Genomic DNA, 121,896 nt, shown 5'->3' with positions numbered 1-121,896 from the left:
CACAGATGGGGTTGATTTTTTCCCCCCATTCTACTATAGAAGACAGGAAAAAGAGTGATATTCAGAGTTTCATCTTTTGTTATATGCCACATACTTAATTGTAAACAGTGGTTGGAAAACTACATTTCTGTATTTTTCCAGGCGTTTGTGCTACCTCGTAAGTGGAAGCAAAGCTATAATGAGAAGATGGAGTAATTTCCAAGTGAATTCTTCTTTCTGATATAAAAACTTCCATTAAAGAACTAAGATTTTGAAAGAGACTACCTGATAGAGAATATAATGAGGAACTAACTTGTATAATACAAAGCTGATACTGCACGGTACTCTTTCCCACAAAAATTGCTAAAAAAACTTGCTAAAGTCTTTTTAAAGTGGGGTGGGTGGGTGGGTGGAGGGAGGGAGGGAGGGAGGGTGGATGGATGGAGGGAAGAATGGATGAATGAATATACCCACACCCACCACCAACCACGCCCACATAACTGGTAGTAAAAAAAAATTGAATTCCATCACTGGTGGGTGGGTGGATGGATGGATGGGAGGGAGGGAGGGAGGGAGGGAGGGTGGATCGATGGGTGGATGGGAGAGTGTGGATAGATGGATGGAAGAATGGGTGGATGGATGGGGGAGGAGGTGGATGGGGGGAACTGATGGGGAGGGAGGGTGGAGGGATGGAAGGAGGGTGGGTGGGTGGGTGGCAGGAGTGCTATTCAGCAGGTTCTGACAGGTTCCGGAAAATCGGTAGTGGAAATTTTTAATGGTTCGGAGAACTGGCAAATACCACCTCTGGCTGGCCCCAGAGTGGGGTGGGAATGGAGATTTTGCAATATCCTTCCCCCAGGAGTGGGGAGGGAATGGGGATTTTGCAGTATCCTTCCCCGGCCAAGCCCACCAAGCCACACCCACAGAACTGGTAGTAAAAAAAAAAGAATTCCACCGCTGGTGGGTGGATGGATGGATGGATGGATGGGAGGGAGGGAGGGAGGGTGGATCGATGGGTGAATGGGGAGGGTGGATAGATGGATGGATGGGAGGGTGTGGACAGATGGATGGATGGGAGGGAAGGTGGATCGATGGGTGGATGGGGGAGGGGGATGGAGGGGAGATGGATGGATGGGAGGGAGGGTGGATCGATGGGTGGATGGGGGAAGGGGATGGAGGGGGGATGGATGGATGGGAGGGAGGGAGGGTGGATCGATGGATGGATGGGGGAGGGAGGGTGGATAGATGGATGGGAGGGTGTGGATAGATGGATGGATGGGAGGGAGGAAGGGGGTGGATCAATGAATGGATGGGAGAATGGATGGGGGAGGGAGGGTGGATAGATGGGTGGGTGGGTGAGTGGAAGGAGGGAGGGTGGGTGGATGGATGCCTATATACAGTGAGACAGCATGGAATAGTAGTTGAGGTTTAGCTTGTTCAGGAAGATCTTTGCAGACATAATTGCTCACAGTAAACTGCCTTACAAGTTTGTAAAATCCATGAGGAAATGTTAGATCATCTTCTGATGAATGTCCAAATCCAAAGCATCCATGACAAATGTTGAAAAGACCTGGGAATGGGAGCCTACCTCTTTTCGTGGTGATTCAAGCGTTGAATTGACGTTACAAGGAGGATACACTTACTCCTATTCCATTCAGCCAGAATCTGCCTTTCAGTAGCTGAGCAGCTGTTTGGTCTTTATGATAATTTAAAAAGACAAAACAAAAAGGTCAAGGCCCTTTTTCTGTGTAGTGCTTCTCCAGATATTTGAAGCATGCCATCATATCTTCTCCTAGGCTCTTCCGAAGGATAAACATACTCAGTTCTCTCTATCTGCCTGTATTTATGAACCTCTGATTGATCATTTATTCATTCATTCTTTCTGCGCCAACTCAGAAAGCTTGAACTGCCCAAGGAGCGGCTGATTCAGAGATTCTGTCATCTGCACCTCTATAACTGTCTGATTTGGCTCTGCAACCCAACAAGACAGACACAGACTTCAGAGGATAATTAGAACTGCAGAAAAAACAATGGCTACCAACCTGCCTTCCATTGAGGACCTGTATACTGCACGAGTCAAAAAGAGGGCTGTGAAAATATTTACAGACCCCTCGCATCCTGGACATAAACTGTTTCAACTCCTACCCTCAAAACGACTCTATAGAGCACTGCACACCAGAACAAGACGCAAGGACAGTTTTTTCCTGAATGCCATCACTCTGCTAAACAAATAATTCCCTCAACACTTGTCAAACTATTTACTAAGTCTGCACTACTATTAATCTTCTCATTGTTTCCACCACCCATCTCCTTCCATTTATGACTGTATGACTGTAATTTTGTTGCTTGTATCCTTACGATTTATATTGATATTGTTTCCTGATTGCTTATTTGTACCCTATGACTATCATTAAGTGTTGTACCTTATGATTCTTGACAAATTTATCTTTTCTTCTTATGTACACTGAGAGCATATGCACCAAGACAAATTCCTTGTGTGCCCAATCACACTTGGCCAATAAAAATTCTACTACTACTACTGCTCATTCATTCATTCATTCAAATAATTATACAGCCATCCATCTTAAATTCTGGAAGGTTCACAAACCAAGGATAAAAGCAATACATACAAACAGTGAAATAAAATACACATTTTATTTCACTGTTATTTCACTATATATAATGCCACAGCTAAACATTCTGATGTAGTCCAGAACACATTGCCCCATACCAATCTCACACTATCCCAGTGCTTGGGGAGAAAGACAGGTTTTAAGTGCTTTTTGGATGATTAAAGGATAGGGGGCCTCCTAGATTCATTAAAAACTGAAGAAGCTTCTTGGATGAGAAGCGAACCATCTTCAAAGAAAATCCAGAAAGTCCAGTTGCCTCTTGAAAAAGCACCTTTGGGACAACCATGACCTGGATGACTGAGAATCTCCATAGACATTTATATAGCCAATACTACCTTATAAGTATTTCAGCAACATATTCACAATGTGAAAGTTAAGATGATCATCATATTAATATTAATATTTTTGATATGTAATTTAAGAAAAACACTTTCTGCTCCGAGTGTGGTTTACAGTAAATGAAAAAAAAAAATCAAATAAAATTATAATGTTCAGTACAGAATACCGGTAATTCTACAATAAGGGATTTCCCTTCCCAAGGTTCAAGGTTTTGGTTATCACCTTTAAAGCGCTCCATGGCTTAGGACCTGATTATTTACGGGACCGCCTGCTACCACCAATAGCCTCCCACCGGCCAGTACGCTCCCATAGAGAGGGGCTCCTCCGGGTGCCATCGGCCAAACAATGTCGACTGGCGGCCCCTAGGGGAAGAGCCTTCTCTGTGGGGGGGACCTACGATCTGGAACGAGCTCCACCCGGAGATACGGAGGATCCCGGATCTGCGCACCTTCCGTCGCGCGCTCAAGACTTTCTTATTTCATCAAGCTGGCCTGGCCTAAATCTTTTCCCCCTTTAAATGTAAATTTTAATTTGTTTTTAAATTATTGGGTATTTTAAATTTGTCTCAGCCAAATTATTTAATTCGTTTTGATTCTATTTTAAATTTTTATATTTATGTGTTTTATTCTGTGGCTGTTCACCACCCTGAGTCCTTCGGGAGTAGGGCGGTATATAAATCCAATCCAATCCAATCAAATCAAAATCAAATCCCCCCAAAATTGGATTGCATTTCTCCAAAGTGGATGGCAGAAACATTAGAACGATGCTACGGTTGTCTTGCTGCCCAGCATGTTTAATAGTTGGATTAATGAGCTCTAATTTACTACAGGTAGTCCTCGACTTATGACCACAATTGAGCCCAGAAGTTATATTGGTAAGTGAGAAATTTGTTAAGTGAGTTTTGCCCCATTTTGTAATTTTTTTTGCCACGTTTGTTAAGTGAATCACTGAAGTTGGTAAATCTGGTTTCCCCCATTGACTTTGCTTGTCAGAAGGTCACAAAAGGTGATCACGTGACTCTGGGACGCTGCAACCGTCATAAATACGAGTCAGTTGCCAAGTGTCTGAATTTTGATCGCTGCTGGCTGGGGGATTCTGGGAGTCGAAGTCCACCCATCTTCAAGCTACCAAGGTTGAGAAACACTGCTCTAAATAAACTATTGTAAATTGAGGACTACCTGTATTAATACTATAAATCACAGGATGGGTATAAACTTGTACTATTTTTAATTCAACTGCATCAGTTCAATTTCCACTTATAGCCTTGCTCAAATCAAGGATGGTTAGATTTTTTTTCCCCCTTAATCAATCTGTTCACAGAATCAAACAAAAGTTCAGACAGTTTAGAGGCAAGTGAATGAGTTGGGGACTGATGGCCATGCCACTCATTTCAAAGGTTGCAGCTGTATGGATGATTGGACCTTGATGAAACAGCTGCCTCACATCAGTCACCTCAAAACCTTTAACTCTGTTAGTCTGTCAGCTTCTCCCCGTGCAAATGCCAGTTCAGTTTCTCCTGTCCTTGCAAAGCAACGAAATGAGTATAGATTCGTATCTTAAAGACAATATCTCTTGCTTGGATATCCCCCCAAAAAATGTTGAGTAGTAGGCAAATGATCTGAGGATATTTCATGAAGTGTACCACGCTTACAATGGTTTGGTTCAAACAATGGTGAAATTCAAAAATTTTCCCTACCGGTTCTGTGGGCATGGCTTGGTGGGCGTGGCTTGGGGGTCATGTGACTGGGTGGTCATGGCTTGGGGGGTCATGTGACCGGGAAAACCAACTAACACTTTTCACAAAAATAACACAAACGCTACCCAACTGAGTCACACACAATGCAAAAGCAGCTGGACTTCATACAAAATGGCCCCTGCAACACGCAGGAACCTCACAGAGAGCTCAAAAACAAACTATCACACTTTACACAAAAATACCGGTTAGGGCAATAGGTAGTAAAAAAAATGCTTTAAAAAGTAGAAAAAAAAAGTTCTGACGACCGTGTGGCACAGCTGATTGTCGGAACTTTTTACTTTTTAAAGCCTTTTTTTACTATCTACTGCCCGAACTGATAGTAAAAAAATGCTTTAAAATTTTTTTTAAAAAAGTTCAGACGATCAGCTGTGCCACACGATCATCAGAACTTTTTTTTTTTTTTTTTTTACTTTTTAAAGCATTTTTTTTACTACCGATTCGGGCGAACCAGTAGCATTTCACCCCTGGGTTCAAGCAATTTAAGAATTATTGCTTGCGAATTCATAATATCCTGAGTATGTAACACTAAACTATAATGCAATCAGCCAAAGATCACTGCATTGTAGAACCTACAGAATGCCAAGAACTGCAAGGGATGAAACAGTGATTATTATACAATCCAATTAAACCAACTTAAACCGCTACTGGAATGTTATTGTATGAAATCATATTTGTTCATCATAAATATTGTTTAGCCTGCAATAAATCCTGGTAACAGCCTCTGAAACACTTCTCAGATTGAAGGGTAATAAAATAACTTCTTATCTTATGAACTCTTCCCAAACTAAATAATATTTTTAAGCTTAACTCTTTGTACGTGGTCGATTCCACAGCCATGGCTCATTGGCAACTTGCAGAGAAAATACTAGGTGACAGCCATCAACAACAAAGCGTAAAGTAAAATAAATGTAAAAATAATGAAATATTTCTTGCATTATTTTCTCCTATTTGGAAGGGTGTCATTAACTAAAACATGCCCCTGCTGGCATATTTGCCTAGGAAATTCTGAATTCTGTATTTTGCAAATTCTCAGACAGCAGATTAAATTTCATATTCCTCCCCTCTGTTGAAGAGCTGGGAGTGTGATGCCACCAGCATGGCATGGTCGGATGCCAGTTAAAAGGTATACAACTGCAGAGTCCAATTTCCTCAGGCAGTTAAAAACTCTTGCAAGAGAATTAGGGTCAACTATAAAATCAAGAGATTTTTTTTAAAAAATGAAAAGGCAGCCTGTTAAAAGAATTATTGTAATTTATATTACCTCTTCTTAAAAGAGTCTATTGTCTCTTTTTCATCTCTTTTTAACAAACGAATGAAATTTTGAATTATAAGACTTTGTTTCAATCCCTATCTTCATTCAATTCTACACAATTGCAGTGCTTCCCGTATCTCCTTTTGAACAACCCTATAGGATTCTGATTTTAATTTTGAGGAATTTCAGTCCTCTGAAATACTTTTTTTTTTTTAATAACTCGGTGGTTCCCAGTTCTTTTTTCAAACTATTTCCAGAGCAGTGGTAGCGCAGTGGTTAGAATGCAATACTGCAGGTTACTTCTGCTGACTGCCGGCTGCCTGCAATTTGGCAGTTCGAATCTCACCAGGCTCAAGGTTGACTCAGCCTTCCGTCCTTCGGAGGTGGGTAAAATGAGGACCCAGATTGTTGGGGGCAATAGGCTGACTCTAAACGGCTTAGAGAGGCCTGTAAAGCATGGTGAAGCAGAATATAAGTCTAAGTGCTACTGCTATTATTACTCAAAGCACAATATACCCCAAAGAAGCTATTGAGCTATTCAGGAGCCTGGATAGCTCAACAGACTAAAAGCCTGTTATTAACATTCAGCTGTCTGCAATTATTGCATGTTCAAATCTCGCCAGGCTCAAGGTTGACTCAGCCTTCCATCCTTTCTAAGGTAGGTAAATTGAGGACCCAGTTTGTGGGGGCAATAAGCTGACTTTGTATAAATATACAAAAGGATGAAGGCCATTGCTTAACGCATTGTAAGCCACCCTGAGTCTCCGGAGAAGGACGGCATATAAATCTAATTAAAAAAAAAAAAAGAAGAAGAAGCACTTCAAGTAAACAGAACCAGTTTGTTGTAGTGGTAAAGGTACTAACCTAGAACCAGGACAGTGTGAATTCTAGTCTTTTCTTAAGCATGAAACCTGGTTGGGTGACTGGGCTAGTCACTCTCTCTCAGTCCAATGCATTTCATAGGGTTATTGTGGGGAAAATAGGAATATTATTAAACAGGTAAGCCTTTTTTTCCCACCTTGTCCAAAATTATATTTGAAAAGGCAGGATTAAAAATATAATAAGAGTCACATTTTTCAAGGCTGCAGATAAAGTAATGGCTCAAGTTTTAAATTCTCTTAAAAGAATGTCCATCCCGCTCCCCTCCTGAGTAGGAGAGGAAAAGAGGAATTAAATTAGAAACAAACACTGTACTTGGTACAAGGTCATCTTGACATGAAACCAAAAAGCTCAATGCACATATAATAAGGCTGACAGATCAGGCTTAGTTGGACAGTATTTCCACAGAGCTGTGAGCAAAACTGGGATGGTTTTGGCCCCGAGGTCAGCTGTAAAGTCTCCCTTGAGCAAGAGCAAGAAAGCAGCTCTTTGCCAGAGAGGAAAACGCCACTCGATAACAAAATCAGAAGTTTACTGGGTGAGATGTAGTAGATGTGACATCCTGAATCATGCTAGGCTTCAACAGGTTGCCCAGAATTATTCCTTCCTTCTCTCTCATCTATCTTGTGAGGCTCTTTCAGGCATAAAAAACAAGGGAGAAACCCCTAACCAGTGGTGGGATTCAACAGGTTTAACAACCGGATTGCTGAGCACGTGCTTCACACACACGCTTGCTTCGCTCGCACGAGCACCAAACACACACTCCGCACACTCACACATTGCATTTGAAAACAGCTGTCAGCACTTCAAGCTGCATTTACTCTAGTGCTGACATAAGAAGGAGAAGCGGAGGCGTCTGGAAAGGGACATTTGACTTTTCACCTACTTATTTTCCCTGAAGATAATATCCCCTAGGAGATGGGATGGGAGGGGGGAAATTCCTTTGAGCTGGAGCAGTAGATTAGGGGTAGAGTGACTTGGAAGATGGCCAATGAGTGCAGGGGAGTGGGGAACGGAAAGGGAGGGTTTTGGGTCTGGAAGTCAGTGTTGGCTGCGATGGAGTCGGAGTTAGAATGTCGTGCTTAATACATGGGAGTTTTTCTTCAAAGACTTTGTTTGAAATGCAATTTATTTGAGACGACCTCGAAACCTGACAACAGCTCTAAAACTGACCTTCTACTGCAGCTCCAGTGAGTAAAACAGCTGAGATGCGGCGATCCGTTCTGCTGTGCGTATCAGCTGGGTTTTAAACAAAGGAAATACAGGTCGGTATAGCGCAGGGATGGGTGGGTGAGCCCAGCTGATCATCGGAGTGAGCCGGTTCTCTCTCAGCTAATCATCAGAGCTACTGATTCACCCAAACCAGTCCGAACCAGCTGAATTCCACCCCTGCCCCTAACACCCCAACAGATGGTGGCAGGAACTGCCAATCAAATCCAGAATGATTACCTACATTAAAATTGCTTTATTTCAATATTGTGAAGCACTGCGATACACTCCCTGCAGCAGTGCCTTTATGGCAACAGCACTCATCTTGTGAAATACTCCTGCCAATTAAAATTTGTTAAGCCCCTTATACTCAGTTGCCACCTTTCTCAACCTGATATGGTCAAGAAGAACCAAAGAATATTTCTTCTCCTCCTTAGGCGACATGGTCGACCATGCTATTTGGGGTTTATGGAAATTATGAAAGATTTTGCTCTGTTGTACAGATCCCTGAGCATCTTGTCTTCAGCTCCTAGTAGCAAAGTGGGATATAAATGTAATGCATTGACATTACTTGAAGGAAAGATAAAATCCACGATGAATGCAAAAATAAATTTTAAAAAATAACTCTGTCAATACCGCACTGTAAAGAGACTTTACACTTAAAAAATATTAAGATTAGTGTGAGTTGGCCTTTGTGCCCTAACTAGAGGGAATGGTGGAGGAAAAGCACCCCACTCTGCGATATACATTCTCACATTTTGCTGGTGTCTGGTGATTGTTCACGTTTCACTTAATATTGGAAATTAAAAACTGCCATCTTAAACATGCATAACTTACTGCCTCTATAGGAGATTTTAGTGCTGAAATAGTTTCATATGCAGCTGCATTCATGAAGGTATCAACAAAGTCAAGATGGCCATTGAGATCATGTGATTGACATTGCCATCATTGGTTGGTGGCCCAAAGCTTGTTAAAGTGTTGGATTAAGATGAAGAGACCCAAATTCAGGGCCAGCTGAATCATCATTGGGTGACTGTCTCAGCCTATACCCTACAGGGTGGTGTTGCGGAAATAAAACATTGATGATCCCTGTGTAAGCCATCTTCAATTCCTTAAGGAAAGGCAGAGTATGAAAGAAATCAATAAGGATGATCAATCCCTGAATTCCTATGTTACAGTAATCTATGAATTGCTTGTTGAATTAGCCATTATTGGCTGGCTTCACAAAACATGTTAAGCTAGGAACTATGGCTAAGTTCAACAATGTTCTAAATCAGGGGTGTCAAATTCGCTGCCCACGGGCCAGATGCGTCACGTGCTGGCCACGCCCACCCCCAGCTTAGCAAATGGGGAAAAAGTTGTGATACGTCACGTGACGACAACGTGGTGCCGCGAGTTTGACACCCCTGTACTAAATGGTTAAAATAAATCTGAAGTCACAATATGGCTTAGTGCAATGTGTGAAGTTAGTAAAATTGGCTCCACCAAAATCAATGCGCTTTCAGAAAAAAAGCTTTTAAGGCAGGATAATTCTGACATTGTGATCTTTGTTTTGGAGATTTGAAATGAAGAACAAAGTCAGAAATTCACTTTGCCCATGTTGACCTGTGGTGTGATCATTGATTCCAGGCAATAAATGTAACGTGCGCACATTACAAATACAATAGAAACAAGAATCCCATTTTGCAAATGTCCTTTTCTTGGGTGTTGAAAAGTAAGACAAATGGAAAAGTAAAGGGAATATATTCCGAGCTTAGAAGATGATTTCTATTTTAATTTTACCATGTTCTGGCATATTTATATACATATACACATATAACCACACACAGAGAGACAGAAACGTAATAAAAGCTGAAGTTTTACTCCATTATAGCAATTTAAAAAGGAATAATATGAAGGGAAAATGTACAAGGTGACTTCCTGTTCTTTAAAAAAAAAAAAAACTTATCTCAAATGGATATCTGAGCAGAAATTTAATCAGGCCTATTATAAAACACTTCTCATGACAAGTATTGGTCATTCCTTAGGCCAAAAATACTTGCAAAGGAATTTTAAAAGTTCATGATATGTGAAACAGGCTCAGCGAGTAAAGGTTTGCAAACGAAGTACACTGGCTTTAGATTTGGCCAGACACCAGAGGTCCATGAAATCAGTGTCAATTACTGTTCCATGTTTGACATCTCTCTGCTTCAATGTGTCTCCTCTAAGTATGACTTAATCCAGGTCTAATCCATAAAATGTAGGCATACAAAATGACACAGAACTGGGGATATGCCAACATTGCTAAATCTCATCCATCCAAAATATTTTCCAACAATTTTTTAAAAATACACAATTTCTGTATGTTATCTCTACAAATGATGAAAAAGAGAGAGAGAGAGAGACCAGAGATAGGGGGTGGGGGGCGAGGGTTTGTGGATAGACAGATGGAGAGGCAGGTCACTTTTTGTGAAAGAGAAGCGGTTTCACCATTCCGGCCAGTATCTTTGGAAGCTGGGCAGCTATCACTTCTGACATCATCTCCGGGAATTCAACACTCAGCGTCCGGGACTGAAGAAATGTGTTGAGACAGTATAAGTGAAGTTGCTTCACAAGCTATATTAAAATAAGAGGGAGAGGAGGGCAGAGGGAAGACATGGAAATTGCATCACATTGGGTCAAATGGTCCCTGAATCAAATGGTCAAATGGTCCTTTAACCCTACATTATTGTTTTGGCATATACACTGGGTAAACATGATGCCGAGCCAAAATGGGATTGCTTGCTGCAGATTAATGCCATCAGAGGTGGGTTTCAGCAGGTTCTGACCAGTTCTGGAGAACCGGTAGCGGAAATTTTGAGTAGTTCGGAGAACCGGTAGTAAAAATTCTGACTGGCCCCGCCCCCATCTATTCTCTACCTCCCAGCTGATCGATAGTAAATAGGGATTTTGCAATAACCTTCCCCTGGAGTGGGGTGGGAATGGAGATTTTACAGTATCCTTCCCCTGCCATGCCCATCAAGCCATGCCACACCCACCAAGCCACACCCACAGAACCAGTAGTAAAAAATTTTTGAAACCCACCACTGAATGCAATGCTTATGATCTGTAAACCATGGTTTATTTTTATTTATTTTTTTTAGCAAAGGATGACTTAGTGGGGTTGTGTGAAGATAGCTGGGTGTGATCTGAAAGAACTGCATGGCACTTTCCCATATTGTTAATCATTGATTGGCGAGTGGCAGTTTCGTAACATAAATGTGTTAGATCTGACTCTACCAGTCCAAACTGACCACTGGGTAATTATATAATAAAATCATTTGTTCAATATGTGTTTTATCAATCTGAAGTTGTAATGGCTTCTTACAAACCCTACAGTCATTTATCCTTGCTATTCAGCTTTAAATCTCAGTTATCTGATATCTAACCAAAGTAGTGGTGGGTTGCCCCCGGTTCGGACTGGTTTGCAAGAACCGGTAGTAAAAACGGCAGGAGGCTCCGCCCACCAACCCCGACGACATCAGGAAGCTTCTGCGCATGCACGCAGCCCCGTTGTGAACCGGTAGTAAAAGTAAGTAGAACCTACCCATGGACGCAAGGCTGATGAAAATGGAAGCTTATAATACTGAATTAACCAGTGGTGAAATGTAAAATTTGTTACTACCGGTTCTGTGGGCGTAGCTTGGTGGGGGGTAATGTGACTGGGTGGGCGTGACCAACTTTTTTTTTTTTTACTTTTAAAAGAATTTTTTCTACACCTCTTCAGCCGAAGAGGTTGTAGAAAAAAATGCTTTTAAAAGCCTCTGACGATCCCAGCTGAGTTGCCTGATCGTTAAAAGCCTCTGATGATCAGGCAACTCAGCTGGGATCATCAGAGACTTTTAAAAGCATTTTTTTCTATAACCTCTTCGGCCGAAGAGGTTGTAGAAAAAAAATGCTTTTAAAAGCCTCTGACGATCCCAGCTGAGCCGCGCGATCATCAGAGGCTTTTTTTACTTTTAAAAGCATTTTTTCGGCTGAAGAAGTTGTAGAAAAAATGCTTTTAAAAGTTAAAAAAAAAAGCCTCTGATGATCGCGCAGCTCAGCTGGGCATGGGGGGTGGGAGGACACAGGGATTTTTGCTACCGGTTCTCTGAACCACCCACCGCCATCGCTACCGGATCAAGCGATCCGGTCCGAACCGGGAGCATTTCACCCCTGGAATCAACCCACCACAGCATATTTTAGGGAAGCATTTCTTAAACTTGGTAGCTTTGCATGGACTTCAATTCCCAGGTGGCTGGAGAATTCAGGGATTTGAAGTCCACACATCTTAAAGTTGCCAAGGTTGAGAAAATACTGATTTAGGGATTTGTGTGAACTAAACCCATATGGTCATTTTCTGATTCAGTGTGCCATACGAATCCAGAAAATCTCCCAAAAGTTATAGCTGAATTACATGGGAATGCAAGCAGAACCCACCACTTTGGTTTACTGAAATCTTATTTATTTATTTGTTTGCTCATTTGTTTGTCAACAACTATAAGGAAACAAGTAACAGTATAGACATAGACATGGACATATGACAAAAAAAATTGGCACAAATAAAAGGATATAACTAGGCAAAACATAGCCATAAACACATAGAATGATTACATATAAATGGGGACAGTAGGACAGGGACGGAAGGCACGCTGGTGCACTTATGCACGCCCCCTTAGGGAAACATGAAAGGTCCATGGTAGACAGTTTAAGGTAAAAGGTACGGGGGTTAGAGAGACTAACAACAGGATCAGGAGGAGTGTTCCAGACATTTACTACTCTATTGCAGAAGTCATATTTCCTACAATCAAGATTAGAGCGATTTACGTTGAGTTTGAATCTATTGATAGTCCTTGTGTTATTACGGTTGAAATTAAAGTACTCATTTACAGGTAGGACGTTTTGGTAAATAATCTTATGAACTAAGCATAGGTCAGAACGTAGACGGTGTAGTTCGAGGCTATCCAGATCTAAAATTTCAAGCCTGGTGGGATAGGGCATTTTATTTCGAGCAGACGTTTTGAGTACTCTCCTAGTAAAATATCATAGTATACAACTCCATTTGGAGCAAGAACAATGTATGAATACAATATTATTCATCCTAACACTTATTTTTTGGCAAAGGGGAGATCAGGGGAAGTCAAAGGCCATGCTGGTCTGTGACTTACATGCCAAAGGGCATGCTCGCTCCAGAAATGGAATGAGGCCAGGACAAAAGCTAAATATTCTTCTTTGTTAATTCCATTTAACATTAATTAATGCCATGCAATTAAATCCAGCTAAAATGATTACAAGCTGCCTAGCTTGAGTGATCAGGGGGGAAAAAAAGTCTAATTAATCCTTGGATGACAGTCTACCAGGAATTCTCAGAGCTGTGGGCTAAATTGAGAAGTTGAATGTACACTCTCAAAAGAATGCCATTGTGAATCACTTTTGCATTGCTGCTAGGAAAATTTGCATGAGGTATCCAGGTAATTACCAGGTGTTGAGTTTAACTCAAGGGATTCTTTACCTTTAAAAAAAAATCAGTTTAAAAAAAAAGGAACTACAGTTAGTTTGGTTACTTTGCATATGTTGAAGAATTCCCTAATTCGGTCACATTAAACGTTGCAATCTGAAGATAATCGTGGGAATGAGCCACATCCAAGGCATTTGTGGTTCTGTGTAGCTCTCCAGTCTGGTCTCGGGTTGTATGATCTTCTCCATAACAAGAGTTTTCAACTTCCGGAATTGCAACATGCTGGCTGGGAACTTCTGCAAGTTGAAGTCCACCCATTTTATAGTTGCTAAGGCCGAGAAATGGTGCACTATAGCAAAAATATACCGTCTTGCAGCTTCTCTTAGAAGAACAGCTGAGGTCCTTGGCAAAAGTTCATTTTGTGCACCAATTGCATCTATTCCAGGACCAGGGTGTCCTGTTCATAGTTACTCACACCTTACCTATCTCCAGATAGCATTATTGCAATGTGCACTACATGGGGCTGCCCTTGAAGAGTATCCAAAAGCTTCAATTGCTTGAGGCTTCTAGGGGTGGTATGGTGAACTAAAGATGGCTCTGTGAAAGAACTGATGACTGCTTAGACCAATGATGACTAACCTTTTTGCTGTTGCGTGCCAAAAACGGGGGGAGCACAGGGGGTCATGAGCACGCATGCCCACACCCATAATTCAATGTGCCCCATCCCCCCATGCATGCACGCGTGACACACACACACAAACACGCTCCCACCATTTTTTGGCACGTGATGGCCCATTTTTTACCCTCCCCAGGCTCCAGAGGCTTTCTTGGCGCCTAGGGAGGGCGAAAATGGCCTTCCTCACCACCACCACCCAGAGGCCCTCCGGAGGCCGGAAACGGCCCATTTGCCAACTTCCAGTAGAGTGGGGAAGGCTGTTTCCAGCCTCTGGAAGGCCTCCGTGGGGGAGGGGGGTTAAGGCTGTTTTTGGCATCTCCAGGCTCCAGGCTCCTAGAAAGCCTCTGGAGCCTGAGGAGAGCAAAAAATGGGCCTTCCGGTCCCACTGGAAGTCAGCAAACGGGCCATTTCTGGCCTCCGGAGGGCCTCCAAGGGGGTGGGGAAGGCTGTTTTTGCCCACCCCAGAATCCTAGAAAGTCTCTGAAGCCTGGGGAGAGCAAAAAACGGGCCTTCCCCATCCACCCCCAGAGGCCCTCTGGAGGCTGGAAACAGCCTGTTTCCTGACTTCCAGTGGGCCCGGAAGGCCCAAAAATCAGCTGGCTCACGTGCCCACTGATATGGCTCCGTGTGCCACCTGTGGCACCTCTGCCATAGGTTCACCATCACGGGCTCAGACCAAGGAACCAGTGAATAAAGAGGTTCCTTGAAATCTCTCTGGATAAAAAGAGGATGTGATATTGCCCACATGTACTCCAGACAGCTGCTCCTTGCAGGAGACTACAGGACAGTGGTTTTCTGTGGGTTCGAGCACTAGGAGATTATAGAAGCAACAATCTTGCTTGCAACTGTGGCAGAGACTTTTAAAGGACACTAAGTTCCCAAATCTCACTTTCTAATCACTTTTGGAAATTGCTTATTAGCTAATTCAAAGCTACTAAAGACCTTTGGTTTGAAATTTTGAAAATGCTGGATGAATCTGCTTTCAGAATCTGCTGAACGAAAGAAATTTTTAAACTTAAGTATTTAAAGCATTTGAAATAAAGAGCAAAAAGCTAAATAAGATTTTGATCTTAGAAAGTTATAAATGAATAAAGGGTCTGGTTAAAATTGGAACATCGAAACTTTTACAATGAGATTTTGGAATTAGTTATAAAGAACAACCGCTTTCTTGTGGGAAATAGATCCTGTTTCAATTTTTACAAAAGGTAACAGAAATAAGCAACTGCATTACTTTTGAAAAATGGACACTAGAGGGGACTAAAATTTACAGCAAAGAAACCATTTATAAGCCTGTAAAATGTTGCAAAATATAACAGTAAAAATACTGAAGAAAAATTTCAAAGAAGGGGATCAGAAAATAGTCACGATACCAGCAATGTTAGTAGTGAAGTCTGCTTCTATGGATAGACTATGTTCAAAAGATGCTCTTAAAGAAATGGCAGATGTAGAACAAATTTTATCTGACACGATGGAAATAGGATTGAAAATAGATTTACAATTGACAGGCCAAGAGAATAATTTAGAAAAGGGATGCTGAAATTTAACTGTGGATGATTACAATGAAATATTATTATTGTGCTGATGTGGAATTTTTTTATATGTGTACACCTTTGTGAATGTATGCCCTGCATGGTTTTGTTCCTTTTTCTAGTATTTTCTGTATTCTTATTTTTATTTTCTTTGTAACTCCAAGCATTGTTTCCCTTTTTTACTTTTTGTTGTTGATGTTTTTCCCCAATTGATAAAAACAAGACAAAAATTAAATAGAGGGAAGAGATTCACTTGCATCTCCTCTCTTTAGAACAGGGGTATCAAACTCAAGGCCCATGGGCCAGATGTGGTCAGATCCAGCCTGTGGAGCCATTCTGGTGCGAAGAGGAAAGATCAGGACAGCGTAGCTTCGGCCCGGTCTACCCAACGCGAAGTGGAAACATGCCAGCAGTTTGGGGAGTGGCGTCAAGCTGGCCACACCCACACAGTCGGCCACATCCCCCAGCTGCCCCAAGGTCAACCACAGCCCTGATGCGGCCCTCAATGAAATTGAGTTTGACACCCCTGCTCTAGAGTATCAGATCATCTGGAATAAAACAAGAGTAATATCACAGCTCCCAAGATAGTACAAAATTATATTACATCATTATAATAATACATAATTTTAAAAGAAAACTTACATCATGCATGGAGTCCATAAGCTTTGTGAGCTGGTAGAAACGTTGAGAACTGGCTACAACCCCTTTCTGTCGCAGCCCAATTGCTTTGACCAACTCTCTGATATAACTGGATCTCATATCATCAAACTGATTTTGGCTTCTGAGTCCTTCCAAAGGAACTGTATTTTGGGGGGGAGAAAAGAATATTTTACCTCTGAGGCTCAAATTTCAAACAACAGAAATATACTGTTCAGTATATTCAGATTCAACCATTTTGAAACCTGTATTCTTCATAAGCCAAGTTTTGAGACTGTAATGCTCGAATCAATCTCCTGTACTGATTCCTAGTAGTCACAAAACAGAGACAATCCTTTTATTGCTATTATATTTTTACCACAGTTAAGGTCACAATTAAGGTGTGCAAATGAGAAGATGAATGAACGACAGTGTAAACTCGCGAAGCTTTCTTGATCTGCTCCCGAGTTGCCATAGGCAGGGGGGTGGGAAATTGCTCCTCACAGCTGCACCAAGGAATTCGCAGTCAAAACAAAACACATCCTAGTCGGCTGAAGTTAAGGCCATCTCCATGGAGATCCGCAATGGCCAGAGGGAGTGACTTCTATGACCCGCGAAATTGCTTCATTGGGGAATGTGACTGGTGACACACCTTGGGGGGAGGGAAAACAGGGTCAGAGGCAAGGCACCAACTGGGTGAAGTCAGAGCTGGCTTCACTCAGGTTGTGCCAACATGGCACTTCTTATAAACAACTGGATTGTTCTTGCAAAATGGCTTGTGGCTCCTGATTTTATTAGGGCATTGGTCGGAACCCTGAAACCAGGAAGTAATGACACCTAGGCGGGTGGGCGGAGCTTTGCTCTGCCATCGCTACCAGATTGCCGAACCAACGGCCAAGATCGCTACCGGACCGGGTGATCCGGTCCGATCTGGGAGCATTTCACCCCTGGTTTAATCCATGTGGAAATCTCAAAAAGCCCATCCCAGCAATAGAGGGTTAGGGGAAAATAGACCACACAGCACCTCTTTGTATTTTTTGATAGATTTACACTTTTTAAAAAAATCTTCTTGAAACCCTTTGCTTTGGGTGGATCATAAGACTGCAGATGCATGCATGGATCCATCCATCCTTCCAATTCATCTGCCGACCCTCTGCTTTTGGCCGAGATATTTTTCAGACAGAAAGCTCAGCCAAGGTCCATATTTCTGCTGCCCTGGGACGCTTGCCTTGACTTTGTTTTGCTGGGTTAACTCTGGCAGACTACTTTCCTTTCTTCACATTTGCTCAAGTCCTAATAAAGACAGGATAATCCTAGAGAGAGATGAGCTGATCAACAGATGCTTTTGCACGCAGCAGGCCAACTCCACAACAGGATGCTGTGATGTTATTGAAAACTCTTGCTTCTTTTCATCCAGGCACCTGGTTCAGTGTAACTGAGTACAATTTAACAACAATTTGCACAAAGAAGAAGGTGGGGAGGGGGCAAAGGCAGATGTGGCTTACTTGTATTCAGGAGGAGAAGGGCTTTCATGCAAAGGAACTCTTCACAGCTTACTTGTAGCTTGACGAACTCTTGCGGAATTTGCCACATGGACAGGCACAGGGAATAGAACGATGATTCTTTCATCCTCTGTCTTACGCACCACCCAGAAAAGAAAAACCAAAGCTAAAAAATTAAGTCTGTGGGGATCTTGAAGGTCCTCACTTTGCAATATAGCTCAACTTGGAATACAATTCTTATAGCAAGCCAGAATCAAGATTCAGTGACAAGAAGGCTGAGCTGGGAAGATTGTCTTAAACCAGGGGTCAGCAACCCATGGCTCTGGAGCCGTATGTGGCTCTTTCATCCCTCTGCTGTGGCTCCTTGTCGCCGGTTGGCTCCACAATTGATAGAGCTTTCGGTTAGGACAGATAGAGGAAAAAGGACGCCGTGCTAGGAGGAGACTCTATGGTGGGGGAACCGGACTTCCAGTCAACAGAGAAAAAAGGATGCTGTGCTAGGAGAAGACTCTATGGTGGGGGAACTGGACTTCCAGTCAGCTCCAGAATTGAATTGGGGGGCTTCCGGTTAAACTCAAGCAGGTTTCCTCACCAGAATCTCCACTGGTCTGAGATAGTCAATGATCAATGCACTACACATAAGCTGCTAATAGGGGTATTACACAATTAGTATGATAACGCATCAAAATCAAAGTCACTTCCAAAACCTTCATAGCCATGCGCTTACATCCCAGTCCACTAATTTAAAACTGTTTTTTGCTAATGAAACAGCTAAAACATTGATCAAATTACCACCTCAACAAATGAAAACTCTGCTTTATTTGTCTCAATAATTCCTTGTCTTGATAATAGTTCCCTAATTCCTAACATACTCTTAATATTACTCTGGAGACTGAATTACTTTAATGACAATGCTGTGCTGCGAAATCATTTCAGATACTTAGAGCTACAACTTGGGAGAAAGAATATATAAATAAAGAAAGAAAGAATTTTTTTTTAACATTAATAATGATTTGGGTTGTTTTTATTGGAATACCATCATTTAACTTTTATTTTGAACTGTTGACCCCATTTAAAGCTTTATAAATACAAAAACAAGCTATTAATTGAAAAAAAAAATGATCACGTACAACACCATGAATCATACTTACTCATTTAATATTAGATCAGGAGCAAAGTACAACATTTGACCACTGACATGCTTATATGATCTCCATCCCATTGCAAAGACCATTAGACTCATCCATGAATACTGGATAAGAGTTATCTGGTCATCAATATGTAAGTTCCGGAATCCTAGAAAGGAAAAAAAAAGGAAGAGGGATGCTAAATATGTAATTAGATTTTGTCACATTTTTGGTTTACTGTCATGTAGGACGAGAAGGCTCCCCTCACTTAGCTTAGACTAGGCTGGTGTTTCAGTATTGACAACTTTAAGATGTGTGGACTTCAACTCCCAGAATTCCCTAGCCAGGATGCTGGGGGAGTTGAAGTCTTCTGATTGTTGAAGTCTATATACTTTAAAATGGCCAGAGCTGTATTGTTACCACAGAAGAAGTTCACATACTTAGGGAAATAAGAGGACCAAACTATAATCTCCTTTTTCTCCTGGATGAGACTTCATACAGAAACAGCAATTAGGGTGTAGCTGAGAGTGACATTAAATCAGGGGTGAAATGCTCCCGGTTCAGACCAGATCGCCCGATCTGGCGGCGGGTGATTTGGAGAATCGGTAGCAAAAATCCCTGCCCCCCCCATGCCCAGCTGAGCCGCATGATCATCAGAGGCTTTTTTTTTTTTAACTTTTAAAAGCATTTTTTCTTCAGCCGAAAAAATGCTTTTAAAAGTAAAAAAAAGTCTCTGATGATCGTGCGGCTCAGCTGGGATCGTCAGAGCCTTTTAAAAGCATTTTTTCTACAACCTCTTCGGCGAAGAGGTTGTAAAAAAATGCTTTTAAAAGGCTCTGACGATCCTAGCTGAGTTGCCTGATCGCCAGAGACTTTCGGTAGAAAAAATGCTTTTAAAAGAAAACAAAAGCCTCTGACAATCAGACAACTCAGCTGGGATTCGGCTGAAGAGGTTGTAGAAAAAATGCTTTTAAAAGTTAAAAAAAAAGAAAAGTTGGCCATGCCCACCCAGTCACATTACCCCACCACCAAGCCACGCCCACAGAACCGGTAGTAACAAATTTTACATTTCACCACTGCATTAAATCCAGGAAAATCCAGGAATCAACAGGAAACAATCAAGTTATATTGTATAAATAAAAATGGTATCTTTTAATTGCCCCAACTCTTACATAAGATGTCTCCTCTAGTCATTCAGATTCATATTTAATGCTTGCAAAGATGAAATGGCAAACAAGTTTCTACTACAGTTAGCAATGACGTTTCTGATATTCAATATGTGACTTAACTATTTTGGCAAAGTTTTAAGCAGGTAGCAGAATCATTCTTCAAAACAAATTTAATCCTTCAATTCTTTACTTATTCACAGCAGCAATCAAGAAAAGAAACCAAGGTGAAGGCAAATAGGGTTAAGATATGATATTTTCCCATCATTGTTCTAAAGTAAACTATATAATCAAAGTCAAACAGTCAGTCATATGTAGATTTCCAAAAATCTAACCCACCCCACTTAACAGTACTCTATATATACACCTACTGTTGTATTAATACAGTGGTTCTCAACCTGTGGGTCGGGACCCCTTTGGGGGTCGAATGACCCTTTCACAGGGGTCGCCTAAGACCATCGGAAAACACATTTTTTCAATGGTTTTAGGAATAATTTTATGGTTGGGGGTCACCACAACATGAGGAACTGTATTAAAGGGTCGCAGCATTAGGAAGGTTGAGAACCACTGTATTAATAAAACATCTGAAACATAACAATACTTTATAAGGATATCTCTTTCTAGCTTAACTTTTAAATCATTGAAGTTTTTAAAAACAACATTGTTTTGGCTCCAATCACTAAGAGTCTTGTGTAAGCCAGAATGTGGACTAGAATGGTTGAATTCAACCCATCAAGATTCTGTTTACTGGTCCTGCATTTTAACATTTATATCACCCAGGCTATAACTCCTGTCATCCTTATCCATCATGTCAGCTAGCCACAGTGGGTGCTGGCAATGGGGATTCTTATCCAATTTACGTAGTTTAGAAAGCTGGCCTTTATCAAAAGCTGAGTGATGTTATCCAGAGAAGGTATTTATCGTCATCAGCCCTGTTTTGTGGGATTCTATTAAATGCTACTTTTAAAACTTGTTATCAAAAGATAATATTTAACAATCACTGGAATCTGCCAGTCTTCCTGCTTTAGTCTTAATACTGAAAATGGAAAAATGCAGAACACACAGATAAAAGACCAGACAAGGTATGGAAAGACTCAATATGAGAAAAGCAATCAGATGGAACCCCAAGATCAGCAACTCCAACCAACAGCTGCAACATCCCCATTCCTGCTCAAAATTTTGAAACATCCATCTCAGAGGTGAAATGCTCTGAAGTCTGCTACCGATTTGCTTTGCTACCAGTTTGCTTCACACGCATATGCGTGGTGCATGCCAAACATGCACTTCACACGCAGGTACACCACAGGCGCTACCGTGCAGCACTGAAAAAGGAGGATTAAGAAGCCTTTTCTGAGTCTGCAAAGGTAAGTAGAACAGCGAGAGAGGGGGAACAGCTGTGCCACACAATTTAGATTCGCTAGAAAGCAGGATTTCTAGCAAATATAAATCACGCGGCACAGCTGATCGTCAGAAATACCGGTTCGCCCAAATCGGTAGCATTTTTTACTACCAGTTCAGGTGAACTGGACCGAACTGGTAGCATTTCACCCCAATCCATCTCCTTACATTGGTCTGCTGTGGATAGTTTAGGTAAAAGGAGTCCCTGTGGAGTTTACTCCACTAGTTGTTGCCGACTATAGTGGGAGATGCTCATCTCCATTTCAAGGCCAGCACTGTCTGAAGACATTTCCATGGTCATGTGGCCAGAATGACATCTTCTTCTTTTGCCATATCCGTCATCAGACGTTGGTGATCATGGTGATCCTATTTCCATCAACAGTAGCACGAAAAGTGCTGTTGAGTTTTGTCCAAACCAGTCCCTTAGTTTTTGAAGCCATGATGTTCTTCTTCTCCCTGGACCTCATTTGCCTTCAATCTTTCCCTGGAGGATTAAGTGAAGTATGCCAAATTTTTCTGGGTGTCGCATCACATGTCCAAAATATTCTAACTCGCTTTTTTATGGTTTTGATTATTTCCCTTGGCTTTGATTTTGTCAACCCAATTCACTCGTAACAGCCCCCTGTAAACCCACATGACATCATAGAGCACTATTACCTTCCCATCAAAGTGGTGCCTATTTATCTACTCGCATTTGCATGCTTTCGAATTGCTAGATTGGCAGGAGCTGGGGTGAGGACAGGAGCTCATACCATTGTGTGGTGCTCAAACCTCAAACTTGGTCTGCCAGCTTTCCAGTTGACAAGCCCAGTGTCTTACTGCTGAGCTATCATGCTGCCCCATAAACTGGATAGCTTATGCCACTAAAAATTCAGAAAAACCTTTTCTTATAACCTAAACCCTAGTGGTATCCATTCTGAACCAATCTTTCCTGAACTGATATTCTTCAGCTGTGTCATACTACTATTTTAACATTGTGTATCAGATTTATATTTCCCATTTCATTCAGGAGCTCAAGATGGTATATAAAATTTTCCTATACAGTAATGCTGTTTGATAAGCTGGGCTGCAAAAGAGTGAATGGTCCCAAATCACTCATTGAACCTCTGGGACTGAGAGTGGACTAGATTTGAGTTTTCTCATTCCTGGACCAACATCTCAACTACAAGATCAAGAGCTGTGCTTCCTTAGGATACTTTGAATAGAGCTGGAAGGCACCTTGGAGGTCTTCTAGTCCAACCCTTGCTCAAGCAGGAGACCCTATACCATTTCAGGTAAGTGGCTGTCCAGTCTCTTCTTTAAAACCTCCAGTTGGAGCACCTACAACTTCTGAAGGCAAACTGTTCCACGGGTTAATAGTTCTCACTTAAGGAAGTTTCTCCTTGATTCCAGATTGCTTCTCTCCTTGATTAGTTTCCATCCATTGTTTCTTGTCCTGCCCTCTGGTGTTTTGGAAAATAAAATTTGTGGCAGCCCCTCAAATACTGGAATATTGCCATCATGTCCCACTTAGTCCTTCTTTTCTCTAGACTAGCCATACCCAATTCCTGCAACCTTCATATGTCCGGGCCTTTAATTGTTTTAGTTGCTCTTCTCTGCACTTTTTCCAAAGTCTCGACATATTTTTTGTAGTGTGGTGATCAAAACTGGATGCAATATTTCAGATGTGGTCTCACTAAGGTAGTAAGATAGTAAGGTAGTAAGATAGTAGGTGTTCTCAGATTGTATTATAGATTTCAATTAATTCTTGATACTATAGCTAAATATAGCAATAGCACTTAGACTTATATACTTTATATACTACTTCATAGTGTTTAACAGCCCTCTCTAAGCGGTTTTACAGAGTCAGTATATTGCCCCCAACAATCTGGGTCCTCATTTTACTGACCTGAGAAGGATGGAAGGCTGAGTCAACTTTGAGTCTGGTGAGATTTGAATTGGCAAATTGCAGGCAGCCAGCAGTCAGCCGAAGGAGCCTGCAGTACTGCACTCTAACCACTGCGCCACCGTGGCTCATATATACCTAACTCTTTCCTCCTTTCTTCGTCTCTTGGCTTATCACCCTTATGTAGAGCCCAAAATGTAATTTTTATGTAAATATAAATATAAATAATATAAGTATAAGAGTGTGTGTGTGTGTGTGTGTGTGTGTGTGTGTGTATTTCATACATTTTATTTTTTGTAAAATAAAACAACTTATTATGGCATCCAATGATTTCTCAGCATTCTTCATAAACAATGTTGCTCAGAACTGCACCCAGTGCCCTGAAAACAATAGGACCGAGTGACACAATTTCCAACATCAAAAGGTCCTTCTTACCTGGTAATGACTTGGACCACTTGACTACACAGAGGAGCTGCCTCTCACACAGGTGATTGAGGCTGGTCAACAAAGCACTTGGAGTTTCTGGTTTTGTGTTATCATAACCTGCGTAGACGACTTCGGGCTCAATGCTTTGTAAGACAGTGATCAGTGGAGGGATAAATTGAATGTCTTGACTTGGTGAAAAAGAAAGCCTCTGCACCAATGTCTGGCTTTCATTTGGAAGGGCTGCTGGCTGTTGGAGTGCGACAACATCTAAGGCTCTTAGCATTTTGACCTTATTGAACTTCTTAAACTTTCGACCTGCAAGCCAAGGATACAGGGATGTTAGAAGAAACATAAGCACAAAGCAAATAAAATGTCGCGATCTATAGACTATGCCACTTAGTTCAATAAGCAAGGTATTTACATCATCACAATGCACTTTAAATGTGGACCAAATTGCCCTAAATTCTGGATTAATCATAAACCAAGCCAGGATATCTCCTGGGTTTATCTCATTAATAGCTTGCCCCTTGTCTCAGCCTATCTGTGAAACCACAGCCATCTCCTTCTCTCTGTTTGAAACTTACCTGGTGCAAATAGCTATGATGAGAAACGGATGGTGCCATGATCTTCATGAGACTCTGCAGGAACAGTTTTGTGGATAAACTTGACTAATAATGGTTGCTTATCTCTTGAGCATTTAATATTCTATTATTGTCAATGGAACTAGGAAGGTTGAAGAGGCTACAGCTATCATTGGCCATTCCCAAGGACCTTTTTTTAAAATCTATTTATTTATTTATTTTGATGCTATCAGGAGTTCCCCAACCTGGATATTGCTGAGATTTTTTGGAAATTAAAGACCAAATACCTGGCAAGCTTCCCCAATTGCAGTAGCTAATCTAGACACATTCTGTTCACAGACTGAAAATAATAGAACAGCAACCAATAATCTTGGTTCAGAATACCAGGCCAACAGCCATAGTCAACATGAGTAACCTTGTCAGATGATAGAATCTAAAGTTCAGCAGCATTTGAGGACCAAAGAAAGTTTGTGCACTCCCATCATACGTGACTATAATTTTCTTTTCTGGAAACAAAATTACATACAGGTTCCCGAACACAGCAACAAATTTATGTTTGGAACAGGTCTCACAACTCTGAAGCAATGAAGGAGGAGAGAACGAAGGAAGATGTTTTAGGGAATGGATGAGTTTGCTCACTGGCATGAGAAAGCAATTAGGGAAAAATATTAAAATATTAAGCAGTTAGAATAGAAGATCCCACAGGCAGTATCAAAACTTCCCACTGAATAGGGAACATAATGAGCACTAGTTAAACTGTTGGGTGCAAAATAACTGTTGGCTTGTACTTTAAGTTTACTTTGGTGGTCACTTATATACTTCATCTGTGATGTTGGTTGTGCTTTTTAATGACTGTTAGCCACCCAGAGTCACCATGGTGAGATTGGTGGCCATAGGAAATGAATTCAATGAAATGGAATGGAACAGAATTGAACAAATAACCAGATAGTTGTGATGAGACTTAGTTTAGATGGCTGGTTGGTCTCCACGCTTCTTGGTTAGCAACAATGTGCAGTTAATCTAGGACTCTGAATCTTTAAAGACTGCTATCTTAACAAATCTTCCAAAGAATAAACTCCAAAGCAAAGAGTGGCATCTATTTCTGGGGAAATTGTGCTGGACTAGTCTAAAGTAAAAAAAAACAAAAAAACTCCACAATGATGTTAGAGTCAAGTGGCACATGAAATAATGTGGGGGGAAAAATAGAATAAAGATGTATGGATATGTACCCATAAATATCTTTAACCTTATCAGAAGGAAGGGATGCAAATCTGCTAACCCAGATACCCTTTGACCTTTCATTCTGTCACCAAAGAGACATCTTGATTTTTGGCTAGCTGTCGGCCTTTCGAAAGAGACCAGATTAGGAAACCAACATTATGAATACTCATAGCTTTATTATTACTGAAATAATACTCCCAGAATTCTGGGAGTTGAAGTCCTCCAGGCTTAAAGTTGCCACGATTGGAGATTCCTGCTTTAAGGTGTGCATTAATGTTCCAGTGGGTTCTGCTGGAGAAAAAATGCCGTCCCCCCCCCCAAGCTAATTTTATTATTGGATGGAAAAAGCTGATGAGAGCTCTCTGCAGCTAAACTGGAAGAAATATGGCAAATTCAGCCGCCATTTTTGATGGCTCTAGGTAGAAAAATTGCAGGGGCAGAAGTCAAACTAACACCCACAACAAGAATGGTTAAAAAGAAATATTAGTCTTTTAACACATTTTAGAGTTTCTCCCTCAAACTTTCTTCTGATGCAAGGTAGAAATATCCTCTGACATGAGTGGGAAGATACATAGAACAGAATAACCGATTTGGAAGGGACCTTGGAGGTCTTCTAGTCCAACCCCCTGCTCAGGCAGGAGACTATTTCAGACAAATGGCTGTCCAATCTCTTCTTTAAAAACTCTGGTGATGGAACACCCACAAATTCTGGAGGCAAGCCATTGCATTGGTTAATTGTTCTCACTTTCAGAAAATTCTGAATTTGGGATATGTTGGTTTCTTTAACAGTGAGGGGGAGGGAAAAAGGGAGGAAAGAGATTTATAACAGTCGTCCAAAAGAATTCATTCTGGATTTATCCCCTCTCTCCTTCAGCCCTCCACCCATTTTCATCAAGAAGAAAGGGAAGTGAAAATAAACGGTATCAGGCAATTCATCCTAAGCAAACTTGCACTACTAAATGTGCATAATCTATCCAGCAGGTGAAAAAAATGTTTAGCAATTTGTTATTTCCTGACAGAAGACCATGATTCTGCCTGCAAGGTCACTCTGCCCCTGTAGTTTTCTAAAGCAGAGTGCTTTGTGTTCATTCCAGAAGGAGTGTACCCAGCCTGAGAGAACAAAGCAGAGTGATATATTAAGATTTCAATGTAGAATCTGAAGTAACATCTTGTTAAAAATCTGACTTGGGAAACTAAGTCAGCTCTCAGCTAGAGATTCCTTTTATAATTGCATTTTTCCAGCAGACATATTTATCTACTTTTATTTTATTTATTTTATTTATTTATTAGATTTTTATACCGCCCCCTCTCCCGAAGGACTCGGGGCGGTGAACAGCCAAAATTAAAAAACATACAATATAAACATTAAAATACATTTAAAACAGAATTAAATCCAAAATGGCTCCCCAATTTAAAACGCCTTACCCATGCCCCTATAAATAAGACGAATTTAAAATTTAAAAATTTAAAATTTCCACATTTAAAAAGGGGGAAGATTTAGGCCAGGCCAGCTTGATAAAATAGAAAAGTCTTAAGCGCGCGGCGGAAGGTGCGCAGATCCGGGATCCTACGTATCTCCGGGGGGAGCTCGTTCCAAATCGTAGGTGCCCCCACAGAGAAGGCTCTCCCCCTAGGGGCCGACAGCCGACATTGTTTGGCCGACGGCACCCGGAGGAGCCCCTCTCTATGGGAGCGTACTGGCCGGTGGGAGGCTATTGGTGGTAGCAGGCGGTCCCGTAAATAACCAGGTCCTAAGCCATGGAGCGCTTTAAAGGTGATAACCAGAACCTTGAAGCGCACTCGGAAGACCACCGGGAGCCAGTGCAGCTCGCGCAGGAGAGGTGTTACATGGGAACTCCATGTCGCTCCCATCACCACCCGCGCAGCCGCACTCTGCGCCAGTTGGAGCCTCCGAGTGCACCTCAAGGGGAGCCCCATGTAGAGAGCGTTGCAGTAGTCCAGACGAGAAGTAACGAGGGCATGAGTGACTGTGTGTAGGGAGTCCCGATCTAGATAGGGACACAACTGGCGGATCAGGCGAACCTGATGAAAAGGATAGAATAGAATTTTTTATTGGCCAAGTGTGATTGGAAACACAAGGAATTTGTCTTGGTGCATATGCTCTCAGTGTACATAAAAGAAAAGATACATTCATCAAGAATCATAAGGTACAACACTTAATGATAGTGATAGGTTACAAATAAGCAACCAGGAAACAATATCAATATAAATCGTAAGGATACCAGCAACAACACAAGATACATTTGTCAAGAATCATAATGATAGCCATAGGGAACAAATAAGCAATCAAATTGTATTAGGAAACAGTAAATATAAATCGTAAAGATACCAGCAACAAAGTTACAGTCATACAGTCATAAGTGGGAGGAGATGGGTGATAGGAACGATGAGAAGATTAATAGTAATAGTAATGCAGACTTAGTGAATAGTTTGACAGTGTTGAGGGAATTATTTGTTTAGCAGAGTGAGGGCGTTCGTGGAAAAACTGTTCTTGTAACTAGTTATTCTGGTGTGCAGTGCTCTATAGCGTCGTTTTGAGGGTAGGAGTTGACACAGTTTATGTCCAGGCTGTGAGGGGTCTGTAAATATGTTCACAGCCCTCTTTCAGACTTGTGTAGTATACAGGTCCTCAATGGAAGGCAGGTTGATAGCAATGCTTTAGATGGATATTTTATTGAAAGAAGTCCTTTCTATGGTTTTGTTTTGTTTTTTAATTTGATTTATATGCCGCCCTTCTCCGAAGACTCAGAGCGGCTTACAATGTGCTCAGCAATAGCCTTCATCCTTTTGTATATTTATACAAAGTCAGCTTATTGCCCCCACAACTGGGTCCTCATTTCACCTACCTTAGAAAGGATGGAAGGCTGAGTCAACCTTGAGCCTTGGCGAGATTCGAACCCTGCAGTAATTGCAGGCAGCTGGTCTTAATAACCAGCTTAATAACAGGGTGCCTTAAACCCCTGTACTACCAAGGCTCTTATTTGCAGGAATTGTTTTTTTTTTTTTTTTTTTTTTTGCTCATCAGTGTGATGTCCCAATCTCCAGTTGGAAAACTACCTTATACAGCAGGGGTGGGAAACAATGGCCTTTTTATGACTTGTGGACTTCAACTCCCAGAATTCCTGAGCTACGGCTCAGGAATTCTGGGAGTTGAAGTCCACAAGTCATTAAAGGGGCCATAGTTCCCCACCTCTGTTCTATAGGGAGCCCTTGAGCAGTGGTGAAATCTAAAATTTGTTACTACCGGTTCTGTGGGCGTGGCTTGGTGATGGTGGGTAATGTGACTGGGTGGGCGTGACCAATTTGTGTTTTTTTTTACTTTTAAAAGCATTTTTTCTACAACCTCTTTGGCGAAGGGTTTTTTTCTTTTAAATGCCTCTGATGATCCAAGCTGAGTTTTTTTAAAAAGCCTCTGCTGATCCGGCAACTCAGCTGGGATCGTCAGAGGCATTTAAAAGAAAAAAAGGGGGGTTTTTTCTTTTAAAAGCCTTTGACGATCCCAGCTGAGCCGCGCGATCATCAGAGGCTTTATTTTTTACTTTTAAAAGCATGTTTTCGGCAGAAGAGGTTGTAGAAAAAATGCTTTTAAAAGTTTTTAAAAAGCCTCTGATGATTGTGCAGCTCAGCTGGGCATGGGGGAGGAGCAGGGATTTTTGCTACCGGTTCTCCGAACCACTCACCTCCATCGCTACCGGATCGGGTGATCCGGTCCAAACCGGGAGCATTTCACCCCTGCCCTTGAGTCAGACTTTCACTCATCATCCCCATGGTCACGTGATCAACATTTGGATGCTCGGCAACCAGCATATATATACAATGGTTGCAGGGCCCTGGGATCATGCAACATTTACAACTTTTCCTAATTGCCTTTCAACAAGCAATGGATGAGGGCAGTGGTGGGATTCAGCTGGTTCTCTCCGGATCACACAAACCGGTAGTGGCGATTGTGGGAGGTTCCGCTCACCTGCCCGTACGTAATGCACCACTATTGCGCATGCACAGAAGGTTGTGCGCATGCGTTTTAGCGAACCAGTAGGGACGGTAAGTGAATCCCACCTCTGGATGAGGAGGGGAGCCAAATTCGCTTGATTCACTTAACAACTGCAGTACCTGCATTGCTTAACAACTGCCCTACTTAGCAACAGAAATTCTAGTTCCCAATTGTGGCCATATATTTAGGTCAGTACTGAACTGGATACCTATCACATGAACAGCATGTCTTCAACTGCTGTTATTCAACCCCAAGGTAAGGAATGGAGGAAAAAAATGGGTGCAAAAATAGACCTACAATTTGGGGATCACAATTACAGTACCTACTGATAACTACAACCATCATGGAAAACTACACAATCGGCTGGTTACATTATTCATTGATGTAAGCAATTCTGGAACGCTGTGGAGGCAGAGATCAAAAGGAGCAGAAAACAACTAAGAGGTTATTGGGTATGGCAAGCTAATCTTGCACCATTATTCTCGGCTCTCAAGGAGTCCTATCTCCAACCTTGGAGAGTTCCAATCATCTAACAGAATAACACAGTTGGAAGGGACCTTGGAGATCTTCCTGCTCAGGCAGGAAACCCTATACCATTTCCAATAAATGGTTGTTCAGACTCTTTTTAAAAACCTCCAGTGTTCGGGCACCCACAACTTCTGGAGGCAAGTCGTTCCACTGATTGTTCTGTTGGGAATTATCTCCTTAGTTCCAGGTTGGTTCTCTCCTTGGTTGATTTCCACTCATTGCTTCTTGTGCTGCCTTCAGGTGCTTTGGAGAATAGGCTGACTCCCTCTTCTTTATGGCAACCTCTTAGATATTGGAACACTGCTATCATGTCCCCCCTAGTCCTTCTTTTCATTAAACAAGTTTGGTCGCCACGATGTAAAAAAGATGTTGAAACTTTAGAAAGAGTGCAGAGGAGAGCAACAAAGATGATTAGGGGACTGGTGGCTAAAACATATGAAGAATGGTTGTAGGAACTGGGTATGTCTAGTTTAAGGAAGAGAAGGACTAGGGGAGACATGATAGCAGTCTTCCAATATCTCAGGGGCTGCCACAAAGAAGAGGGAGTCAAGCTATTCTCCAAAGCACCTGAGGGCAGGACAAGAAGCAATGGGTGGAAACTAATCAAGGAGAGAAGCAACTTAGAACTAAGGAGAAATTTCCTGACAGAACAATTAATCAGTGGAACAACTTGCCTCCAGAAGTTGTGAATGCTCCAACACTGGAAGTTTTAAAGAAGATGTTAGATAACCATTTGTCTGAAGTGGTGTAGGGTTTCCTGTTTAAGCAGGGGGTTGGACTAGATGACCTCCAAGGTCCCTTCCAACTTTGTTATTCTATTCTATTCTAACCCAATTCTAGCAAACATTCTTTGTATGTTTTACCCTCCAGTCCAGAGGTGGGTTTCAGCAGGTTCTGACCAGTTCTGGAGAACTGGTAGAGGAAATTTTGAGTAGTTCGGAGAACCAGTAGTAAAAATTCTGACTGGCCCCGCCCCCCTCTGCCTCCCAAGTCTCAGCTGATCGGGAGGAAATGGGGATTTTGCAGTAACCTTCTCCTGGAGTGGGGTGGGAATGGAGATTTTACAGTATCCTTCTCCTGCCACGCCCACCAAGCCACACCCACCAATCCATGCCACGCCCACCAAGCCACACCCACAGAACCGGGAGTAAAAAATTTTGAAACCCATCACTGCTCCAGTTCCCTAATCATCTTTGTTGCTCTTCTCTGCACTCTTTCTAGAGTCTAGAATCTCCCTTGAGTGAACCGAAGTTCATTTGATCTTGAGGGAATTTTCCAAGTGTCACAGTATCTGTACAGCTGAATTACAGTTCATTCCACAGGAAAGATTTTCAAAAATAACATTCTGAGTCTAATACTTGCTGCATTACTCATACATAGATTCTATACTTGGATTCTTTCCTTTTATTTGTAAGTAAGGAAGTCACCCTTCACTTAGATTTTAGAGAGTACACAGAATTGGTTGTTCACTGCAAGAAATAAACATATTCTTGCAGCAGGAAACTACATATGCTGGAAGTTCCATACTTCATCAGAGTAACTGGCCATACAAGAGACTTTTTAAAGAGTTTATGACGGTCCTTATTTGTGTTTTGCTAACTCTTGACTCTGCCTAAAGCGTCATAGCCATAACATAATTAATATAACTAAGTAAGCTAAAAAAAATCATGTGTAATTATGATCTGATCAGCTTTGCAAGGGAGAAGAACTCTCCTTTCATTTGTCCCTTTGATCGCTAATGAAATTACAGTGACCTCATGGGGAAAGCTATTGTCTCCAAGCAGAGGTGGAACAATAGAGAGCCATACTGTAAGGAAAATAGTGACAGAGTTAACCAGGTGCCAACTCTTGGAGAAGTGCAGGAATGCAATGTTTACAGTTAACAAAGAAAAATGCTCGGTGCTGGTGCTACAAATTAAATTGGAACACAAATGCCCCGTTGAATTATTCTGAAGGGTGTTAGTGCAAGAAATCAATCAATCAATCAATCAATCAATCAATCAATCAATCAATCAATTAATCAATCAATCAATCAGAATAGGGCTGGAAGGGACCTTGGAGATCTTCTAATCCAGGCCCCTGCTCAAGCAGGAGAAGAGCCTAATGCTGGGAAAAACTGAGGGCAAAAGAAGAAAGGGACGGCAGAGAATGAGGTGGCTGGATGGAGTCACTGAAGCAGTCGGTGTGAGCTTAAATGGACTCCAGAGGATGGTAGAGGACAGGAAGGCCTGGAGGAACATTGTCCATGGGGTCACAATGGGTCGGACACGACTTCGCAACTAACAACAACAAACGCTTCACAGTGCTTTACAACTCTCTCTAAGCAGTTTACAGAGTCAGCCTATTCCCCCCAACAATCTGGGTCCTCATTTTACCGACCTCAGAAGGATGGAAGGCTGAGCCAACCTTGAGCCTGGTGAGATTTGAAGCGCCAAATTGCAGGCAGCCGACAATCAGCAGAAGTAGCCTGCAGTACTGCATTCTAACCACTGCGTCACCGTGGTTCTTTCTGTTTCAATGTGCTCAGAAAACCCAACCACAGCCTCCTTTTTTTCCAGACTGATTAGGCCTGGAGCATCCCAGCTTCCTTTACATTCATATCTACCAGGCTTTTGATATTCAGAATCCCTGGCAGGAATAATCAAGTCTATGTATCTGACTGGTAGTAGCTGAACAGCCACATGCTTAGCTGGCTCGGCTAAGGAAGCAAAGGCCACATTTGATTGCTGGACACTCAACATTAGATGCAGACTGACCCAGCTCAGAGCTGGATATGTTGGATGGAAGCTCAAGGATTTGTTCTCCACTTTAGGAAGTGTGCTGATTTCTTTCTTTCTTTTTTTTTTTTTATGATTCTACATTGATGAGGCACTCTGTGAGGGAGATGAACGTTGGAAAATTTGATCAAATCAAGAAAGAAAGGATATATGATCAACATGAAGACATCTAGTTTTCTTTTACATATACTACTGCTAACCCTAGCCTTCCACATCCTAAACTTACAGCCTTCCTTTTTTTCTTTTTTTATCAGACACAGAACTTTATGTTCCTTATTCATTTCAGTCCATTGCTGTTACACATTTAAAATTTGGGATCTCACACGAGGAAACATGTAAAGAAAGTATCTGTTAGCCTCGTACCTTTATTGACTGAATAACAGAATAATAACAGAGTTGGAAGGGACCTTGGAGGTCTTCTAGTCCAACCCCCGGCTCAGGAAGGAAAGCCTGTACCATTTCAGACAGATGGTAGTCCAATTTCTTCTTTAAAATGTCCAGTGTTGGAGCACCTACAACTGCTGAAGGCAAGCCGTTCCACCAATTAATTGTTCTCACGATTAGGAAATTTCTCTTTAGTTCTAGGTTGCTTCTCTCCTTGATTAGTTTCCATCCATTGTTTCTTGTCTTGCCTTCAGGTGCTTTGGAGAATAGGTTGACTCCCTCTTCCTTGTGGCAGCCCCTGAGATATTGGAACCCTGCTATCATGTCACCCCAATCCTTTTTTTCATTGAACTAGACATACCGAATTCCTGAAACTGTTTTTCATATGCCTCCAGTCCTCAATTACTTAAACTTCACAGAATAGAATAGAATAGAATAGAATAGAATAGAATAGAATAGAATAGAATAGAATAGAATAGAATAGAATAGAATAACAGAGGTGGAAAGGACCTTGGAGGTCATCTAGTCCAACCCCCTGCTTAGGCAGGAAACCCTACACCACTTCAGACAAATGGTTATCCAATCTCTTCTTAAAAACTTCCAGTGTTGGAACATTCACAACTTCTGGAGGCAAGTTGTTCCAACATAATTGTTCTGTCAGGAAATTTCTCCTTAGTTCTAGGTTGCTTCTCTCCTTGATTAGTTTCCAACCATTGCTTCTTGTCCTACCCTCAGGTGCTTAAGGGAATAGCTTGACTCCCTCTTCTTTGTGGCAGCCCCTGAGATATTGGAACACTGCTATCATGTCGTCCCAAGTCCTTCTTTTCATTAAACTGGACATACCCAGTTCCTGCAACCATTCTTCATGTTTTAGCCTCCAGTTCCCTAATCAACTTTGTTACTCTTCTCTGCACTCTTTCTAGAGTCTCCACATCTTTTTTACACCTTCACATTCATGTTCTCCAAGTCCCACTACTATACTGGCCAACTAATGGAAGGGACAGTGAAGACAGTGTGTTTGGTAGGATGGTGGCATGCATGGATAGTCCTTGTATAGTCCTTTTATCTCATCACAGCAGTCTTCCACCACACATCACGTCAGCTATCATTTCCTTCATTCATGATGCTGTTATGACCAGGCTACAAAGAACTTGGTGCTTGGTGGTCACTTTCACTCTTTGTTGACTGACACGTGAATTCAACTGACAATAGCTTGTTTGCTATTTTACACATTTTTCTCTCCTTGGGGTTTATTCTTAGACAAGTCTGCCTCTCTTAACATGGTGTCAGCTTTGTTGTTATAATACTGACAAAGTCTGTCTAGATTTTTATGATCTTCTTTCCCAGTTTTGTCTTATCTGCAGACTCTGTGTGTGTCAGCTCACTGCCCTCATCCAAGTCGTTTGATTTAAATGCTGAACAGCAAAGGTCCCAAGACAGAAAGCTTTGGCATTCTGCTCCATGTTTCCTTCCAAACTGAAGACAAGCTATTCATGAGCATTCTTTGGATATAGTCATTGAGGCAACTGAGATACAATCTAACAGTGATATCATCTTTTATCTTTATCTTTAATTAGATTTGTATACTGCCCTTCTCCTTTCGGACTCAGGGCGGTGAACAGCCAAAATAAAAACATTTGTACACAAATGTTAAAATAATTTTAAAAATAATTATATGAAATTTGGCCCATAATTTGAAACATTTCAATTAAAAATCAGTATCAAACTTTAAAACCAATGTGGAATCAGGCTAGTTCACATGTTACTATTCTATTAAGAATATAAGGAAATATACTATGCCTATAGGGCAGTGATGGCTAACCTTTTTGTTGTTGCGTGCCAAAAGCAGGGGGGCGTGTAGGGGGGTCGCGCAAGTGCGTGACCACATCCATAATTCAATGTGCCCTGCCCCCACCGTGCATGCACGTGTGACCCCCCCCACACTCCCCCCATTTTTGGCACATGATGGCACAGTGGGCCTGGGAGGCGTGTTTTTCGCTCTCCCCAGGCTCCAGAGGCTTTCTTGGAGCCTGGGGAGGGCAAAAACAGCCTCCCCATCCCGGAGGCTCTCTGGAGGCCAGAAACAGCTGTTATGGGGTTGTGTTGCTTTTAAGCTTTATCTCTATGTGCCTCTATGAGGTGTTTCCGGTTCCTGGGTGTTGCCTTGGAAGACGCTTTATAAGCGTTGTTTGTTAGTTTTACTTTGTTAATAAAAGCATATCCGAAACAACAGCCTTTTTCCTGACTTCCAGTGGGCCTGGAAGGCCCAAAAATCAGGTGGCTGGCACGCACATGCGTGCTGGAGCTGAACTAGGGCAATGCTCGCGTGCCCACAGATATGGCTCCACGTGCCACCTGTGGCATATGTGCCATAGGTTCACCATCACGGCTATAGGGCCATGATGGTGAATCTATGGCATGCATGCCGGAAGTGGTACGCAGAGCCATTTTTCTGGGCACGCGAGCTGTCACCCAATTCATCTGCACCTGCGCATGCGCGTGCGCCCCAGCTGGTATTTGGGCCTCTGGTGAGCATTTGCGCAATTCAGGGGACCCAGCTGATCTTCGGAGCTCTCCTGCGCATGCGCACGTGTTTGCATGTGCAAGTGAGAGTACTGGTGTGCAGCACGCACATGCGCAGGTGGCGTTCACGCATGTGCATTGCACGCACGAAAACCACACACATACGCAGATGGTGCGATTGCACACACCGCATACGGGGGAGTTGTGTGAAACCTGCGCGCATGCACAGATGGTGCGATTGCGTGCGCAGTATATGGTGGGCGTGCCCACAAAATCTGTGTGTGGCTGCACATGCAGCGTATGGTGGGGGTGTGCGTGAAAGCTGTGCACGTGCACAGAAGGTGCGGTTGTGCGCACAGTGCATGGGGAGGAGCCACGCATTAGCACGGATGGCACACGTGCAAAGTGCCCGAATCACGTACCTATTCAGCACTTGGTGAGTAAAAGGTTCGCCACCACTGCTATTGGGTTTCCTTAATCTATTAATCCAATCATTGTATCCAACAAGGAAATATGATTTGCCTATAACTATTTGTGACAAATCCATGCTGGATCTTGTTAATTCTACCATGCCTATCCAAGTGCTCACAAAGATGATGCTTGATAATCTTTGAAAACTTTGTCTAGTACGGGCCTCAAGCCATAGGTCCTCTTTCTTCCTATTATGGAATATGGGGATGAAATCAGCTTTCTTCCAGTCTTCTAGGATCTCACCAGTCCTCCAGGAGTTCTCAAAAAGTTACTCACATTGGTTCTGTGATCAGCTCTGCTAGTTCCTTCAGTAGTCTTCTTCTGACCTTAGAAGTTGTATTTATTTAAATTAGCTAAAAATGTTGATGATTTTGAACTTTGGTGCTGAAAAGGACTAGTGAGAATACCAAGAAAACAAACAAATGGGTCATTGAGCCTCAGTGGTGCAGCGGACTAAGTGCTGTTATGTGCTAGCACTTAGCTGCCAGCTGCCTGCAATTAGTGCAAGTTCAAATCTCACCAGGCTCAAGGTTGACTCAGCCTTCCATCGAGCGAACCGGTAGTGTGAATGCGGGCGGGCTCGCCAGCCTGCCCACCCACCCCAGCATAAAGACGTCCTATTTAGTCATGTTTTTGAGGCCGGGCGCATGCGCAGAAGGTGCATGTGTGAAACGAGCACACGCAGGGCGAACCAGTGGTAAGCATTTCTGAAACCCACCGCTGCACAGTACACTAAATTAGATCATATTCACCTTTCTCAATTAGGATCTCTAGTTCTTCCTGTTTATTACCATATTTTGTGTATTGGTTAGAAACATCTGCGGTTCCCGCTTACTATAATTTCCCCTGAGACTGACTTCTCATCCTAAATCCCCACTTCTGCTTCCCCCATTGTGTTCTGCTTTCTTGGCTGTTGTCCTTGAATGCACATCCTCCTGACGAGACAGAGGGAAGCATCTGTCAAATATTTCCTTCTCAGATTTTGTAAAATGTAACCCATCTCTTCCTTGATGAAGATAGAATAGGACACTGATGTAGAATTCCAACTCTTCTGTGGTGACTTTACTTGCATAGCCAATTCACTTCCAGAATCCTGTTTTGTCACCTTGCATAAAAGGTAAAGGTAAAGGTTCCCCTCGCACATATATACTAGTCCTTCCTGACTCTAGGGGGCGGTGCTCATCTCCGTTTCAAAGCCAAAGAGCCAGCACTGTCTGAAGACGTCTCCATGGTCATGTGGCCGGCATGACTAAATGCCAAAGGTGCACGGAACACTGTTACCTTACCACCAAAGGTGGTCCCTATTTTTCTACGCATTTTTTACATGCTTTCAAACTGCTAGGTTGGCAGAAGCTGGGACAAGTAATGGGAGCTCACCCCATTACGCAGCACTAGGGATTTGAACTGCTGAACCGCCGACCTTTTGATCAACAAGCTCAATGTCTTAGCCACTGAGCCACCACGTCCCTTTCTCTTCTTGCATCATGACCCTCAAATACAATGGGGAGAAAAAAATACCTTCCTTGTCAAGACCTTTGTAATCCCCAGAAACTTTTTCAACATCTCTTCCAGTTATGTCATTCATTCCTTCATGGATTCAGGGAGGAGTGTTAACTTCCAAGCCTTTTTTTTATAGGAGAAGACAGAAAAGTTACAAAAGACGGTGTTTGATGAGTGAAATTTTCTTAGTAACTTTGGAAATAATCTTTTCTCTGTCACACCTTGGAAGTCAACACATCCCCCACAATGTTATATCAGTTCTACACATACAGTAGCTGCCTCTCCTCAGTAGGGAATCATTCACCATCACAACACATGCATTTTTTTCAAGGTGGCTGCTTGTTTGTTTTGGTCCACGAAGGTCAAAATGTCTTCTACAATACTCAATGGCAAAGTTTCCCGAGGTGGCTTTCTTTCTTTTTTCCCCCCATGTTTTTATTTGTTTTATTTATATAACACTCAATTTTCATCAAACAGTGTGTATTCTGGGTACAATTATATTTTGATAGTCATATTTATACATCTTCATTATATTTAGTCATCACCATCATATTAATAATATAATAACCTTATGATATAATAACCTTAATGCTTGACATTTAACATCGTCTTCTTTAATAACTCTCCTCTATACCATTTGTATCTCTTCCTTTCCAACTTCTGTTTTTATTATCTAACCATTGATAAAATGTGTCCCATATCAAAAAATATTCAGTTTCCTCTTTATCCTTAATAGTAAGTGTTAATCTATCCATTTCTGCACAGTCTAATATTTTTTTAATTACATTCTCCTCAGATGGGATCTCATCACTTTTCCATTGTTGCGCAAATGCAATTCTGGCTGCTGTTAATATATGCAAAATCAAATATGCAGTCTTTTAATCATATTTTTCTGGGAGAATGCCCAGCAAAAATATCTCTGGTTTCAGATCTATATGTAGTTTTATCATTTTTTCCAACTATGTGTGTATTTTTGTCCAATATTTTCTCGCTCTTGGATATGTCCACTGAGGTGGCTTTCCATCAACCTCTAGAGCAGTGGTGTCAAACTGAATTTCTTTGAGGGCTGGATCAGCATTGTAGTTCTCCTTTGCAGGCTGGCTGGGAGGTGGGGAGAGAGACAGGATGGATGCCTCTTTCAGCACCTTGATGGCCAAAACTGGGCACGGGGGGGGGCATATTTTCACCATCAGGGTGCTGCAGGAGGCCATCCAGGCCAAAAACAGGGTATAGGGGGCCGTGTACGGCCTTCCCACACCCCGTTTTGGGTGGCAGGATGCTGCAGAAGGCCGTCCATGATGAAAATGGGGTACAGGGGTGCACGCGGACTCCCCACACCGCATTTCTGCTAGCAGAGGCACTGCGGGCCAGTCCTTTGCTTTTTCCAGGCTGGCCCCGGGGGCCAGATTTAAGCATCCCACCGGCTGGATCCGGCCCGCAGGCCTTGAGTTTGACACACCTGCTCTAGAGGGAGACCTTGGCATCAATGTCTTAGTTCCTTAGCACCCGAGTGCTTCCTAATCCTTTTCCTTCTTTGGTTCACATTAATCCACATGTTTGCTTCTGCCAAAGGGTTTTGTTTCTGTTCTTAGGTATTCTCTTCACCTCTCTGCCTCTTCTGAAGAGCTTAGCTGTCCTCTTCTGGAGCGTCTCATCTTCCCTCTTTCCTGAAGTCCTTTCACTTTCTCCTCTAATAAAAAAAACAAATTTACACTTGCAGAAGGTGTAGTTTTAGTCCTCTGTAGGCAGGAAGGCTAAAATTGTACATACTATAAAGCTCACAATAATGGTTCCTTCACTCTCCATGTTGCTCGGAGACTTCCTTGCTTTCTTCTTTAACCAAATATCCACGCAAATATTCCCTCTCTGCTTGCTTTGGCAGCAAGCTCACCAGAGTTCCTTGTCTGAGTAAAGATCAGCTTGGATTGAAAGACAAAGCGAAAAGAAGAGGGAAAAAGGTTTTTTTTTTTTTAAAAGGATCTTCTCTCTCCACTTCCTTTGTGCAACTTGTTTGCTTCATCACTGGAGGATTTTAAGAAGAGATTGGACAGTCACTTGTCTGAAATGATATAGGATCTCCTTCTTGAGCACGGGGCTGGACTAGAAGACCTCCAAGGTCCCTTCCAGCTCTATTCTATTCTGATTCTGATTCCTTGTTTGCTTGGTGAGTGAATGCATATCAATGCATAGGGTGCGGGCGCACTAAATACATTAACTTTTACGAAACAGGAGAGGTTTTTCTTCCGCTTTGAACAAAGAGTCATTTTCTAATTTGGCTCAATTTTTAGAGCAATCTGCACTTATTTGTGACACGTGCTCTCCTCCTCCTGGGTTTTGAGTAACAATATGCCCAGCAACAGTAGCAAAATAGCAAATCTCCTTTGAAACAATGAAAGGAGGAAATAATAGATTTTATTCTATTCCTAATCCTGAAATCTGGCTAGCTTTGTCTGCACCAATCAATAAGTAGTATTTGTTGTGCACCTTTAAGCAGAAGTTATTATTATTCATTGAAAAAAATGGCATGTACCTTTCCGAAACGTGGAGATGTTATAAGGCAGGGGTGGGTTCTAAATTTTTTTACTACCAGTTCTGTGGGCGTGGCTTATTTTGTGGGTGTGGCTTATTTTGTGGGTGTGGCTTGATGGTCATGTGACAATTATTTAGGATTTAGCAGAGGTACTGGTCTACCAGGCTTTTAACTGCTTGTAGAGCTGTACCAATCTACCCATTTATTTTTGCAGGCACCGATCTACTCATGAATTTTTGCAAGCACTGATCTACTCATGTATTTTTGCAGGCACCGATCTACTCATGTATTTTTGCAGGCACTGTTCTAATCATTTGTTTTCTTTTAACACTGATCAGCTGTAGGGTGGCCCTTTGAAGCCCTGGGCAAGAGTTTAAACAGTTTTTTTCCCTCTAGCCATCAGCTGGGACACAGGAGGCAGCAATAGATTGGGGGTGGGGCCAAATAAAAGGTAAGAATAATGCGGGGGAGGGTGCAGGGGGCGGGGGGGGAGAACTAGTTTGGTGATGTCATATCGTCACCGCTACCGGCTCGGGAGAACCCACCACTGCTATAAGGTACCCCTACGTTAAATCTGATTCATGTTGGAGTTGTGGGAAAGTAATCACGTAGCATCTTACCAATATGATATTATCACCAGTACAATGGATAGCATTCATTAGGTAACAACTCACGTAGCTCAACCATCAGCTTCTGCCAGCAGTAAATTTAGCTCAGCTAATCCAATTTTATGTAGCCTGCAAAACTTAGAAACCATGCATTTACTCTGAGTAAAACTAGATATGACATTAATTGGATGAATGTAATTAACTGGCACGGGTTTTATTATAACTTCCAAAGGGCTATATTAGCCTGCTGCAGAAAAAAAACAACGATAAAATATTCTGGCCAACAACTTTATTATGATACAAGCCAGAAGAACACAATATGGTGTCTCTTGGCACCAACAGGCAGACAAGCACTCCTGGTCTATTGCAGAATCCCTGTCTCAATCATTTAATTAAAATAAACTGATGGGAAGCTAACTGCCCACAGAGCAAAATGTGTCTTGACCTCACATTGGCTCTGTAGGCATTTTTGTAAAATAAAACTTAAGGTAGGGGAAAGAAAGCTCAATTGCGCACTGTATTTGCAAGTTTGCTACAAGACGCACATTTTATGCATAAACTGGATACCATTTTATAGAAGAAGAATAAAATATTAAATACAGTGCTCCTCATCGGTAATTCGTTCTGGAATAATATGAGCCAAACATTAAAACCAACGGGTAAACCATGTGACTGACTGACCACGTGACCTGAAATTTCGGCGTGAAGAACTAGTGAGTCATGAGCAGGGGTGAAATTCAGCAGGTTCTGACAGATTCTGGAGAACCGGTGGCGGAAATTTTGAATAGTTTGGGGAACCGGCAAATACCACCTCTGGTTGGCCCCAGAGTGGGGTGGGAATGGAGATTTTGCAGTATCTTTCCCCTGTAATGCCCACCAAGCCATACCCACCAAGCCACGCCCACAGAACCAATAGTAAAAAAAAATTAATTCCACCCCTGGTCATGAGGTAGGTGACATCAGCAACTTTTTTCTTGCATGTCGACTACCAGGAGAAAAATAAGTGCTGAGGTAAGATTTCTGCTTCAGAACATGTTGAATACTGAATTCAATTACCGTATTTTTCAGAGTATAAGATGCACCTTTTCCCCCCCTAAAAGGGGATGAAAATTTAGGTGCATCTTATACACCGAATGTAGCCCCGCCCACCCACTGGCCCCCACCCTTTGGCCTCTGCCTCGCAGCAGTTACCTCCTTGCAAGCAAACAGCAAGGAAAAACAGCTCCTTTCAGCTTCAGCACAGCCTAATTAGCACAAGTTGATTGGATCGGCCTCCCGACTCTCAGCTGATTTGCTCTCAAGCTGTTTTGCGTGGGCCTCTGCTGCTTGCTGCAAAGAGGTAAATTGCTGGAGCAGATTTTTTTTCCCCTTGTACTAATCAAGCTATGCTGAAAACAAAAATGAAAGTAAAGCAGGCTGATTGCTGTTTGCTGCAACGAGGCAAAATTGCTCAGAGGCAGAGGGAGATTTCTTTTTTTTCTTTTCCTCACCAAAAAAAGGTAAGTGCGTCTTAAACTCCAAAAAATACAGTAGTTTTGAAGTAGTCTAGTGCCAATGTATGCTTTTATACTTATAAATGAACTGTATAGATTATAAAAGCAAATTTTAAGAGATCAATAAATTACTAAAGCATAGTTATGCTTTCAGAAAAGAAATCAAAGGGAAGTTTTAAAAAAATCTGCTGGGAGATTAAGAATGTGATAGAGATCTTATCCCTTTGCCTCTTGTGAGGAAGTGTGACTGTCCATACTGTAATATGTTTGCAACAATCCAAATGAGTCCCATCAGCCTACCTCTGCCAAACATCTTGGTTACTATAGATCAGTGGTGGGTTCCTCCCAGTTCTGCCCGGTTCCGCCGAGCTGGTAGCAGTGACGATATGATGTCACTGAACCGGTTCTGCCCCGCCCCCTCATTATTCTTACCTTTTATTTGGCCCCACCCCCAATCTATTGCTGCCTCCTGAGTCCCAACTGATTGGCTGGAAGGAAAAAAACTGTTTACACTCTTGCCATGAGGCTTCAAAGGCCCACCCTACAGCTGATCAGTGTTAAAAAGCAGTGTGGTGGTAGACCGGTGCCTCCAAAAACAAATGAGTAGACCGATGCCTCCAAAAATAAATGGGTAGACTGGTGCTTTCAAAAACAAATACAAGCAGTTAAAAGCCTGGTAGACCAGTACCTCTGCTAAATCCTAAAGAATGGTCACATGACCATCAAGCCACACCCATAAAATAAGCCACGCCCACAGAACCGATAGTAAAAAAATTTAGAACCCACTCCTGCCTGATATAGATCACTTCATTAGATACTGAATTGCAAGTTCAAGCACAGGTAGTCCTCGGCCTATGACCACAATGGAGCCCCAAATTTTTGTTGCTAAGTGAGACATTTGTTAAGTGAGTTTTGCTTCATTTTATGACCTTTCTTGTCACAATTGTTAAGTGAATCACTGTAGTTGTTAAATTAGTAACACGGTTGTTAAGGGAATCTGGCTTCCCTACCGACCTTGCTGGTCAGAAGGTTCACAAAAGGGGATCACATGACCCTAAGACACTGCAACGATCATAAATATGAGTCAGTTGCCAAGCATCTGAATTTTGATCACATGATCATGGAGATGTTGCAACAGTCATAGGTGTGAAAAACAGTCATACATGTCAAAGTTTGTTGCAGCATACACAATCAGACACACAATTAAATAATTCTGCAGGATTTAACTACATAAAAGAAACTTCTTTATATACAATACCATACAGCAGAATTCAGGATACAAATCAGGAACACAGAAGCAATATTCATAGAAGCAAGTTATTACAGAGTAGAGAGATACAGAGGCTAATATATTGTACAGAGGCACCCATTACAGAGGCCAAACCAACTCTTATATACAGTTCAGCAAGCCTAAGCCACGCCCAGACTCCCAACTGTCTCTTATGGCCCCATACAAACAAATACTATGTTTCAGTTTCCAAACAGTCCCCATTGGATGACCTGTTACCATGTCTATCCAAACAGTCCCCATTGGCTGACCTGTTATCTATTCCAATCTATGAATATTCATATTCTAATAATACGTCACTTTTTTCAGTGCCGTTGTAACTGCACACCAGAACAACTAGACACAAGAACAGTTTTTTCCCGAACACCATCACTCTGCTAAACAAATAATTCCCTCAACATTGTCAAACTATTCACTAAGTCTGCATTACTATTAATCTTCTCATCTTTCCTATCACCCATCTCCTCCCACTTATGACTGTAACCTTGTTGCTGGTATCTTTACGATTTATATTGACTGTTTCCTAGTATGATTTGATTGCTTATTTGTTCCCTATGACTATCATTAAGTGTTGTACCTTATGATTCTTGACAAATGTATCTTTTCTTTTATGTACACTGAGAGCATATGCACCAAGACAAATTCCTTGTGTGTCTAATCACACTTAGCCAATAAAGAATTCTATTCTATTCTATTCTATTCTATTCTATTCTATTCTACTCTACTCTACTCTACTCTACTCTACTCTACTCTACTCTACTCTACTCTACTCTACTCTACTCTACTCTATTCTTTGAACGGTCATTAAACATCCATGACCTGGATGATTGAGAATCTCCATAGACTTTTATTCAGTTAATAACCAAAGTGTTTCTCTGCAAATTCTGTGGACTAGAAGATTTTGCTTATTGGCTTTTGAATACTGGAGGCTAGTAAGTACTAAATAGATTTTCAGAGAAAGTTTTGCTTCTAGAATACGGAGAGAATAGAGGAATTTTTTTTCTGTAGCTGCAATGTGGGCAGCACAGGAAAGAGGGGGAAAATAGCTATCAAACAGATGAATTCTCAATGTAGGCACTGTTTACTTTTGAAGAAAAACTGAATTTAGCTGTTTGCTGTACCTCCATCCATCCTTCCTCTAGCTGCAGGACTCTTTCTTTTTAGAGAAATTGACCCTGTTATGCAATGTTTCTTTTTAAGATCATAGTATATCAAAGGAATGCATTTTTAATGAGGAACATTGATAACCTTCTTTAAAAGTGTTGGAGGAGAACTAAAGGGAATATTGGAAGAAAATATATGTCCCCTTAGACTGTTCACATCACTCGTACTGTATATTTTAACAAGATGCACTTACAATTATATTTTTTCCATCAAAGTGCGGAGTAAGATTTGTTAAAGAAAATCTCATTTCAGTTGAATGAGCATAAGATGCAGTCCGTTTCAATACTTAGTCTTGGAAGGAATAGAATGAAGGCAAGGCCTTCATTGCCACTTCACTTAGCAACTCATATTGTTTCTGAAACTCATCCAAAAGTCCTCTAGTAATGATCTCTTCCCCTCCCCCTCAAACTTCTTTTCTCTCAATGATCTGAGAGGAGATTTTCCAAAATGTCTCCTTCGTTCTTTAATAGTGTCATGAGTTGTAATGTATTAATTGTGAATATAATGTAATGAGTGGCTAAACAGAACCAAACATATGTGACTGGGCAGTTATTCCAGATCCCATTCATGCAGTCATTAATTAAAGTCATGTAATTGATTGATTATGCAAGTCAAGTTGCTGTTAACTCTATTTTCAACACGATGATTTGTCCCTTAATCTGATTCTTTAGGCCTTGTAATGGTGCACCCATTGTCACAGTAATGGAGCCCATCATCTTACTGCTGGACATCCTCTTCCCTTCCACTTTTCTTAGCATTAAAGCCTTCTCCAGAGACCAGCACATAATGTGTCCAAAGTAGAATAATTTCAGTCTGATCATTGATGTCTCAGATGAGAATTCTAAGTTGATTTGCTCAATGATTCACTGATTTCTCTGCTGTCCGCTATATTCTCTAGCACCTAAATTCAAAAGCATCCATAACCTTTCTAGCCTGCTTCTTTAAGTTAAACTTTTGACCTTAAAGTTCCTTGGAGTGTAATAGGAAATACCGTATTTTTCGGACTATAAGACGCACCTGACTATAAGACACACCTAAATTTAGAAGAGGAAAACAACAACAAAAAGTTTTTGGCCTACCTTTTTTTGGCCCTTTTTTCAGCCCTTTTCCAGTCTTTTTTCAGCCTGTTTCTGCGGCTTTTTTTGGCCCATTTTCGAGGCTTTTTTTTTTTTTGGGCTCATTTTTGGGGCTTTTTTCAGCCCATTCTTGAGGCTTTTTTCAGCCCATTTTCGAGGCTGTTTTGGCCCATTTTGGAGCTTTTTTCAACCCATTCTTGAGGCTTTTTTAGCCCATTTTCGAGGCTTTTGAGGCCCGTTTTCAAGGCTTTTTGAGACCCATTTTGAGGCTCATTTTTTGGGCTTTTTTCAGCCCATTTTTGAGGCTTTTGGGGGCTGTTTTCAAGGCTTTTGGGGGGTCGCTTTCGAGGCTTTTTTCAGCCCATTTTTTCCAAAAAAAGGGCAAAAAAAGGCTTCCAAAATGGGCCAAAAAAAGGCCCGAAATCAGGGTGTGTGGAAGCCAAAAAATGGCTGGCAGGTGGGCGGGGCTTCGGCAATATTCGGTCTATAAGATGAACAGACATTTTCACCCCCTTTTGGGAGACAAAAAAGTGTGTCTTATTGTCCGAAAAATACGGTACCGTGGCTTGCACACTTCTGATCTTTTATAGGTAAGCCTCATTACAGCATTTGAATATCTTTTCCATAGTCATCATGGCTACTGTACCTAGTGGTAGTCTGCAGCATACAGCTTGTCTACTGTTGTTGGTTTATCCTAAAGGGCAGAATATCTATATAGATTCTCAATCATCCAGGTCATGATTGTCTGAAAGGTGCTTTTCAAAAGGCAACTGGATTTTCTTGGTTTTTTCTTTGAAAACATTTCGCTTTTCATCCAAGAAGCTTCTTCAGTTCTGAAGAATGAACTTCTGATGAACTGAAGAAGCTTCTTGGATGAGAACCGAAATGTTTTGAAGAGAAAAAAACAAGAAAGTCCAGCTGCCTTTTGAAAAGCACCTTTGGGACTAAAGGACAGAAACTATCAACCAATATCTTCAATATTTTCAATTATTGGCAACTCTAAACCTGGTTGTTGTATCTGTTATCATTAGTTGGTCTTCTTTACATTTAGTTTTAGTCCCAGTTTTTTCCATTATGCTCCTTTACTTCTGCTACTAAAGCTTGCAGATCCCTTGCACTTTCAGCTATCAGATTAGTTCAACCAGTACGGTACAGGTTATTTGTGTCTCTCCCTCCAATTTTAAAACCATGCTCATTGTCTTCCTGCTCTCAATATATATTCAGATTCCTCTTCAAATTGGAATGCATCAAACCATTCGTTTGTCTCCTATCTGGCGTGAAGAAACATGGATGCCTGTAATTTTCTTATTCTGTGTATTGGCTCCACCCTTCCCACAATAGAGCTCGCTTTGGGCCCTGTCCAAGTTTCTCAATTATGTTCTGACACCATGTTATGTTTGTAAGCATAACAAAGCTAGAAATTAATTTTAAAAAAAGACAGACAAATACATGAATAGACTTTACTGGTAGCTTGCAAGTTACATCAGATGTAAACAGCCACTCCCACGTATATCTGGCTTCTTTTATCTACTTTTTCCACTCTACCCACAAGCAAAGACACTACAATTCAAAACAGATATTCATCTGGGTACTGCCACTGAGTGGATTCAAATTACACCCCAAACATTTTATCTTGGGAATAGCTAATGGATGCGTTTTTCCCAAGATATGATTAACATGTGTTATAATGGCTAACCCCAGAACAGGGGTGTCAAACTGGTCGCCCACGGGACGAATGCGTCACGCGCTGGCCACGCCCATGCCCAGTTTAGTGAAGGGGGAAAAAGTCACAATATATCACGTGACGACAAAGTGACGCTGTGAGTTTGATACCCCTGCCCTAGAACATTCAACCTCTTGGAGAGTGCATTTTTGATTGATATCTTGCCTTTGCACAGAAAGGAGGCAAATATTGTGCTTCCTATGTCAAGCACGGAAATTAGGAAACCCAGGCAGTTCAAATGAATATAAGGATTTATTGCAAGCTTAAGCTCTCTAAAAGAATCTGAATTACTAATGGTCAAAGCAAATTGGTGGTAGATAAGAGTCAATGGAAATCAAGGTGGGCTGGACTTAGATCTCTTGTGGATGCGAAGGGACTCGAGACTGATGACACATCTGACTCCTCCCTCGGGCTCAGCCTGGTTATCTCCTACATCCTCTGCCTATTCTTCCCAATAACAGCAATCTTTCAGGTAGACAGGATTAGACAGAATGGGAGGTTTCATGGCTGTAGGACATGGACTAAAGGCCAGGTCCCCCCGTTTCTAATCCAACACCTTAACCATTACACCAGGAGTGTCAGATCTGTTTGGAAAAGCTAGTCTAACCATCATTACGTAGAATAGTGGGGAAGAGCTGTCTATGTGGCTGGGGGAGAAGAAGTACAGCAGAGGGTTTTCTGGTTACTTGAGAGGTCAATGGGGATTGAGAAGTCTAAATGCAATAGCATTTAGACTTATATACCGCTTCATACTGTAGTGCTTTACAGCGTTCTCTAAGCGGTTTACAGAGTCAGCCTATTGCCCCCAACAATTTGGCTCCTCATTTTACCGACCTCAGAAGGATGGAAGGCTGAGTCAACCTTGAGCGGCTCAGGATCGAACTCCTGGCAGTCAGCAGATTCAGCCTGCAATACTGCCTTCTAACCCCTGTGCCACCATAGGTCTTCAGGCACTTCATAATTTTATTTCAAGAACTTCATAAATGCAATTGGCTTAGGAATTGGTCACTGTATTTGCTGCTTTTCCTATTCCCTAGTTTCCTTTATTTTGTGTCCCATGTCATTTAGACTGCAAAGCTACTTGCAGCCATTATCTGCATGTGGGATTTAGAAATTTAGCAGTAGCCGCTGCATACTATGTTTAAGCAGGCACAAATTCCTGACTCATAGATAATCATCTTTTAACCAAACATACTACATGAATGTTATGGAGATAAAAGGGAGAAAGACAGTATAATTATTCTTTTTTTAAATAATCCTTTTTCATTCCAAGAGATGGATTATTATAGAGATATACATTCACAAAAACAGTGATGGTAGTAAAACCAATTATTCATATAACCTCGAAGGCATGTTTAGCACTGCTGTGGGAAAAAAATCATTGTTCTACATTTGATAAGGGAAGTGTGATCCCTTTGCTGCATTCCTACACAATGATCATTTCCAATTCTTTATAACCTTATCTCAACAAGGAATAGCAAACATGGTAATACACACAGCTTGATCATTGGCCTGATTGCTAGAGTAATAAAACAGCCCTGGGAATAATGTTCATGGTTCATGTAGCTTTAAACCTTATCTTTGGCTTGTTCCTCTCCAAACAGGTCAGAACCATAACTATGGCTTCTTGGGTGGTGACTCTAGCTTGTCAAGGGACAAATAGAACAGGGATCCCAATGTCGGATAACGCTAAGTAAGCCACAGATAGGTCTGATTAAATATTCTGGTGGCAGAAGAAAACAAATGGGGAGATTGGAATACTAGCATGTTTGCTCATCTTTGATAATGTGCTGAGTACAGCTGCAAAGTTTTTCTCTAATTTGTTAGCCCTCGCATCATAAATAGAACAGATTGTGTTTCTGGATAAATACCATCTTGTGCAATGTAAGATTGGGGTTGGAAGAGAGCAGGTGAAAATGGAATGACCATAGTTGTCTTTCTCTATAGATACAGGTAGAAACATGGATCTTTGGCTTCCTATTAATCCAGAGGTGGGATTAACTTACCTTTGCTACCAGTTTGCAAATGTGAATGTACGGGCCTCATCTGCACATGCACACAGCCTTCTGCGCACGCGCAGTAGGTGCGCATTACATCCGGGTAGGTGGCCGGAGCCTCCCGCAGTCGCCACTACCGGTTTGCCTGATCTGGAGAGAACCGGCTGAATCCCACCACTGGATTAATCCCTATCAGCCTTTGTCTTCATGCTTATAATCTTCCACTTCATTTGCCTTCCCTTTCTACTCTCATTTAGAATACTTTTAAGCAGGGGTCCCCAATCCCTGGGTCGCGGCTCATTTGGACCCAGGCCGTGGAAGTGGTGGGTGACCATGTCCGTGCACACAGCTCCATTTGCATGCGTGGCATGTGCGCACACCCGCCACTTGGGCAAATGGAGTTGTGCGTGCTCACATGGAACCATCTCCTCTCCCCTCTCCCCACCCTGCCAGTCCATCAAGCTGGAAAAGTTGGGGACCACTGCTTTTAAGCACACTTTTCTCCATGAAAATTGCTGCAAGAACAGGATGCCCTTTGGAAGAAATAGCTGTACAAGCTAGACATCATTAGAACCAAAAAGAGGCATCCAATCAGCAATCAGGTAAGAGGTAAAAAATAGAACAATGAGGAACACAGCCTCTGTTGATAGGCTGACTTGGTCATGATGGGATCAAATCAGGGGTGAAATGCTACCGGTTTGCTCCGGTTCGGACAAACCAGTAGTGATAAAAACTACTGGTTCGGGCAAATCGGTAGTAAAAAAAAAAAGTTGAACCGGTAGTTAGCTACCGGTTTGATTGAACTGGCAGTTTAAAAAGCTCCGAACCAGTATTTCCGACAATCAGCTGTGTAGCGGGATTTAGCTTTGCTAGAAAGCAGGAAACCTGCTTTCTAACGAAGCTATATCACGCACCACAACTGATTCCCCCTTCGCTGTTCTACTTACCTTCCCAAGCCACCTTTTGGTGGGTACTTCACATGCGCACGTGCACAGCACGGGCCAAAAGGAGGCTTGGGAAGGTAAGTAGAACAGCAGAGGAATTAGCTGTGCAGCGCAGTTTAGCTTTGCTAGAAAGCAGGAAATCCTGCTTTCTAGCAAACTAAATCACATGCCACAGTTGATCCCCCCCTCACTTCTACTTACCTTCCCAAGCCTCCTTTTGGTGCGCACTACACATGCGCACACAGCACGTGTTTGGCACGCAGTGCGCATGTGCGGCTAGCAATCCAGTAGCAAACCGGTTTGGATTTTACCACTGGATCAGATGCTTGTGTAGCTTTCCCGTCTTTCATTCCATCTCTAATAACATAATCATGTATCATCCTTTCCTACAACTCAAATCTTCCCATCAATTAGCCCAACTATTATTTCCTCTCTTATTGTCACTTTCTCTGAAGAAATCTCTGCTTTCATTCTGAACATTGTACAAAAATGCAATTAACAAGGTATGAAGGGAAACAAATCCATCTATTAACACCATTTTTTTGATTCGCATGCATGTAGCCCTTACAGCCACCTGGTTAGCAATCGTTTGAAGTTACAACAGCACTGAGAAAAATGACTTATGATCAGTACTCTCATTTACGATCGTTGCAGCATCCTCACAGTCATGTAATCAAAATTTTGGACCCTGACAACTGGTATTTGTTGACCACGGTTCCAGCATACTGGGGTCATAAGATTGCCATTTTGCAACCTTCGCCGCTGGCTTATGACAAACAATGTCAATGGAAGAAGCTGGATTTGCTTAATGACCACATAATTCATTTAACAACTGCTTGTTGTTGTGATTATAAAAGGTGATTCATTTAATAATGGCAGAAATGTCATAAAATTGAGCACAATTCATTTAACAACTGCCTTACTTAGCAATGGAAATTCTGAACTCAACAGTGCAGTGGTGGGTTGCTCCCGGTTCGTACCGGTTCTATAGAACCGGTAGTAAAACTGGCGGGAGGCTCCGCCCACTGACCCTGACGTCATCAAAATGCGCTTGTGCAGAAGAGCACACACGCGCAAGCGAAGCAAACATGTGCGTGCGGCCCCGCTGCAAACCGGTAGTAAAGGTAAGTAGAACCCACCCCTGCAATGGTGGTCATAAGTCAACCTGACATTTCCCAACAATGTGGCTTACAATGATAAAAGTATCAATGATAACTAATGTAAACGAACATTTGATTCAACATAAAGAATCAACATAAGAATAATATCTTCAAACTGTCAGGCAACATCCACCATTGTACAGATTTATTTTCAATTTAATCATTTCTTTTAAAGCCCGGTAAAGATCAAAAGTCCTCATCTAGAATGGCAAAACGTCAAAGTAGTCCATGTTTCCAAGAAGATTTTTATAAATACAGAACCAGGCACGAAAAAAGCATTTTCAAGAGCCATGTAACGTAACTCATTTGATGAGGATATTTGAAAAAAATCCTAAAAGGATCAACTCAAGGTTTATATGTGTAGAAAGAATGGAACCATTAAGTTAAAATTAATGGCAAACTGTGATTTGAAGAGCATGTTGGCTGCCTGAAGCTTTAATGGTGGGAACGGATGCACCACATCTCAAAATTGCCAAGTTTGAAAAACGCTAGTTCAGATGTTCACTTCAGAGAATATCTAAATCAGTATTTTCCAAACTTGGCAATTCTGAGATATGTTATTGGCTGAGAAATCCTGGGAATCCAGAAGAGATGCAGCTGCTTTAGAATATTCCTGTCAAACTATATATACCCACTCATTCATGTTTTGAATCTCTTCCAGCTCTTTGAATCCAGATGCTGCGCAGTCAAAATAAAGTATTAAAACCACCACTCTCGAGTTGGGTTTTCAAACCCAGACAAGGCAAGGCAACATCAAGTCAACAAATCTGGCAGTTTCCATTGGACTAATGGAGATTCTGGACCATTTTCAACCCACTGCGATATTACAAAAGAAGAACTACAACTACATTCTACAATTCAGGAACAAAGAAAAATATTCATTCTGCATCAAATCTCAGCGATCTAAAATCTTTCTGTCTGGGAAATTCTGGGAATCGAAGTTCACACATTAAGTTGTCAAGGTTGATAAATGCCGATCTAAAGATCTCTCTATGTATTTGAAGAAACTACCTGAGTTCACTTGGGAGTAGTATTAGGACTCTTGAAAACAATGATGCACTCTTTAGATTGAGGAAATATTTGCCTGCACTGCCACTGATCACACAATTGGGCCAATGCAATTGTGACTTGTAAAAAGACTTCAGAAATGGAAATACTATATGAGCATAGTATTTCCATTGATGAGGATTTTTGCTTTACTTCGCTTCACTTCTCACCTTCCGATTCCTGCAATAATGCCATGATGGCTTAAGGAAAAGTGCCAAATTGTGGAATTCTTTGCATGCTAGGTGTGTCATGTGCATTTTAGTGGTAAGAGTCAGCAGAAAAAGAAAGATGAAAAAGGAAGAATAAGTTCAGGATAGCTTTGGTGCAGCTTGGCCAAATCTAAGTGTTGGGGTTTCATCCGAGTTGCAGTTTGAGTGTAAAGAATTACAGAATTTCAGAGATGGGACCTTGGAGGTCTTCTGGTCCACCTCTCAAGCAAGAGATTCTATCTATACCTTTCTGGACAAATGGCTGTCCAATCACTTCTTAAATACCCACAACTTCTGGAGACAAGCCATTCCACTGGTTAATTGTTCTCATCACCAGGAAATTTCTGAATTCTAGGCTGGATTTTTCTTCGTTAAGCTTTTGCACTTCTTGTCTTGCTCTTAGGTGCTTTGGAGACTAGGCCGACTCCCCCTTTTCTCTGTGACAGCCCCTCAAATATTGGAAGACTGCTATCATGTCACTCCTGGTCCTTTTTTTCATTAAATGAGACATACACAATTCCTTCAATTGTTCTTTGTATGTTTTGGTCTCCAGTCATCTAATCATCTTTGTTGCTCTTCTCTACTCTTTCTAGGATCTCAACCGCTTTTCTGGTGGAGAAGAGTTGAAAGACCCAAAGACACATGAGCTGGTGGCGCAGTGGTTAGAATGCACTGCTGCAGGCTAAGTCTGCTCACAGTCTGGAGTTTGATTCTGACATTGAGGTTGATTCAATTTTCCATCCTTCCAAGGTAAAATAAAGATCCAGATTGTTGGGGGCAACTGCTATAAAGCTCTAAGGAATGGTATATAAGTCTAAGTGCTATTGCTATTGCTATTGCTATTGCTATTGCTATTGCTATTGCTAGCTGGTGGTATAAGACATTGTTGGAAGAAATATCCTTCTGGGTTCAGTTCCAAGTGGGGAGAAAGACACTGGAAACATGGTGGCTGCTTAGAAAGATGGTTTTAATGGTGGACAGGATCACATGGCTTTGAAGATCTTGGGTGAAGAAAAAAAGGGAAGAGATGCTGAGAGTGTCTCCTCTGGGCTTTTGAATTTGAGCTTGTATTTTGATTGGTTGTCAGACTCCCACGGGGCCATGCAGGGGCAACTCTGTAGGCTGTGTTTTTGAGAACCAAGTTTGGTTGTGTCTTGCTGGGTGATGATGTAATGAAAGGGCTTTGGGATTCCTGTTATGGCTCTGCCTGAAGGAGAATAGATCTTTGTTATGTAGAATAGACTGGCTCAGGCCTTAATGGCCCATTGACAAAGGGGGGGGGCTGAGTTTCTGCCTCCCTTTTAGGGGAAATATTCTGCCCTTTTTCATATTTCTGACAATATCTCATTTTCCTAGGAGAGGGGTGGGTGCTAACTTCCTACAACATCAAGGCAGAATGTTGTGACAGTGGGAATAGGTAACAGCCATTTCCTGAATGAGAGAAGAGGGGCAAAGAGATTGCTAGAAGCTTCCCTGGGAGCAAAGAAGCAAAGACTTTTAACATGCTTCACCCCAACCCAATTCAGACAGGGACAGAGGGAGTGGCCACTTGCAGAAAGATGCCTGCAGCTTCTGAGGAAACCCCAATCAGGACACACCCATGTAAATCAGCCAATTTTCTCCTTATCAATCTTAGTGAGGGGAAAAGGATGGAATTGGCCTAAGCAACAGAAATGGGAGTTACTAGCAAAAAGCTCTGGGCAAGAGGCAGAAAAGGTCAGAGTCTTTCCTGAAACAGGAGGGAGAAAAAGACTTCGCCCAGGAAATTTGGACATACTGCAGTATGGTATATAAATTTGTTTCCCCCCCCCCAATTTCTCTAAATTTATAACATTATGACCTTATAACAATTCACTGGGGTTATGCAAGAGAGACGTAAGTAGCAGTGGTAGGTTGCCCCCAGTTTGGACCGATTCGCAAGAACCGGTAGTAAAACTGACCGGAGGCCCCACCTACCATCCCAGATGTCGTCATCAGCGATCTGTGCATGCGCAGAAGCTTTGCGCGATCCTGTTGCAAGCCGGTAGTAAAGGTAAGTAGAACCCACCCCTGGTAAGTAGGGATGCGGTGGCTCAGTGGCTAAGACGCTGAGCTTGTCGATCGAAAGGTCGGCAGTTCAGCAGTTCAAATCCCTAGTGCCGCATAACGGGATGAGCTTCCGTTACTTGTCCCAGCTTCTGCCAACCTAGCAGTTCGAAAGCACGGAAAAAATGCAAGTAGAAAAATAGGGACCACCTTTGGTGGGAAGGTAACAGTGTTCTGTGCGCCTTTGGCGTTTAGTCATGCCAGCCACATGACCACGGAGACGTCTTCGGATAGCACTGGCTCTTCGGCTTTGAAACAAAGATGAGCACCCCCCTAGAGTCAGGAATGACTAGCACATATGTGCGAGGGGAACTTTTACCTTTACCTATGCAGGAATGGGGGATTGCTGTGAGAATGATTGGCAAGGGTGTTGATGCCTTCTCAAACATGTTCTAACAACGAATCTCCTGGTCCTTTTTTTCCACTCAAAATAACTCTAATCATTCTTGGAGAAACAAGGATAAACAAATGCAGAAATACATAGTCAGAGAAGAGAGGGAACACCAGCCTGCTGAGGCCCAATAGAAACAGAGGAGCAGCCCAAGACACATTCTCATTGGCCATCGTGAATGACAGCAACGATGGCAGATTGGCTGGCAGTTCTCTGCTCAGTTACAGGCAGAAAGGTTGGACTGAACTGACCGAAGGTTTTCTCTGAATTTTAGACTCCCAAATACACAGAACCAACCAATTTCATATTGTTTTGATAAGCAAATAAATGTCAAGGTACTTTAAAAAAATGTTTAATCAATCCTATATGTGTTTGAAAATGACTTGAGAAAGACTGAAAGGCTGTTCATCTAAACATACGAACAAATATATGATGTGTACATTTTTACACAAACTTTTAGTACATAAGCAATTATCTAATCCCCTTTATCTTTTTTGCAGGTGATTCAAATATAATTTAGAAGAAGGATGACTAAACTAGGGATGATTGATATGCTGCAGGTCAAAAACAGGAGGCGGTTGAAATTTGATCCTTGTTATGATTTCATGGAAAAGGATTTCCCCTGGCAACTTCTCTTCATTCTCGCTCTCTTTTGCTGTCTGGAGGATGTGTTGGGATTACAATTGTCTGCATTCCCAGAAAGCATGCCAACGCTTTAATCCATGCTAGCTTGACATTCTGAGAATTACAACATGAATGCATTTGGAAAGTGTCAGGTTGGGAAAAGGGGCACAAAGCTTCAGTAGAAGCACCTGAGGAATAAAATAGGAATGAAGATCAGCATTTTGTTGCTGCTTTGAGGAAGGAAGGAAAAGGGAGGGAGGGAGGGAGGGAGGGAGGGAGGGAGGGAAGGAAGGAAGGAAGGAAGGAAGGAAGGAAGGAAGGAAGGAAGGAAGGAAAAAGGAGGGAGGGAGGGAGGGAAAGAAAGTGAGTGAGAGGGAAAGAAAGAAAGGAGAGAGGGAGGGAGGGAAAGAAGGAAGGAAGGAAAAGGAAGGAAAGAAAAGGGAGGGAAGGAGGGAGGGAGGGAAAGAAGGAAGGAAAAGGAAGGGAGGGAGAGAAAGAAGGAAGGAAAGAAAAGGACGGAAGGGAGGGAGGGAGGGAAAGAAGGAAGGAAGGAAGGAAGGGGAGAAAGAAACAGAGAGAGAGAGAGAGAAAGAAAAAAATAAATAAATAAATAAAGGAAGGAAGGAAGGAAGGAAGGAAGGAAGGAAGGAAGGAAGGAAGGAAGGAAGGAAGGAAGGAAGACGCTGGGTTACCCTCAAGTTCCTTTTCTTTGAATGAGGCAAATTTCAGGGGAGGCAGGATATGTTATGAGTCCCCTCTCTTAAGGAGATCCATCTCTGTGAAACATCCGTATGGAAATAAGATTGGCCCCTATTTGATACTGTTTTGAAAGGCTCTGAAGGCGTGTCTTTGCCAGCAGGCCTGGGGGACACAGATGACATGGAGCCCATTAAGCAGGGGTGAAATGCTACCAGTTCGTTCCAGTTCAGGCGAACCGTTAGCGGCGGTGGCACTAACCGATAGTGGCAGCAGCACGAGGCTCTGCCAACCCTCCCGGACATCATTACTTCCTGGTTAAAACCAGGAAGTAACCTGTTTTTTACCCTCTGCGCATGCGCAGAAGGTTTTGCACATGCGCAGAGGGTCCAAAATTGGGCGTGAAGATGGCGCACGCACTTCAGAACCAATAGGGAAGGTAAGTAGATTTCACCCTGCCATCAAGTGGTAAGTTTGATTGTTGTCACCACGGGGACAGAGGCCTGTTGGGTTTCACATTCGGTTTCATTTCTGTAAGCTGACTAGAGTCATCATGAGGGAATGGGCAGCCCTATAAATTTTCTTAAGACATAAAGATTGTTCATCAGACAATAGGCTTGTTGAGACAGGAGGTTCACATCTGATAGCAGGGCTTCATAAACTGCCTCCATCCTCACCAATTACACAATGCCAGAAACTCAATGAAAAAGGCTTCTCGTTTGCCACCTGTAGTATATATTCAAAGAATATGCATGCACATAGAAATGAAAACCTTGCAGACTTGTTATTCCAAAATGCACAACATATTATTAAAAATATATATATATACAAAATAAAGTAATAGGAAGAATTAATATTTATAATGAATACTAATGATTAATAACATTGATATTGATAAAAATAAACATTACTGTAAAATAACAAAAACAACAATGGATTTGGGATGTCCTGCTGAATGAAGATATGTCATTTCTGAAGCATGTTTTAAAACAGAAATTTAAATCATGCTAGTTGAGTGTAGCAAAGGGTGTTAAGGACTTTGAATCAGCTGTTCCCAGAGGTGAATTTTAGCAACAGGTTCATTGGTTGTGAGCTCTGTGCCTTGCTTTTTTTTTTTGCTTTTTTTTTCTGCCTCTGAAACTTTGTTTCAGAAAAAAAACCTTTCTTTTCTGCCTCTGAAAGCCTCCGAAACAGCTTCAGAAAAAAAGCCTCTGAAGCTCTATTCGGGGGCTTCTTTTGAAGCTCTGTTTTGGGGCTTCTTTTCTGAAGCTTCATTTCTGATGCATTTTTCAGCCTCTGAACCTTCCATTAGAGAAGCTGGGTGGGGCTATATTCAGAGTATAAGACACAGCCAGATTTTCACCCTCTTTTTTGGGGGGGAAAGGTGCGTCTTATACTCTGAAAAATATGGTAATTGATCCATGTTACCAGCTTAAATGTATACATAGACTATAATTTATTTGGTTAGAATCAGGGGTGGGTTCTAAATTTTTTACTACTGGTTCTGTGGGCGTGGCTTATTTTGTGGGTGTGGCTTGATGGTCATGTGACAATTCTTTAGGATTTAGCTGAGGTACTGGTCTACCAGGCTTTTAACTGCTTGCAGAGCTGTACCGGTCTACCCATTTATTTTTTGCAGGCACTGGTCTAGCCATTTATTTTTGCAGGCACCGGTCTACTCATTTGTTTTTGGAGGCACCGGTCTATCACCAAACTGCCTTTTACCACTGATCAGCTGTAGGGCGGCCCTTTGAAGCCCCGCGGCAAGAGTTTAAACAGTTTTTTTTCCTTATAGCCCATCAGCTGGGACTCAGGAGGCAGCAATAGATTGGGGGTGGGGCTAAATAAAAGGTAAGAATAACAGGGGTGGGGGTGGGGGGGCAGAACCGTTTCGGTGACATCATATTGTCACCGCTACCGGCTTAGCGGAACCGAATTCTAACCACTGGTTAGAATTAGAAACCAATTTCATTTGTCATGTAATATAGCAATAGCAATAGTACTTAGATTTATATATCGCTTCATAGTGCTTTACAGCCCTCTCTAAGTGGTTTACAGAGACAGTATATTGCCCCCAACAATCTGGGTCCTCATTTTACCGACCTCAGAAGGATGGAAGGCTGAGTCAACCTTGAGCCTGGTGAGATTCGATCTGCCAAACTGCTGGCAGCCAATGATCAGCAGAAGTAGCCTGTAGTACTGCACTCTAACCACTGAGCCACCGCGGCTCATATGTATCTTTTGCATTTGTATTTCCCGTTCCTGCTTTCTAAAATCTGGAATATGGAGAAGTGATAAATTCCTTTCACATCCCACTTGTTGAGAAATGTATTAAATAACTTATTTGAATTACTGATATTTTAAACACATTAATCTTTCCCCCATTCTGTTCACAATTGCTGTAATTTCCTTTAATAACGATTTAAGCTTACAGCCAGTTTCTTGCATTATTAGCTCATATTTTAACTCTATTGAACAGACTTTTAACAACTCATCTATATCTCCTTGCGCACACTACGATTTGTGAATGTTATAACTGAATTGCAGTGTAAATGCACATATGTAGGGAAAAACATTAATCAAGAATTTTAAATCAGGTTAGTGAAATTGCTTTTCTAATGTTATACATTCCATAGCTCGGTAATTACATTCACACTTAATTAACTTTTGAAATTAAATATTAGTCTCATGGGTTAGCTGGAAATCATTTATCTCTTGGAGAAGCTATCTATATTTTTTTAATGCGTCTTCAGACCAAATTATAGACAGAAGGCTGATTTTTAAAATCAACCGATTGAGATTTACTGCATTTGAAAATGATGCTACCACAAATATAATCCAACAGGAAAAGTGGAAAGGAACCAAGTGACGGGCTTGTCAGGTATCACACTGTTAGCCTGTGCCTGTGTGAGAATTGGCTTTCTCACCAATTCACAAATTCTGTGGATTTATAAATATGTAAAAATACAGTTTGAAGTCCTGAAGGATGGGAGGGGGGTAAACAGGAAATTGGGGGAGGGGTGGTCTTAAACTCTGCAAACATAAATATTAGTCCAATTAAAATGCCAGTTTTGTCCTTTAAAACAGAGCCCTCCAACCTGTGGACCGCCACTCACTAGTGGGCTGTAAGCAGTGGTGGGTTCCAACCGGTGTTACCACGGTTCTCTTCGCACACACGCATTAGATTTCTGCCCAGCTGAGGCGCAGCAATCCACTCTGCCGCGCCTATCAGCTGGGCTAAAAAATGACAAATAAAGGTAGGTATAACGCGGGGACGGGCAGGAGGGCCCAGCTCCCGATCATAGAGAACCAATTCGCTGACGTCACATCATCACCACTACCGGATCGCCCAAACCGGGCCGAACCGGGAGCAACCCACCACTGGCTGTAAGGGATTTGCAACTGAGCCGTGGAAATGGCTGGCAAGCATGCGTGCATGCACGCCCATCCTTATGGGGGGCATGTGCATGTGTGCTCCAGTTGCGTGAGCAGCAGGTGTGTGTGCATGCCGCTTGCACAAATGGAGCTGCATGTGCACGCTTGCCGGCTGCTTGCACAAACACAAACCATCCACCACCACCACCGGTCCACAGAAGCCAGAAACTTTAAGAACTCTGCTCTGAAATCCCTCAAAAATCACAGAAATACAAATAAGGACCCAAAAATTTCATTCTGCCTGTTCCTGACATTCTAGCCTCACTATGTGGCAGTGGTGAAATCCAATTTTTTTTTACTACCGGTTCTGTGGGCGTGGCTTGGTTGGCGTGGTGTGGCTTGGTGGACATGGCTTGGTGGGCATGGCAGGGGAAGGATACTGTAAAATCTCCATTCCTATCCCACTCCAGGGGAAGGATACTGCAAAATCCCCATTCCCTCCCCACTCCTGAGGGAAAGGTATTGCAAAATCTCCATTCCCACCCCACTCTGGGGCCAGCCAGAGGTGGTATTTGCCGGTTCTCCGAACTACTCAAAATTTCCGCTGCTGGTTATCCGAACTGCTCAAAATTTCCGCTACCGGTTCTCTAGAACGTGTCAGAACCTGCTGGATTTCACCCCTGCTATGTGCCCTGAAGTCCCCAGACTGAAAATCCTAGTAGGATCCCAAGGCTGATAAAATGTGCGAAAAGAACATCGGGATGTGTGTGCGTTTTCAAATCAATGTTGATTCTTGGCAACAGCCTGGACAAATCCTTGCAGTTTTCTTGGTAAGATTTTTCAGAAGAGATTTGCCATTGCTTCTGTCAATTCTGAAGTGAGCCTGGCTGAAGCCATCTCGTGCTGCCTCATAGTTGCCATGATCACTGAGAGGGGGAAGGGAGAGGGAGTAGATAGGCTGGCTAATAGTCAAAACAAAAAGTTTTCTTGTGGAAACCAAGGTCATCCCAACAGGTGGCAGTTGAAGGAAGAGAAGAATGACCAAGCAGCCTACCAGCTACTTTCATTGGACAATGTGACCAGCAACATCTGGGGAAGGAAATATTTGCTCTTTTAATTAGGGAAAAACCACAGGAACTTTCAGAGTTGGCTTTTACTGGCTGTGCTGATATGATGTATCCAATAAACATGTTTTTTGAGGAATTTAATCTAACTTCAGAGTTCTGAATTTTGCGGATGTTACTCGGAACGCTGACAATTTCCTTCCTAGGGCTGAGAAGGATTGACTCAAGGGATCCCAGCTGTCTTTTATGACCAAGGCCTGGTTTCTAGCCTACAGGTCATCCTTCACTTACAACCACACCAGGGATGAAATTCAGCCGGTTCCTACCGGATCGCGCGATATGGTAGGCTGACTGCGCGAAGCCCCGCCCACCCACGCGGACATCATGACATCCCTTTTTTGCACCGTTTTTCAGCCTCTGCGCATGCGCAGAAGGCTTTGCGCATGTGCAGATGCCGGCGTGCATAAGCAAAGCGAGTGAACTGTTGTAACTCAAAGATTACCTGTACCGCTTCATAGTGCTTTACAGCCCTCTCTAAGCGGTTTACAGAGTCAGCATATTGCCCTCAACAATCTGGGTCCTCATTTTACCTACCTCGGTAGGATGGAAGGCTGAGTCAACCTTGAGCTAGTCATGATCAAATTGCTGGCAGTGGGCAGAGTTAGCGTGCAATATTGCATTCTTACCACTGCACCACCATAGCTACTTGATATGAGTAGATAATGACTTTTATCAGTTTTCCTTCATAGTTCTTTAAAAATCAGATACTGTTCAGCATGAAGATATAGTTATATTCCATGTGAATTCCACCAACAGCAAGTCAATCAATAGCTTTGGGATGTCAATAACATCTATAGGACATCTAGTCACATTTTTTCCTCTGTGATCTACCTCTTCTCTCTAGGATATTATTCACTGATTTAATCATTTATTTTCTAAAGCACTTTGTCTTTCCTCTGGAGACTAATGATATGGGGGGAAAGTAGGATTCTCTTTTATATGCTATTTTAAAACAGAATTTTACTCATAACTGAGATCAACGTTAATAATATTAACTACTAAAAGAAATATTTACAAGCCCCAAAACATGGCAGGTTTACGAATCTTAGTTAAAACAAATCAGACAAATATCTGAATCAAATACAATAAAATCAGTAAAATCAGGTGCTGTTATTCAGACATATCAATGTTCATTAGAACTTGTCTTTACCTTTCAATGTTCAAATGATTTAAGTCTGATATCCTTGCAGCATGTTGATTATGTTAGTTGTTAATAAAAAAGGACAATGTTACTGCTCTTCATAGCATCAAAATAGAAGATATAAGAACATACCCTCAGACCTTACAATCCAGACCTTACAATCTAAAATTCAAACCATAATTAAATGAAGAATAAATGAAGATTGATCAGTATAAACAAAGTAAGAATTTGCAGTTATTTCATTTGGGTGTGCTTAACTTTGTTACTAAAATTAATAGAAGATAATATGGAACACCTTACATAAATTTATGTTGAGGAACGTTAAACTTGGAGATTGGAGTTTTGGCTTGCCCATTACATTTTATGTATGGCTCTTCCGTGATGTTCAATTGATTGTTGCTAATGGTGGTGATATTGATTATAAGTATTATATGGAAGTTTTCGTTGTTTCTTTTTAAAGCCAAAAGCTAGCTAAATACGACCAATAATAAGGAAGTTCATTTAATTGAGATGAAGTGGATAAATGTGAAAGATTAAGAACAAATGAACCCATGTTATAATTTAAAAGCATTACAACATTAAACTGTGCTTTTGTAATCATCTCTGCCTTATTTTTTAAAAATAATAATATCATTGAAGAAAAGCCAAGAAAATGTTTTAGGATTGTTGTTATTATTTTGACAAAATAATTTTAATTTTGGATGAGACAATGAACAACAATCCAACAATCTCTTTTCTTCCATACCCTGGAAGTTGGGGGGGGAAAGGAATTTTTTGTATAAGTGCCATATACAATTTATGTGCGTACACACACACGAATATGCCTGTTGAGGAACAGGTAAAGATGATACAGTGTGAAGTCTGTTTTTTTCTCACTTTCCCTGGTGGTCAATTTGCAACACAGAGAGAAATGAATGTGTGATTTTTCAGTCTTTCTCCTCTGTTTCCAATCTTGAAAAGTTTATTGGAAAGTTATTGTGTCTATCCAAAATTATATGGGTCACTTGATCAATCCAGAAACTGGTGACTATGGACTATAAGAATAGTGTTTCACCTATCTACAAGCAAGCCATTCTTTAAAAAAAAAAATCTGTGTGTTTGTTTGTGTGATACGTGTTTGTGTTTGGAGAGGTAGAGGGAGAGGGAGAGGGAGAGGGAGAGGTAGAGGTAGAGGTAGATAGATAGATAGATAGATAGATAGATAGATAGATAGATAGATAGATGAGGTGGTATTCAGCAGGTTCTGACCAGTTCTGGAGAACCAGTAGCGGAAATTTTGAGTAGTTCGGAGAACCGGTAAATACCATCTCTGACTGGCCCCGCCCCCATCTATTCTCTGCCTCCCGAGTACCAGCTGATCAGGAGGAAATGGGGATTTTGCAGTAACATTCCCCTGGGGTGGGGAGGGAATGGAGATTTTACAGTATTCTTCCCCTGTCACACCCACCAAGCCACGCCCACAGAACCGGTAATAAAAAAAAATTGAATCCCACCACTGAGAGAGAGGGGAGGGAGGGAGGGAGGGAGGGAGAGAGAGAGAGAGAGAGAGAGAGATCCTGAGCTCTTTGTCCATATATTAAATTCTTACCTCCCAACTTTAAATTTGTCTAGAAAATCTTACTCTTCCTGTCCTTGTTTAATTTTCTATCCCAAAATAGGGAAGAAAAACAAGACATTGCTCATTTCAATACAGGTAGCCCTTGACTTAAAACAGTTCGTTTAGTGATAGTTCAAAGTTACAACGGAGAGTAAAAAAATTGACTTATGACTGTTTTCACACTTAACGATCGTTACAGCATCCCCATGGTCACGTGATCAAAATTCAGAATCAAAATTAACAACTATGGCAAGGAAGATCATCAACATTCACTGAACAAATGTCTCACTTAGCAACAGAAATTTTGGGCTTAATTGTGGGCATAAATCAAGGACTACCTGCATGCAGGAATTGAATGATTAGTCCCAAACGATTTGAGTTCGGGGAGATCTCAGCCAGATTGTACCAGACAGAGAAAATGTTGCTGTTTTCGGCTTTAAAAATCATTAAAAGAAAGCTTGCTTTCCTGGAGGTGCTAGTTAGGATTAATCCACAAAATGGACTGCTCAGATTTCAAGCTAGCAAATCAGACTGATTTATTTACTTACTTGTAGTCTGAGGCATAGGCTTCAGAAGACAGTTTGGGTAATCGTAAAACATATAATACTTCAGAAACAAGCTAACCCAGACATTTTAAGAAAGCAGCACGATTGTTATGTTAAACAGAGGCCAGCGATTCCAAACAGTACTAAAAAAGAAGCCAGAATTTTGATAAATACATAATAAACCATTTCAAAAGACAATCAACAACTTCATATTAAAGGGACAATCTATAGTAACAATGTTTAAAATCTGCTCCGGGTTTTGTAATATCTCAGTCTTCAGGTTTTAATGGAAAGGAGGACTATCTATAACCCAAAAGCCATTTAGAAAAAAATCCAGTCTCTTGTGTCCAATATCCAAATCAACCTTGCAAGAGCAGAATTACAGTTTGGGAAGGAACCACGGAAGCTTTCCATTTCAACCCGCTGTGCAGGGCCAGAATCGAAATTAGAACACCACACAAAATACAATTTCTACTTAGAGATATTTCCTCGATATTTATTTATTGTATTTACTTATTGGTTCGATTTATATGCCGCCCTTCTCCGGAGACTCAGGGCAGCTTACAATGCGTTAAGCAATAGCCTTCAGACTTTTGTATATACCTGTTTAGTAGGGCTTTCGCCCCCCCCCCCAAGCGGTGTTCTTTTTTTATACAAAGTCATCTTATTGCCCCCACAATCCGGGTCCTCATTTTACCTACCTCGAAAGGATGGAAGGCTGAGTCAACCTTGAGCCTGGTGAGATTTGAACTTGCAGTAATTGCAGGCAGCTGGTGCTACTTAACAGCACTTTAGTCTGCTGCGCCACCAAAGCTCTTCCTCAATAGATCACACTCATAGACAACTTTTACCGTTAGGAACTTTCCTTGCGGTCAACAGGAATCTGCCTTTTGTCTTTGATTTGAGCTCCTAAAGTCTGGAATTATAGAGAACAAAGCTTCTTAGATGAGAAGCGAAATGTCTTCAAAGAAAAACCAGAAAGTTTTCCAAGTTGACACTTAGAAAAGCGTCAGTTGCCAAGCATCTGAATTCTGATTATGTGACTGTGGAGATGCTGCAATGTTGTAAGTCTGAAAAACGGTCATATGTCAGTGACGTTGTAACTTCGAGGACTACCTGTACTAGATTTTATTTTCCGAGAATTTATTTCTTCTGCAGTCAAAACAAGATCATCCATGAACAAGGAAGTGTCATGTCAGTATGTGCCCAGAAGACCTGCAGCATTATTTAAATATGTAAAAAGAACTTGGAAGGGAAAATATTCCAAAGTCTAATGAAAACTGAGCATGCTTAATAGTCTTAGTAGGCTTAATCAGTTTGGAGAGGGGATGAGAACCAATGGAGGAAAATGAATTTTATTTATTTATTTATTTTTTGCAAGATGGCTGGCCAGCACTTGAACATAGGCCTTCTAACAGAGCAGGAAATAAGAGTATGAATCCAGCAAATAAACACCTGCATTTATTGTAGATTCGATTTGTTTATAACGACTATCATTCCGATGTATAAAGCTTCTCCTTTTAAACTGGAAATGCAATGACTTCTAATTTAATTGCAATTAATTTTGATATTTAAAATTGATTAAACACTTTCTTCAGCTAAGCCTACCTACCCACCCACATAAAACTTGAGTTTATGATACAGGCCAGCACATAGACTGAATATATCTTCAAGACCTTTGAGTTTTTCACCAGTTATGTGCTTGCTAATACAGGTTAAGTTCCAATGGAATAGGCAGATCAATATGCCGCCTTTCAGTTTTGCGTGATAGTTTTCATGCACTGTAATATATAATGGGGTCAATGCCTGTTACAGGATCAGGGGCATCCGAAGCAGGACAGGTGGGAGGAAAAGATAATACATGGAGGATGATGTCATCCTCCATGTCATTGTTATGAGCCTGACGGTGGACTAAACTGCTGCTGTTAAAGTAGTATTTAGCTGCCAGCTGCCTGCAATTACTGCTAGTTCGAATCTCCCCAGGCTCAAGGTTGACTCAGCCTTCCATCCTTTCGAGGTAGGTAAAATGAGGACCCGGTTTGTGGGGGCAATAAGCTGACTTTGAATAAAATAGAACACCGCTTAGGGGGGCCAAAAGCCCTACTAAGCAGGTATATACAAAAGTATAAAGGCTATTGCTTAAAAGCATTGTAAGCCGCCCTGAGTCTCCGAAGAAGGGCGGCATATTTGATTTATTTATTTATTTATTTGATTTGATTTCTATACCGCCCTACTCCCGAAGGACTCAGGGCGGTGCACAGCCAAACAATAAAACACATACATACAAAATTTAAAAGTAGAATAAAATCAAATTAAATAATTTTGGCCCCGACAAATTTAAAACCCCAAACTTTTAAAACCAATTTAAAATTGAATGTATAAAATACTAAAAGATATTTAAAAATTAAATATCAAATCAAACTAATAATAAATCACCCAAGTAGTATGCAAAACACACTTGCATTCCATGCCAGGTTTGGGAGCTGCCCAGAGTTGGTTATGGGTGGCCTTATAAATGTAATAAATTAAATAAATAAATTAAACAAATAAATAAACAAACAAAATTATGCAAGTCATAATTACAGGTTTTGCATGGTATCATCCCAATCTATGATACATGCCACTGGGTGGGACTTTTGTGCAAAGCAAATGGTACTGCAGCACGTACAGTAGACCTTGACTTATAACCACAACCGAGCCCCAAATTTCTGTTGTTAGGCAAAACATTTGTTAAGTGAGTTTTACCCCATTTTACGACTTTGCTTGCCACAGTTGTTAGCAATAGCACTTAGACTTATATATTGCTTCACAGTGCTTTACAGTCCTCTCTAAGCGGTTTACAGAGTCAGCCTCTTGCCCCGCAATAATCTGGGTCCTCATTTTACCCACCTAGGAAGGATGGAAGGCTGAGTCAACTTTGAGCCTAGTGAGATTCGAACTGCCAAACTGCTGGCAGCCTGTGATCAGCAGAAGTAGGCTGCAGTTCTGCATTCTAACGGCTGCGCCACCGCAGCTCTTAACTGTTAAGTGAAACACTGCAGCTGTTCAGTTAGTAACATAGTTGCTAAGTGAATCTGGTTTCCCCATTGACTCTGCTTGCCAGAAGATCACAAAAGGGGATCACATGATCCCAGGATGCTGTAACCATCATAAATACAAGTCAGTTGCCAAGTGTCTGAATTCTGATCAGGTGAAGTCTGGGGATACTGCAACAGTCGTAAGTGTGAAAAATGGTCCTAAATCACTTTTTTCAGGGCTGTTGTAACTTTGAACGGTCATTAAATGAACTGTTGTAGACTAGACTAGACTAGACTAGAAGAATAGAATAGAATAGAATAGAATAGAATAGAATAGAATAGAATAGAATAGAATAGAATAGAATAGAATAGAATAGAATAGAATAGAATAGAATAGAATAGAATAGAATAGAATAGGAGTTGGGAGGGAGCTTGGAGGTCTTCTAGTCAACCCCCTGCTTAGGCAGGAAACCCTCCACCACTTCAGACAAATGGCTATCCAACCTCTTCTTAAAAACTTCCAGTGTTGGAGCATTCACAACTTCTGGAGGCAAGTTGTTCCACTGATTAATTGTTCTAATGTCAGGAAATTTCTCCTTAATTCTAAGTTGCTTCTCTCCTTGATTAGTTTCCACCCATTGCTTCCTGTCCTGCCCTCAGGTGCTTTGGAGAATAGCTTGATTCCCTCTTCTTTGTGGCAGCCCCTGAGATATTGGAAGACTGCTATCATTTCTCTCCTAATCCTTCTTTTCATTAAACTAGACTTAGCCAGTTCCTGCAACCATTCATTATATGCTTTAGCCTCCAGTCCCCTAATCATCTTTGTTGCTCTTGTCTGCACTCTTTCTAGAGTCTCCACATCTTTTTAACATCATGGCGACAAAAACTGGATGCAGTATTCCAAGTGTGACCTTACTAAGGCATTATAAAGTGGTATTAACACTTCACGTGATCTTGATTCTATCCCTCTGTTTATGCAGCCCAGAACTGTGTTGGCTTTTTTGGCAGCTACTGCATACTTCTGGCTCATATTTAAATGGTTATCCACTAGGACTCCAAGATCCCTCTCACAGTTATTACTATTAAGCAAGGTACCACATATACTGTACCTGTGCATTTTGTTTTTCTTGCCTAAATGTAGAACCTTACTTTTTTCACCATTGAATTTCATTTTGTTAGAAAGTGCCCAAGTAAATTGAATCTATCAAGATTCAAGTGAATCACAAGAACTAAGAGTTAGAGACAACTGAATGGGTCTCTAACTTCCAAGAATGGTAATTGTATTGCTAATCAAATACCCAGACAACATGAAGTTTATTACGTACTAAGAAATGTAATCAATAGAAAATCAATAAAATTTATATTTAAAAAAGTTTCCAAGTGCCTACCTCCAAGGATCATGCCAGCTTGACAGCACTTCCTCAAGCGACATGCAGGGCAGTTCTTTCGACGAATCTTATCCACTATGCAGTCATTCCGTCCTGCACATAGATAATTATGTTGACCTGCAAGAAAGAAAGAAAGAAAGAAAAATGCAGTGCAATGAAGTTATCTGAAGCACAGCTTTAAGAGATGCTCAGAACTGCAGTATCATCCACCCAAGAGGAACAACTCCTGAATCCCATCAATTTGAAGAGGAAACAAGCCCCATATGCACATACTTTGCTCTCCCACCAAATCAATGAGACGCAAAGCTAGCTAAATGCAAACTTAGTCAGGACACAACTTGTACCATAGAAAAGATGCCACAATGGTTGTAATATATAAAAGATTCAGATTAACCGAGTTGGAAGGGAACTTGTAGATTATCTAGTCTATCACCCCCCAAGCAGGAGACCCTACACCATTTCAGTCCAGTCTCTTCTTGAAAGCTTCCAGTGATGAAGCTCCCACAACTTCTGAAGGCAACTTCTGTTCCATTGGTTGATTGTTTTCACTGTCAGAAAATTTCTCCTTATTTCCAGGTTGAATCTCTCTTTGATCAGCTTCCATCCATTATTCCTTGTCTGGCCTTCGGGTGCCTTGGGAAATAGCTTGATCCCCTCCTCTCTGTGGTAGCCCCTCAAATATTGGAACACCACTGTCATGTCTCCCCTGGTCCTTCTCTTCACTAGACTAGCCATGCCCAGTTCCTGCAACCGTTCATTATATGCTTTAGCCTCCATTCGCTTAATCATCTTAGTTGCTCTTCTCTGAACTCATTCTTTCTAGAGTCTCAACATCTTTTTTTTTTATAGTGTAGTGACCAAAACTGGATTCAGTATTCTAGGTGTGGTCTTACTAAGGATTTCTAGAGTGGTATTAGTACCTCAGGTAAAGGTAGAGGTGTCCCTGCAGGTTTTACTGTGCTAATCATTCCCAATTTTAGGGGGATGGTGCTCATCTCCATATCTGTAAGCCATTGAGCCATCACTGTCCAAAGACAAATTCTGTGGTCATGTGGCCAGCATGACATCACACTGCAGTACAGAGCGTACCGTGAAATATGGAAGACTGTTACCTTCTGACTAAAGTGGTACCTATGTATCTACTTGCCTTTTTACATGCTTTTGAAATATATATATATATATTTTCTGAGGTTTTCGCGGGTGTTTGTATGTAGGTCTTTGGTTATTCGGGTTTTCTCCCACGTAAAATTGGAGGTGTCTTGGCAACGTTTCGACGAAGTCTCGTTCGTCATCTTCAGGCTGGTGTTTTCAGCTTCGTGCTTCTAGGAGCATTGCTAGCATTGTGGGAGAAAACCTGAATAACCAAAGACCTACATACACACACACACACACACACACACACACACACACACACAGAGAGAGAGAGAGAGAGAAGTAAATCCTCTTGAACCATCTCTGCTGGCCTTTAGAAAGGCACTAAAAAATGTGGTTCTTTCCTTGGGTATTAGGACCAATGTGGTTGGAGTTTGCACCTGGATGGATGTACTATAAATTTGAAATCCTACAGATGAAAGTGTAATAAAAAATATTAGAATGCGCAGAGATGGATAGATTAACACTCAGAATAAAGGAGAAGGAAGAAACAGAATATTTTTTAACATGGGACGCATTTTACCAATGGTTAGTTAACAGAAACAGAAGTTAGAAACTCAAAAGTTTAAGAGAATGATTAACTATACACAGAAGGTTTATTAGTATGGATGCAAATACTATTATTATTAAGTGACTATTATCAATGCTATGAATAATATTGTGATTACTATTGTTATTTTTCAAAACTAACTGTACCCAGACAACACAGTTGTCGATACTGAGTTTTTATTTTTACTAAAGAAAAATGTATAAATAAAATATATTTTAAAAAATTGAAATCCTGGCTGCTTATTAAATTTAGTGGTTGTTTTTAACACTGTTGTTTACTTGTGGGCTGACTTTATGCTGCCCCAAGTGACAATTGCTCCAATTGGGCAAAGAAAAGACAAATGGCAGCAGTTCCAGAGTGTATTTGCTTCTGTATTGGCAGGCCAGGGGAACTGGACATTTGAGACTAGTTCTGCTATTACGCCATCAAAAAAGCCAGCATGAAATGAAAATGAAATGAAAAGAGAAAAGGGAAAAGATAAGCAACTTATCAGTACAGTACGGTGGCTCAGTCTAAGTGCTCTCCCCTAATTCAGCCAAGCTTTCAGACAGAATAAGGACACCAGCTCTAATCAGGACAGATGCAGAAATATCTTCACTATATGATAGATAGATAGATAGATAGATAGATAGATAGATAGATAGATAGATAGGTAGGTAGGTAGGTAGGTAGGTAGGTAGGTAGATAGATAGATAGATAGATAGATAGATAGATAGAATTCTTTATTGGCCAAGTTTGATTGGACACACAAGGAATTTGTCTTTGGTGCATTTGCTCTCAGTGTACATAAAAGAAAAGATACATTTGTCAAGAATCATAAGGTACAACACTTAATGATAGTCATAGGGTACAAATAAGCAATTGAATCATACTAGGAAACAATATAAATCGTAAGGATACAGCAACAAGTTACAGTCATACAGTCGTAAGTGGGAAGAGATGGGTGATAGGAACGATGAGAAGATTAATAGTAATAGTAAAGCAGACTTAGTGAATAGTTTGACAGTGTTGAGGGAATTATTTGTTTAGCAGAGTGATGGCGTTCGGGAAAAAACTTCTTGTGTCTAGTTGTTCTGTTGTGCAGTGCTCTATAGCTTCGTTTTGAGGGTTGGAGTTGAAACAGTTTATGTCCAGGATGTGAGGGGTCTGTAAATATTTTCACAGCCCTCTTTTTGACTCATGCAGTATACAGGTCCTCAATGGAAGGCAGGTTGGTAGCCATTGTTTTTTCTGCAGTTCTAATTATCCTCTGAAGTCCGTGTCTGTCTTGTTGGGTTGCAGAACCAAACCAGACAGTCATAGAGGTGCAGATGACAGACTCAATAATTCATCTGTAGAATATTTACTGGAATATTATTCTGCACACCAGATTGTCATTAAGAGAAAAAGCAATAACACTCATTTTAAAATACAGCCTGAAATCAATGTAACTCAATTTCATTTTCATCCTTTTAGAACCTTTTGCAGGTGGACAAGATGAACAGCCTATAAAATGGCCTTCATCCAGAATGAATGGCCGTAATGACTTCAAGAACCGCAGAGCATATTTATTCTGGCACGATAACAAGTATTAAGATCATTTGTTATTTAATCTCCCTTTGACTATTCCTTCCTTCTCATCATTAATTAAATATATCTTGGAAATAACTTCATTATCTACCGTGGTACTTCTCTGTTTTAGTGGGAAGTTTAATGCAAGAAATACTTGAATACTTGGAGGCTAAGTGCATGGCCACTTAGCAGTCAGATTTTGCTGGGTTCTTTTTTTCTTCCTTGCTTTGGGTCGTATTAAATAGGAACAAACCAATCTGTTCCTGCTTAACATGACTCAACAGATGGAAGACCTAGCATCTTATGGACTTTAACAATGCGAGGGTCACCATGACATTACAAGTGAGTTATTATGATCAGTCAGTTGTTATTGGTGAACTGTTTGGTTGTAGACATGAACTACAAATATATATTTTATAACAGATCCTTTGCTCCAAAAAATATGCCCAAGCATACATTTTGTACCTTTCAATACAGTGCCTTATTAGAGGCAGGAAAAGACAGTTTTCACCTTTGAGTTGTCAGTATTTTAAAGCCTTACTATGGAATTAGGAAACCTAGGTTCAAATTTCCATTCAAAATCCATTCAAACCTAGGTTCCAAATTCCCATTTAGGACTTTTCAACAGTGGGTTTGAGCATCAAGCTTTACAGAATAACAGAGTTGGAAGGGACTTTAGAGGTCTTCTAGTCCCACCCCGTTGCTCAAGCAGGAGACCAAGCCCTTCCTAATGCAACAATCATAATAACATTGATATTTCTAGACAGAATGTAACTGGTTGGAGGTGTAGACCACCAGTTTGGAAAAAAGACAGTAATAACAAATACTATGATTAATGAGGCTCCTTCTCAAAGAAACCTGAGTCCTCTGTCCATTATAATATTTCAAAAGCACCACCATTCAATTCTCCAAAGGCTGTTTATAGTCAACAACTGAAACCTCATATAGCATTGACTTTTGTCAGCCCATGAATTAAACTCAACCAGTTTCAACAGCCTATGATACACAAAGAAACAAATGGATTAGTACTACCATTTAGCTAGCTTGTTTATAAATAATCCTTCTCCAGCAGATTATTTACATCTATGTTCATTTGAAATTTTCTTAATCAAAACTGAAAGCAAGTGAAAAACATTCTGCATCTCATTTTCTTCACCCACCCAAAACAAGCAACAGCCTATCCCACAATATGTTGTTTTTTATGTGTTGTGTACATGCCTTTGAGTCAATGTTGACTCCTGGAGACTGATAGTCCCTGCAGTTTTCTGGAATTTTCAGAAATTGTTTATTATTGCCTTCTTCTTCCCAGACCTAAGAGTGAATGACTCATCCAAGTGACTATTCCAAACCCAGCTGGTTTTGTGACAGGATTAGAAATGACAGTCTCCTGAATCTTAAGATGTTACTAGAGTCTGCCAATTCAGACTGCAAATGGGGTATCAAATGTTTCCCCTCAGAGGAGTGTATTTGGAGGCAAATTAAAATCTGCAGAATGGTAAATTCTGCCTTTTCTGTATGTGTGTGTGTGTGTGTGTGTGTGTGTGTGTGTATGTTTTCTGAGGTATATATATATATATATATATATATATATATATATATATATATGCAATGTTGAAACATATAGAAAACATTCAATGTTGGCAGATAAACTAAACAAGAGAAAGGATTGGACTATGACAACATTACTGCCATTTTGACACACACACCCATGGACGCCACTGGTTTCCCTGCATTGTGAGATGTGAGATAATAGATAGATATAAGTAGATAGATGATAGATGATAAGAGATAGATAGATAGATATATAGAGAGATGATAGATAGATAGATAGATAGATAGATAGATAGATAGATAGATGATAGATACATACAGATAGAGAGATAGAGATAGATAGATATAGAGAAAGAGAGAGAGAATGATAGATAGATGATAGATATAGATGATATATATAGCAAGAGATAGATAGATAGATAGATAAATAAATAGATAGATAGATAGATAGATAGATAGATAGATAGATAGATAGATAGATAGAGACAGATAAAACAGAGACAGATGCTGTACACAGAAAGAGAGACTTTCATAAGCATAGCAGTAATCTGCAATGGAAGGGTTCCAATTCATCTTTCTCAGACAAAATCATTTTGAATGGGGGAACAAATGAACATAAAAGAGCTCCAAATTATCTGGTATCTTAGTATCTCCAATTACATTAGGTCCTGATAACAGGCATTTCTCCCTAAAGTGTGATCATCACTTCCCATCTATGAAGCACTAACTGCAATCTTGTCCTCAGTTCCATCAAGAATCTCTTTATTCAACACATTTTTTTTCTCCATCAACAATTGTATGAAGGAAATAATATCTTTAGTATCTTTTGCTGGGAAGAAAGAGGAAAGAAGGAGGGAGGGAGGGAGGGAGGGAGGGAGGAAGGAAGGAAGGAAGGAAGGAAGGAAGGAAAGAAAGAAAGAAAGAAAGAAAGAAAGAAAGAAAGAAAGAAAGAAAGAAAGAAAGAAAGAAAGAAAGAAAGAAAGAAAGAAAGAAATTCCCAACATACAAACATCAATCAAATATAAAAATGGGTTATTTTCCCATAAAGAAATCTTTTCCATACAAAATACACAGCATTTTTTTTTATGGTCTTTAAACACCCGAAGACTTTTTAGAGAAGAAAACCAGTTTGCTGGAGTTACAGCAGTAAATATTGCAGTTGTTTCATATACTGTATAATCATGTCAGCTATATTTTTCACTGTTGAATTTGTTAAGGTTGCCAAACAAAGACTTCTTGGCCAATTCATAACAATTGAAAGCCCACATTTCACATAAAATCTATGAAACAAGCTGTCATTGAGGAAATGCAATTATTGATCAGCATTGTGGTGGCAGAGGTGGGGTTGAATTCAACACTGCACATCTTAACCGCTGAACAACCTGTATTTTACAGCTGCCCTGGAGCTTATTCTTTTGGAGATGAGACATTCATTTGATGATCCCATTTCAATTTAGCATCTAGTGAATCAAAGAAAATCTATTCTTTTCCCTCTAAACCAGGGGTGTCAAACTCAAGGCCTGTGGGCCAGATCCGGCTCGCGGGGTGCTTAAATCTGGCACATGGGGCCAGCCTGGAAACAGCAAAGGACTGGCCCGTGGTGCCTCTGGCAGCCAAAATGGGACATGGGGGCACACATGGCTCCCCGTGCCCTGTTTTGGCCAGCAAAGTGCTGCAGGAGGCCATCCAGGCTGAAAACGGGGCATGGGGGAACTGCACGTGGGCCCCCCCCCGGCCCTGTTTTCGCCGGTAGAGTGCTGCAGGAGGTGTCTGTCCTGTCTTCCTCCCCCCAGCCGGCCCAGTGGTGGGTTGCCCGCGGTTCGGAGCGGTTCTATAGAACCGTAGTAAAACTGGCGGGAGGCTCCGCCCACTGACCCTAACGTCATCAGAAGCGATCTGCGCATGCGGGCATGATCCCGTTGCGAACCGGTAGTAAAGGTAAGTAGAACCCACCCCTGATCCGGCCCTTGAAGAAGTCCAGTTTGACACCCCTGCTCTAAGCTAACTGTACCTTACCCACCATATCACAACCTCCATGATTTAAGAGCCTTGGGTAAATATAGCACAGTTTTAGGGGGAGAACTATTCACACATTAGAGTTTAGCATGCAGCTCCATGAAGCACACACTAGTTGTTTCAAGGTCTTCTACCCAAAATTGGGGCCTTTCAGATGCTGAACCATCATCAAATCAACAACGAAGGATAAATCTATTGCTAACTACAATACTAATAATGTTCTTTTTGTAATCTTTGCACTGGCATCTGGTTCACCATTGTGGGAGCCATTTAATCCAGCACGGTTTTTACTCCATTGACTGAAACATTTCATTAAGATTCAGGTTGATTTTACTTAAACTTAAATTGACCCACTTGATTAGGACTCTGGTTTTTTTTTCCCCCCCACTCATACTTTAATTCTAAACATGCGGTCATTTGTTACTGTTTACTTTGGTCCGAACAGATGTTTTATGGAACAACTTGAATAGATTTTGGTCAAACTTATAGTCATCATCGTAGGCTAAATATTTGTGTTTATTGAATGCTGAAGTTAGGAAATGTTATTATTTGTTTGACCTTTGGATGAAAATTCCTGTGCGTCTCTGAAGAATAAAATATATGACTATTAGAGAGAAAAATATGCTAGATGCTTGCCTAACTCCAAATTTGGAGAATGCTATTGAAGTGGCACAAGGCCATTTAATCTTAGCTATATATTTAACACTTTTTTTGGCCAAATTCTAAGTGCCTTTGATTAGTACTTTTTTCTGATTTACAATCTTTTCAGTATTTTTTCCTATATAGCGAGAAAATAGTCTAAGTGCCTGTAAAAGAAATCAAGAGAAGGACAAGATCATTTCTTAACACGTTCTGCACTGTAACTTCGTAATTTATTCAGTGTGTAAATTGAGGAAGATTAGACTGATTAGGTTAAATAAACCGACAATCTGATTCTGTTGCCCAAATTACGTGTCACCATTACAAGCCACCATTTCAGATGCTGTTTTCGTGCTTTATGTATTCTTGTAATAAGTGATTAAATCGTCATTTGGGCTTCACCAATGAGGATCACAGCTGGTGTCAAAGCAAGCTTCTAGATGCCCTGCCTGTTTCTCTGCACTAATGAAAACAAAGGAAGAGTCATATTTGCCTAGTGAGGTTGGTGGCATATAAATTTAAGAAGTAACCAAGTAAGTAAGTAAGTGAAGTAAGAAAGTAAGTAAGTAAGTAAGTAAGTAAGTAAGTAAGTAAGTAAGTAAGTAAGTAAGAGCCTTGGTAGTACAGTAGTCTAAGGCACCCTGTTATTAAGCTGGTTATTAAGACCAGCTGCCTGCAATTACTGCAGGTTCGAATTTCCCCAAGGCTCAAGATTGACTCAGCCTTCCATCCTTTCTAAGGTAGGTAAATTGAGGACCCAGTTGTGGGGGCAATAAGCTGACATTGTATAAATATATAAAAGGATGAAGGCTATTGCTGAGCACACTGTAAGCCGCCCTGAGTCTCTGGAGAAGGGCGGCATATAAATCAAATTTAAAAAAAAAAAAAGTAAGTATCCTGTTTCCCCAAAAATACGACCTACCCTGAAAGTAAGTCCTAGTTTGATTTTACACATGCGCCCAATATAAACCCAACCCCAAATAAGCCCTAATTAAGATCCCACCCACTCCAGAGCCAGGCCTTGCACACCTCGACACCTGCCTCGCTGGTCCATTTCTTCTGCAGCCAGCAAGGCTGACAAGGCTTTCCTGAAGGCCTCTGCAATGCCACAGCGTTTCCTCTATAGAAGAGAAAGATGCTCTACAGAGCCAGCTAAGTAAAAAAGACTAAAGCAGTATGTTAATTATACTATATTATAATATAATATTAAATTATATTATTTTATTTTAGGAATTTATAGGTCATTGCAGCCAATCAATTTTATGAGATACATAATAGCAATAGTCAAAGTTAATATACCATATGATTCCAAAAAAAAAAAAAAAAGATAGACATTTTTATGTTGGCAAGAAATCAAGTATTACCATAAATCACAGTTGAAATAGTAAAGCTGGTTATGGAGTTGTGTGGCATATCCGTTCTGATAACCCTGCGTATAATCCAGTGGTGGGTTTCAAAATTTTTTACTACCGGTTCTGTGGGTGTAGCTTGGTGGGCGTGGCATGACTTGGTGGGCATGGCAGGGGAAGGATACTGCAAAATCTCCATTCCCACCCCACTTCAGGGGAAGGATACTGCAAAATCCCTATTTCCTCCTGATCAGCTGGGACTCGGGAGGCAGAGAATAGATGGGGGTGGGGCCAGTCAGAGGTGGTATTTATCGGTTCTCCGAACTACTCAAAATTTCAACTACCAGTTCTCCAGAACTGGACAGAACCTGCTGAAACCCACCTCTGGTATAATAGGCAGACAAACACTCTCTATGTATTTTTCCACACAACATAACAGGCTGCAGCCATTTGGGTGCAGGAGAGCAAATAAGAGCCTTCTCCAGAGTTCCCATTTATGGCACAAAAGATGTGGCTCAAATGATCCTATAGTACAGGGGTGTCAAACTCATGGCCAGATCCGGCCCACGGGGTGCTTAAATCTGGCCCGATTTAACTGCCATCGGGCCACGTGATTGGCCAGCCGGCGCGTGCCTCTGCACGCACACACGGTTCCACTCGTGTGAGCGTTGTTGCGGGCGCTTGCTGCCCATTCGTGAGAGCGTCACCATGAATGTCACGAGCCCTTGTGCGCATGCACACACATGTGCTTGCCCTTCCCATAAAATCATGCCTCTTCCCCCCTCCCCCCGCTCTGGGCTGCCAACCCGTGGTGGAATTCAATTTTTTTTTTTTACTCCCAGTTCTGTGGGCGTGGCTTGGTGGGAATGGCTTGGCTTGGTGGGCATGGCAGGGGAAGGATACTGCAAAATCTCCATTCCCACTCCACTCCAGGGGAAGAATACTGCAAAATCCCCATTCCCTCCCCACTCCAGGGGAAGGATACTGCAAAATCTCCATTCCCCCCCACTCTGGGGCCAGCCAGAGGTGGTATTTGCCGGTTCCCCGAACTACTCAAAATTTCCAGTTCTACTAGTTCTCCAGAACCTGTCAGAACCTGCTGAATTTCACCCCTGCTACCAACCCAGAAAAGTTGGGGAACTCTGACATAAAAGTATGTTTGTCACCATAAATTACTTACAGAAATAATAGATTAAAAAAATATTAAAAAATACAGGTACCTGAAATATATCCTTTCATATAATAGTTTGCCCCTACCTGGTGGACATCTTCCACAGCAACAGCATTCTAAAGGAGGGTATGTTCTATACTAGCATGGCATCTTGTAGCTTTTAAAAGACAAACAGATTGGATGCAACTCATTCTTTCACCTACTGGGATACCAGTGGGGTCACAACTGTCTGCTTCATTTTAAGTGGCCTGTATAGTAACCTCCAATATCATTTAAGCCCCGATGGTTTGGTGGTTAAAATGCAATATTGCAGGCTAACTCTGCCCACAGCCTGAAGTTCGATCCTGATAGGTGTCAAGTTTGACTCAGCCTTCCATCCATCTGAGATTGGTAAAATGAAGACCTCATTCATTGAGAGGCTGACATTGTAAATCACTCAGAGAGTGCTATAAAGCACGATGGAGCGGTATATACATCTAAGTGCTTTTGGTATTGCTATTTGATAGCATGAGCTTGAGGTTTAAGTACTAAAGAAAACCAATGCTATTTTTTTTTTTAAGCCTTGGTGTCGCACAGGGGTGGGCTTAAAAAAATTTAGCAAGGGGTTCTCTGCCCAGTTGCTGGATGGGCATGGCCATGGTGGGCGTGGCCTAGTCGGCCTCCTGCACCATGGCGGGGGGGGGGCATTTTTGCCCTCCCCAGGCTCCGGAGGCTTTCCTCGAGCCTCCAGGACAAATACAGCCTCCCCAGGCTCCGGAGGTCCTCTGGAGGCCAGAAACAGGCCCATTTCCGGCCTTCCCAAACATCTGGTAGGCCTATTTTTCACCCTCCCCAAGCCTCTGCACACGCCCTGCACTTACCTGCATCCAAAACGGGTCACATGGAGACTCCTGGGAGGGGTGGGGTGGGCAAGGCAGGGCAGGGCAGAGCCAGCCAGAAGTGGGATTTGGGGGTTCTCCGAATTGCACAGAATCTTAGCTAGAGGTTCTCCCGAACCCCTGCGAACCCCCAGCAGCCCACGCCTGGTATCACACCTCTCCAAGCCCACCAATAACTCTTAAAAATTGTTTCTCATGATTATCTTGTCAGCAATGTAGTAAAACTTCAAACCAGTGGTGCAGGCCCTAAGAAGCTTCTCACACGAATCTGAAGGAGATAGTTTGTGCCAACTTTGATCTGGAAAAATTGTTTAGGTAATACCCAGAAGAGTTTTGCTGCAAGCCAGCAAGGATAAGGCTGTGGCTACAGAAAGTGGCTCAGTGCTCTGACTAAGGACACACTGGATTCCTGAGGCACACACATTCATTTCAAAGAAAAGGTAGTCATGAAAAACAGACCCAATAAAGAGTCAGCAAAGAAACACAGGATGAAAAAAAAATGTTATTCTAACACAGAAAGACCTAAAGCTAGCAGTCCTAATCCTTCAACATCCCTGAAATGAAGCTGTTGCCTAAAGAGGAATGGGCCAAAATTCCTCCAAGTTCACGTGCAAGATTGATCAACGGCTACAGGTAGTCTTTGACTTAGAACTGTAATTGAGCCCGGAATTACAGTCATAAGTCATTATGTGGTCATTAAGCGGGTCACTATGTGGCTGCACATGATTTTATGATTGGGTCTTTTTTTTTTTTTTTTTGCAATGGTTATGAAACAAATCTCCCACTTCTTAAATAAACAATTTTTCTTTGATGGGCATTTTTTTTTTAGTCAGAAACTGGAAATAAATGCTGGAAACCAATTTCGTTGTATACGTGATGTACAATGACAATAAAGGCTTTGACTTTGAAAGCAGCAAAAGAAATGTCAAAAATTCCTGTCATGTGACTGTGGGATGCTGCAAAGGGCCATAAATGTAAGTCAGTTGCAAAGTGCCCAAAATGCAATTTTGTGTGTGTGTGTGTGTGTGTGTGTGTGTGTGTTGAAACTTCAGTACCAGATTGTAAGCAGCTCTGGGCAGATCCATCATAACTTGAACATAAAGTCAGGACTACCTGTTATGTTGGAATGTAGCCCAGAATTGCAGGAGGAAAGGATTTTTCCCAGAGGGCAAAGTGCCTGCATAGTTTGGAATGTCTGGTGAGCAGAAAGAGAGCAAGGTCAGACTCCCCCTAGCAATTCACAGAGTATGGCTATTGCAGATAATTGCTTTAGTCTGGCAAGATTCTGTCTGTAGGTGAACAGCAATAAAGGACCAATTCAGAAGTAACTCCACATGCTGTTCTTGATTCTTTGGGCCTGATACATGTACTGGAGACAGTGGTGGGCTGCTGGGGGTTCTCAGTGGTTCGGGAGAACCTCTAGCTAAGATTCTGTGCAGTTCGGAAAACCCCAAATCCCACTCCTGGCTGGCCCCGCCCACCCTGCCCTGCCCCTCCCAGGAGTCCCCACGTGGCCCATTTTGGATGCAGGCCCACACAGAGGCTCAGGGAGGGTGAAAAATGGCCCTACTGGAAGTTCGGGAAGGGCAATTTGGAAGTTCCAGAGGGCCTCCGGAGCCTGGGGAGGCCGTTTTCACCCTCCCAGAGGCTCAAGGAAAGCCTCCGGAGCCCAGAGAGGGCAAAAACGCCCCCCTGCCATGGTGTGGGAGGCCAACTAGGCCACGCCCACCATGGCCACGCCCACCCAGTAACCGGGCAGAGAACCCCTTGCTAAAATTTTTGAAGCCCACCCCTGACTGGAGACATTTATTTGCAATTATTGTTGTCGAAGAGGGGGCATCCCAAGTTACTGAAAGAAAAGTTTCATATTCTTTTGCCACATACAAAGCTTTAGATCATTTCTATTATTTATTTATTTATTTATCAAATTTATATAGCTGCCCGTCTCATGAAAAATGACTCTGGGCAGCTTACAACAATGATTTAGAAAACAATGCATATGCAAAAACAAATTATAGAAATTAAAAATTTGCCACCAGCATGATTGGCTAAGATGTTTCCCAATACCTCATCAACGTGTTGAAAATGCAAACAACAAAGGGGCACATACTGCCACATGTGGTGGAAGTGCCTCAAAGCAAAACAGTATTGGAATAAAATTAGATTATAATTAGAAGAGATAACCAAACAACATATTGAGATGAAACTGGAAACATTTTTATTAGGAATACTCCCAAGGTCTTCTGAAAAAAAAATACAATATTTAATTATCCATATTATCACAGCAGCAAGAATAATATACGCACAAAATTGGAAAAGCAACAACATACCGACCGAAGATAATTTGATTAGAAAAGTTTTGAATGTGCAGAAATGGATAAACTTACAAAGGAGATACAAGTAAAAGAGGAAAGAGAATATTATATAGTGTGGGAGAAATGGTACGAATGGCTAGACAAGAGAGATAAAAGGCAAGGAAAGATCAAATAAGGAAGATATAGGAGTAAAAATGTAACAACAAATAAGAGGAAACAGAAAAACTGCAGTTTCTAGAAATGAAATTGTGTACACTGTTATTTACATGTATATACGTAAATAAATTAATATCAGATTTGTATGTATAAAGGATACATTGAAATAAGGGAGAAAAAAATGGAGAAGTAAGAAATGTTAACCGTTGCGAAACTGTTGGAAAGAAACTATTGTTTAAAGGGTCTTTTTTGTTTTTTGAAAAAATGTTTAATAAAAATTATTTTTTTTTAAAAAAAATTAAAAATAGTATTCGTTAAATATTGTTAAAAATCAAATAAAAATCAAATGAACCAGTCTAATGTTTTTGACTTATTTGTTTAACTGTATTTGGTTTACCTACTTTCAGGATTTGTGGAGAGAATAGATCCATGTTTTAGCTTATATTTATGCTGAAATATTGAACATTCAAGTGTTCAATATTTCTGTTAAGCATCACTGTATACCATAGCACAAATGTTTTTGAACCAGAGAAGCAAATGTTCATCAAATAATTAAAAATATCTTGCCCGCTACCATCTACACCTATTTTAATATTCGCAATAGCAAAAGTATTTAGGCTTATATACCACCCCATCAGTGGTGAAATCCAAATTTTTTTACTATCGGTTCTGTGGGCATGGCTTGGTGGGCATGGCAGGGGAAGGATACTGCAAAATCTCCATTCCCACCCCACTCTGGGGCCAGCCAGAGGTGGTATTTGCCGGTTCTCCGAACTACTCAAAATTTCCGCTACTGGCTCTCTGAATGGCTCAAAATTTCTGCTACCAGTTCTCCAGAACCTGTCAGAACCTGCTGGATTTCACCACTGCACCTCATAGCATTTTTCAGCACTCTGTGAGTGGTTAACAATGGAAAGCATTATTTGCATACTGCCTCCAACTATCTGTGTCCTCATTTTATTGACCTCGGAAGGAGAGAAGGCAAAGTGAACCTTGAGCCACATCAGGATCGATCTCTAGGTTATGGGCAGAGTTTGCCTGCAATACTGCACTTTAACCACTGCGCCACCAGGACTCAAGTCCTTTAGAGGGATAAAGAGGTTCCAGATCTGTAGCTGAGAGAGCTTCTAATTGGTTGCTATCATCTTAGTTTCTGAATGAGAAAGTAATTCTCATTCATAATGAGAAGGTGATTCTCCCCTCAGAGGTTAGAATGCACCCAACCATGTTGGCTTTTTGCAAAGCTTTAGAAACTTGACTAGGTACTGTAGGAAGTTAGCACTTACCCCTCTCCTAGAAGAATGAAATGTTCTAGGAAATATTAAAAAGGCAGAATATTATATTTCCCTGGATGAGAAATGGAGAAATATTTTTTTAAGGCAGGAAGCAGACTCGCTCTTCATAGCCCCCACCCTCCTCAATAGCCCACAGCAGATGTCAGCATTTAAGAGATAAAGAGATGGCTAGCTCTATTCATAAGCAAATACCCCCACCCAAGATCCAACAAAGAAAGGATTAGCCCTCAGCTGTAATAGGAATTGCCCAAAACCCCCTTCATTACATCATCACCCAGCAAGATTCAACCAAGCCTGGGACTCAAGACAACCTACAAAGTTATCCCTGCATGGGCCCATGGGAATCTGACAACCAATTAGGATACCTGCCCTTACACAGGAACAGGAAGCTCTAAGGTTTCCATGTTCATATATATTCCATGTGCTCATTTTGCCCAGGACCCAAAAAACCCATGCGGTCCTGTCCACCATTAAACCATCTTTCTAAGCAATCTCCATGTTTCCAGTGTCTTTCTCCTCACTTAGAATTGAACCCAGATGGACATTTCTTCCAACAATTTGGCACCCAAAGATGGGACTCCAAGCTAACCTGACCAATGGACCTGGCCCAGGTAAGTCTCCCTTGTCGGCAGCAGACCCATTGAGTCTGCTGGACTTTGGCCATTTGGAACAAAGGTTTTAAAGGGGTTTTGAGTGTTGAGATCAAAGGCTGCTTGGAAAGAAGGTGGTACCTCTAAATTTTAACTTTTAAAGCCCAGAAAAGTATGGGAAATGTGTCTATGCCTCTGTGTGTGTGAGCGAGAGGACCCTTCTCCCAATCACAGCTGGATCTTGCTCCCTCTGTGCATTTCCTAACCGCAGAAAGACCAACCGTCTGGAGAGCATGGGGGATTTGCCAGAGTACAGGACCTTCTGTTAGGGAAAGGAGGGAGTGTGTGAAAATGGAATGGAAAAGTAAATGAGAGAGTTGAACTTTGCTCAGTGACTTCTCAGCTGGTTCCCCAAAGTTCAACTATCTCATTTACTTTTCCATTCCATTTTCACACACATGGCTCAGCTGGGATTGTCAAATGCTTTTAAACGCCTCTGATGATCCCAGCTGAGTTGCCTGATCGGCAGAGGCTTTTTTCCTTTTAAATGCCTCTGACGATCCAAGCTGAGTTGCCTGATCGGCAGAGGCTTTTAAAAGAAAAAAAGCCTCTGCCAATCAGGCAACTCATCTGGGATTGTCAGAGCCTTTTGAAAGCATTTTTTTACAACCTCTTCACTGAAGAGGTTGTAGAAAAAATGGTTTTAAAAGTAAAAAAAAAAAAATTGGCAACGCCCACCCAGTCACATTACCACGCCACCAAGCCACCCCCACAGCACCGGTAGTAACAAATTTTAGATTTCACCCCTGCCCGGATCACTTTTTCTTTTTGGTCCGAAAACTGATAGATGGTAGTTCCCTGGTAAGGAGGTGCCCATACTCTGTGAGGGAACCAGAGTCCTCCCAGACATTTTTTTTTTGTCTGAAAAGTCTCTCTCTCTCTTTTTTTTTTTGGTCTGATAGGAAGATTTTTTTCACCCAGCTAGGCCAAAGTGAATCCCACATTGGAAAGGGAACATGGGAAGCTGTAGCTTGAGGATTGTGACAGAAACCCCTCTAGGAGATTTGCTTGCAGTTTGGGATGAACAGCAGATGCCTGTCCTGGCTGGTAAGAAGATGTGAGCAAATTTTGTAAAGAGTGGGCTTTGCTCAGGGATGAAGCTGGAAAACCAATTTGGCTAAATAAAGGTACTTAAAAGAAAACAAATATATAAATAGGAATGTCGGGGGTTTTGTTTGTTTATTTCTCTCTCTTCCTCTCTGTCTTCCATGCAACCATGTGGTATGTTTGTTAAGATTTGTGCCTTCCCTAATTTAACTGGGATTTATGGTGGGAATGACCAGTGTGCATTTTCCTCTCTTTTTCTCCTTGTTTTTGTTTATTTTGTTTATTTTATTTTTTTATTTTATTGGATTTATATACCGCCCTACTCCCGAAGGACTCAGGGTGGTGAACAGCCACAGAATAAAACACATAAATACAAAAATTTAAAATAGAATAAAAATGAATTAAATAATTTGGCTGAGACAAATTTAAAATACCCAATAATTTAAAAACAAATTAAAATTTACATTTAAAAGGGGAAAAGATTCAGGCCAGGCCAGCTTGATGAAATAAGAAAGTCTTGAGCGCGCGACAGAAGGTGCGCAGATCCAGGATCCTCCGTATCTCCGGGGGGAGCTTGTTCCAGATCGTAGGTGCCCCCACAGAGAAGGCTCTCCCCCTAGGGGCCGCCAGTCGACATTGTTTGGCTGACGGCACCCGGAGGAGCCCCTCTCTATGGGAGCGTACTGGCCGGTGGGAGGCTATTGGTAGTAGCAGGCGGTCCCGTAGATAACCAGGTCCTAAGCCATGGAGCACTCTAAAGGTGATAACCAAAACCTTGAAGTGTACCCAGAAGACCACCGGGAGCCAGTGCAGCTTGCGCAGGAGACGTGTTACATGGGAACGCCACATCGCTCACATAACCACCCGCGCGGCCGCACTCTGTGCCAATTGGAGCCTCCGAGTGCTCCTCAAGGGGAGCCCCATGTAGAGAGTGTTACAATAGTCCAGATGGACCATGCCACGCCCACCAAGCCACACCCACAGAACCGGTAGTAAAAAAAATTGAAACCCACCACTGCCAATGTCCCACTCCTGGAAACCAAAATGAAGAGGACTTCAATGTCTGAGCCTGAAAAAGTTAAACAGGATCAGACCTGGTTAGTAGCACGGAGAGTCCTCAACTGTATGACCGTAATTGAGCCCAAAATTTATGCTGTTAACTGAGAAATTTGGTAAGTGAGTTTTGTTCCATTTTTGATTTTTCTTGCCACAGTTGTTAAGTGAGTCACTGCAGTTGATAACTTTGTAACCCGGCTGTGAAGTGAATGTGGCTTCCCCATTGACTTTGCTTGTTAGAAGGTCGCAGAAGGGGATCATGTGACCCTTTAAAAAAAAACATATTAACAGAGTTGGAAGGGACCTTTTAGGTCATCTAGTCCAACCCCCTGCCCAAGCAGGAGAGCAACAGTCATAAATATGAACCAGTAGCCAAGCATCTGAATTTTTGATTACGTGATCATGGGGATGCTGCAAAAGTTGTAACTGTGAAGAATGGGCATAAGTTACATTTATTAGTGCGGTTGTAACTTTAAACGGTCACTAAATGAACTGTTGTAAGTCGAGGCATATCACCAGGAAAGCTTAGAGCTAGAAACTCAAAGGGCAAGTAAAAAGATGCAATCAGAATTAATCAACAGGGTGCTAGCTACTTCAGCAATGTTGTAGAGGCATTGTCATTATTTCACCAATTTATTAAGCTGGACTTCACTTGGTATACAGAGACACTTTTAAATATTCATTCTTGGTTACCAATAAACCTTACACACCACAGTAATCTTAAAATAGGAGACACAGTTAAGTAGAGTTTGAAATTGAGATGAATGAGATACTATTAACTCCCCAGTGTTTTGCTTCAGCAGTAGAAGTCAGAAAGGAGTCAGATGGACCAGTTAACACCGATAATAAGCTTGTTTGTCCAGCAGTCAGAACAGAATCTGCCACAACCACTAGATCTTGTATTATCAAGATCCAAGATTGGTTCAGCTATATCAGCAGCTGTTCTGTACCAAGCACTGGCCTCTCTGCTGGACAAATAGGATGGGAAGCTGGGAATCACAAAGAAGAGGGAAGGTCAACCTATTTTCCAAAGCACCAGAAGGCAAGACAAGAAGCAATGGATGGAAACTAATCAAGGAGAGAAGCAACCTAGAACTAAGGAGAAACTTTCTAACAGTGAGGACAAATAACCAGTGGAACAACTTGCCTCCAGAAGTTGTGAATGCTCCAACACTGGAAGTTTTTAAGAAGAGATTAGATAACAATTTGTCTGAAGTGGTGTAGGGTTTCCTGCTTGAGCAGAGGATTAGACTAGAAGACTTCCCAGGCCCCTTCCAACTCTGTTACAGGTAGTCTTCGGTTTACGATCACAACTGAGCCCAAAATTTAGGTTGCTAAGTGAAACAATTGTTAAATGAGTTTTACCCAATTTTACAACTTTTCTCGCCACCGTTGCTAAGTGAATCACTGCAGTTCTTAAGTTAGTAGTTAAGTTGTTAAGTGAATGTGGCTTCCCCGTTGACTTTGATGTCAGAAGGGGATCACATGACCCTGGAACATTGCAACCGTCAAAAAGATGAACCAGTTGCCAAGCATTCAATTTCGATCACGTGACCATGGGGATGTTGCAACGGTCGTCAGTCACTTTTTTTCAGTGGTGTTGTAACTTTGAATGTTCACTATATGAACTGTTGTAAATTGAGGACTACCTGTATTCTGTTAAGAATCCGTTAATGATAAGGAAGTATGCTGCACTAAAATGCTACATTTATTTCCTTGGGCCTATCAATTTCTTAAAAAGACAAAATGCTAGTCTAAGGAGTAACTGATTATTGAAGCAGTGAAACCAAAGTTAGATTAGTGTAAAGTCTGCTGATGTTATTTAGCTTCACCATCTCAAAGGTGCTTTTTCAAGAGGCAACTGGACTTTCTTGTTTTTCTTTGAAGACGTTTCACTTCTCACCCAAGAACTTTTTTCAGAGTTGAAGAAGCTTCTTGGATGAGAAACGAAACATTTTCAAAGAAAAACAAGGAAATCCGGTTGCCTCTTGAAAAAGCACCTTTGAGACAACCATGACCTGGATGACTGAGAATCTCCATATGTCAGGATTCCGAGGGATGCCCTAATTACATCATGAGCCTCGAGCCAAGCTTCAAAAGAAATCCAGTTATTTATTAGGAGCTTCATGTTGGCATGTTCCCAAGTGAAGCTAGCTCTCACCCTATGTCATTTATGCCCCAATTATGATCCTGTTTCCCCCCTCCCCCCAGGGTGCGTCATCAATCACATTCACCAACAGAGCAATTTCGCGGGTTGTAGAGATCACTCCCCTCCGACTGCTGTGGGTAACCTTAGGATACAGCCTTGAGAGAGATAAGTCTGGAATGTGCATCTGTCTTTGGCTGCCGTGCCGTTTCATTGGTTTCCCATCTGCCTTGCTTATGGCAATTCAAGAGCAAGCCAGGGATGCTTTGCAAGTTGACACCATAGACATTTAGCTTCACCATCTTCCAATTTGAGGAAACAAATAATCTCCTTGTCACCAGCTCCTCTGTAGCAATGTGTTAAATTCATTTATTTGCTCATTCATTCAGACAGTAGGCAGTCATAGCCATTTCAACCTGCTTTATGACTTTCATCTCACTCTCTTACCCCAACGATTGTGTTTTGACTTGAGAATTAACAGCAGGATTGATGTAGCCCATTTCTTTGGGAAAGGCACGATTTGTCCATTAGTGCATGACATTTATTAAAAAGAAAATACTGACGTTAAATAAATTGGACACTTGCAATTAAGACAGTCCTACCTGCCTTGTATTTATAGGGCACAAAAATTGCACTAGAGGAAAGTGTTTAAAAGTAATGTACAACCTAAGCTGCTGTAGACCAGCAGTTAATTGTGCCACAAGGAACAAAGTCAGCAAGGATCCACCTTCATTTTCAATCTTGTGCAGTCAAAAGATGTAAAAAAACAACAACAACAACCCCACAGTATGTGTATACTATCAATATCAAAATAACAAGAGTCATCACAGGGCATGCTAAAAACAGATTTTGCCCAGCTGGTATCTTCCAGATCTTCTAGAATTCATCTTCAAAAATTCACACCCAGCTTGACCAACGGATAGAATTCTGGGAGTTGCTAGAGAGCCTCACTTTGGCCAAGAGTGTATGAAACCATGGTGTGCACAAGATACAAAATCAGAGCCCTGGAAACATATCTGATCTCTCATACAAATAATGAGAGAGAGAGAGAGAGAACAATGAACCCATCAGCCCTGCCCTTTTAATTAACTGTACTTTAGCATATTAAAAGATTAACAGAAGGGACCTTATAGGTCATCTAGTCCAACCTCTCGCTCAAGCAGGAGACCCTGCACCATTTTTGACAAATGGCAGTTCAATCTCCTCTTGAAAGTCTCAAGTGATGAAGCTCCCACAACTTCCGAAGGCAACTTCTGTTCCATTGGTTAATTGTCCTCACTGTCAGAAAATTTCTCCTTATTTCCAGGTTGAATCTCTCCTTGGCATGTTTCCATCCATTATTCCTTGTCTGGCCTTCAGGTGCTTTGGAAAATAGCTTGACCCCCTCCTCTCTGTGGCAGCCCCTCAAATATTGGAACCCTGCTATCATGTTTCTCCTGGTCCTTCTCTTCACTAGACTAGCCATGCCCAGTTCCTGCAACTGTTCTTCATATGTTTTAGTCTCCAGTCCCCTAATCATCCTGGCTGCTCTCCTCTGCACTTTATCTAGAGTCTCAACATCTTTTTATAGTATCAATCAATGCAATCGACCCTGATTATCTTGAGGAAGTTTTATTGAAAACAACCAACTTTGTGGCTTTCAAAACTGGTAAGCATAGTTTTCGGTTAAAAAAAAACCACAGTAAATTTGCAATTCATTAAAGTCTTTCTTTCTTTCTTTCTTTCTTTCTTTCTTTCTTTCTTTTCTTTTCTTTTCTTTTCTTTTCTTTCTTTCTATTGTTTGTTTGTTTGTTTGTTTGTTTTCCTGCCTTTATTTGTCTATGGAGATTCTCGGTCATCCAGGTCATTGTTATCCCAAAGGTGCTTTTTCAAGAGGCAAGCTTCTTGGATGAAAGAAACCAGAAAGTCCAATTGCCTCTTCAAAAAGCATCTTTGGGACCCGCCTTTATTGTTTTTAACAAGTAACTCAAGGCGGCAAACATACCTACCACACCTTCCTCTTCCTATTTTCTCTAGATAGAACAGAGACACTGAGGTTAGTTGGGCTAGGAGAGAATGACTGGACCAAGAGCAAAGCCTCCCAATTCTTATCTTTTGGTCATATTGTTGATGCGGGAGAGGAAAATGAAGTTGAATGCTCATTTCAAACGTATTAGGTAAGACAAGTACAGCCTTGACTTACGACCACAGCTGAGCCTGAAATTTCTGTTGCTAGGTGAGACATTTGTTAAGTGAGTTTTGCCCCATTTTAACACCTTTCTTCCCACCGTTGTTAAGTAAACACTGCGGTTGTGAAGTTAGTAACACAGGTTGTTAAGCAAATGATGGTTGTTAAGCCCATTGACTTTATCTGAGGGTTGCAAAAAAGGTGATCACGTGACCCCAGGACTCTGCAACCGTCATAAGTATGAGCCAGTTGCCAAGCAGCTTAATTTTGAGGACATGACCTTGGGGATGCTACAACGGTCGTAAGTGTGAAAAATGGGCCTAAGTCACTACTTTCAGTGCCTTTGTAACTTCGAACAGTCACTAAATGAACTGTTGCAAGTCGTGTAGGAAGTTAGCACCCACCCCTCTCCTAGAAGAATGAAATATTTTAGGAAATATTAAAAAGGCAGAATATATTTCCCTGGATGAGAAATGGAAAAACATGTTTTAAAGACATAGCAGCTCCCATCTTCCTGCCCCCCCACTTTTGTCAATGGGCCAAAGGCAGAAACCCAATCCCACCCCACCTTTGTCAATGGACCATCATCTGCAACACAATAGGACCCATCTAGCAGCAGAAACTCATCACATGGCATCTGGGAAGATTACATCAGCCAGCAAGGCTAGCTAAGACCCCCACCCCCTGGAAGTCTGACAACCAATCAGGATACTCTTCCTGTGCCCCAGGAAGTTCAAAGCTCAGAGAGGGCATAAAACCAAGGCACGCTCAGCATCTCAGCCCTTTTTCTGCTCAGGAACTCAAACCATGTGATCCTGTCCACCATTAAACCATCTTTCCAAGCAGTCTCCATGTTTCCAGTGTCTTTTTCCCCACTTGGAACTGAACCCAGAAGGATATTTCTTCCAACAGTTGAGGACTACCTATACCCACTAATATTATAGTATGGCTACTTCCATTAGTATAACAGAAAAATTTGTGGCATCTTAAAAAAGTACTAAAGCATGTACATTTATGGGCTAAAAACTGAAAGTATTTTTGTGTGCTATATTTAAAAGCACAAAAAACATATTTATTCAGAAAGACTCATAATGTTCCACAAAGCATTTTCCCATACAAGCAAGACCCTGGCTTTATACTTTCTACCTTTCATTCTTATTGCTTTCCTTTAGCATCAGACACATATATTTTTAGGAAGCTTCATCACAATCCTTCTGAAGCAAGGAGGTTTTTTCACAACACTCATAGAGTAAGTTGCGTTGATTCCCACTGACATGACTAGAATGTAAAATGTAACCCTGGCCACATAGATCTGTTTAGGTACAAGTTCTAAGAATCCGGAGTGAGCCACAGAGGAGGAATGCTTGCTTCTGTCCCATGTCCCATAACCAAAATTATGCAAAATAATAAATAATCCAAATCTTTGTTTGAGGGGCTCACACTTCTTGTAAATGTTAAATATGTCACTGGGGAAGGAATAAACTTTTTAAAAGGAGTTCAAATAGCCTTGAGCACAATCTTCCAAGCACATTCCCAAGCAGAATGTGATTCTAAGTACATTCCACAGTTTGACATAATTATAACACAATCAAAGGCATTTCTATAATCAATGAAGCCCATATTGACTTATTTCTATTATTCTTTGGCTTTTTCGATTATGCAGTTGAGAATTATGTCGCATATTCCTTGGCATTTTCTAAACCAAGCTTAAATCTCTGTTGTCCAGGTTCGAATTTGTGTTGGAAACTAAGATCCTTAATCTTAGTTTCCTAGTGCATTTTCTTCTTGTTGTTGTGCCATATCTGTCATCGGATGTTAGTGATCATGTTGGCAATCCTATTTTTGTCAACAGCCGCATGAAAAAGTGCTGCTGAGTTTTGTCCAAACCAGTCCCTTAGGTTTTGAAGCCATGATGTTCTTCTTCTGCCTGGACCTCATTTGCCTTCCATCTTTCCCTGGAGGATTACCGTATCTTTCGGAGTATAAGCCGCACTTTTTCCCCCCTAAAAGAGGGTGAAAATTTGGATGCGTCTTATACACCAAATGTAGCCCCGCCCACCCACAGGCCCCCAACCTTTGGCCTCTGCCTCCCAGCAATTTACCTCCTTGCAGCAAGCAGCAAACTGCAAACAGCCCGTTTCAGCTTCAGCACAGCTTGATAAGCACAAGCAGTTGATTGTCTGTTGGATCAGCCTCCCGACCCCCAGCTGTTTCAAGCTGCAGATTGCCATTGCCTATTGCCCCGCGGGCCTCCTGCAAGCAGGCAAATTGCTTTTTCCTCGTGCTAATCAAGCTGTGCTGAAAACGAAAGTAAAGCAGACTGTTTGCTGTGCTGGAAGGCAGAGGCAGAGTTATTGTGAGTGTTTTATGAGTCTTATTTTCTTCTTTGTGTCCTTTTGTTGTAAAATTTCTGTCTAGAATCAACAATCAGCTGGAATTTAAAAAGCATTTCACTAACTTAAAACATTACCTGAAGGAAAATAAAGAGGGGTGGCGGAAGCTTTACATCTAACAGATTGCGTGCTGAATAACTTACTGATTCTGATTACAATACCAATCTATGCAAAGAAAAAAAATTAAAACAGTTCCGAACTAGTAAAATTTCATATTATTTCCCATATCCATGCACTAGCGTATATCTTGTTTTCCTCCCCAAAAAAGGTAGGTGTGTTTTATAATCCGGAGCGTCTTATACGCCGAAAAATACGGTAAGTGAAGGATGCCGTATTTTTCTGGGTATCGCATCACATGTCCAAAATATAGTTTGCTAGTGCATGAAATAAAGAATACTATATGATAGTTGACACATGCTGTTAATTCTCCTTTTTGGATATTAGAATATTGATTGACCTCCAATCTTTTGGCCATTGTGTTGTTCTCCAAATTTACAGGAATAGCTAAGCTAGAATCTTTACTCATTCTTCTTCTATTGCTTGCCATATTTCAGGGAACATTCCATCAGCTCCTGCAGCTGACTCAGTAAGATTGGAGGACTGATTTAACTTAGTTTTTTTAATACTAGAGGTTCTTGTAAGTAGGGAAGATCTTCTAAAATATCTTGTACAGTATTTCAGAATATTTCTCCCATCTTTGATATTTTTTTGAATCAGCTGTTTGTCCATTGGCATCCTTTAGGTTGAAGTTGGAATCTTCTTCTAATTTCAGATAACTTTTTGAACCCTTCCTTTTGTTCCATATCTGTTTTCATCTTCAAAGTCTTCACAAATGTTGTTATAATACTTCTACTTGTATCTTCGAACAACTCTCCGAAATACTTCATTAAATATTTTCTTTTGGCTTTTTAGCCTTCTTGGCTTTAACTTCTCTTCTTGGTCATTTCCATGATTACCGTATTTTTCGGAGTATAAGATGCACCTTTCCCCCCCCTAAAAGGGGGTGAAAATTTAGGTGCGTCTTATACACCAAATGTAGCCCTGCCCACCTACTGGCCCCCACCCTTTGGCCTCTGCCTCCCAGCAGTTACCTCCTTGCAGCAAGCAGCAAGAAAAAACAGCTCCTTTCAGCACAGCCTAATTAGCACAAGTTGATAGGATCGGCCTTTCAATTGGATCGGTATAGACCTGGGTATATACGAGATCGCCTTCTGCCACCGATAGCCTCCCACCGGCCAATACGCTCCCACAAAGAGGGGCTCCTCAGGGTGCCGTCAGCTAATGTCGACTGGCAACACCCAGGGGGAGTGCCTTCTCTGTGGGGGCACCAGCCCTCTGGAATGAGTTGCCCCTAGAGGTTCATATGATCCCCGACCTGCGTACCTTTCACCGCGCCCTTAAGACTCTTTTGTTCCAACATGCCGGGCTGGCTAAATATGAATTTTAAATTGGGTGTTTGTTAGCTTTTAATTTTATGGGCCAAATTTTTATATATTCATTTTAAATTGTTTTTAAATTTTGTGAGTTTATATGTGTTTTAACATGGCTGTACACCGCCCTGAGTCCTTTGGGAGAAGGGCGATATAGAAGTTCAATAAAATCAAAATTAAAAATCAAACTCTCAGCTGTTTTGCTCTCAGCTGTTTTGCGCAGGCCTCTGCTACTTGCTGCAAGGAACAGATTTTTTTCCCCCTTGTGCTAATCAAGCTATGCTGAAAACGAAAATGAAAGTAAAGCAGGCTGTTTGCTGTTTGCTGCAATGAGGCAAAATTGCTGGGAGGCAGAGGCAGACTTCTTTTTCTTGTTTTCCTCACCAAAAAAGGTAGGTGCGTCTTATAGTCCAGTGCGTCTTATACTTCAAAAAATACGGTAGTTCTGACATCTATTTCTTCTATTTTTTCTTCATTGGAAATCTGTTTCCACATTCATCCTTAATGACTTCTTTGGTTTATTTCAGTTCCTCTGGTTCTCTAGCAATATGATGGGTATATGCCCAAGGTCATATTATAGAAATAACCTCCAACCACCTCCACCTCCACCTATCTCTTCTCCTCCTCCTCCTCCCCCTTTCTTCCCTCTCATTCTCCCTCTCCCTCTTCATCCACACCAGCAATTTGTAGTGTGTCCTACAATCAGCACCTGTGTCTGTGGTGCTAAACCTGAGTTCCTTTATCCCTTTTTAGAAATATACACCCACCAAGACACATACCGTACATATATATCCAGACACACATACTATCTGTTGCTGAAATGCTGTTGGCATATATTATCTACCAGTCTACCAACAAATATTAAATTTAAATTAACACAACCAGAAGAAGAAAAGCCACTGTAAGAATACCTTCCATTGCTCTTTTGAAGAAGACTTTGCAGCTTCCGCAGGTGAGGACACCGTAATGGCACCCAGAAGCTTCATCACCACAGATAAGGCAGATCTTCTGAGGCAGAGGTTCAAACCCATACTGAGGGCTCTGACCAGCTTCGGCATCAGACCTAAACCAAATAGACAAAAATAGAGAAACTGAAAATGAAGAGGGAAGCAAATCTTATTCCACAAAGGACAATCAATGGAAAAAACAGAGCACGTACTTGATCAATAAGGGAGATTTTCCCAAAGAGTTATGAATACAAGTCAACCCTCTAGTTGTAGGACAGATTTAACAGCTCTTGCAGGGAGTTATTAAACTGTTTCTTGTAAATACTCATCTGCTTCCATCTATGGCACATATGGGGTGAAAGAATTGGTGATAGGCAAATTAAAGCCTCACCCCCCAAAGCAGTGGTGAAATCCAGATTTATTTACTACTGGTTCTGTGGGCGTGGCTTGGTGGCCATGGTGTGGCTCGGTGGGCGTGGCTTGATGGGCATGGCAGGGGAAGGATACTGCAAAATCTCCATTCCCACCCATCTCCAGGGGAAGTATACTGCAAAATCCTCATTCCCTCCCCACTCCTGGGGGAAGGATATTGTAAAATCCCCATTCCCTCCCCACTCCAGGGGAAGCATACTGCAAAATCTCCATTCCCACCCCACTCCAGGGGAAGGATATTGCAAAATCTCCATTCCCACCCCATTCCAGGGGAAGGATACTGCAAAATCCTCATTCCCTCCCCACTCCTGGGGAAGGATACTGCAAAATCTCCATTCCCACCCCACTCTGGAGCCAGCCAGAGGTGGTATTTGCCGGTTCTCGGAACTACTCAAAATTTCCGCTACCGGTTCTCCAGAACCTGTCAGTACCTGCTGGATTTCAGCCCTGCCCCAAAGGATATACATTTTAAATAAATAAATAAATGGCAGAATAAACACTTCTGGCATTAGAACTGTCTGGACTTTTTTGTAAGGGTATGCTTGAATATCCAAGAATTCAGTTCAAAATTTCTCCTCTTGCATGTCTGCGTATTCCTTTAAAGAAAAACAACGAATGAAAACATCAAGTTTTATTAAGAAGGGGTCCCTACAACAAAACGCAGAAGCACATCCTCATCTCATGGAAGGAAGTCTCCAGCTCAAGGTTTCCAACAAGGAAGCTGTAGGAAGTTAGCACCCACCCCCCTCTTAGAAGAATGAAATATTCTAGGAAATATTAAAGAGGCAGAATACTATATGAGAAAAGGAGAAACACGTTTTTAAAGACAAAGCAGCTTCCTGCAGCTCCCTGCCCCCCACTTCAGCTCTAGGGTGATGGGATTAAGACATAGGCCCTCAGGACATGATAGAATTAGCCCTCTACCCATTTTATCACATGGCACCTGGGAAGATTACATCACCCAGCAAGGCTCAACCAAGCCTGGGACACAGACAGCCTACAAAGTCAGCTAAGACCCCCACCCCCTGGAAGTCTGACAGCCAATGGGATACATTTCTTGTACAGAAAGAGGAAAGTAAGGCAGGGCCCAAGGGAGTGTATAAATATATCCCTATCTCCACTTCATGTGCCTTTTTTGCCCAGGATCTCAAACCATGTGGTCCTGTCCACCATTAAAAACCATCTTTCCAAACTGCCACCATGTTTCCAGTGTCTTTCTGTCTACTTGGAACTGAACCCAGATGGACATTACTTCCAACAAAGCCAAGAGCAAAATTACTCAGTTGAGTAGCAGCAACAGAATATTCCATCCCTATAGATTTACTCAGTCTTCTCTCCCAGTTCCTGCGCTCGTTGTCAATAAACAGGCCTGGAAAAGAAGCTTTGGCCCTCAGACCATCTCTTTACAAACTAGGTTTTTAAAAAAAAAAAAAAAAACCAATGGAATAAATCAACTCCAACGTCCAACTTTAATATGCAAATATTTTTTTAAACCTCGTTCGAGTATTCTACCTGCTGGCATCGTTCAAAGCAATATTCCTTTTTTAGAAAAAGGTGCAAATACACTTTAAGATCCAGCTGCTGGAGGAAGAAATCTAACATGAGAGTGAAGTGGAGCTCAGCTCACAGTAAATTATGGCTGGCTAATCTGCAGCAGCTCCTGGAGTGTTATTTCCCAGCACTCAGCTGTTCAGCCACCTCTTAAGCACTGGGACATAAATCACTTCTTCCCATTGCTGGCACCCAATAGCAGAGGAAGAGAGAATTATTGGATGAGACTAAGGTCCCTATTTGGAAAAACAACAACCACAAAAGGAAGCAAGGAGGCTTCCCTCTGGTCTTTAGCAACAGGAAATCAAATTGGATCATTCGGAGGCTAAACAAAAACTATTTAAGGGAAGCTAAGCAGGGCCAGTCCTGGTTAGTTCTTGGATGGGAGACAACCGATAATTCAAAAGATTGAAAGCGAGGTCACAAAACATCTCAGAAGAAATGCAAACCACTTCCACGTGATTGCCATAAAAATTGCATGGACATACCCATGAAGATCTCAACAGAATTTTTAACTTAATTGGTCATAGCTGCGATGGTGAACCTATGGCATGCGTGCCACCGGTGGTGCACAAAGCTCTCTCTGCGGGCATGCCAGCCGTCGCCCCAGCCCAGTTCCACCACGCATACGTGTGTGCCTCCCACCGGCCAGCTGGTCTTCGGGTCTCTGCCATGCATGCGTGGGTGGGCTGGTCCTTCCTCGAACTCTGCAGGTTCCCTCCAGCGCATCCTACCTTTCTCCTCCATTTCTGCCTCCCGCATCAACCTGGAAACCAAAATGGGGCTTGGGAGTGCTGCGTGAGATCCCCCCGCGCCCCGTTTTGGGCCTGGAAAGCCTCCTGCACCAATCTGGAAGCCAAAATGGGGTGCAGGGGAGCAGGACGCACGTGCAGGGGATGCGCACACATGCACAAGGGATGTGCATGCATGCATGGGGATGCGCATGTATGTGCGGGGGACGCTCACATTGCATTTTGAGGGTTCAGGCACATGTGCGTGCATTCGTATGTGCACACACTTTGGGCACTTGGCACTAAAAAGGTTAACCATCGCTGGGTTATAGTCATTTCCAGTTTAACTTTGCACCCAGGAAAGTTACTTCCAATCAATCCCCAATATCCAGATCAGGATAAACGCCACAGCTCACTCAGTTCAGCTGGCATAAAAATGCCACTTGATGTTTCTTTATCGATCATCAAAACAGTGGACTATCACAAGTAGGAAAGGCAGGAGGAAGCAGAGAAAGAAAGAAAGAAATGAACAACAAGACAAGAATCTACAGACCTTCCATCCATTTATCCATCTACTGATCTAGATTGAAAGACATATAACTTTCTTGTAGCACTGGAAACAATATTGTAGGTAATTAACATGGATATTTCTAAAAAAAGCAGCTGTAGGTTTTCCACTTTAACCAGTGGTGGGTTGCCCCCGGTTTGGACCGATTCGCAAGAACCGGTAGTAAAACCGTCAGGAGGCTCCGCCCACCATCCCGGATGTCGTCATAGGCAATCTGCATATGCACAGAAGCTTCTACGCATGAGCAGAAGGTCAGCACATGCGTGAGCAAAGCCAGCGCACATTCCCAATCCCGTTGCGAACCAGTAGTAAAGGTAAGTAGAACCCACCCCTGACCTTAACCCTTTCATATACATAATGGCAAAAGAATCAGCATGGAAAGCAGGACACCCGGTGATCCCTCCTCCAAATGACACCGTGAAATAAGAAATTGGGTGCGTGGGAATGATGTATCTCAAGAAAAAAATAAATAAAACCATTAACCCTGCTTACAGCGGAATGAGGAAGCTTACTGGGAGAAAAATGGTTAGAAAGATTAAAATATATGAACGCAGGTGCAGCCATTCATTTAGCAATCGTTCAAAGTTACAACAGCACTATTAAAAGAAAGTGATTTACGACCAGTTCTCATACCTCACAGAATCCCCATGATCTTTTTGTTTTTGTTTTTTGTCTTTTAATGACTCTGTAATCCCTTGCATCAGGGTGGAGTCTGGGCAGAGACATCTCCCTGCCAACAAAAGTGCGTATAGTCAAGGCTGTGGTTTTCCCAGTTGCAATGTATGGCTGTGAAAGTTGCACCATAAGAAAGGCTGAGCGCCAAAGAATTGAGGCCTTTGAACTAAGGTGCTGGAGAAGACTCCTGCAAGTCCCTTGGACTGCAAAGCGATCAAACCGGTCCATCCTAGAGATCAACCCTGACTGCTCGTTAGAAGGCCAGATCCTGAAGATGAAACTGAAATATTTTGGCCACTTAATGAGAAGGAAGGACTCACTGGAGAAGAGCCTAATGCTGGGAACGATTGAGGGCAAAAGAAGAAGGGGACGGCAGAGAACAAGGTGGCTGGATGGAGTCACTGAGTCTAAATGGTCTCCGGGGGATGATAGAGGACAGGAAGGCCTGGAGGAAAGTTGTCCATGGGTTCACGATGTGTCGGACACGACTTCGCAACTAACAACAACAACAATCCCTTGCATCGGGGTGGAGTCGGGGCAACTGAATGGAGCTGAGTGTTTGCTGGCCAGATGCCCTTCCTGTCACCAACACAGAGTTCACAGCTGATATTTACTCATTGTGCCCAGAGAGAGAAATACCTGCCACTACCTAGGATCGAACTCACAGTGTCCTGATTGTGAGGCGATCAGAATCCCCATGGTCTACGGTCATAATTTGGGTGCTTGGCAACCAGCTTGTATATACTTATTTATTTATTTATTTATTTATTTATTTATTTATTTATTTATTTATTTATTTATTATTTATTTATTTATTTATTTATTTATTTATTTATTTATTATTTAAATTTGTATACCGCCCTTTTCCCGAAGGACTCAGGGCGGTGCACAGCCAAAATTAAAATACATACAATACAAAATTTAAAATAATTTAAAAGCAGAATTAAATAGAATTGGCTTGCAGGATGGTTGCGATGGTTGCAGGATCCTAAGGTCACGTGATCACCGCTTGTGATCTTCCCAGCCTTCTAAGAAGCAAAATCAATTGGGGGGGGGGGGGAGCTGGATTCACTTAACAACCAGATGATTCACTTAACAACTGCAGCGATTTGCTTAATAATTCTTTTGTGTGGCAAAACTGGTCATAAAGTCAGGTATGGCTCACTTCACCATTGCCTTGCTTAGTGTGGGTAGTCCTCAATTTACAACAGTTCATTTAGTGACCGTTCGAAGTTAGAATAACACTGAAAAAAGTGACTTAGGACCATTGTGGCATCCCCAGGGTCATGTGATCAAAATTCAGATGCTTGGCAACTGACCCATATTTGTGATGATTGTAGAGTCCTGGGGTCATGTGTTCACCTTTTGTAACCTTCTGACAAGCAAGCCAGATCGACTTAACAACCATGTTATTAACTTAACAATTGCAGTGATTCATTAAACAACTGCGGCAAGAATAAAATGTCCCATTTTACTTAACTGTCTCACTTAACAGCTGTTTTCGCCTCCCAGTAAATATTACGCCAAGTAGTAGTAGCAGTAGCAGTAGTTATAGTAGTAGGTCTGTGCGTCCCTTCTTTAATAGCCTAGCTACGGGTGCATACTTCTCTCTTTATTGATAAAAGATACTAGGTATTTTTTTTTAATTGGAAGAGGTCTATTTGGAAGTACCTAACCCATACTTAGTTCTGACCAGTGGTTAGAATACAGAATTGCAGGCTGTTTCTACTGACTGACTGCTGCCAGAAGTTTGGCAGTTCAAATCTCATCAAGCTCAGGGTTGACTCAACCTTCCATCCCTCTGAAGTCAATAAAATGAGGACCCAAATTGTTGGGGGCAATAGGCTGACACTGTAGACCGTTTAGAGAGGGCTGTAAAAGCACTGCAAAATGGTATATTTTTCAGAGTATAAGATGCTCTGGACTATAAGATGCACCTACCTTTTTGGGGGGGGGGGGGAACAAGAAAAAAAAATCTGCCTCTGCCTCCCAGTAATTTGCCTCCTTGCAGCAAACAGCAAACAGCAGAGGCTGAAAATGGGGCTCGTGGAGGTGGCAATAGGCAATGGCAATCCCTGCAGCCTGAAACAGCTGATGGCTGGGAGGCCGATTCAACCGTCAATCAGCTGCTTGTACTAATCAGGCTGTGCTGAAGCTGAAACTGAAACGGGCTGTTTGCTGCAAGGAGGCAAATTGCTGGGAGGCAGAGGCCAAAGGGTGGGGGCCAGCAGGTGGGCAGGGCTACATTCAGCGTATAAGACACACCCAAATTTTCACCCTCTTTTAGGGGGGAGAAAGTGCGTCTTATACTCCGAAAAATACGGTAAGTGCTATTTCTATATTGTATTCCTGTCTTCTAACATATAGGTGCAAAAATAGGTGTTTCCTTGAAACTACATTTTTTCCTAACCAAAGTATGAACTATCAACCCCCATCAATCCTCAAACCCCACCTTGATGGCTTTGTTTTATGTGAACCAAAAACTTCCCCTTGGTTTCACAACTCCTCAAATGTCTCCATCAACACGCCCAGTAGCTGGACTGAGTTTCACCTCTGCACTGATGTCACGCCAGATAAATCTATTATCTATGTCACTTACTTACAAAGCAGAAATTTCAGTTTCCCATCACTAGGGCTAGTTCTATGTAACTACCAGATTTTAACTAGGACAGTGATGGCTAACTTTTTGCTGTCACGTGCCAAAAGCGGGGGTGGCGGAGGGGGGTCGCGTGGGTGCATGCCCTCACCTATAATTCAATGTGCCCTGGTCCCCACGCATGCGCGCACAATCCCCCCCCCACACACTTCCTCCCACTTTTAGCACATGATGGCCCGGTGGGCCCAGTAGGCCCATTTTTCACCGTCTCCAGGCTTGGGGATGGCAAAACTGCCTGGGGAGGGCAAAAACGGCCTTCCCCACCCCCCTTGAGGCCCTCTGGAGTCCGGAAACGGCCCATTTCCCGACTTCTGGTGGGACCGGAAGGCCCATTTTTTGCCTTCCCAGGCTCCAAAGGCTTTTTAGGAGCCTGGGGAGAGCGAAAATGGCCTTCCCCACCCCCTGGAGGCCCTCCAGAGTCCAGAAACCACCCATTTCCCGACTTCCGGTGGGCCCAGAAGGCCCAAAAATCAGTTGGCCAGGGCGCATGCCCACTCGAGCTGAGCTAGGGCAATGCTCGCGTGCCCATAGATATGGCTCCGTGTGCCACGCGTGCCATAGATTCGCCATCACGGAACTAGGAGAAAGGCCTACTTAAAAATCTGGTGCATACTCTTTAAAAGAGGTTACAGTTACATATACTGTATATTGTAAAGAATGATCACCACAAACAGTGAAAGTGTCGTACAAACTCTGCAAACTGTCAAGGGACTACATTTGTTTTTAACTACAGGACATCCTCGACTTACGACCACAATTGAGCCCCAAATTTTTGTTGCTAAGTGAAAAATCCGTTAAATGAATTTTGCCCCATTATACAACCTTTCTCGCCACAGTTGTTAAGTGAATCAATGCAGCTGTTAAGTTAGGAACACGGTTGTTAAGTGAATCTGGTTTTCCCACTGACTTTGCTGATCGGATCACATGACCTCTCGTGACACTTCAACGGTCATAAATGCGGGTCAGTTCCCAAGCATCTCAATTTTGATCACGTGACCGCAGGGATGCTGCAACGGTCATAAGTGTGAAAAATGGTCACAAATCACTTTTTTCAGTTCCGTTGTAACGTTGAACAGTCGCTAAGTGGACTGTTGTAAGTCGAGGACTACCAATATGGTTTAGGACAAACAGCCTGTATTTTTCTCGTAAGACACAGTTATCTGTATGGCAGCTGTTCATATTTTTTTCAGCATCATTTGTATTGTAGAAGCTTGACTCATAATAAGCAAAAACAAATTCTGACACTTACAGTAACGTCAGTGAATATAATGAGATCCGTTAATGGCAAATTGTAAGGATGAATGGAAGAGAGAAAAGGTTTTGCACATTTATCCTTTAGTATATATCAGAACTGCTCTTTTTCCAGGCTGACATAGAGCATATGTTTTTCTCCTACCTAGTCTATTTTATTCTCACAACAACCTTGTCAGTTATATTTTAATTTCAGGTCACACAGCAAAGGACTGTGTGAAAAATAGGAAATGTCCCTGTGAATTTAATTTATCCCAACGCTAAAAAGTGGATATCAACTCAATATCCAAAAGTGGATATCAACTCAATATTTTAAAATCTGCAGTTGAACAAAACTTTCAATAAGTATCAACAAACAAGACCAAAAGTTCTTTTTTTTTTAAAAAAAAGAGAAAATCAGATAACGAACAGCTGTAACTGACATTCCCAGGCTGAAAATGCAAATGGTTTTGCAGAATAATGAGTTGTCATGATCATGAATTATCGCCATTAGCTAAAGCGCATTTAATCATTAACAACCGCAGCCTACTTTTGTTCATTGAAAAACAAATCCTACAATGGAGCCACAGCCTTAAGCAACTAAAATGAACAACCAAATAACCATTATTATTCATAAGAGTCCTATCCCAGACTTCTTAACATAGAATAACAGAGTTGGAAGGGACCTTGGAGGTGGTAGATTTTGGAGAAACCCTTCTATATTTCCACCTCTCACAATACTAGACAACACAGTATCAACAGTAGAGACCTTCAAATTTCTAGATTCTACCATATCACAAGATCTAAAATGGACAGCTAACATCAAAAAGTCATCAAAAAAGCACAACAAAGAATGTTCTTTCTGCGCCAACTCAGAAAGCTCAAACTGCCCAAGGAGCTGCTGATTCCGTTCTACAGAGGAATTATTGAGTCTGTCATCTGCATCTCTATAACTGTCTGATTTGGCTCTGCAACCCAACAAGACAGACACAGACTTCAGAGGATAATCAGAACTGCAGAAAAAACAATTGCTACCAACCTGCCTTCCATTGAGGACTTGTATACTGCACGAGTCAAAAATGTGAAAATATCTACAGACCCTCATATCCTGGACATAAACTGTTTCAACTCCTACCCTCTAAACGATGCTATAGAGCACTGCACACCAGAAAAAACTAGACACAAGAACAGTTTTTTCCCAAACGCCATCACTCGGCTAAACAAATAATTCCCTCAACGCTGTCAAACTATTTACTAAGTCTGCACTACTATTCTCATCGTTTCCACCACCCATCTCCTTCCACTTGTGACTTGTATGACTGTAACTTTGTTGCTTGTATCCTTACGATTTATATTGATATTGTTTCCTGATTGCTTATTTGTACCCTATGACTATCATTAAGTGCTGTACCTTATGATTCTTGATGAACTATAATTATGAGCTATAATTGTACTCAACAATGAACTAAAGGGCCACCATCAGTGAGCTGTTGGACAGTATTACTTGGTCTGTTGTGTGGATGTTTGGGTGGTTTAGGGGTGGAGAACTGTGGTGGGTGGGAGTATGTTTGGGGATTGCTGTGTGTGTTGGACCTGGTCTATGGGTGTTAAGTGAATTTCGTTGTATGGGTATACTGTGTATACACGTACAATGACAATAAAGTTATTATTATTATTATGAATGTATCTTCCCTTATGTAACTGAAAACATATGCCCCAAGACAAATTCCTTGTGTGTCCAATCACACTTGGCCAATAAAAAATTCTATTCTATTCTATTCTATTCTATTCTATTCTATTCTATTCTATTCTATTCTATTCTATTCTATTCTATTCTATTCTATTCTATTCTATGGCTGTCCAGTTTCTTCTTGAAAGCCTCCAGTGATGCAGCACCCACAATTTCTGAAGGCAAGCCATTTCACTAGTTAATTGTTCTCCCTGTTAGGAAGTTTCTCCTTAGTTCTTAGATGGTTAGTTTCCATCCATTGTTTCTTGTCTTGCCTTCTGTTGACACCCTCGTCTTTGTGGCAGCCCCTTTCTTCAACCTGAAGCTCTCCAGATAAGTTGGAACTAAATGTTTGAGAATTCTGCGAAACGGGAAAAGACCATTTGGAATATACTCAAGTGGAAAAACCAAAGGGCTTATTATGATCCACACTTTAATAATGCTTTATAGCTCTCAACTAGTCCTGCTCCACTGAACAGCTTTAATATTTTACCAACCTTCTCCAACCTGGCATCTTTCAAGGGGTGACAGATGACAACTTCTCTAATTTCCCAGAACAGGGAAGATGGGATTTGTAGTCCAACATTAATGGAAAACCATGCAAGGAACATTAATTGGGAGATAAGACGTTCTAGTAAAATTACAACAGTCTAACAGGAGAATGCAGTACAGTCACAGCAGATGGCAGTATTGAGCAGATTCTGTCTGATTTTCTAGAGAAGTAAAGTCCTGGTAGGGGTTGAGTTAGAAGCCAGGAGATTGTGAGTTCTAGTCCCGCCTTGGGCATGAAAGCCACCTGAGAGATTTTGGGTCATTCACTCTCTCTCAGCCCAACCCACCTCACAAGTTGTTGTCATTGGGGCAAATAGGAAGGAGTATTAGGTATGTTTGCCATCTTGAGTTACTTATAAAGTAATGAAGGTGGGATGCAACTCTAATGAATAAAATAAATCAATGAACTAAGCACAGTTAGATCTCGTAAGGGTGGGACACCACTAGGAAAAGATGAAAGCTGGACTGGAAAGTTGATAAACCTCTAAAAGAAGGCAGTGTAAATTTTGCCAAGGACACCCTGTGGAAATGCCCACCAAAAGTCAAGCTGACCCTGATGAAAAACTAGCCACTGTTTTTTTTTTTTTAAGCTATTTTTAAACTATTCTGATATTGGAGTGTTGCAATGTGTGTGTGCACAGACATGCAGTGGTGAAAGAGCTGGATTCTTCTGGCTTTGTTCACAGATTTGCCAATTTTTTTAAAAAAACTGCCTCTTCACACATCACAAAGCGTTCCACACACACAATTTACCAATTGTATTATTTCTGATTAATGATAATGATGCACCCTTAAGGCAGGGGTCTTCAAACTTGGCAGCTTTAAGACTTGTGGACTTCAACTCTCAGCATAGCTGGCTGGAGAATTCTGGGAGTTGAAGTCCACAAGTCTTAAAGCTGCCAAGTTTGAAGACCTCTGCCTTAAGTTATTTTCAACTCTTACCGACTACCCTGATAGATCCATATTCTTTCTAGCTGTAGGAAAAACTGACTTCCAGTAGCTGCTAGGGTTCAAAAGTGACAAGGGGCAAGGGGGAATGGATGAATCCAGACCAAAGATATCCCAATATTCTCCAAAGCACCTGAGGGCAGGTCAAGAAGTAATGGGTGGAAATCTGGAGAATTGTAAGCACGAAATGATTTCAACCGATTGAGATGCTGTCTATAATTGTTTGTAAGGATGATATTTTTATGTTGTTGTTGTGCTTTTTTTTTGTTTTTTTATTTTTCATCTAAAATAAAACTTTTTCAAAAAAAAAAAGAAGAAGTAATGGGTGGAAACTAATCTATTTATTATTGTTGTTTTTATTGTGATTTTATTGCTGTGAGCCACCCCGAGTCCTTCGGGAGAAGGACGGCATATAAATTGTAATAAACTTAAACTTAAACTTAATCCAGGAAAGAAGCAACCTAGAACTAAGGAGAAATTTCCTGACAGTTAGAACAATTAATCAGTGGAACAACTTACTTCCAGAAGTTGTAAATGCTCCAACACTGGAAGTTTTTAAGAAGAGATTGGATAACCATTTGTCTGAAGTGGTGTAGGGTTTCCTGCCTAAGCAGGGGGTTGGACTAGAAGACCTCCAAAGTCCCTTCCAACTCTGTTATTCTATTAATTAAGATTAACTTGCTTTCAGAAGTTATGGGTGCTCCAACACTGGAGGCTTTTAAGAAGAGTTTGGACAGTCATCTGTCTTAAAATGGTATAGGGTCTCCTGCATGAGCAGGAGGCTGGACTAGAAGATCTCCAAGTCCCCTTCCAACTCTGTTATTCTGCTAATTATAGAGTTTGAGGAGTCTCATTAGTATCTTTCCCACATACTGATAACACATGGAATTAAAAGAAACTTCCACTGGGCAGAATGACCCTGCTAAATATTCTTCGTTTAGGGTTCTCCCATAACTTACCAAGCCCTACTAAGCAGGTACATACAAAAGTATGAAGGCTATTGCTTTTAACGCATTGTAAGCCGCCCTGAGTCTCCGGAAAAGGGCGGCATATAAATCGAACCAACAAATAAATAAATAAACTAATAAACTAATAAACTAATAAACTAATAAACTAATAAACAAATAAACAAATAAACAAACAAACAAATAAATAAATAAATAAATAAATAAATAAATAAATAAATAAACAAACTTGACAGGTGTCAGTCATACTGACAGGGCATCTTCGGGTGGGGGGGGAGGAGAGTTGTATGATCATATAATAATTCACGGAAACCTCTTTGAGCCAAGGTGACTGAAGAAGCCCACTTACCTTATATAGCCCAGGTAAGGCGAATAAAACGGCTGCTGGCCGTGGAAGCCGAGCGGCTGGTACAGGGCTTGAGGCGGGGCGGCCGAGGTAGAGGGCAAAGCAAGAGCCTCCCTCTGCGTTATGGAGCTGGCGGAGGCTTTGTAAGGCGCTGGTCCGTATGAGGCCGGGAGGGCGCCGGCCGTGGCTGCAGCCACCTCCGCCTTGTAGAGGACGCACTCCAGGGTGGAGGACGGGGCGGAGGTCGTGGCGGCGGCTTCTAGGCTGCTCATGCTAGTATTCTTGGGCAGCGAAGGGGCGGCGATCGGCGGAGCGTAGTCCGGGCAAGGCCCCGGGGCGGCCGTTAAAGTCCCGGGCCCCAAATGCCCTCCGCCTTCGCTGCTGTTTTTGGCCACGGCCGCCGCGAGGCTCTCCTCTTTGATCTTGAAGCTGGGCTGAAAGTCCCCGCCGGTGCCCAAGAGGTAAAGCGGCGGCGGCGGCGGCGGCTGGTGCCCGTCTTTGGGCGGGTAGACGAAGCCGGAGAAGTCCTGGAGGTTGCAGGAGGCGGGCGAGGAAGCGGCGTTGGGGTGCCCGCAGAAGGGGCTCCAGTCCTGGCACTCTTCCACGTCCAGCAGCTGCCGCGTCCGGGCGGCTAAGTAAGCCGGGTTGAGAGGCAGGATGGGCACGTTGAGAAATTCGGGGCAGGCCGAGGGGGCGGCCAGGGAGGAGCGCCCCGAAACCGCCAGGAGTTTGCAAGAAGGGGAAGGGGAGGGAGGCTCTACTACCGCGTGGCCAAGCCCGGGCACCAGGTCTTCCTCCGCCGAGCAAGGCTGCTGCTGCTGCCCTCCTTTAGGCAGCGTGGAGGCTCCGGGGGCTGGAGCCCTGCCCCTCGGGCTCTTAAAAGGAGCTCCCTCCGCATCTTTAGCCGCCTTCCAAAGGGAAGGAGAGGCGGCGGCCGGGGGCGAAAGAGGCGGAGGAGGCGGCGGCGGCAGGAGGGAAGCGGCGTCGGCGGCGGCGGGCGCGCCCTCTTCTTTGCCGTCGAGGGAGCGGCGGGTGGGGAGCCCAGAGGACAAGTCCGGGATCTCCGAGCCGAAGAAAGACGACCAAGCCGCCGAAGGGCTGTCCGTGTGGCTGGAAGCCGAGGTCAGAAAAGTATCCAGAACTCGGTCCAGGGCATCTTTGCCCGACGGCAAGCCCGAACTTTCCTGGGTCAAGGAAGAGGCCGTGAGCTGGTCTCCTGCCTTGAGACATGAGTTTTCTTCCTCTCCCTGGTCTTCCTCGTCGTCGTCGTCCTCCTCCTCCTCGTCTTCCTCGTCCTCCTCGTCTTCGCTGCTTCTGGCATACAGAAGGCCGTCCAGGGTCAGATCGATGGCCTCGACCCTCTCCCTTCCAACGAAAGGATCCCGATCCGATGGGTGAGGAGGTACCAGGAGGATTGACCCATCCTGGGTGGAAGAGGTGGAGGCAGCCGAGGGCTCCCTGGTCACTCCCTTGGCTTTCATCTTCCCTGGCACACCCCGAAAATTTCACGGAAGGCGCACCTGAGTAGACCTAAAGCTGGACGGGACGGGCGGGGCGCAGCCTCTGCACCCTGGACATCCAAATCCTTCGGTTGGTCACATCCTCGGAACCAACGGGGGGGTGGGGGGGGTTGCTTCCTCCTGGAGCTGGGTGTGGGGGGGGGCTGGAGAGGAGGGGAGGGGTGCTCCGGCTGGACAGGCCTGGTTGCTCGGCTAACTCCACTCGGGATCGCGTTTCACGTGGAAGAAAGTGGCTGGATCCGAAAGGCTTCACGCGCGCTTGGTTCGCCGCCGCCGCTCCATGCCAAGGCTGGCTGAGGTCCGTTTCCCAAGAATCAGCCCGTCCCGGGTGCAGAAAAGTCCCGCAGACCCCTCGGAAGGAGGTTTCGGGGGCCGCACCTGCTTTGCTTTCCCAGGAAAAGGAGGGGGGGAAAAAAAAATAATGCACCTGCGTGGCGGTGCTGGATCAGCGCTCTCGAACTCGACGGCGGTTGCAAACTTTTTTCTCCTTTAAGGATTCCGCCCGTCCCGTCCTGCCACGGCGGCTCTTCTTGCGAGAAACGGCGGAGGCGCTTCCTCCAGGTCTCAGGTCGGCCACCTCTCGGTCCCCCAGGCGGCTGCAGAAAGCCGTCCCGACTTCTCGCTGTCCTGTCCAGGATGAGCGCCGGATTGTAATGCTAAAGCGAGAAGTGGGGAAGTCGAACCAACCTGCCCGCCTGAATCCGAAACCCGAGCTCTGCGCTGCCCCCTGGCGGCCAATTCCTGCTCACGGCGGAATTTAGGAACCGAGGCGGTGGGGCCCAACCCTACTGGCCGGGCGCCCTTCGGCTCCTCCTCTTTGCTCTGATGCTTTCCACCGCCTCTAATCGCTAGCCACGTCTCCCCTTCTTTGCATCTCTCTCTCTCTCTCTCTCTCTCTCTCTCTCTTTTTCCCCCTTTCCAGATTTGGGAGGAGGAGGAGGAGGAGGAGGAGGAGGAGGGACCCAGGCTGCAACTTTAGCAAAGTCAAAAAGGCAATAGGGCAGTGTTTCTCAACCTTGGAGGCTTGAAGATGGGTGGACTTCAACTCCCAGAATCCCCCAGCCAGCGCTGCTGGCTGGGGGATTCTGGGAGTTGAAGTCCACCCATCTTCAAGCCTCCAAGGTTGAGAAACACTGGCATAAGGGATGGATAATTCCAAGGTGCACATCTGCAGGGAGCAGGGGGCGGAGAGTCTCACAACCCTCGGACTCCGCAACCCTCACAACCCACAACCCTCTGGGCGTCGCTGCTGCTCTCGCTGGTCCTGAGATGGATCAACGGAGTGAGAAAAGTGAGGAGAGAGAGTGACCCATCACTGGTAGCAGATAGATGAAGCAATCAGGCAGTGTGTGTGTGTGTGTGTGTGTGTGTGTGTGTCCGTCCGTCCGTCCCCTTGGGGATTGCCCCGCTCTTTCTTTCTGTCCGTCCCCCAAAGCACAGGGCTTAGAAAGGTCAGGAGAACCTATAATGTAGTACATCAACCTTACTCACACCTGACGTGCCACAGCTACCTTTTTTTCAGGTGTGTCCCCATAACAGAGCCTTCTTGTGGTCTCCAGCTTTAAGCCTAAACCAGTAGGTAGCCTTTATGACCGCAACTGAGCCCAATGTTTCTGTTGTTAAGTGAGACATTTGCTAAGTGAGTTTTGCCCCCATTTTACCATCTTTCTTGCCACAGTTTTTTTTTTTTAATGTATTTTATTCATTTTAGGAAATTTCTATTGCCGCCTATTTGCACATGGCGACTAAAGGCGGCTTACAGGAATAGATAGATAGATAAATAGATAGATAGGAGAGAGAGAGAGAGAGAGAGAGAGAGAGAGAGATATGATGGATGGATGATAGATAGATAGATAGATAGATAGATAGATAGGAGAGAGAGAGAGAGATGATGGATGGATAGATGGATGGATAGATGATAGATAGATAGATAGATAGATAGATAGATAGATAGGCAGGCAAGCAGGCAGGCAGGTAGATAGAGATAGGTATAGCGATAGAGATAGAGATAGAGATAGAGATATATAGATATAGATATAGATATAGATATAGATATAGATATAGATATAGATATAGATATAGATATATCCTGTATATATCCTGTATATATTGTGGGTGTGGGTCAGTGGTGGATTGCCCCAGGTTCGCACCGGTTCTATAGAACTGGTAGTAAAACCGGCGGGAGGCCCCACCCACCGACCCCGACATCATCAAAACGCTTCTGCGCATGTGCAGAAGAGCGTGTGTGCGACCTCACTGCGAACCGGTAGTAAAGGTAAGTAGAACCTACCCCTAGTGTGGGTATGGGTGTATATCAGTGGTTTTCAAAATTTTTTACTACCGGTTCTGTGGGTGTGGCTTGGTGGGCGTGGCGTGGCATGGCTTGGTGGGCGTGGCAGGGGAAGGATACTGCAAAATCCCCAATTCCTCCCAATCAGCTGGGATTTGGGAGGCAGAGAAAGATGGGGGCGGGGCCAGTCAGAGGTGGTATTTACCAGTTCTCCGAACTACTCAAAATTTCCACTACCAGTTCTCCAGAACAGGTCAGAAGCTGCTGAAACCCACCTCTGGTGTATATACATACACGCACACGCACACGCACACACACAATAAATGTTAAGTGAATCACTGCAGTTGATAAGTTAGTAACCCAGTTGTTAAGTGAATCTGGCTTCCGTATTACCTTTGCTTGTCAGAAGGTTGCAAAGGAGGCCCCAGGACAATGCAACCATCATAAATATGAGTCAGTTGTCCAGCACCTGAATTTGGATTAGATGACCATGGGGATGCTGTATAGGTCATAAATGTAAAAAATGGTCGTAAGTCACTTTTTTCAGTGCCGTTGTAACCGTGAACTGTCACTAAACAAACTGTTGTAAGTGGAGGACCACCTGCATTTCTCAACCCTGGCAACTTTAAGAGGTGTGGACTTCAACTCTCAGAAATCATGGTGCTAGAGCTTATTGTGGTATTCTCCATGGACAGCCTCACTGTGTACAAAAACCATGGGAAGAGGAGCAAATAGAGGTAGGACAGTAACCACCAGAACCCAGCAGCCAATTTCATTCGGAGGTAATTTTCTACAGAGAGGAATATGTGTGAGGAGTACTTCAGCTCAAACAAAGAAGATACCTTTACTTACTAGAGATGCTGTTAAAGGCTGAACTACCAAATCATTAATCCAAAGCCACATTTTGCATACTCCATGGGTTGATGCTGCTGGGCACTGCCCCCAGGGGTGAAATGCTATTGGTTCACACCGGTTTGGGAGAACTGGTAGCGGCGGTGGCATGTGGTTTGGTGAAGCGGTAGCGGCGGCAGCAGCGCGAAGCTCCGCCCATCCGCCTGGAGGTCATTATTTCCTGGTTTTAACCAGGAAGTAACCTGTCTTTGACCCTCTGCGCATGCGCAGAAGGCTTTGCACATGCGCAGAGGGTCCAAAACCACATGTGACATGCGTGCTTCTGAACTGGTAGGGAAGGTAAGTAGATTTCACCCCTGACTGCTCCCCTTGCCATGCTTTGGTAGTGGTAAGTCCAAGTGGGGTCAATTGTTCCTTCCTTCACATCACTCTTGCTCTGCATTGACTGACAGGTCGAAGAATAGAATAGAGTAGGGTAGGGTAGGGTAGGGTAGAGTAGAGTAGAGTAGAGTAGAGTAGAGTAGAGTAGAGTAGAGTAGAACGGAACGGAACGGAACGGAACAGAACAGAACAGAACAGAACAGAAAACAGAACAGCAGAGTTGGAAGGGACATTGGAGGTCTTCTAGTCTAACCCCTTGCTTAGGAAGGAATCCCTATAGCATTTCACACAAATGGTTATCCAATCTCTTCCAGATGAAGAAACCCAATGATCCTTGCAATCTGTAGGCGGTCAAGCCAGTCCTTGAAACTACCGGTTCGGCAAACCAGATGTAAAATTAGCATCCGGTTCACCCGAATCGGTCCGAACCTGCTGAATCCCACCCCTGGGTCTATAAATAGAGGTAGACCTCTACTTATGACCACAATTGAGCATCAGATTTCGGTTGCTAAGCATGACAGTGGTAAAGTGAGTTTTGCCCCATTTTGCAACCTTTTTTTGCCACAGTTGTTAAATGAATCACTGCACTGCTTATGCGTACCATGTAGTTGTTAATTGAATCTGGCTTTCACCACGGACTTTGCTTGTGGGAAGATGGCCGGGAAGGTTACAAAGGGTGATCCCATGAACCCAGCACAGTACAACTTTCATCAATACCTGCCATTTGCCAAGTGGCCAAATTTTGATCACATGACCATGGGGATGCTGCAACAGTCATACAGTATGTGTGAAAAATAGTGACAGCAATAGCACTTCAATTTATATGCCACTTCATAGTGCTTTACAGCCATCTTTAAATGGTTTACAGAGTCACCATATTGCCCCCCAAAAAATCTGAGTCCTCATTTTACCGACCTCGGAAGGATGGAAGGCTGAGTCAACCTTGAATGGGTCAAGATCGAACTCTTGGTAGTGGGCAGAGTCAGCCTGCAATAATGCATTCTCACCACTGCTGCACCACAGTTCCTGGTGGTCATAAGTCACTTTTTTCAATGCCAATGTAACCTTTGAACGGTCATTAAACGAATGATTGTACATCAAAGACTACCTGTAGCTCAGCTGCCCAGGTTGCAGGTGCAGGGAAGGCAGTGGTGGAATTCAATTTTTTTACTACCAGTTCTGTGGGCGTGGCTTGGTGGGCATGGTGTGGCTTGGTGGGCGTGGCTTGGTGGGCCTGGCAGGGGAAGGATACTGCAAAATCTCCATTCCCACCCCACTCCAGGGGAAGGATAGTACAAAATCTCCATTCCCTCCCCACTCCTGGGGGAAGGATATTGCATAATCTCCATTCCCTCCCCTCTCCTGGGGGAAGGATATTGCAAAATCTCCATTCCCTCCCCACTCCTGGGGGAAGGATATTGAATAATCTCCATTCCCACCCCACTCTGGGGCCAGCCAGAGATGGTATTTGCCGGTTCTCCAAACTACTCAAACTTTCCGCTACCAGTTCTCTAGAACCTGTCAGAACCTGCTGGATTTCACCCTGAGGGAAGGGATCTATAATGAAGTGGAAGAGAATTCTTCTCAGTCCCTATTCTAATGCTGCCCACCAAGTCTCATGATGTCTCACTGGCTAAGTGGCTCAGTGGCTAAGACACTGAACTTGTCGATTAGAAAGGTTGGCCGTTCAGTGGTTCGAATCCCTAGTATAGGTCTCCTGCGTGAGCAGGGGGTGGGACTAGATAACCTGCAAGGTCCCTTCCAAATTTATTATTGTTTCCTGTTCTGTGTCCCATCAGCCAGGCTACTTTTAGATCCAGACTATTGCTAGACTCCAGAGCCAGCTCGCCTGACAGTTCACAGGGAGCAGTTGGGACCTGTCACTCAAATGACGCATCATTCCAGACACGAAGAAAGCCTTGCCAAGTCCACCCTACTTCATGGAAGTGAAGCAATTGTCCTTTGTCAGCAGTGCTGTTGAAGGTAAGGAATCTAAAATTGGGAGACTCTACCAGTTACTCAGCCTGGTCATCTCCTACACGTGAGACCATTCACTGCCTCAGTCCCTGCCTTCCGCAGATATTCAGCTAGTACCGGTAGTCCTCGACTTACAGTATGACCACAGTTGAGCCCAGAAATTCTGTTGCTAAGCAAGACAGTTGCTAAGTGAATTTTGCCCTATTTTACGATGTTTCTCAACACAGGTGTTCAGTGAATCACTGCAGTTGTTAAGTTAGTACCACCGTTGTTAGATGAATCTGGCTTCACGATTGACTTTGCTGGTCAGAAATTTGCAAAAGGTGATCACGTGACCCTGGGACACGGCAACCGTCATAAATATGAGTCAGTTGCCAAGCGGCTGAATTTTGACCGTGGGAAGGCTGCAACGGTGGTAAGTGTGAAAAAGTCAGTCGTAAGTCAGTTTTTTTCAGTGCCGTTGTAATTTTGTACTAAATGAACGGTCATAAGTCATTTACAGACTATCTGCCTAGGACAGTGATGGTTAACCTTTTTGGTGCCGAGTGCCCAAAACATGTGCACGCATGCACGAATGCACGCACATGTGCCCGAACCCTCAAAATAAATGTGAGCATCCCCGCGCATGCATGCACATCCCCATGAATGCGTGCGCATCCCCTGTGCATGTGTGCACATCCCCTCGCATGCGCCCTGCCCCCCCCGCACCCTATTTTGGCTTCCAGATTGGTGCAGGAGGTTTTCCAGGCCTAAAACGGGGTGCGGGGGGACTTCTTCCGGTGCCCCTGCGCCCCGTTTTGGTTTCCAGGTTGCTGCAAGCAGCAGAAATGGAGGAGAAAGGTAGGGCCAGTGGTGGGTTCCTCCCGGTTCGGCCCGGTTCTGCTGAACTGGTAGCGGTGACGATATGACATCACTGAACCGGTTCTTTCCCCCGCCCCCCCGCGTTATTCTTACCTTTCATTTGGCCCCACCCCCAATCTATTGCTGCCTCCTGAGTCCCAGCTGATGGGCTATAAGGAAAAAAACTGTTTAAACTCTTGCCGTGGGGCTTCAAAGGGCCACCCTACAGCTGATCAGTGTTAAAAGGCAGTGTGGTGGTAGATCGGTGCCTCCAAAAACAAATGAGTAGACTGGTGCCTCCAAAAACAAATGGGTAGACCGGTGCCTCCAAAAACAAATGAGTAGACCGGTGCCTCCAAAAACAAATGGGTAGACCGGTGCCTCCAAAAACAAATGAGTAGACCGGTGCCTCCAAAAACAAATGGATAGACCGGTGTCTCCAAAAACAAATGGGTAGACCGGTGCCTCCAAAAACAAATGAGTAGACCGGTGCCTCCAAAAACAAATGGATAGACCGGTGTCTCCAAAAACAAATGAGTAGACCGGTACGGCTCTGCAAGCAGTTAAAAGCCTGGTAGACCAGAACCTCTGCTAAATCCTAAAGAATTGTCACATGACCATCAAGCCACGCCCACAAAATAAGCCACGCCCACAGAACCGGTAGTAAAAAAATTTAGAACCCACCCCTGGGTAGGGCGTGCTGGGACGAACCTGTGGAGATTGGGGAAGGCCCCGTCCCCTATGCATGTCTGGCAAAGACCCGAAGACCAGCTGGCTGGCGGGAGGCACACGCACATGCGTGGTGGAACTGAGCTGGGGCGACAGCTGGCATGCCCACAGAGAGGGATCTGCGTGCCACCTGTGGCATGCGTGCCATAGGCTCGCTATCACAGGCCTAGGAAATAGCCTTTTTCGAAGAGAGGATCATTTCTACTTGGTAAATATAGGGTAGTTGTTGAAATCCACCCATCTTAAAAGTTGCCAAGTTTGAGAAGACTTGATTTACAGTCTTCGGGGCTGCAGAGATTGTAAATCAGCCTTTCCCAACCTGACTGACATCCATGAATTCTGAGAATTGAAATACATACGAGAGGCATAAATAGGAGAAGGCTGCTTCAAAACTTTAAAAGCAAATGGCCCTATTAACAAAACCTCAAATTCCACCCAAATTTGGTTTTCTCGGTTTCATGCTAATGGCGCTATTAATCATTTTTAAATTGCTTCTTTTCATCTTTTAAATTTCAGAGGAAATCTGCTTCTCATCCCCCTTATTAGGCTTTTAATGCGGGCAGAACTGATTCTGTTTAAATAATTGCCAACATGCGTATTTGTTTACTTAAGATTTATTAAGATGAATGCTTGCTCTGTTTCTACTTAAGCTTGCATTTGTATTATAATTAAACGTTGTGGAAATGCACTCATAAATATGTGCTCATGCTTATTAGAATATGTGTACGTTTCAATGGAATACGTGTGCATTGCAAGACGTATACATGCACATTAGAGTATGTGTAGTGCAACCCCATTTTACCTGATAAAATGATTAAACCCACAATTAAACTCACAACATGTATTTGAATGACACCAATATTTTGCCAAGGCACATTTTGTTTTCTAAAACAGGCCTGATGAGATTGTTGAATCATGTTTTCATAGGCAACATGTTCAATAATCCTTACTTCCCAGCATTTTTCCATTCTACTTTAGAAGAGAATGTCTCTTTCTTTTCTTAATCAAAAATCTAATTTTAGAAGCATTCCATCAAGCATTTTTTCTTTACAAAGATCATTTCAGGGTGGCATGCAGATTTTAAGGCCACTGTCAAGTAAGATAGAAGGGCTGGCATGCGATCGTGTTTCATCTGGCACGGTAGCAAAATTCTGTCAGGTTCTTGTGGAGCCAAGCCGCACTTTAAAAATATATTTCCGTGCAATTGGCCTGCAGGAGCGGCCATAAAATGCACATGTTCTATGTCATTTAACAGAGGAAGGGCATTTTGCAGACAATGGGTCAAAACAGTAAAAGATGGCAACCAGAACTGCATGGTGGAAGCCCTAATCCTTTTTACAGATCGTCCCCGACTTACAACAGTTCATTTAGTGACCATTCAAAGTTGCAACGGCATTGGAAAAAGTGACTTGTGACCATTTTCACACTTACGACTTTTGCAGCATCCCCATGACCATGTGATCATAATTCAGACCCTTGGCAACTGGTTCATATTTATGACGGTTGCAATGTCCCAGGGTCATCGGATCCCCTTTTGCGACCCTCTGACAAGCAAAGTCAATGGGGAAGCCAGATTCACTTAACAACCGTGTGACTAACTTAACAATTGCAGTGATTCACTTAACAACGGTGGCAAGAAAGGTCGTAAAATGGGGCAAGATTCACTTAACAAATGTTTCACTTAGCAACATACATTTTGGGCTCCATTGTGGTCATAAGTCAAGGACTACCTGTAATTAATGCTCATTAAAAATGCCCTGTCTGTTAGCATGCGCTTATCACAGCCATCTAGATTTTGTTTTTGAACCTCTGGACATCTCTGCTTGCAGCTCACCTATGTCTCCCCTGTCCCTGATATTTAACAGCAAACTATCCAAAATCAATTTTCCACCCATTTTCATGAGAAAACAATTATGCTAGCACTTCCATACAAAAAATCCCAGATCATGTTCTGCTCTTAGTGACATCCTTCCCTCCCCAGATTTCTCCTGATTAAAAAAAATCACATGAAACATGTCACTCCACCCCCCCCCCCCCACTCCCCAACCAACTTTGGGCTAAGGCTGCATTAAAGATTTCTTAAATTCTGGAAATTTGTGGTAAGGACTAGAGCGGGGTTGCCATCAAGATCAAGCAGGAAAAACTGTTTTTCTTCTTCTTCTTCTTCTTCTTCTTCTTCTTCTTCTTCTTCTTCTTCTTCTTCTTCTTCTTCTTCTTCTTCTTCTTCTTCTTCTTCTTCTTCTTCTCCTTCTTCCCCTCCTCCCCCTCCCCCTCCCCCTCCTCCCCTTTTATCCTGAAATCCTGGCTGGAATATTAAAGAAGGCTATTTTTTTCACGGCAATGACTATTTATTTATTTCACATATTTCAAACAATTTAAAAAATACTCTTAGTGACTCATATAGAATAAATAATGCCACGAAAACATCCAAGGTGCAACCTAAAAACCCAGCAATAGTAGAAACAGTTACAGAACACAATAAAACCAAAAGGAACATAAAGATAGCAAACTCACCAAATACTTGGGAGATTTCCGGGTAGGCATAACTGGTTGCCCAGGTTAAAGTTAAAATATTTTCTCAGTGATTTTGATTCTTTTGCAGTCAGCCTGATTTGAGGTGCCCACTCTATAAAGTGAGAAGACATACATTTAAAATAATAATAATAAAAAAATATAACAAAGATACGTTTTAGAAAAGATAATATGAAAATGATTTTTCTCATGTTCTATGTGTTAATTAAATATGTATTAAAGCAGTTGTGGGCTCTCAAGATTAAGAGGTAGAATTATCACTGTTTCAGTGTGTAGGAAGTTAGCACCCACCCCTCTTCTAGAAAAATGAAATATTCTAGGAAATATTAAAAAGGCAGAATATTATACCTCCCTGGATGAGAAATGGAGAAACATGTTTTTTTAAGGCAGGAAGCAGACTCACTCTTAATAGCCCCCACCCTCCCCACAGCAAATGTCAGCCTTTAAGAGATAAAGAGATAAAGAGAAAGCTAGGTCTATTCATAAACAAATACCCTCACCCAAGATCCAACAAAGGAAGGATTAGCCCTCTACCCATCTATCAAGAGAACTCACCACATGGCACATTGCATCACCCAGCAAGGCTCAACCAAATTTGGGATTCAAAAGACAACCTACAAAGTTATCCCTGCATGGCCCTATGGGAGTCTGACAACCAATCAGAATACAAGCTCAAATTCAAAGCCCAACAGAGGGTATAAATCTCTCTCTCTCTCTCTCTCTCTCTCTCTCTCTCTCTCTCTCTCTCTCTCTCTCTCTCTCTCTCTCTCTCTCTCTCTCTCTCTCTCTCTCTCACCCATGTGCCTTTTTTGCCCAGGACCTCAAAACAAGAGCCTTGGTAGTACAGGGGTTTAAGGCACCCTGTTATTAAGCTTATTAAGACCAGCTGCCTGCAATTATTGCAGGGTTCGAATCTCGCCAAGGCTCAAGGTTGACTCAGCCTTCCATCCTTTCTAAGGTAGGTGAAATGAGGACCCAGTTTGTGGGGGCAATAAGCTGACTTTGTATAAATATACAAAAGGATGAAGGCTATTGCTGAGCACATTGTAAGCCGCCCTGAGTCTTCGGAGAAGGGCGGCATATAAATCAAATTAAAAAAAAAAAAAAAAACCCATGTGGTCCTGTCCACCATTAAACCATCTTTTCAAGCAGTCTCCATGTTTTCAGTGTCTTTCTCTTCACTTGGAACTGAACCCAGATGGACATTTCTTCCAACAAGTGGATAGTCTAATGGATTCCTGCACAGAACAGGGGATGGATTACATGATTTAAAAGATGCTTCACAATTTCATATATTCCGTGATTCCAATGAGATGTTTTGTCCTAATTATTTTACTATTGTCCTAATTGTTTTACTATTGATTTTGTGGTGCTTTCAGAAATGTTTTTAACAATTGCGATGCTTTTCAAATATTGTGTAATCCACCATGAAAAATTATAAATTTGGACAAATCAGAAGTATAATTAATGATGACAAATGTTCCAGATTGACCTGGTTTCCTCCACAGTGGGCCATTTCAGCGTCAATGAATTCACAGAAACCAATCCTTTGAAACAGAAGCAGTATAAAGGGTACTGTGCATGATCTGGACACAAATCCAGCCTATTTCCTCTGGAACACTGTGTCAAAATAGGTTCCGGTTCAGAGGATTTAGTTCCAGAAAACACGTGGTCCAGGGGTGAAATGTAAAATTTGTTACTACCAGTTCTGTGGGCGTGGCTTGGTGGGGGGGGGTAATGTGACTGGGTGGGCATGGCCAACTTTTTTTTTTAACTTTTCAAAGCATTTTTTCTAATGCTTTGAAAAGCCTCTGCTGATCAGGCAACTCAGCTGGGATCGTCAGAGAGGCTTTTTTAAAAATGCCTCTCTGATGATCAGGCAACTCAGCTGAGACTTTTCAAAGCATTTTTTTACCACCTCTTCGGCCAAGAGGTTGCAGAAAAAAATGCTTTGAAAAGCCTCTGACGATCCCAGCTGAGCTGCACAATCATCAGAGGCCTTTTTTTTACTTTTAAAAGCATTTTTTCGTCAGAAGAGGTTGTAGAAAAAATGCTTTTAAAAGTAAAATAAAATTTATTTATTATTTATTATTTTATTAATTTTATTTCTATACCGCCCTTCTCCTGAAGGACTCAGGGCGGTGTACAGCCTAATTAAAAACACAAAGACAGACAGTATTTAAAAATAATTAAAATTATTAAATAATAGGCCTAATTTATAAAACCCCAAATTTAAAAACCCAATTTAAAACCAATTAAAATCATTACACTGATAGCCCAGCCTGGCGGAACAATATGGTTTTGAGGGCACAGCGAAATACACGGAGATCAGAGATTTTGCGAATTTCTGAGGGGAGTTCATTCCACAGGGCAGGGGCTCCCACAGAGAAGGCCCTCCCCCTGGGTGTCGCCAGCTGACATAGTTTGGCCGATGGCACCCTGAGGAGACCCTCTCTGATGCCAGCCTCTGATGATCGTGCGGCTCAGCTGGGCATGGGAGGGGGGCGCGCAGGGATTTTTGCTACTGGTTCTCTGAATCACCCACCGCCATAGCTACCGGATCGGGTGATCCGGTCCGAACCGGGAGCATTTCACCCCTGACGTGGTCCAAAAAAAAAGATTGTGCTAAAAAGTTATTAAGAATTTTTCTAGATCTAAGGGAAATTAATGGTTGTCAATGCCTAATGCTGTGATGGCGAACCTATGGCATACATGCCAGAAGTGGCACACAGAGCCATCTCTCGGGGAACATGAGCTGTTACCCGTTGCTCTTCCAACTTCCGGCACACTGGCCAGCTGGTCTTCATGTGCACGGGAGTGTTGGAAACTGGAAGAGCAGCCGCACAGCGCTCAATTTGCAGATG

General features: G+C 42.3%; 1 protein-coding gene across 2 annotated transcripts; it reads right to left on the bottom strand.

Moving 5' to 3' along the window:
• Positions 1 to 9,872: 9,872 nt before the first annotated feature.
• PGR (progesterone receptor) lies at positions 9,873 to 109,420 on the bottom strand. 2 transcript variants are annotated; one of them, XM_070942887.1, is made up of 8 exons: positions 107,915 to 109,420; positions 95,493 to 95,644; positions 69,070 to 69,186; positions 23,860 to 24,165; positions 19,000 to 19,144; positions 17,852 to 17,982; positions 16,353 to 16,510; positions 9,873 to 10,642 (listed from the first exon to the last, which is right to left on the bottom strand). In XM_070942887.1, the coding sequence occupies exons 1-8, from the start codon at positions 109,390 to 109,392 to the stop codon at positions 10,487 to 10,489; spliced, it is 2,643 nt and encodes an 880-aa protein (XP_070798988.1). In that variant the 5' UTR covers positions 109,393 to 109,420; the 3' UTR covers positions 9,873 to 10,486. The 2 variants fall into 2 exon arrangements, with proteins under 2 accessions (XP_070798988.1, XP_070798989.1); XM_070942888.1 differs by lacking the exon at positions 9,873 to 10,642 and having other exon boundaries at positions 16,377 to 16,510; positions 17,904 to 17,982.
• Positions 109,421 to 121,896: the final 12,476 nt, after the last annotated feature.

The sequence above is a fragment of the Pituophis catenifer genome, unplaced genomic scaffold, assembly GCF_029215685.1.
Source record: "Pituophis catenifer annectens isolate HBS135680 unplaced genomic scaffold, rPitCat1.0.hap2 SCAF_4, whole genome shotgun sequence".
In the NCBI taxonomy this organism is placed as follows: domain Eukaryota; kingdom Metazoa; phylum Chordata; class Lepidosauria; order Squamata; family Colubridae; genus Pituophis; species Pituophis catenifer.
This window is presented reverse-complemented; position numbering and strand designations above follow the sequence as displayed.

Bases quoted from the DNA above. Each gene is read 5' to 3' on its own strand.
- PGR (XM_070942887.1), bottom strand. From the start codon at position 109,392: ATGAAAGCCAAGGGAGTGACCAGGGAGCCCTCGGCTGCCTCCACCTCT. The intron at 69,187-95,492 runs GTATTCTTACAG...TCTTTCTTGCAG, and splicing joins CTTCAAAAGAGCAATGGAAG to GTCAACATAATTATCTATGT. The intron at 17,983-18,999 runs GTAAGTATGATT...GTGGTGCGTAAG, and splicing joins CCTGATCTAATATTAAATGA to ACAGAGGATGAAAGAATCAT.